Genomic DNA, 144,179 nt, shown 5'->3' on the forward strand with positions numbered 1-144,179 from the left:
GCTACAAGCCCCTGGCTTGTCCAGATCAGCCCGACAGCTGAAGGCAGGTACCTGAGGGCTAAAGGGCTGCCTTTCCTCGGCCTCCTCCGGTGACTTAGTCTGCAACTGAGAACGTGGCAAACTGCCTGCCACATTCCAGCCTGCTGTGGATCAGTGAAAGCCGTGTCCCGTTTAACCACCTCCCTGGCCCTACCGGCCTCCACTCCAAGGGCCGGAAGCATAATGGTGAGGCAGCTGAGTGCCCCCTCTTGGCCAAGGAGAAGGCACCCGGCAAAGCTGAGCCTCCCAGGGGCAGAGCAGCATGGCAAGCAGGCAGGCCTCGCACAGTTTGATGGAGTTGCCCATGGTAGAATGGGCACCTGCAAATCGTGGGGAGGCCAAACCACCAGCCAGTACCTCAATCCAAATATCTAACTGGAGAAATAAGTAGGTGCTGGGGGCTTCCACCCTTCTTTTCCTGGTAATGATAACACCCCAGCAGGCCACCTGGCCTCTACCGGGCTCATGACACACCTGTTCCCCTCCTTCCTAGCCTTTCTTTCACCCTACAAAGGTCATTGAAAAAGGAAGAAAAGGTCACCAGTATCTCTCCACCTTGGTGTTTCTGAAACAAGCCCCAGGCCCTTTCAGCTTCCGGAGTCTCACAGCCCACAGCTGCAAGGGGACAGGCAAAGCCAAGCCCAGATGCTCCCATTGAGTGTGCAGGGGACAAGCACAGACCTGGGGCGGGACACCTGGGTTCCAGGCCCAGATCTGTCACTGAACCAGGATGCAGCGTCCCCTCTTCTCTGACTATCCCTTTCCTGCTGTGCCTTGGAGTCACCCTCTGGAAAGACATGCTTCTGGGCTCTGCTCCAGACTTACTAGTTCAGGCGACATCAGGACTCTGCTTTGTAGCCTGTTCCCCGAAGCTTCGGGGCAGTTAGTTTGGGAGCTGAGAGGCTAGGTGGCTTCTGAGTGGGTTCTGAGTGGGTCAGGTCTCTCTGAGGTCTCGCATCCCATCCTCCCACTGTCCTTTGATTCCTAGGGGCTGGACTGCTTCACCCACCACCAGTTGCCATCGAGGGGACTCTGACTCCTGGCGACCCCATGTGTGTCAGAGTAGAACTGTGCTCTATAGGATTTTCAGTGGCTGATTTTTCAGAGGTAGATGGCCAGGCCTTTCTTCTGAGGCACCTGTGGGTGGACTTGAAACTGCTAACCTTTCTGTTAGCAGCTGAGTACATTCATTTAACCGTTTGCATCACCCGGGGACTCTGGAGTTCTTCAAGCCGCCCCAAATGATTACACTTTTCCTTCAGCTTCTGTCCTTCCCGGATGGCGGCCTTTGCTTATGTTGTTCTGTGTGAAATGCCCCGCCCAGTGCCCTGTCTCCTGTTTCTGTCAAAATCTTCCTCACTTGTAAAGGCTCAGCTGAAGCACGGTCTCTTTTAGGAAGCTTGTGTAATTGCCCCAGTCACAGCTTCATGGCTGTGCCCCCACTGAAGCACAGGCTGTCCTGAGTGGCGGTTAGCTCCCTCAGTTTGGCGCTTGTCTCAGCTGCCCCATTCCTCCCCGCAGCCTCACAGGACTGGAGGCTCCTGGAGACTGGGAATCCAGTCTCACCGCGATATCCTGTAGCCTGTCTACAGCACTTAGTTAGTCCTCAGTTCATGGCTGTAGAAAGAGAAAAGGCAGAAAGGAAACCGGTGCCTGGTTAGGATGCAACCCAAAGATAATAGGAAGAGCCCAGACAGAGACAGCAGGGATGGGAGTTGCTGGTCAAAGCTCATCCCCCTCCAGCTGAGCTGAATGAATGGGCTGAGCCCCCTGGACAGTTTGGCTTCAGGAAATGACCCCTTCTCTGCCTGGGATGGGCTTTTAGGCCTAAGCCGTCTGGCCAATCCTTCCTTCATTCACTCAGCAACCCCTTCAGGAATTTCCGGACCAGACGGTAGAGTTTGTTCTTCCTTAAGCAGTCAGAGGGGCACTGGGAAGAGCAGGCTGAGCAGGAGGGTGGGCTATGACTGCTGTAGTAAAGCCCTGCATGCTGCCCAATGTCTGTCCTTAGACCACCCTTGGACTCAGGCCTGTGCATCTTTTAGAAGGTGGAGTCGGGGTGGGGATTGGAGAGGTGCGCCCCTCCCCCTGGTTGTCAGATGCTGTACTAGGGTGCTTACACTCCCACCCAACCTACACAATGACCCTGCCCAGTACGGATTATCACTCCAATTTTCAGCATGAGGAAACTGAGCCTAAGAAAGACAAAGTTACTTGACAGCATGACACAACTGCCAAGTCGCAGAACAGTATTCATGAAAAGCCAGCCTCGCTGCTAAGCCCGGAGTCAATCCTCCAGCAAGGCCTGTTTCTTTCCCATTCCTGGGCTGCAGGGTCTCTGAGGTCTCTTCCGTCAGGGGTCACCAGTGGGCTCCCTTCCCCGTGGGACCCTCTATGGGTTTTTGCTGCAGCAAAACAAGAGCCTCCCCTGCTTCTCTGGTATGTTCTAAATGGATTCTTTTGCTGTACACTTAACCTCACAGAAAATCAAGCCCCCACGTTGAAACTCCAGTTAGTCACGTTCCTCAACGGGCTATCTGTTCTTTCATGTCTGTGCTCAGCCCGAATACATCTGGCCTGGCCCTGCCTTCGGCCTCCACACTGCATGCCCCAACCCACGTGTCATAGGGCCCCTGCCTGGTCATTCTTCATGTGGTCCAGCACTGCTTGCTTGGCCACTTGCATTGTTGGCATTTGGGTAAGGCCCAGCAGTGCTTTTCAAAGAACCAAAAAAAAAAAAAAAAAAAAACCCAAACCAGTTGCCATTGAGTCAATTCTGACTCATGGCAACCCCATGCATATCAGAGCTCCATAGGGTATTTCAGTGGCTGATTTTTGGGAAGTAGATCACCAGGCCTTTCTTCCGAGGTGCCTCTTGGTGGATTTGAACCACCAACCTTTCAGTGAGTAGCTGGGCCCTTAACTGTGCCATCCAGGGACCCTTTTCAATGGATGCCCACTTTTTGTTATTCCAAAAGTCACAGGACTCCCCAGTCGGGAAAGCTCCTGATCATTCACATCCCGGGCATCTGCTGTCCACCTGGGGGCTGTTAAGTGTTCAGGTTAAGACAAATGAGGTTGTGTTTAGATTGAAAATGACTTTTATTCATATCTGGTAGAGTAAAACCTTTCACTTTCTCCCCAAAGTCATGGCACCTGTCACACCAGGGTAACTGCCTTTCCGGGTTAGATTCCAAGCTCTGGGAGGGTGGTGGGATGGCTGCCATTGAACTTCCATTTCCTAGCACAGGGTACAAAGAAGAGAAGGGACTTGAGTAATAAATGGGGCAGAGAGAGAAGGGAGGAGATGCTATCAAGCATGGGGCTGCACCCCTGAATGTGGGAACCCTAATGGAATTTGGTTTATCATTGGCATTTGCTCCTCTGTTTCCATACCAATAAAACCCAAACCCGTTGCCATCTAGTTGATTCTGACTCATAGCGACCCTATAGGACAGAGTAGAACTGCCCCATAGAGTTTCCAAGGAGCACCTGGTAGATTCAAACTTTCGACCTTTTGGTTAGCAGCCATAGCTCTTAACCACTCACAACAAGACTTTGGCTGGTTTCCTCCATTGGAGCAGCAGCCTGTCAATGCTGCCAGCCTGCAGGGACGTTTACGATGCCCTTTATGATGTCACAGAACTTTCACTGATCTCACCAGTGCTCCTTACTCTGTGTCCTGGAAGGGGCCATTGAGTTTCCATAAAGCATGGGTTTTCTCATCCAGCATGATGCTCTTTCTTTGCTTCTTATGGAAACTGCCGCACTACTCTGTACACCTTCGGTCAGACACTACAGGCCAAAACCTGGGGCCAGAACTCAAGTGGAAGAGAGAGAGAGGCAGGCCCCAGCAGACCCAACAACCCCGTAACAAAGCATGCTCAGATGGCCCAGCAGAGCACCCACTGGCCGAGAGCAGTCCCAGCAGGACCAGTACAAGAGCGCCCAGTGCAATTCGCTAAGCCTGCTCTCATTGTCTGAGATGTGGCTGTATCTGAAGCCCAGAAGAGCACCCCGCCCACTGTTATTTCTGTAGGAGCCCAGAGTGACTACTCAGTGCATTGTAATTAAGCTCATCTGTAATTAGATAGTGGGGGCAGCCTCACGTTTTATAGAGTAATTAAGTGTGGCTCACTGAGAGGGCAGCATGAGGTATTTCCAGGACCCAGCATCTCCTGGGGCTCGTCCTCACTGGCACTCTGTCTCTCCTCCAGCACATTTCCATTGACACTGAGGCCAAGTGGTCCTCAGCCATGGCCCTGGAATCCTCCCTGCTCCTTCTCCCTCTGCCCTTAGGCCCGCCATCTGTGTCCAGGCCACTGGGAGATACCACAGACACCCACGCAGTGAGACACAGGAAAGGCTGAGCACCCTTTTCTGCACTGCTCTCTGCAAAACTGTGGACTAGAAGAAAGTTGACTTTAATCCTCCTGACCTTCTTATCACTCCTTCTCTTCTCTGGCTTCAGAACCCACTTGCCTCCTCACAACCCCTCTGTCTTAGTCATTTAGTGCTGCTATAACAGAAATACAACAGGTGGACAGTTTTAACAAAAAGAAGTTTATTCTCTCACAGTCCAGTAGGCTAGAAGTCCGAATTCAGGGCGCCGGCTCCAGGGGAAGGCTTTCTCTGTCAGCTCTGGAGGAAGGTCCTTGTCATCAGTCTTTCCTTGGTCTGGGAGCATCTCAGCATGGGAACCTCAGGTCCAATGGACACACTCTGCTCCCAGCACTGCTTTCTTGGTGGTATGTGGTCCCCAACTCTCTGCTTGCTTCCCTTTCCTTTTATCTCTTGAGAGATAAAAGGTGGTACAGGCCACACCCCAGGGAGACTCCCTTTACATTGGATCAGGCATGTGACCTGGTAAGGGTGTTACAATCCCACCCCAATCCTCTTTAACATAAAATTACAACTCTACCCTAATCTTCTCTAACATAAAATTACAATTATAAAATAGAGGGCAACCACAGAATACAGCCCAGCCAAATTGATACATACATTTTGGGGGGGGACATAATTCAGTCCATGACACCCTCTGTAACAGATCTGTTATCAGTCAGAAAAGCATGGCGCCCAGTGTTGGACCTAGAAGGAATCTTAGGAATAACTTAGCCAAATTTCCCCTATTCTATAAATTGAGAAATGGAGGCAGCTCAGGAGGATCACCTCCTTTCCCAACATCCCACTCCCTCTTCACCTTGGAAATAGTTTGGGCTTTGGAGGGGGCTTCCGGTGAGACGCAAGAGGCAGGTGTCTGAGGAGGAAAGGAGACAAGCCACGGTGGCGAGGATACTGTTTCTCCCAGCATCCTTGTATGTTGATCTTCTGCCCCACCAGGACAAGAAGGCTTTATTCCCTGGTATGAACATTGTGTAGAGAAAAACAGAGCCCCTGACAAGTGGCTGGATTTGCCACATGGAGACCTGACATTCAACTCCTCAGTGGTGGTAATAACCACTGTTGACAGTTTTTGAGTTACCACATTCTAGGAATTCTTCTCAATTCTTTACCTGAATTAACTCGTTTATCGTTACAATAATCCTGTGTTATGGGTTGAATTGTGTCTCCAAAAATATGTGTCAACTTGGCTAAGCCATGAGTCCCAGTATTGTGTGATTGTCCACCATTTTGTCATCTGATGTGATTTCCCTGTGTATCGTGGATCCTACCTGTATGATATTCATGAAGCAGGATTAGAGGCAGTTATGTTAATGAAGTAGGACTCAATCTACAAAATTAGGTTGTATTTTGAGTCAGTCTCTTTTGAGATATGAGAGAGAGAGGGGAGCAGAGAGACAGGGCGATCTCCTACGACCAAGAATGAAAAACCAGAAGGGAAATGCGTCCTTTGAACCTGGGGTCCCTGTGCTGAGAAGATCCTAGACCAGGGGAAGATTGATAACAAGGACCTTCCCCCAGAACCGAAGGAGAGAGAAAGCCTTCCCCTGGAGCTGGCACCCTGAATTTGGACTTCTAGCCTCCTAGGCTGTGAGAGAATAAATATCTCTTTGTTAAAGCCATCCACTTGTGGTATTTCTGTTATAGCAGCACTAGATAACTAAGACACCCTGTGAGGAAGATACTATCATTGTGCTCATTTTACAGGTAGGAAGCAGGGACTGAAGTTTCCCCAGTTACACAATGTTGGAGTCAGAATTTGAACCAACATGGCCCTGCTCTGGGGACCATAAGTCTGACCACTACACTATGTGGCCAGCCTCTGAATGAGGTCTAGGGCCTTGCTGGGGAGACCAAGGCAACTTGAGGTAAAGGAAGGATCCCTGAGATAGAAGCCAGAAGGCCTGGGTTTCTGTCTTGGCTCTCCTACTTTCTGGCTCTGTAATTTCACCTCTCTGAGGCTCAGCTTCCTTATCTGTGAAACAGGAATAACGGTCTTTGCTCTGCCAAACTTATAACCTGTTTATGAGGCTAAGGTGAGAGATGAGTCGTGCCCACAGTTAGTTACGAGGGAGCACAGGCATGTGAGGCATTGTCTGCATCTCGTCAGGGGCATTAAAACCTGTCTCAGAGTTCTTAGCTGTTTGAGGGGAACTCTGGTGGCCATTTGGCCTGGTGTGTGTCATCAAGAATGAGGAATGGGATAGTCACAGCTGAAATCTTGTCAGATGGTGAGGAGTGTGGAAACCTTGTCAACTGAGGGACCTGGGCTCTTGAGCCTGAGAAGACTTGGTGGTTTCCGAATAGCTGGTGGGCTAGTTAAGAAGATTAAAATTGCTCTGTGCAGTTCTAGGTCATAGCCAGGTACCGAAGGAGTTCTTAGAGGTGGCAGATTTCAGCTTAGTCTGGTCAAGGAAATGCCCTCTTAGGAGGTAATGAGCTCCTGTCTCTGGAGGGGCTCAAGCCCAGGCTAGGTGGCCCATTATCTGGGAGGCTGGAGTCAGGCTTGATGATGGCAGATCACTTTTCCTTCTCTAAAGTTCTAGAAGCCTCTGGCAGCCCAATGGGTGCTCACGGCACACTTCTGAAGCAGCCATTCACTAATCACCCTTCCTTTGTGCCTGCACACACCAGAAACGACTTATTATGCTCTGAGCTGTTTTGTTTTGTTTTACTTAGTCCCATCTCCTCATCTGAGGAGAAATAACCACTGCATTTCTCAAGATCTTTGCTCATAAACCCTTGAGCCCTTTGAGGGAAGCTTCCAGAATCCGCCTCTGCCCAACGTTTGGGCTTTGGTATTCCTAGATTATCCCCTCAGAAATGCCCTGATGAGGGCAGTGTAGCCTAGCTGAGAGAGATTACCTCCTGGAGGGAAGCTGGTGGGCTCCTCCAGAACATTCTCTCCTAGTCCAGAGGGGGAAGGGAAGGAAGAGCTGGCTCATGTGGCAGTACTTTGTGGTTGTTGTGCATTTGCTTAAAGATTTCGGTTACACAATTGAGGTATTTTTCCCTCATTTTAGATCCTGGTGCCATCTGCCCTGCTTTTCATGCCTCACTAGCTCTGGGCTGAAGTTAGACCTGGTTTGGAGACCTGGCCCTATGGCTCACTTTGTTAGGGACTTCCTTACCCGTAAAAGGAGATCATAGCCCCACCCTGCCTAGCTCCCAGGCTGCTGTGAGAGTCAGGTGAGAGGAGGCGCGAACTGGCTGTGAAACATGCGCCTGGTTGTTATCTAGCCTTTGAGCATGGCGCCCCTCACCCTCAGCTGCGGGTGCCTCTGTTCATGGCTGTCCTACACTGGGGAAGAGAGGTTCACACAAGTGAAGACCTCACAAGTGGGGGGTCCTTGGCAGACTCCCTGCCATGGGTGTCATGCGAACGGCCCTAGCAGTTTGTGTCAGGCAGTGCCAGCCCAGCCTGTCACCTGCTCGCGCCGCCTCTTGGCCCTGGGAGAAATGAGGGCAGTGTAGCCTAGCTGAGAGAGATTACCTCCTGGAGGGAAGGTGGTGGGCTCCTCCAGAACATTCTCTCCTAGTCCAGAGGGGGAAGGGACATAAGCTGGGTAACAAGGCACTGCCAAGAGTATCTTGCAAAAAGCCATTTCCCAGGCTCCAGCCATCAGAGGGGTTAGTGCTGGCTGGAGGCACCAGACCAGGATCCCTGAGAGACAGAGGAACTAGGCAAAGTCCTGGGTGCAGGCTGAGCCTGGCGGGAACCCCTCCCCCGGCTCCAGGCTTTGCTGCAATGCTTTCCTTCTTCTTGCCTGTGAGGCTGTTGACTTGCTCAAGGACACATTGCAGCGGGTGGCAGAGCTGGAAATGGCAGGGGCTGCTGGGCCCTCTCCCGGCCTCACAGGCCCTGGTGAGGATGAAATGAGAATGAATGCTTGGCTCCTGGGGCCATGTCATCTACAAAATGGCAACAGCCATCCCTGGTCTATTCAGTTCTTTCTTGTAAGGATCCAGACTAGATCAGCCGGCTCTGGGCCGACAGAAAGGGAATGGAAATTGTGAGTTTTAACGAGTATTGAGGTGATCTGGTGGGAAGGTGTCCTGGACTTCCAATCACCGGGATAAAAATGAGACATCGGGGCAACCTGCGGGCTGGCCCAGGCTCCTGTCTGCTCCTGGAGACCCCAGCAGATGTAGCTTCTCTGCTGACCCGGATCCAGAGTGACCACCTCCCCTTCCCTCTAGTTCCCAGGTATCACTCTGCACAGGTGTAACGCAAAGTGTTGCATCCGTCTACGTTTAATAAAATTAAGCATGAAAACAAAATCCACCAAGATGTCAAGATGTGGTTCTGAAAAGGTCCTGGTACAAAACGATCTGATTGTGATGTAAACACAATGGCTCTGCCTGTCTGCCCTCTCCAGGCCCAGGAGGGTTTCAGCCCTGCCTGCCCGCCCCTTCCCCAGGCCCTCTCGGCCTCACCCTGCAGACGGCGCTGGCAGGGAGAGACCCTGTTTGAAGGCAGAGGGGAGAAAGGCCGCAAAGGCAAACTTAATTGGCACATCGTGAGACCCCCCCTTCCCCTCGGCGCTGCGCAAAGGCCCAGGACTCGTTCAGCTGCCGGGGTTCTTCTGCCTTCTCCTGGTGTCAGGCCCCAGGTTTAAGGCTAGAAGGAGCAGGAGCACTTTCTAAGGGGTCTTGTTTCATTGTGTCTGGGCCTGTCTCCATGGTGGGGAGCATGAACTCAGAAAACTCCGGCTTGGGTGGAAGCTCCAGAGCTGAAAGCCGGGGCAGCTTGCTCCTGCTGTGGAGGAGGCAGGGTGCCCTCTAGTGGCAGGCCGAGCCCCTCCAGGGAGAGGGACAGGTCCAGGTGAGAGTTCCAGACCAGCCATCAGGAAGGACCTTGTTCTAGGCCTGCAGCCACCTGGGGACAGAGGTGCCTCGTTGTGGTACAGACACCCAGGCCCTTGCATTCACACAGAGGGTCATTTCAAACCCGAACCGAAGAAGTGAGGGCACAGATTCTACCTATGAGTGACCTGACTTCTTCGTTAAAAATAAGGTCACAGCAGGAAGGTCAGCCATCAAGAAACAGATGTGTGAGTGTGCGCATCACACAGGGAGCCAATCCTGGGGGAGAAGGTGCCACAGTGCCCGATCATAGCACCAAGGCTCCTGCCAAGAAGCCACCCTCTCAATCCCACCTCAGGCTAAGCCAAACAGACCCAAACCTGAAAAAAACTGTCCTTTTAGCAATGACCACCTCCGCACAAGTCTATCCTAAGTCCTAAAAGAGATTAGAAAAATCCCCAGTGGAAAAGCTCCAGGGTGGTCCCACCCCCTCCACATAGTCAGCCTTGAATCACCCGCTGCCACAGCACCATGGACACAGAAAGAGGGTACACAGCAGGCACTTGGTATGAGTGGCTCAGCAGAGGACACGTTCAGCCAGATCCAACTTGGGTAAGTGCATCCAAAGCCACCCTGGAATGCAAAATGTGAAGTGTCTGGACAGCAGTGGCAGGAAAAACCTGGACCCAAAAGACCCGGATTCAAGTCCAGGCGCTCCACATATAAGCTATAAAAAGGTTATTCATGTCTCCTCTTTGGGCCACAGATTCAAGTACAAAAGAAAAAGTTATCTTTTTATTCAGGAGGCTGTCTTAGGATCAAATGAGATAAATTTTTCGAACCAATGTTCTGGCTTAAAAATGTTAAGGAATTTGAGTTCTGTTTTTTAACATAACGATCTTTGTATAAAATAAACTCCAGAGACACAGATATACCACGTTTGGAGGCACCTGCCCGCCACTACAAGAAGCCCTGCTGGCTCAGTGATTAAGTGCTCAGCTGCTCACTGAAAAGGTCAGCAGTTCAAACCCACCAGCCTCCGTGGGAGAAAGATGTGGCAGTCTGCTTCCATAAAGATTTACAGCCGTGGAAACCCTACGGGGCAGTTCTGCTCTGTCCTACAGGGTCGCTATGAGTTGGAATCGACTCAATGGCAGTGAGTTTGGTATTGGTATGGCCCCTCACTACGTGCCCTGTTTGCGAAGGCTCAAGCCACTCCCTATGCAAATAGGTCAGGCTGGATGACTCCCTCTGGTTAATGCTCAAACTGGTCAGGCGGGCAATCAAGAGGTGACTAGTGAGCTCCTCCCTCCCTGCTTCTCCCTCCGCCCCCCCCCCCCCCCCCCGCTCTGAGACAGAGGCTACAGAGAAACTCTTTACAACCCGTAGATCTTGTCAGAGACTGCGGCAGGCAAGTGAGTCATGATCTGCATCCGCAGCCACCAGTAGTAGTCCATGGGGTGGTAGCGGGTGTAGGGGGTGCTGGCCGTCAGGGCGTGTGTGATAGCTTTGATGACAGGTGTCGTGTCTGTGGAGCCGCTGGTGCAGTAGTTCTCCATCTTGGCAATCTTCTCTTCCAAATACTTCTTGCCGTAGTCCTTGCGCACCACCTCGGGCAGCTCGTCCCACATCTTCTTGGCGATGGCCTGGATGCGCTCAGGGCTGTAGAGGCTGGTGCCCGCGATGAAGTTGCCGGGTTCCACCACACTGACCTTCACGCCCAGCGGCCGCATCTCGTAGCGCAGGCAGTCAGAGAAGGCCTCCACCCCGAACTTGGTGATGCAGTATGGGGAGCGGGCCGGGTTGGCCATGCGGCCCAGCATGCTGCTGATGTTGATAACGCGACCTGTGGATGGAGATGGCAGACACCTGCTCAGGTGGCACCACCCTGTGGGGCACAGTGCCACGGCCTAGCAGTTTTCTGGAGCCCTGGCTAGAACCTGGCCGTCCTGGCCTCTGATGCCTACTCTGCTGACTGCCGGGCTGGGCCCAGCTTTCTCAGCCACCCAGAGCCAGGGGGGCTTCTTGTTTGGTACTTTTTATGAATTGAGTTGTACCCTCCCAAAAATGCGTGTTAGAATCCTGTTATGGATTGAATTGTGTCCCCTCAAAACATGTGTTATAAATGTTAACCCCTATACCCGTGAGTGTAATCCCATTGCGGAAGAGGACTTTCTTTGTTATGTTAATGAGGCTGTATCAGTGTAGGGTGTGTCTTAAACCAATCACGTCTGAAGTGTAAAAACAGCAGTTTAGGCACAGAGCAAGCAAGCACAGATGGGGAAAGATACACACCACAGAGGATTGCCAAGGAACCGAGGAACAGAAGTTGAACAGACACAAGGACTTTCCCCAGAGCTGACAGAGTAAGTCTTCTTCTGGAGCTGGTGCCCTGAATTTGGCCTTCTTACCTCCTAAACTGTGAGAAAATAAATTTTTATTTGTTAAAGCCACCCACTTGTGGTATTTCTGTTATAGCAGCAGCAAGTAACTAAGACAAATCCTAGCCCCCATGAGACTGAGTCCAGAGCAACTGGATGGTGCCGGGCTGCCACCACCTGACTGATCACAACAGAGGGTTCCAGACACAGTGCGGAAAAAAATGTGGAACATGATTCAAACTCACAAAAAAGACCAGGCTTACTGGTCTGGCAAAGACTGGAGAAACCCCAAGAGTATGGCCCCTGGACACCTTTTTAACTCAGTATGGAAGTCACTCCTGAGGTTCACCCTTCAGCCAAAGATTGTACAGGCCTATAAAACAGACAATACCACAGGTAGTTTGACTATGTATGCTAGACTACTGGACACACCTGCCCAAAAGCAAAGACAAGTGGGCAGGAAAGGACAGGAGAACTGGACAAATGGAAATGGGGAGCCCAGGGTCAAGAGGAGGAGAGCGCTGACACATGGCAAGGCTGGCAGCCAATGTCACAAAACAATATGTGTATTGTTTGATGAGAAACAAATTTACTCTGTGGACTTTTCCACCTAAACCCATTGCTGTGAGTCAATTCCGACTCACAGCAACCCCACAGAACTGCCCTATAGGGCTTCCAAGGGATGGCCAAGCTCTTAACCACTGTACCACCAGGGCTCCTAGAGTGCAGCCCTGGTAGCGCAGTGGTTAAAGCACTTGGCTGCTAACTGAAAGGAAATGTCGGTGGTTTAAACCCACTAGCGGCTCCATGGGAGAAAGATGTGGCAGTCTGCTTCTGTAAAGGTTACAGCCTTGGAAACCCCACAGGACAGTTCTACTGTGTCCTATAGGGTTGCTTTGAGTCAGAATCGACTTGATGGCAATGGGGGTCATGAATACCTATGGATGTAATCCTATCTGGAAATAAGGTTTTCTTTGTTATGTTAATGCAGCCCTAACAGTGTAGGGTGTGTCCTAAACCTTATCACTTCTGAGTGATATCAGGAGCAGCAGAGATTCAGAGAACAGCCAGGGAGCACAAAGTGGCAAAGACAGAGCATGTGTGGGCACTAGTGGCTTCTTCCAGCACTGGGAGTGGAGTGCCTGAAGTCTAGGCAGACCTGGGAATAGAACACCTGGGAAGGGGCACAGGAAGGAACGCTCTGTGGGGAGAAAGCACTGTGGGGAGGCACCCTTTCAGGAAACTCTAAGATTGAGGTCACTGAAGGGGTAAGGTTTCCTTCTAAAATCCTACAGCTGCTCTCTGTGTGCATCCCTGCTATTGCTGGGACTTTGGGATAGATCCTACGGATCTTGCCTTTTTTGCACAATTTTTTGCTGTTCTGGGGAGAAAACCAGTCCATGAGTTCTTAGATGGTTTGTTTACACTGAGCTACCCAACCTGGTTTGGGTGCTTTGTTTTTCCAAATTCTTATCTTCATTTTTTTTCTTAACTTAATACCCCAGTTGACTCATTTTTTTTAACTACAGCATAAAAACCCACAGAACGGATATGCCAAATTTACTTAACCACACCCCTACTGATAACGATGAACACGCACACAAAGCTTTATGCACATGTGTAGGTATTACTCTAGATTAGGTTTCAGAAGTGGGATTATAGCTGTGATCTTGAAGCCTTTGGTGGGTAGACTGCTGACCTTTTACTCACTCTATTTTCTGAAAACCACACATCCTTTTCCACTGCCTGGCCTCAGAACCTCAGCTCACCACCATTCCCAAGCCCAGCATGGCCCCTGGGGGTCAGAAGCTCAGCCTTGCTGGGCTGTGCATGTTGGATCGGCTGAAAGGAGCACTGCCATCTGAACCAAGGTGGAAGGATGGGACAGGTCTAGGAAGCAGGAAGGAGGCCCCTTTCCAACACACCTTTGGCCCTTCGGATGAGGGGGAGAAAGGACTTTGTCATCCGCACTGTCCCCCAGAGGTTCACTTCTGCCACATCCTTGTAGGTCTCCACGCTGGTGAACTCCACCTCCCCAAATGTGGAGATGCCCGCGTTGTTCACCAGGCCCCACAGCCCTGGACAGGAGAGGACAAACCAGTCACTGTGCAGGTTCAGCCTCAGGCATCAGCCTGCAACCCCTTCCCCTCCCCACTTTTGTCCCCTTTTCCCTTGACTTTCCAGCCTCTTGCCCCGGAGACACTTTCTAGTGTTACCCAAGGATGTCAGGAGATAGAGAGGCCCAAGTACAGGCTGTGACCCTCCCTGTGATCTAGAATGCCCAGTCTTCATCTCGCTGAGGAGGGCTATTCTGTCTGAATCGTGACCCACGCCTGCTGTGTTCCCCTGCCTCAAGCCCCATCTGGCCTCAGACACGCACTTTTGCTGTACCCCATCCGGTCTCCCCTTCCCCTAGCTGCACCTTACCCGTATCCACGCACCTTCCTGCCTCTGTGCCTTTGCTTACATCCTCCCTCTTGCCAGAAGCCAGGGGACCTCACGGATCTTCCAGGCCAAGCCCTGCTGGAAGACCAGAGAGGGGGCCCAGCTTCCAAGGCCACACAGCAAGTTGGGGCTCAGCCAAGATTTGATTTCAGGCCAGGCCCCAGGCCTCCCCACCCTGAGCCCCTCCTAGCAGTGTCCCACTGTCGGATCTCTCATCTCTGAACCACCACACTGCCCGCTGGGTATCACATGCTACGTCACAACACGGTAACCTGTTCACCAATAGCCCACGTGTATACCTCTGGTCTTTGCATGTGGAACCATCCCTCACCTTGTGTTGTCCTACAGGGCTGGGTATAGGGTCGGCACAAACGTACACTCTCAAAATATACTCGGATTGACTGTTTCCTGCAAGACTAGCCAATGGACAGCTGGCTTTTGTAGACTCAGAGAACATTGGTGCTAGAAGGTTCCTTGGAGTTTAGTTTGCTAACTAACATTACAGATAGGGAAACTGAGGCCCTGAGAGGAAGGACTGACTGAAGTTTACCCAGTAAGTCAGAGGCAGAGCTGAACTGAAGGAAAGAGGCAAGAGGAGCAGCCTTGCTTTGCAGGGTCCTCGTTGAGCTTGGTTTTTTGGGTGCAAGCACTGGACAGGCCTGGGGTCAGGGCTGGCGCTACCTCCCTGTTGTAGAAACCCTCAGGTGTGCAGTCTCCCTGTGGCCCAGCAGTCTCAGCGCGGAGCTTCCCCCTCCGTCCTTTGCCCTGCCTGTGGGAACCCTGGCCCTGCTCTCTTCAGAGTTAATCACGGAAATGACTTTGTGTAAATGACAGAGTAATTGGTCTCTAGCTGCTTTCCTTCCTTGTTACCCAAATTAAAGCTTAGTCAACTGACCTCTGGTGCCTGTTCCCTCAATTGTGGAGAATTAAGGACATTTATTAGGGAAAGGAAATTGCTAGTTAACAAAGTGCTCCGTCCCACGCCCCTAGCGGCTGTTCTGAAGCCTCCCTCTCATGTCTCACCCATGACCTCACAGTGGCCACTAATGAGATCAGGGTCATCCACTCTAACCTCCCAAGGCTTTCGCCCTCAGCCCTGTAACGTCCCCGAGGCCTCACCCACTCTCCTTCCCAGGAAACCACTCTCTGCTTTTCCAGGCTGATATTTCACCATCCATCTTCTCAACCATCACCCATCAATCCTTCCTTCTCCTTTACATAACTTCAGCTTTTTCCTTGTCCCTGGGCTCCTTCTCAACGTTGTAAAACCCAGTGCCATTGAGTCAATTCCGACTCATAGCGACCCTACACATTCAAAAACAAAAACGATTGCTCTTCAGTCAATTCTGACTCATGGCAACCCCATGTGTGTCAGAGTGGAACTGTGCTCCACAGGATTTCCAATTGCTGACTTTTCAGAAGTAGATTGCCAGGCCTTTCTTCCCAGGAGCCTCTGGGTGACTCGAACCTCCAACTCTTCAGTTAGCAGCTAAGCGTTTAACAGCTTGCACCATCCAGGAACTCCTCTGTACACATTAAGTGCTCAATAAATGTTTGTTAAGTGAACAGATGTCAACAAATACCATGTCTCCACATCCTAATGAACCTTCTTGTAACCACCGTCTTCTCTCCTTCCCTCTAAGGCCAGGCTTCTGAAAACAATCTTTACTTTCCAGTTTCCCATTTTCCTACCATTCTGGGTCCCAGTCCCACCACCGGTCCAGACCCTGCAGTCTCCAGGGTGCCACATGCTAAAGACCCCCCACCTTTGACTCTGATCACCCTTGGCACTCATCTGCTGGCCTTCATGATGCCATCCTCCATCCTCCATGGTACCTTTCTTTTGCCTGCCCCCTTAACATAAATGTCCCCCTGTCCTAGCCTGCTTCTCCCAAATTCCCCTCAATCCTTAGGCAGCCTCATCTGCTTTATGTTTGTGGAATCTGCTGGCTGCTTTGTGTCTGAATTCATACAGGACAGAATCACATGACCTAAAATGCATATCACCTTTTTTCCATCCAAAAATCGAAACAATTACATCTGACACCAATACCCAAAAAAGTTTAATTGAACTTAGCCTGTGAAAGACAGACACTACTCCTGGATGATAGCTTTGCTGACTTGATAAGTAGTAACAGTTTGTGTGCCCAGGATCTCTCTGGGGTGCTCAGCCAACGTTCTGCACAAACTCACAACCACACTCCTGCTGGCCTGAGTGACAGCTGCTTAACTGCGACAGCCCCAAACATCACTTCCACGTCAGTGGTTCCCATGTGCCCCACAGGAGTTCTGGCTCTCTTCTGACCCCAGTTTCCTCCTTCTAACAGTCACTTCCACCTGAGTGTCGCACAGGTCCCCAACTTACCCAAACGACATCCAACACATCAATTTCCCAAGCTTCACTTTCATTTTTGACTCCTGCCTCCTTCACTTCTTCTCCCCCATCTAATGAGTCACCAAGGATTTAATATCACTGATAAAAATCAGCGTGACAGCTGCCAGGCCCTGAACTAAGCACTTTGCACCCATTAACTCACCTGATCCTCACAACCCACCTATAACTGGCCAACCTAAACTGTCCCATATCTGGATGAGGCACCTTGCTCAATGTTATCCAGCTAGCAAGTGGAGGGACAGGATGCAGAGCAGGCCTGTCTGAGGACAAAGGCCTCACCCTTAACCCCTGTGTTGCTGTTGCTGGTTGCTTCGCTGTGTCATTAGAGTTGGTGTCTTCCTTCCCGTTTCCACTTGCATTTGTTTGGGTCCTTGCGACCGCTCTCCTGTGTTATTGGAGAAGCCTCCCCCTGGCTCTCCCTGGCTCTGTCTCTCTCCTCAGTCAGCTAGCAAATGTTTTTTTGAGTATCGTGCTGAGCACCAGGAAGGACACGGCCTGGCAGGAGGAGTTTACAGTTGGACAAGAGCCAAGTGTGCATCAGTGGCTGGTAAATGACAGCGCCAGGATCAGACCATGCCTACAGCCTGCCTGCTGGCCCAGACACTTGGCTTCTCCCTGGGGTGGGAGGGGGAGGGCTGGTCCCAGGCTCCAGGTGTCCAGTCCCTCAGTGTCCTGCTGAGGAGGAAAGGGACTGGTGGCAGATGGCTCACCTGCTTGAATCAATCCCTTTATCTCACTCCCCGTGGCTGGCTCCCTCCGCAAGAGCCAGGGTGAAGGATATCAAACTCGCCATCAAAATGTGCCCCCCATAGCCCAGAGGAGGGGCTGGAAACAACACTTCTGGAAGTTTCCTGCTTGGATGTGAGTCAGCAATGGACACCGCTTAGGAACTGGCAAGATGGCCTGAAGCGCTGGAAGGTCGCCACCTGGAGTTCAAAGTCAGCATTGACTGAGAAGAGGGAGGAATTTCTGCTTTCCTGGTGTGTGTGTCAGTGTGTGTGTGAGATACACAACCACATATCTGACAAATTTATTTTCTTTTTTAGACCTAAAAATCTTCATTTTCCAAGAAACGCTGTATCGGCTAAGTAAGGTCACGGTGAGTGGTTTATCAGACCTTCCACTGAATGAGTCATTGTGGAAAAAAGTCATTGTGGGAACGTTTGTGCCTCAGGGCTGGTGCTGGGGTTCGAGCCCTGATCCAAGAGTATGGGGGTGAGCGCTTCCCCACTGTGGGGCTTGGGGCCTCCCCCGCCTTGCCCGGTTAGGCTAACTGGCCGGCCCAGTACAGGAGACAGAGGTGATTCCACCCCATGGCAGGGGCTAGGACTATAGCCCTGAGCAGCCCCAATCTCTCCTCAGGCCCACAGCGATGATGGCTTGCCGTAAGCATTTTACATCACCACAAAACCCACAGGCTGTAATGAAGCGGCTTTATGGTGCTGACTGCAGCTGTTCTGCCTAATAGTTTATGAAGGCAATATCCCAGCCGCGTGGAAGGCGGCAGCGGGAGGATTTATCCCCGGGGAGGGGGCGAAGCAGGCTGCGTATTCCAAGCTGCTAATCATCCCAGTGAGACTCATCCTGCCTTTTCCTAATGCGACACGATGCCTGGCTCCCCCTATTAATTATTAAACAGATGTTCGGTGATTCAGGAACTCACAGGCCTCTCCTCAGGGAACAGGGGGCCTGGGAGCGGCCTACTGTAGGCTTAGGGGTGGCAGTGGGCTGACAAGGTCACACATCAGTGACAGGCTGACAGACTGACAGCCTGACAACAGCCCCTCTGTTTGATGCCAAACAGCACTGAGGCTTCTGAGGAGATGCCCTGCGTTTCTGACTGACTCAGCAGAACACCCGGCACAGGCTCTGGTCACCCACCCATGTCCCTCAGCACCTAGTTAGCGTTCAGGAGAGCTGCCCCCACCCCACTCTGCAGGAAAGCAGAGCACTGAAATGAGGCTCACTTGAAGCACACTGCCCTTTCTGCCTGGGCTGCCAGGAAGCTCAAGGGCAAATTTCACAGATGAGAGAGCGGCCCAGGCTCGCTTCTTCAGGATGCTGCCTGACTCCAGGGAGCACCATTACTGTTGTAGTCTAGGTGAATGGCGCCCCCTGGAGTTGTATAACAGCCCCTGCCACAAAGGTCCTCCATGTGGCTGAACTGGGAGGACACCTGAGTTATGGATGGGTACCTTCTGCAGCATTTGACCCTGTCAGCTAGTGCCCCCCCAAACTTTCTGTTCCTTTAACTTCTAGGGCACTATTCTCCAACCTCTCTGACAGTTCTTCCTTGGTCTCCTCCCCCTCCTGTGCCCCCAAACGCTCAAGTTCCCCAAGTCCCTCTTGCATCTCCCCCACCCCAGTCTTACCTGATCTCCAGCAGGGATCCTCCCCTAGGTGTCCCAGTGTCTCCTCAACGTGCTCCTCCACCAAGGGGCACAGATGTCCACGATAGGAATCTCTTGCCTCTCTCTCTCTCATCCCCACGTTCCTCAATCACCACGTCCAGCCCCCCCTGCCTTCTCAATATTGCTTGAATCTGATCCCTCCTCTTTCCCAACACCCACTGACCTACTTCCGGGTCTCTCATGCCCGCGTCCCCCTTTAACTCTACCCTCACATAGCCACCACAGGCCCTAGCATGAGATTTCACAAGTCTGCCAGGTTATTCCCCTTCCTAACACTGCTCAGGAAACCCTGGTGGCGTAGTGGTTAAGTGCTACGGCTGTTAACTAAAGAGTCGGCAGTTCGAATCCACCAGAAGCTTCTTTGAAACTCTCTTGGGCAGTTCTACTCTATCCTATAGGGTCGCTGTGAGTCAGAATCAACACGATGGCACTGGGTGTTTTTTAACACTGCTCAGGGACTGTGCCTGCAGCCCTCAGCCACGCTCCCTGCCTGGTGCCTGAGGCCCTGGACGCCTGGCTCCTCTGTCCGTTTCCAACCCCATCTGCTGCCTCCACCTCCACCAGACTTGACCCCTGACCAACACCAAACCTCCTCTTATCTCCCAGCACGGCTTGTGCTGTTTGCCACCTCAGGGCTCTGTTCATGCCCTCCCCTTCTACTGGAATGGTCGACTCACTCTCTGCCACAATCTGCCCTCACTGGCCCATTCTTTTACCCCACCCCCAAGAGTGGGCTAAGTCCCTCTTTCCTGGGCTTCTCTTTCTCTGCCTCTCTCAGAGCCCTGGTCCGTGATATTGAAATCACCCAGGTCAGTGTCCCCACAGAACTGTGGGGTCTCAGGGACAAGGACTGTATCCCCAGTGCCCAGCCTAGCACCTGGCCCAGAGCAGGCATTCAATGACCATTGGCTGAACTGACCTGAACCAGCCCACATCCCTGCATCACTCCTATGGATTCTGAAATCACCTTCTGGCTTAATTTTACATTGTCCTACTGCATGGGCATTTTGAATTCAATCTACTTCCTCCTATATTATGCAGGAGGAAGACTATAAACAAAAAAGAAAGCAGTCTTTTGGCACGGTTCCAGCAAATGGAGGGCAGTGTTGAGGAAGGGTCCCCTTGGAATGGCCCCACACAACACCTCTGCTGCCCCAAGTACCCCAACCTTTCTCAGGGTTCTTTAAGCTCGAGCGGACGATCTCCACTGCTTCCTCCACCTCCTCGCTTTTGCAGATGTCAAGTTGGATGGTTCTCAATCGGTCACTCTTCAAGCTGTCCAGCTTCTCGACCCCACTGTCCCCTTTGTGCTGGGGAGGAGAAAGGAGCTGCTTCAATTCCCTTCTTTCCCATCCTGAGGCAGACTTGGGGATGGGGACCATGGCTAAGGCAAGGACGCTGGTCCCTAGTCCCTGCCAAAGTCATGGGCATATTGGCAACTGCAGTTGGTGTTCTCCAGAGGCCCCACCAGACCTGCCCTACCCTGGGCACTGATGACATAGCGAGTACCAAGCTAAGTACCACAAACACAACCACAAATAGGATGGAGAATTTACCCACCAGGATCACCATCTGGAAGGATCATTTCTCTAAGCAGGGGTTGCAGACTTAACGCCTACTGTGGCCAGGCATGTGGGTACAAGAAACAGGGAGGGCACAGACCCTGGGAGCTAGGGCACATGCCTCACCAATTGTTGCCCAGGTGGGTATATATGCCCAGGGTTGCTGGATGCTTAGGTTTTTAAGCTAGTAATGGGATTTCTGTGTGAAATCTCCAGAGTTTTTAAGTGTTGGCAACTTCTTCACTTTAAAAAAGAAAAAACCTGTGTGAGCCAAAACATCTGCAGGCCATCTGACCCGCAGGCTGTTCATTTGCCCAGTATGTTCTGGTAAGAGGCCAGGCTCTAATTCTCCTTCTGTCACTAACAAGGCTCTGTGCACTAAGGGAGGGCCGTTAATGTCTCTGCCCAGTTTTTTCAGCTGTAAAATAAGGTCATCACCACCTGTTCTACCTGCTCAAGTCAATGGAATGAGGAAATAGTCAAAAAAAACAACATCAGCAATTGTTAAACTATAAAGTGCTACACAAATTCAGGTAACCCAAACCATTTTCCATGGAGTCAATTCCAACTCATGGCAACCCCATGCATGTCAGAGGAGAAATGTACCCCATAGAGTTTTCAATGGCTGTGATCTTTCAGAAGTAGATTGCCAGACCTTTCTTCCAAGGTGCCTCTGGGTGGATGTGAACTGCCAACCTTTAGGTTAGGAACTGAGCACTTAACTGTGTGTGCCACCCAAGAACTCAGGTATTAGACATCAGAAAAGTGTCACTCATTCGGCAAGCATTTCTTGGGCCTCCATCTTGGGCCATGCACTGTGCTAGGACCTGGAGACACAAAGACACTCAGTCCCTGTTCTCAGAGTCCTGTTCTAAGGAAGGAGACCAATGAGAAAGCCAACCACACAGTGACCATTTGCTGTATGAAACTTGCGAGGCAGGTGGGTGGGAGCACAGAAGGTGGAGAAGGGCAAGGAAGGCTTTCTGGAGGCGGTGACAGCTGAGGACACGGGTACAGAGGCAGACTATCCAACAGGCAAGGTAAGCACGGTGCGTACCTTGCTTACCAGATCATCTGCAGTGAGCAATTTCACATCAAAGATGTGAAATTGTTCACTACAGATTAGTAAGTAAGGATAAGTAAGCCTGGACTTACCTTGCTTCCTGGCTCATCCATCCCTGTCAGGGATTATAAATTTGAAAAGAGGCTTTGATTCTGTAGGAAGGTGCTGTGGGGTTGGGAGAGAGACAGATGCCAGCCATCCCTAGAAGCAGAATCTTTGATGTGGTGAAAAAATGTGCTTACCTTGCCTGTTAGATAAACCGCCCCTGCTTGGGTAGGACTGGTGGGTTAACAAGGGCCAGTGGGGCTGGGGCACTGCAGGAAGTGCTAAAAGGAGGCAGCAATAAGTCATTAGTTGCAGCCAGAGCAGAGGCAGAGGGAAGCAGTGGGACATGAGGCTGGAGAGGTGGGCGGTAACGAGCTGCTGGAGGACTGGAATAAAAACAAAAAAACAAATCCCATTGTTGTCAAGTCTATTCTGACTCAGAGGCCCTATAGGATGGAGCAGAACTGTCCCATAGGGTTCCCAAGGAGTGCCTGGTGGATTTGAACTGCCGACCTTTTGGTTAGCAGCTGAACTCTTAACCACTGTGCCACCAGGGTTTCCGGAATAAAAACAGATGTCATTTATCGAGTGCTCACTCTGCTGCTCACTGTGCTAAGCACTTTCCATGAATCCTCACATCATGAGGCAGGTTGTATTACCATAGCTCATCTATTCTATGACAATTTTTTTCAATAGGGATGGGTTACAATCAATGTGGAAATTAAACATTGTCAGTCAAAATTCAATTGGCAGTGTTTTTTCTTAGTGGTGCACGGAACAGTGAATCATCCTTCAAGGGGGCTGGAGTAGCGGCAGAGGATGAAGTGATAGAAATGCCTACTCTCCAGCCCAGGCCTTGCCTGGGGCATACACAGTAGGTACTGAAGCAAACATCCAAGCAAAGGGCAAGAGTAGGAAGCACAGAGGATGGTCAGCACAGGTCAAGGGTAGAAAGTTATCTGCAAGTTAGGCTAAGCCTAGTAAATGGCTTGAACCAGGAGGACCCTAGCCCCAGCCTGGAGGACCCAGCAGCACCCAGTTTCAGAGGCACATAGGAGAGAATGGTAAAGGGACCATATCGCATGGGGCCAAAAGGGCTGATGATAATCGCTCTGGAAGGAAGACTCGGGGAGAACATGGCTGTGAGAGTCAGTTTGCTCTAAATGGCTCTAGAGAACAGAACTCGGGCCAAGAGCACAAGTTCAGCTCGAGATGCAGAGACTGTTACGGTCTGGAGATAGTGTGGACTGCCCAGGAGGTGTTCAGATGGTGACTGGGTGACTAACAGTGGTGGTAGTGTTAGTGATGAAGGTGGTGACGGTGGTGATGATGAAGGTGGTGGAGGTGGTGTCGGTGGTAGTGATGGTGGTGAAGGTGGTGGTGGTGGTGCTGGTAAAAGCGGTGGTGGTGGAGGTAGTGGTGGAGGTGCTGGTGGTGGCGGAGGTGGTGGTGATGGTGGTAAAGGTAGTGGTGGTGGAGGTGATGGTGAAGGTAGGATTGGTTGCGGTGGTGGTGAAGGCGGTGGTGCTGGTGGTGATGGTGGAGGTGGTGGTGGTGGTAAAGGTAGTGGTGGTGGAGGTGATAGTGAAGGTAGGAGTGGTGGTGATGGTGGTGGTGGTGGTGGTGCTGGTGGTGGTGGTGGAGGTGGTGGTGGTGGTGCAGATGGTGGTAAAGGTAGTGGTGGTGGAGGTGATGGTGAAGGTAGTGGTGGTTGGGGTGGTGGTGAAGGTGGTGGTGAAGGCGGTGGTGTTTGGGGATGGAGGGAATGTGGTGCAGAAATAGACCAGGCATCAGACGAGAGGGTAGTCTTACCTCCCTCTAACATTCCAACCCAAAGCTGTCATCACACAGCTTGGTTTTCCACCCAAAGAGAGCCTCCCCAAAGGCCCTTTGGAAGAAATAATGTGGTGTGACCACTGAGCCTCTACCCAGGCCTGGCACCAGGAATGTCAGTTACACTTAGATCTCGTCACCTCTGCACATAGCAGCCAGGCTCGAAGGTCAGTGAGTCTAAGGCATGGCTCTAAATTTCCCTGGATGGGCCGACCTTCCCAGGAACCCAGGAGGGATTGATCTACAGGGGAGCAGATAGAACCGACGTATACGCTGGCATTTTCAGAAGCCCACAGACGGCTCCATTAAAGCAAAGATGGCTAGATGCCATCCTCACTCCCGAGCTAGTCAGGGTGCAGGTGCCCACAGATACTTCCCCTTTCCACAGACAGTACCTGGGCGCCAGGGAAGCACCTATCTTGTTCTAAGTCTTCCACGTGGTGGGTCCTCAAATGTCCCTCAGAGCAGGCCCCAAGGGGTTTGCATCTCACAGGGGTTGCACATGTCTACCTCCAGTGTTATAGATTCTAGTTTAGATGTGCCAGGGGTATCTGAGAGTCCGTTCCCCTTCCCAGGACTTTGTTCACTCTAACTATCCTTCAGCTCCTCGAGGACACCCAGGCAGACCTCACCTTGTACCCCTGGCCAGCATCCCACCAATGTCCCTGCAGCCCCAGGAGAAGCCCCTCACTTCAGGTCAGGGTGCCCACATGAAGTCTTAATTTCCCAGCATGTCAGCTAAGAGGAAAACCAAAAAACAAACCAGATGGTCTCGAGTCGATTCCAACTCACGGTGACTCCATGTGTGTCAGCGTAGAGCTGCTCCATAAGGTTTTTCATAGCCCCACTCACGGTGACTCCATGTGTGTCAGCGTAGAGCTGCTCCATAAGGTTTTTCATAGCCCCACTCACGGTGACTCCATGTGTGTCAGCGTAGAGCTGCTCCATAAAGTTTTTCACGGCTGTGATCTTTTAGAGGCAGATCTCCAGGCCTTTCTTCCGAGGTGCCTCTTGGTGTATTCGAACCGCCAACCTTTCAGTTAGTAGCCCAGTGCTTAACCATTTGCACCACCCAGGGACCCCTCCCCACCTTGTTTCTTTCAGAGGAAACCAGAGGTTGATCTCTCCGATCAGGTTCTTGCTCAGCATTTCGGCCCCCTAATCTCCCTAACTTCCATGAAGGTCACCTCAGGAATCCTCATCTACCTCATCTCAGTGGAGTCTCCATATCCTGCTCCTCATGGTCAAGTCAACAGTGACAGAAGCTGTCAGTTTGCCTCCAGGTGTTCAAAGGAAACCTTTCCCACTATCCCAGCCTGCTGGCTGAAGACTCTGCTGGCCCACCCCCTTCCGAGTCTGCCTGTCCTCAGGCCAAGGCCACACTGCCGGGCCACACCACCCTCACTGGCTCCAGGCTTTACGGCCTCCCCTCTGCAGGTTTCCAGAGTCTCTGAAGACTCTGTCTTGCTGCTCAGGCACAAGCTTTCAGTCCTGGTGTATTGGTACTTCTTTAACTGGTTTATTCATACACCAGCTTCCTTCTCTTACTGCCCCTTTAAATCTTCTCTGGATGAAATTTCAGATGAAAGTCTCTGTTTTGGCATTAAAAGTCTGTTCAGTTTAATAATCAAATAACTCCAGCCCAGCCTGGTTTGAAGATCGAAACTCCCAAACTTATATCCAATTTAAATCTCCCTGACCCATGCCTGACTAAGCTGGGAGGTGGTGGTGGCCCCATAGAGTTTCCAAGGTGCGTCTGGTGGATTCAAACTGCCGACCTTTTGGTTAACAGCCACAGCACTTAACCACTACGCCACCAGGGTTTCCGGAGGTTATCTTTTTAGCGCCTCTTTCTGTCCTATTCAGTAACCTTAATTTCTGACCCTTCCAGGACTGGATCCAAAAACCAAGAAGCCAAACCACTTGCTGTTGCATTGACCCCAACTCATGGCGGCCCCATGTGTGTCAAAGCAGAATTGCGCTTCACAGGGTTTTCGACGGCTGATCTTTTGGAAGTATATTGCCAGGCCTTTCCTCCAAGGTACCTCTGGGTGGATTCGAGCCACCAACCTTTTGGTTAGTAGCCAAGTGCTTAACCATTTGCGCCACCTAGGGACTCATAGGGTTGGATCCAGGGGTGGCAAATTAGGGGGCAAGCTCATGGTCTTCCGAGGCTGGTGCACTGCCATCTGCTATTGGTGCCCTTGAATGGCAGAGGCACAAGTGCTGGCTCTTCCTTCTTGGGCGCTTTTGTGGGTTTGGCAGAGATCCCTGCACTGGAGACCTCTGGCTGCCATTCCCATGGCGGGGACAGTGCCCCTCATCCAGCTGCGCATCTTCTCCCTCCAGCCGGGGCCACATGGACCCTCCGAGCAGTCTCCTGGACAGGTGCCCTTAAGGTAAATCCAGGCAGCTCTCTCCAGCATCCACATCAGGTCCAGGCAGCTGCATTCTGCCCAGGCAGGAGGACAGCCCCTTCCCCATGCAGCTGTCTTTGTTCTGCTTCCAGGCGAGCTGCTCATGTCTCACTCTCAGGCCTTTAGACTTCCTTTGGTAAACATTAACATGTCATTCTGTGGTCCCCAGACTCCAGGGCACAAATGGTAAGTTCTCCGAGTGGTCTTCTTGAAGCCCACCTCATTTGAGTCGAGATCAGAGGAAAAATAGCGCAGCATACTAATACCTCTATTCAAAGAAATCTGTATTCTCAACCTCTTCCACCTCAATTTCTTATACTATTGAGGCAGGCTAATCCTGGCAGAAAGGCTATACAGTCCCTCCACATATATTGTCTGGCACCTCAAGGCAGGATGCACGGACACTTGGCGCATATCCTACTTGACCACCTTATCACACGTATCAGAGACGCTGCAATGAGCGGAGTAAGCCTGCGTACTGTGATACTTAGAGGATGAGCAAGAAGAGGAGCTAGCAAAGACATGGAGAAAACTGAGAAAGTATGGCATCCAAGAAGTCAAGAAAACAAAGTGTTACAGGAAAGAATAGTTTATTTGGCCAAAGGCTGCTGATGGGTTGAGTACGATATGTGGTCTAAGAAGCAGCCAATGGGTTCTGCAGAGCAGAGGTGTTGGTGTCCTTGGGAAAGCTGTGTCAGGCGGTCGGGGCCCTTTGTGGTCTGGTCCTGCTTTCCTTTCCCAGCTCATCTCCTCTTCCTCTACAAGGGCTCTGGGGTCCAGCTCCCCTCAAACGACTGGCAGTGTCTGGATATGCTACTTCCATCGGCTTTATGTGCTGTTCCCTTTGCTCAGGGAACTTCTGTTGGTCCTTCCAGATGGTGCTGAGACACCACTTTCCATCAACCCTTCCCTGTGCTCCTGGGGGGAGGCCCTTTGTCCTTCTGGGAAGCAAGATCTGCCCCACGCCTATCCTCTGTTCTCACACTACTCCCCCCTTACTCCCTCCCTCCCTCAGGTCACAATGGCCACCTGGTGTTTCTTAAACACCCCAGGCACACTCCCTCCTCCAGGCTTTGCGCTTGACTGTTCCCTTTTCCCCAGATATCTGCAAGACTTGCTCCCTCACCTCCTTTGGGTGGGGGAGCTCCAATGGCACCTTCTCAGCGAGGTCTTCCTCCTTTAACATTGAACACCCCCTCCACCACACTACCCCATCTTCCTTCTCTGCTTTATTTTTTTCCATATCATCCCATGGAGAAGTAATTTACTTATTTATCTTATTCTTTGTCCATCTCCCCCACTAGGATGCAGGTTCCATAAGGGCAAGGATTTTTCACTGAATTTTTATATGCTGCATTTCCAGCAGAGAACACTGTTGACCCATAGTAGGTCTCAATAAATATTTGTTTAAATATTTGGTCTGCTTCCTGCCTGTAGAATCCAAGAGGTCTGCAGTGTTCTTTCCTTTTGTTCTTTCTCTGTCCCCTTCAGTCTAAGCTGATGGGTTTTCTATTGTGGTAGCTGGTTAGATCCATCAGTCACGGGGTCAATCTCTTTAACAAAATATTGTGTAGTCACATCCTTGGTGAACATTCTAGGACAAGTATCCTTAGTTAGTACAACACCATTTTTCAAATCTTTACGTTCTATTTTCATTTTGCACAGTTCATTTGTAAGTCCATCTCTTTCCTCTTGCATTGTACTAGTAGCAAGGAAAAACCACGTGGCCCCTTTAAGATCTTGCTTAGAAATCTCCTCAGCCAGATATCCAAGTTCATCACTTATAAGTTCTACCTTCCATCAAACACTGAATAAAATTCAGACAAGTTCTTTGCCACTGCATAAAAAGCATTGCCCTTCCTCCATCGTCCAATCACATGTTCTTCATTTTCTCTTAAAGTCTTATCAGAAGCACATTTAACATCCACATTTCTAGCAACATTCTATTCCCGATGCCATACATATTCTCTAAGATGATAGGGTCTTTCTCTGTAGCTCTGCTCACTTCCTTCTGAACCCTCACCAGAATTGCCTTTGATGTTCATAATTCTACCAAGTCTCTAGACTTTCACTGTTAGGCAACTTAAAACTCTTCCAGCCTCTACCCATTACCCAATTCCAAAACCGCTTCCACATTTTAGGTGTCTGTTAGGGTAGCACCCCACTCTCGGTACCAAATTCTGTCATAGTTATCTAGTGCTGCTATAACAGAAATACCACAAGTGAGTGGCTTTAACAAACAGAAATTTATTTTCTCACAGTTTAGAAGGCTAGAAGTCTGAATTCAGGACACCAGCTCTAGGGGAAGGCTTTTTCTCTCTGTCAGCTCTGGGGGAAGGTCCTTGTCTTTTCAGCTTCTGTTTCCTCATTCCCTGGAGATCTCCATGAGGCTTGACATCAATCTTCCCCCATGTCTGCTCGCTAGCTTGCTTGTTTACTCTTTTGTATCTCAAAAGAGACTAACTCAGGATAAACTTACACTAATCCTGCCTCAGTAACATAACAAAGACAATCCATCCCCAGATGGGATTATAGCCACAGGCATAGGGGCTAGGATTTACAGTACATACACTGGGGGGACACAATTCAATCTACAACAGTTGCTATGAGTTGGAACCAATTTGACAGCACCTAACAACAACAACAATGATTGATGATGTTGAGTATCTTTTCATGTGCTTATTGGCCATTTGTATAGTTCTTTTTAGAGAATGTATTACTTTTGTAATTTAAAAGAAATTAAGATTAAAAGGACAAACAAACCCTTCTCTGATCTGGAAAGATGTTCAGAGCATGGAAATGTAAATTATTTTATTTGTACTTATTTATATTATTGAAATTTTTACATTGAACAAGGTATCATTTTTACAGAGAATTAAGTCTAGTACAAAAAATTCCTTCCCTGAGTTCCTGCTGTGTTCAAAGTAAAGAAAAAATTATCACTCATTAAAGCAGAGACAGCAAGTTGTTCCAAATGTCCATTCTCCCTTTCCTCTATAGTAACAGAACCCCTGGCTTTTTAGGCAAGGTACATATAGTCTCAGAATACACACTACATTTCCCAGCTTCCCTTGCAGTCAGGTCAGAACATGTGATTAAGTTTCAGCCAATGGAATGAGAGCACAGGTGATTTATGTACAGCTTCTGGGTCATGCCTTAAAGAGCAAGGCTGTGCATTCATAAGAAAAATGCAAATCAAAACTACATAGAGATACCGTCTCTCACCCGCCAGATTGGCAAAAATCAAAAGGGTAAAAATTGGTGAAATTGTATGGTAACAGGTACTCATACATTACCACAGGAATATAAAATTACACAGCACTTATACTGGGAAATTCAGAAATATTTTTTTAAATGATGATATATACTTTTTTAATTTACCCTTTGACTCAGCAATATCACTCCTAGGAATCTGCCCTGAAGATAAACTCCATTTATAATTGTAAAATATTGAAAGCAATCTAAATGCTCACACATAGCAGAAGGGTAGTGTAAACTGTGGTACATCCACACAGTGGAGTACGATGAAGCAGTTAAAAAAAGTGAGGAAGATCTCTGTGAATAGAGTGATTTCTAAGATATATTGTTAAGTGGGGAAAAAAAAAGTACAAAATGTTTGTATGCACAATCAAACACTTCAAGGGACGGTGTAGCAGGGGCGGGGTCTAGGGACCATGGTTTCAGGGGACATCTGGGTCAATTGGCATAACAAAGTTTATTAAGAAAATGTTCTGCATCCCACTTTGGCAAGTGGCCATCTAAGATGTATCAATTACTCCCAAACCACCTGGAGCAAAGAAGAATGAAGAACACCGAAGACACAAAGAAAATATCAGCCCAAGAGACAAAAAGGACCACATAAACCTGAGACTCCAATAGCCTGAGACCAGAAGAACTAGATGGTGCCTGGCTACCACCAATGACCACCCTGACAAGGAACACAACAGAGAGTCCCTGACAGAACAGGAGAAAAGTGGGGTGTAGGATTCAAATTCTAGTAAAAAGACCAGACTGAATGGTCTGAGACTGCAGGAACCCCAGGAGACATGGCCCTCAGACTCTCTGTTAACCCAGAACTAAAACTATTCCCGAAGCCAACTCTTCAGACAAAGATTAGACTGGACTATAAAATGATACTTATGAAGGGTGTACTTCTCAGTTCATGTAGATACATGAGACTAAATGGGCAGCTCCTGTCCAGAGGCAAGATGAAAAGGCAAAAAGGGACAGGAGCTGGTTGAATGGACACAGGAAATCCTGGGTGGAAGGTAGGAGTGTGCTGTCACGCTATAGGGGAACAACTAGGGTCATATAACAACGTGTGTATAAATTTTTGTATGGGAAACTAACTTTCATTTAAAGCACAATAAAAAACTGTGTACAAACATTTGTGTAAGAAAAAGGGGGAAATAAAAGAAGTGGAAAAGATAGAGAGTGGGGAGTAACACCTCTTTGAGTCTACCTTTTTGCATAGTTTTGACTTTAAACCAAAACCGGTTCCCACTGAGTGGATTCCAACACATAGTGACCCTATACGACAGAGGTGAACTGCCCCATAGGGTTTCCAAGGCTGTAAATCTTTACGGAAGCAGACTACCATATCCGTCTCCTGCAGAATGGCTGGTAAGTTCGAACCACAGACCTCTGGGTTAGCAGCTGAGTGCTTAAGCACTGAGCCCCCAGGAGTCCTTTAGTTTTGACTTTAGAGCCTTGTTAATGTTTTACACATCCAAAAATTAAATTAAATCAACGGGAATGGGGCTGAGGAAAGGAAAAAGATACAAACAGAAATAAATGAATCAAATCATACTTCAAATAAACAACAGTACAAAGGGAGGGAAAAAAAAAAACTAATCCAAGTAGCATTTAAACATTGTACTTTGACTGTATACCTTCAATCAATAGACAAAAAAATCTTCAGAGAAACCTTGAGCTACACTGTGGCGGCCATATACTTGCTTCTTCCAGATGCACCTCTCAGACCTGAGAACCCTGAGAAGCTGTTGCTGGCCACACAGTTTTCAGACTGCATCCAGTTGCCAGACCGTTGGACCTACCCCGGGAAGCTCTCAGCCAATGGCTGAGCATGGCAGTAATACCGGGCCATTCCTGCCCCACACAGGTCTCCTCTAACAAGCAGCCTTTGCTAAGGGACTCCCCATAGTCTCAGCTGAGTGTCTCAGATCTACTCTGCAGCTCAGCCTACCTAATCTTCCTTTCTTTCAGTTTCTTTTCACTGACCTGCACTACAGTCTAAAGGCTTTTCCTACTCCTTCTCCCTTTTTCCAGCATTGTATTTCCTTCCTCAGTCTCTTGCTCATCTAATTCAATTTTGGTATCTGCTTCTCAGAGGACAGGAACCAACACACCTATTCAGTAGTCTTGCTGTTTGTAACGGTGTGAAGGCGGCAATTCTGAAACTATTGTTGTATATTGTAGAACTAACCAAATGAATAAATACATTGGTGTAGTTGGGAATTGTGGCGGCACAACAGTTAAGCTCAGCTGCTAACTGAAAGGTTGGTGGTTTGAACCCACCCACTGGCTCCCCAGGAGAAAGACCTGGCCACCTGCTTTTCTCAAGTTTACAGCCTACAAAACCCTATGGGGCAGTTCTACTGTCTCACATGGGGTTGCTGTGAGTCGGAATTGACTCAATGGCATACAACAACAACAAAGTTGGATATCATGGTTCTCACAGCAGAAGGAAGAAACAAATATGGAATGTGGAGGTAAGGAAGAACGCTGCTGTTTTGAATTGGGATAAAACTCATGATTTATAAATACTGTGTGTGTGTGTGTGTGTAGTGTGTACGATGTTGTTGTTAGGTGCTGTCAGGTTGGTTCCTACTCATAGTGACCCTATGTACAACAGAAAAAAACACTGCCCAGTCCTGCACCATACTCACAATTGATGCTAAGCTTGAGTTCACTGTTGCAGCCACTGGGTCCATCCGTCTCACTGAGGGTCCTCCTCTTATTCACTGACCCTCTGTTTTACCAAGCAGGATGTTCTTCTCCAGGGACTGCTCCCTCCTGATAACATGTCCAAAATATGTGAGGCAAAGTCTCGTCATTCTCGCTTCCAAGGAGCATCCTGGCTGTACTTTTTCCAGGATAGACTTGTTTGTTCTTCTGGCAGTCCATGGTATATATTCAATATTCTTCACCAACATCACAATTCAAAGGCATCAATTCTTCGGTCTTTCTTTTCATTGTCCAGCTTTCACAAACGTATGAAGGGACTGAAAATATCATAGCTTGGGTCAGGTGTACCTTAGTCTGTAAAGTAACATCTTTGCTTTTTGATACTTTAAAGAGGTCTTTTACAGCGGGTCTGCCCAATACAATGTGTTGTATGATTCTTGACCGCTGCTTCCACGGGCATTGATTGTGGATTCTAGTAAAACGAAATCCTCCACAACTTTTAACATTTCCTCCATTTATCACGGAGTTGCTTATTGGTCCAGTTGTATTTTTGTTTCATTTATACTGAGGTGTAACCCATGCTGAACACTGTAGTCTTTGGTCTTCATCAGCAAATGCTTCAAGTCCTCTTCGCTTTCAGCAAGCAACGTTGTGTCATCTGCACATCTCAGGTTGTTAATGAGTTTTCCTGCAATCCTTATGCCACCATGTTCCTTATCACATATACACAGCAAAAAAACTCAAACAAAAAAAAAAATCCATCATCATTGAGTCAATTCTGACTTTTGGTGACTCCATGTGTTACTAGTACAGGGTCTTCTTAGCTGTAATCTTTATGGGAGCAGACTGCCAGGACTTTCTCCTACAGCACCACTCAGGTGGGTTCAAATCATCAACACGTAGGTTAGCAGCTGATGGCAAACTGCTCACACCATCCAAAACCAAACCAAAACTCACCGCCATTGAGTTGATTCCAACGCATAGCAACCATATAGGACAGAGTAGAACTACCTCATAGAGTTTCCAAGGAGTGTCTGGTGGGTTTGAACTGCCGACCTTTTGGTTAGCAGCCGTAGCTCTTAACCACTATGCCACCAGGGTTTTCTGCACCATCCAGGGACCTGTACATATACACCAAACCAAAACAAACAAACACCCTGCCACGGAGTCAATTCTGACTCATAATGACCCTACAGGACAGAGTAAAACTGCCTCATAGGGTTTCCCAGGCTGTAAGTCTTTATGAGAGCAGACTACCACATCTCGTCCTGTGTAGCAGCTCGAGGATTCAGATCAGAGACCTTTTGGTTAGCAGCTGATTGCTCTAACCACTGTGCCACCAGGGCTTGCTGTATACATACACACACATGATATTCTTTTAGGAAATGTATATGGGGGGGGGTATATAGACACAGTGAAACCTGTGAGAGCCAGAACTCGATGGGACTGCCTTGTTTTTCCAGGTCTTCTAAGTTTTCTGCCTTTGACAGGGTGCAGTCTTACCACTTTCCTATTGCTTGTTTAGTGGAAAATATTTGAGATTTCCTTCTCTGACAGGTTTCTGCCTTACATAGGTTCTGGCTTTCACAGCTTTTACTGTATAAATAGATAGAATGTGTACACATGTGTACGTGTATGCGATTATATATATATCTTCTAGCTCTGTTTACTAAGAGGCCTACAAGCAACAATGTCTCATTAGCAATGAGCACATTTAATACCCAGATCTTGGTTTCTAAATCCCATTAAAAGAAACCAGGTGAAAATCTATGGCTACAGAAAAGATACGAATGCAAATGTTCATAGCAGCATGATTCATAATAATAAAAAAAGACTGGAAACAATCTCAATATCCATCAACTGGTGAATGGATTTTTAAAATGTGGTATATTCATACAATGGAACACTATTGAGCCGTAAAAAGGAATTAAACACATGCTGTTGTTGTTGTTAGGTGCTGTCGAGTCAGTTCCGACTCATAGCGACCCTATGCACAACAGAACGAAACACTGCCCGGTCCTGCGCCATCCTTACAGTCGTTGTTATGCTTGAGCTCATTGTTGCAGCCACTGTGTCAATCCACCTTGTTGAGGGTCTTCCTCTTTTCTGCTGACCCTGTACTCCGCCAAGCGTGACGTCCTTCTCCAGGGACTGATCCCTCCTGACAACATGTCCAAAGTATGTGAGAGACAGTCTCGCCATCCTTGCCTCCAAGGAGCATTCTGGCTGCACTTCTTCCAAGACAGATTTGTTTGTTCTTTTGGCAGTCCATGGTATATTCAATACATGGTATATTCAATACAATACATGCTATGAACCTCAAAAACATTATGCTAGGTGAAAGATGTGTGGTGCAAAAGACTCCACATTATAAGATTGCATTGATATGAAAGGTCTAGAAAAGGCAAATCTAATGAGACAGAAAATCAGTGGTTGCCTAGGCTGGAGGTGGGTGTGGGATTGACTGCAAATGGTGATGAGGAAACTTTTGGCAGTGACATAAATGTTCTAACAGTGGGTTGTGGTGATTGCTGCGCAACTCTCTAAATTGAGAAACCAAAAAAAAAACCAAAACCCATTGCTGTTGAGCCGATTCTGACTCATAGCAGCCCTATAGGAACACAGTAGAACTGCCCCATAGGGTTTCTAAGGAGTAGCTGGTAGATTCCAACTGCTGACCTTTTTGTTGGCTGCCAAATGCTTAACCATTGCACCACTGGGTCTCTAAATTGAGCCAAGCATCCCCTAATTACTTCTGCAGCCACATGTCCCAACGCTTCCCTTTATGCACCCTAGCTCACTTGATGTGCCCAGATGGGGCCTCATGTTTCCAAGCCTTTCCTCAGGATATTCCTTCTGTCTGAGTGGTCTTTCTCTCAGCCTCCACCTATTACAACATTACTCATTCTCCATGGCCCAGAACAAATGCCAGAATCAAGTCCTTCCTTCTCGGCCCTCTCACTGCACGTTCTCTGCACACGTCCGAGAGCCCTCTTCATTCTCCTTCTTCCAGCTGTGTCTGTGTACAACTGTCCCCTCACCATGGGACGGTGAGCTCCTTGCGGGCAGGGATCTGACCTTACTCTTCCACAGCACCTAGCCAAGTGCCTACCACATCACTAGTATTTGGTCTATGAATACGTGAATGAATGAGTGGGCAAAGCTATGAAGAACAAGTGAGACTGAAGTCAACAGAAAAAGTATAGACTGCTGTTAGGAAATCAACTAAACTGTAAAACAGTGACTGCAGGTAAGGGACAACGATAAAGGCGCTGACCCATCTCTTACCTTCAGCAAGCAACCAGCAAACACGAGGAAGCCTTGCGAATGCAGATGATTGGCCAAGGTGAACCCAAATCCAGAGTCACAGCCTGTGATCAGGACAGCCTTGCTGCCAACCTGTTTTAGAAGGCCAGACCCCACATTAGCAACCCAGGGTCCCCAGGGCAAAGTGACCTGTCCTCCCCACCTTCTGGGCAGTTATAGTTGGTGCTTCCTGAATGGCCCAGGCCTGGCCCTTGCTGCTCAGCTCTCCTGTCTGGAGAAGTACCATGGTGGAATAAAGAAAGCTTGGACTCAGAATCAGGGCATTGGGCTCTACCCAGACCCTGCTACCAACTAACAGTGTCACCTGGGGAAACTGCTTCCCCTTTCTGGATCTCCTTTTCCTCAGCTACAATCACCATTATCGCCATCACCACCACCCCCTCCCCCACTACCACCATCATCATCAAAGCTAATGTTTATTGAGTATTTACCATTGCAAGGCCCTATGCATATATAATTCTTATTTAATCCTCACAACAACCCCATAATCACGATTATTATACCATGTTACAGGAGAGGAAACAGGTTATTTTTAAACGCCCAATGTAGTTAGTGGTAAAACTGAAATTGAAACCAGGACTGAGAGATTCCGGAGTCCAAACTCTTAACCCCTAACTTCATTAAGAAAGCCTCTGCAAATTCAATGTCTTAACCCCCAATACTGCTGGGTGTCAAATGAGAATGTGGCCCCAAGGATCCTGAACAGTGTAAAGCCATGCTCTGAGGGTGGCTCAGGGCCTCGGGCCCTGGGGGAAGAGCTCAGACTACCCGAATGGTTTCCAGGGAGCTGGGTTGCCACTCACCGGGTTCACCTGATTGGAATAAGTTCGACGGCTGACCGGAGCAAAGGAGGTAGAGGAAGACAGTAGCGTGTGTCTGCAGGAGAAAATGCAGCCATGAGCACAGGCTGTGGTCATCCCCTAGACCTTGTTCCTGGGGCAAAGCAACTCAGAGGGCCCTCAGCTGCCACCCAGCCAAAAGCAGCACTGATTGCCTCCTCATCCCAAACTCCTGGGGACACCCTGATAGTACTGCTGATAAAGCGGCCCTCTCCCTACCAGAGCTGTTATAAAAGAAAAAAAAAAAATGAAACCCATTGCCATCAAGTCAATTCCAACTCCTAGCAACCCTATAGGACAGAGCAGAGCTGCCCCATAGGGTTTCCAAAGAGCAGCTAGCAGATTTGAACTGCCGACCTTTCAGTTTGCAGCCATAGCTCTCAGCCACTGCACCCCCAGGGCTGCTAGGCTGGTAGAAAGGGGCCAGCAGTGGCAGTAGCCATCTGTGCCACTGTGCAGGAAAAGTCTGCCAGAGAATAAAGCCCATCCAGAAGCTACTTCTTTTGGGAGACCCTGTCAAATCTTGACTGCCCTTATCCCACCCCAATAAAGTTCCGTCTTCTGCTTTCCAAGATGACAGCGATGGACTTCAGACTACTTCAAGCATGGACTATCCTTCCAAACGTATAGCTTTATTAAGAAAACTTCTGCAAATTCAATGTCTTAACCCCCACATATGGGGGCGCCGTGAGTCGGAATCAACTCAACTGCAACTAACAAGTTTGAGGCTTAATGCTGTTTCCTGATAGTTTTTTTTTTTAATAATTTTTATGTTGCTTTAAGTGAAAGATTACAAATCAAGTCAGTCTCTCACATAAAAACTTATATACACCTTACTACACACTCCCAATTACTCTCCCCCTAATGAGACAGCCTGCTCTCTCCCTCCACTCTCTCTTTTCCTGTCCTTTTCACCAGCTTCTAACCCCCTCCACCCTTTCATCTCCCCTCCAGGCAGGAGATGCCAACATAGTCTCAAGTGTCCACCTGATCCAGGGAGCTCACTCCTCACCAGCATCCCTCTCCAACCCATTGTCCAGTCCGATCCATGTCTGAAGAGTTGGCTTTGGGAATGGTTCCTGTCCTGGGCCAACAGAAGGTCTGGGGGCCATGACCACCAGGGTCCCTCTAGTCTCAGTCAGACCATTAAGTCTGGTCTTATGAGAATTTGGGGTCTGCATCCCACTGCTCTCCTGCTCCCTCAGGGGTTCTCTGTTGTGCTCCCTGTCAGGGCAGTCATCGGTTGTAGCCGGGCACCACCTAGTTCTTCTGGTCTCAGGGTGATGTAGTCGCCGGTTCATGTGGCTCTTTCTGTCTCTTGGGCTCGTAATCACGTTGTGTCCTTGGTGTTCTCCATTCTCCTTTGATCCAGGTGGGTTGAGACCAATTGATGCATCTTAGATGGCTGCTCGCTAGCATTTAAGACTCCAGACGCCACTCTTCAAAGTGGGATGCAGAGTGTTTTCTTAATAGATTTTTTTATGCCAATTGACTTAGATGTCCCCTGAAACCATGGTTCCCACACCCCTGCCCCTGCTACGCTGGCCTTCGAAGCATTCAGTTTATTCAGGAAACTTCTTTGCTTTTGGTTTAGTTCAGTTGTGCTGACCTCCCCTGTATTGTGTGCTGTCTTTCCCTTCACCTAAAGTAGTTCTTATCTACTATCTAATTAGTGAGTACGCCTCTCCCACCCTCCCTCCCTCCCTCCCCACTCTCGTAACCACGAAAGAATGTTTTCTTCTCAGTTTAAACTATTTCTCAAGTTCTTATAATAGTGGTCTTATACAATATTTGTCCTTTTGCAACTGACTAATTTCACTCAGCGTAATGCCTTCCAGGTTCCTCCATGTTATGAAATGTTTCACAGATTCCTCACTGTTCTTTATCGATGTGTAGTATTCCATTGTGTGAATATACCATAATTTATTTATCCATTCATGCATAGATGGCCCCCTTGGTTGCTTCCATGTTTTTGCTATTGTAAACAGTGCTGCAATAAACATGGGTGTGCATGTATCCATTCGTGTAAAAACTCTTATTTCTCTAGGATATATTCCAAGGAGTGGGATTGCTGGATCGTATGGTAGTTCTATTTCTAACTTTTTAAGGAAGCGCCAAATCGATTTCCAAAGTGGTTGTACCATTTTACATTCCCACCAGCAGTGTAGAAGTGTTCCAATCTCTCCACAGCCTCTCCAACATTTATTATTTTGTGGTTTTTTTGGATTAATGTCAGCCTTGTTGGAGCGAGATGAAATCTCATTGTAGTTTTGATCTGCATTTCTCTAATGGCTAATGATCGTGAACATTTCCTCATATACCTGCTAGCTACCTGAATGTCTTCTTTACTGAAGTGTCTATTCATATCTTTTGCCTATTTTTTAATTGGGTTATTTGTGTTTTTGCAGTTGAGTTTTTGCAGTATCATATAGATTTTAGAGATCAGGCGCTGATCAGAGATGTCATAGCTAAAAACTTTTTTCCAGTCTGTAGGTAGTCTTTTTACTCTTTTGGTGAAGTCTTTGGATGAGCATAGGTGTTTGATTTTTAGGAGCTCCCAGTTATCTAGTTTTTCTTCTACATTCTTTATAATGTTTTCCATACTGTTTATGCCATGTATTAGGGCTCCTAACGTTGTCCCTATTTTTTCTTCCATGATCTTTATCGTTTTAGATTTTATATTTAGGTCTTTGATCCATTTTGAGCTCCTTTTTGTGCATGGAGTGAGGTATGAGTCTTGCTTCATTTCGTTGCAGATGGATATCCAGTTATGCCAGCACCATTTGTTAAAAAGGCTGTCTTTTCCCCATTTAACTGTTTTGGGGCCTTTGTCAAATATCAACCGCTCATATGTGGATGGATTTATGTTTGGATTCTCAATTCTGTTCCATTGGTCCATGTATCTGTTGTTGTACCAGTACCAAGCTTTTTTGACTACTGTGGCGATGGTGTTCTTTTTAATTATTTTTATTTTGACATATTATAGATTCACATTAAATTTTAAGAAATGATATAGAAAAATGCCCTGTTATATTTTACTCTGTTTCCCCCCAGTGGTAACATCTTGTAAAACTGTAGTACTCTGTCACAACCAGGATATTGACATTGATACAGTCAAGATACAAAACATTTCCATCACCACAAGGATCCCTCATGTTGCCATTTTATAGCCACACCTACTTCCCTAAAAAAAAAAAAAACCACTCCTTAACTTGTGGTTACCACTAACCTGTTCTCTATTTCTATAATTCTGTCATTTTGAGAATGTTATATAAATGGAATCACTCAGTATGTGTGGGATTGGCTTTTTTCACTCAACACAGTTCTCTGGAGATTCATCCAGGTTGTTGCATGTATCAATAGTTCCTTTCCATTGCTCAGTAGCATTCCATAGTATGGGTGCATCAGAGTTTAACCATTCACTTGCTGAAGGACATCTGAGTTGTTTACAGTCTGGGGCTATTATGAATAAAGCTACTATGGACATTCACGTAGAGGTTTTTGTGTGAACATAAGTTTTCATTTCTTTGGAATAAATGCACAGACGTGTAATTGCTGAATCATATGACAGTTGCATGTTTAGATTTTTAAGAAATTGCCAAACTGTTTTCCAAAATGGCTGTAACAATTCTACATTCCCATCAATGCCTGCAGATGTTCACTTGTTCCAGCACCACTGACTTTCTTTTGCACCTCTGTCAAACATCAGTTGTGCATCAGTCATGCACCACGTAACATCCGTGTAGGCAAAGTCTGACCGCATATACGTCCATGGCCTCATAAGGCTATGATAAAAAACCACAAAAACTAATTCCGACGCATAGCGACCCTACAGGACAGGGTAGAACTTTCCCATAGGGCTTTCAAGGAGTGGAGCAGCTGGAGGATTCAAACCACTGACCTTTCGATTAGCAGTCAAACGCTTTAACCACTGGGCCACCAGGGCTCCACAGAGTTCAGAAATCCAGATCAGAGAAGAGGACTTAGCTGATTTAGGCATGTCACACTCATCAATCACGACAATCCTCAAAAACAAAGAAAAAACTCTACAAGCTATTAAAGGATCGGCTCCATGGAAAGCTACAAGGCTAATGAAAAGGCAAGAGGATGGGTGTTGGACTGGGGACCAAACGCAAAAGCGAATCCCTCTCAGCACGCTGACGATCACGGCTAAGGCAGGAAACTTGTTCAAGATGCTTTAAGAAAAAGCAGACCAGGTGACATCAAGCTTAATGCTAGCTCTGGATGGTTCAAGGGCTTCAAATGTTTTTTACTGGATAATGTGAAAGTGAGTGGTGAGTCTTCAGGTGCCGATGAGAAGGCAGCAGAAGAATCTGTTGAAGCCTTATGTATACTAACTGTAAAAAAAAAAAAAAAAAAAACTGTAGAGGGAGGTTATTTGCCCCAGCAAATTTTTAATACGGATGAATCCTCCTTATTCTGGAAGCGAATGCCTGAAAGGGCTTTCACCCATAATACAGTGTTAGCACAATGTCCAAATCATTTAACATCCTATTTCACAGAACATATCGCAGACATTAAGCAACACATACTGAATTTGTGGGTCTATTTCTGGGTTCGCTATTCTATTCCACTGATGTATATATATGTCTAACCCTCTGCAAATACCACAGAGTCTTGGTTACTGTAGCTGTTTAAGTCTTGCAACTGAGTAGACTGATTCCTCTCATTTTATTAGTTTTCAAAATTGTTTTAGCTTTTCTATTTCTTTTGCCTTTCCAAATAAATTTTAAAATAATTTTATCTGTATCTATAAAAAAAAAAGAAAATCTGCCTGGGATTTTGATAGGAATTGCATTAAACCTGTATATCAACTTGGGGAGAATTGGCATACTGTGTGAGTCTTCCAATCCATGAACATAGTATGGATTTATTATGATCTTCTTTGACTTCTATCATCAGCATTGTATAGTTTTCAGCATATAAATTGTGTTTGTTTTGTTAGATTCCACCTAAGTATTTCTAAATACAACAAAGTATTTCTTTCTTTTGATCAATTGTAAGTGATATCACATATTTAATTTTTGTGTCCACATGTTCTATATGATTTTTATGTTTATCTTGTACCCTACAACCTTGAACTCACTTCCTAGTTCTAGGATTTGTGTGTGTGTGTGTGTGTGTGTGCAGATTCCTTAGGATTATTTATGTAGAAGGAAACATGGGTCCACCAAGAAACTCCTTTTCCTCTTGATCTGCCACAGAAGAGTCTCTTTGAGTTTTAAAAGCTTGTGCATGGATAGTCTCGTGTGTCAGGATGATATGGTTAGTACATCCAAAGGTGGTGAAATGACTTTGCTGTTCTATGCTGTCAAGTCGAATCTCTTAGTGACCATATATGACAGAGTAGAACTGCCCTGTAGGGTTTCCGAGGTTGTAGTCTTTATGGGAGCAGATTGCCAAGTCTTTTCTCTCGTGGAGCCACTGGGTGGGTTCAAACCGCCAACCTTTAGGTTAGCAGTCGAGCACTTAACCATTGTGCCACCAGGATTCCTAACCCACAGAGAATCACTCCATTTTCTTTTTTTTTAATATTTTATTGTGCTTTGGTGAAAGTTTACAGAGCAAATTAGTTTCCCGTTCAACAATTTATACACATTTTGTTTCGTGGTATTAGTTGCAATCCCCTCAATATACCACTCTACCCCCCTTCCTTCCTGGGTTTCCTGGTTCCATTAGTCCATCTTTCCTGCACATTCCTGCCTTCTGAATTTTGGGGGCAAATGCTGCCCTTTTGATTTCATATGGTTGATTGTTCTGAGGAGCACATTCCTGACAGGTGTTACTGTTCACTTTATCGTTTGGCTGAAAAATGATATCTGGGAGTGGGTTCTGTTCCAGGTTTGAACGGTGTCTAAGGGCCATAGTCTTGGGGGTTCCACCAGTCTCTATCAAATCAGTATGTGCAGTCTTTTTTATGAATTTGAATTCTGTTCTATGTTTTTCTCCCACACTGCCCAGGACCTTGCATTGTGATCCCTGTCAGAACAGTCAGTGGTGGTAGCTGGGCACCATCTGGTTCTTCTGGCCTCAGGCTAGTGAAGGTTGTGGTTCATACAGTCCATTGGTCATGTGGACTAATTGTTTCCTGGAGTCTTTTTCTTTACTCTTCTTTGCTCCAAATGGGAAGAGACCAATAGTTGTATCTTAGATGGCCACTCACAAGCTTTTAAGATCCCAGGCGTTACTCACCAAAGTAGGATGTAAAGCATTGTCTTCATGGACTATGATATGCCAATTGACCAAATGTCTCCCAAGACTATGGTCTTAAGCCCTCAAACTCAGTCCCTCAAGGTGCTTGGTTATAGATAAGTTTTCATAACTTTGCCCCTGTGTGCTCTACTACATCTATGGATATATTTGCAGCACATACAAATATGTATGTAGAAATATCCTTTGCCAAAACTATATATGCTCGTTGGTATGCCCCCATTCGCCATCCCACACCTGTTCACCTTACACATCTACCTATGTATCCAGTTGTGAACTGTTGTTTATTACTGCTATTGCAGAATTATGTATGTAATAGTATTCGCAGTTATTACCTTTTACTCTTGCGTACCTCCCAGTGTCTTCCTTTACCTCTGTCATGTTGTGCTGACATGCCCTTTGTCTCTCCCTTCACCCAAGTTAATACATGTCTACTCTCTAGTTGGTGCTCTCCCTTCCCTCCCCCTTCCACCCCTGGTAACCATCAAAGAATGTTTCCTTCTGTGTGTAAACTTTTTCTTGACTTTTTATAATAGTGGTCTCATGTGATATTTGCTCTTTTGTGATTGACTTATTTCACTCAGCATAATGCCCTCCAGATTCATCCATGCTGTGAGATGTTTCTGGATGTATTGTTATTCATTAACATTGCTTGGTATTCCATTGTGCATCTGTACCACAGTTTGTTTATCCATTCATCTGTTGATGGACACTTAGGTTGTTTCCATCTTTTTGTTATTGTCAACAATGCTGCGGTAAATATGGGTGTGCACATATCTACTCACATCATGGCTCTTATTTCTCTAGGATATATACCTATGAGCGGGGTTGCTAGATCATAAAGTCTATTTCTAACTTTTTAAGGAGGTGCCATACCATTTTCCATAGTGGTTGTAAAATTTTACAATCCCACCAGCAGCATATGAGAGTTTCAATCTCCCCACCTCCTTGCCAGCGTGTTGTTTTTTGTTTTTTTGATCACTGCCATTTTGCCAGGGTGAGATACCTCGTTGTTGTTCTCATCTGCATCTCTCTAATAGTTAATAATCGCATCTCTTCATGTATTTGTTGGCCGCCTGAATGTCTTCTTCAGTAAAGTGTCTGTTCGTGTCCTATGCCCACTGTTTAACTGGATTGTTTGCCTTTTTGTTGTTGAGGTATTGAAGTTTTCTATAAATTTTAGAGATTAGTCCCTTGCCAGGTATATCGTTGCCATAAATTGTTTCCCGTTCTGTAGGTTACCTTTTTACTCTTTTTGGAAATCACTCCATTTTCTCACAACCCCAGGTGTTGCTCTGCAAAAAGAACAAGAGGTGTCCCTCCTGGAATAGATTATGTTTGTCCCCTGCCCCCGACTTAGTATTTCTTGACATTTAAAAACCTTAGCAAAAAGCTTACAGCAAAAGATACAGCTTATTTCAGACTGACCTGCCACTAGATTTTCTCCAACCTACCTCTTCATTCTCACATATACCCATGTATTACATCAGGCTCTATCCGCTCATGCCAACTTGTACAGTCCAGATGTCAATGGCATGTTTCTACTTCTACACAGAGCACAAGACTCCATCCCTCCACACCTGACCCCAAAGAGCAACCCTGACACAGTGGGCAATGCGAGGCTAAAAAGTGGCCAAGACGCTCCAGCTTGCATGAGAGTACCCTAGTGGGCACTCCTTGGCCTCTCAGCCTTTCCCTCCTGGTACTGCTGGGGTTGCCTCATCCTGCTCTTATTTCTTTTCTTCACTTTGGAGCTCCTGCAGTTACTACAGTATCCCTGGCTTAGAGGTGCTTCTCAATTTGGAAGGGCCTTCAGTCTCAGGTGCTCCTTGGAAATTCTATGGGGCAGTTCTACTCTGTCCTATAGGGTCGCTATGAGTCAGAATCGACTCGACGGCAGTGGGTTGGGGTTTTTTTTTTTTTCAGTCTCAGGGAGCCCCTGGTTGCTGCAATGGTTAGCACACTCAGCTGGTAACTGAAAGGTTGGACGTTTGAGTCCACACAGATGCACACTGGAAAATAGGCCTGGTGATCTACTTTCAAAAAACAGTCACTGAAAACCCTGTGGAGCACGGTTCTCTCTGATACACATGGGGTCACCATGAGTTGGAGTCAACTCAAGGGCAACTAGTACCGATACTGGGTCTGGGAAGGCCTTAGCACCTCAATTCTCAAACTTTAGTTAACAAGTACCTGAGGAGCTTGTTAAAATGTAAACTCCAGGTCCCTCCTATTGATACTGTGATTCAGGAGGAAAGGGTAGCACCTGGGAATCTGCACCTTTAACCAAGCACCTCAGGTGATTCCAGTATAGTAGGTCCAGGTGAAGGGCTGGTAGATCTAGGTCCAGAGCAGTGGTTCTCAGGTTCTCCTTGCTGGTTCTTTATTAGAATCACTTGGGAATGTGAGAATGGTTTTATGGTTGTGTTATTAAGAAGAGCTCTTATTATTTAGAGATACATACTAAAATATTTACAAATGGAATATGATGTCCAGGATTGGATTCAAAATAATCCAGTAGGGGCTGGGGAAGGAGAATGGGTGGGGATACAGATGAAACAAGACTGACCATGAGCTGATATTGTTGATGCCTAGGTGGTAGGTATACCAGGGATCAATACATCTTTCTACTTCTGTATATGTTTGAAATTCTCCACAAAATAGTTTTAAAAGAGTTACCAGGAAAGCTTTATAAACAATCCCCATCCCTGGCCTCACCCCTGACCAATTAAATCAGAATCTCCAGGGGTAGGGTACAGGGATTTCTTTTCCCACAGTGCTCTAGGTGACTCTAATCTGCAACCAGAGCTGAAAACCACTGCTGGGAAGGGGGAAAAAGGACTTTTTGAGCCTCTTGAGTGCCAAGTATCTCTGGGGATAAAATCAGCTCTAGGCCACAGCCTAGCTCAGCTGCAGCAGACAGTGCTGTTTGCCCTCCAAAACCCATTCTTCTCATCTGTTTCACTGTCAATCTGGACTTTGTCTGGGGGTAGCAATGTTCCCCAACCCTTTCCAGACTATAGGCTAACTAGTGGTCATGTGACCTGCTCCTGGTTAATGAGGTACAAGCAGAATTCTGCAATGATTGCTAAGAACATTTTGCTTTCCAAATACAAGGGCTGCTCTGTTTCCCTTCCTCCATGTTGCTTTGCTTCTTCCTGTCTGGACTGAGGCTGGAGGTGCAGGCGCATCATGGGACCTTGTGGGTGAGAGCTGCCCTCAGGACGGCAGATCAGAAAAAAGGAGCCCGGGTCCCCTGAAGCCACACTAGCCCTGAACTCTGCTCTTAATGTGATGCAAACCTAACATCACCGAGCAGGGCTGCGTGCCCTGAGGGCTTAAGCCCAGGCCCATGATATAAAATAGTGTGTATTTCCCAGGAGGGTCCCCTCTGCCCAGGAGGGTCCTGCAGTGGCAGCAAGCAGATTACACCAAAAGCTATGCCAGTCTCTCAGGTGGTACAAGTTAAACTCAGGAGCGTCAGGAAACATCCTGAAGGGTAGAATTCCAAAGGGGTGGCCGCCAGATTCAGAGGAGTCAAGCTTCCTGATTTCTGCCCTGGCCCAGAAACAAAACGGGAACAGGTGGAGGAGGTGCAGTCTGGCACTTCCCCAAGGGCCTGTGGAAGAACGTGGCTTCCAGGAACTTTCTGGGCCACCTTTTTGAGATGCCATGCCATGCTTGCCAGGGCATTCATTCTGGCTGCTTCTCCTCTTACCAGTCTGAGTATCACTTTTGTTCCTGCCATCACAAATCGGCAACAATCAGAATCCCAGCCTTCTGGTGAGAGGGGTCATGAGGCAGTTTGACAGGCTGAATCTAACAAGATGGGGTTTCAGGGGGACAAGTGGCAGTGTCACAAGTGCAGTTTGGGAGAAATACAGCCTCACAGCAGCATCTGTGGAGAAAGTTTAGTCTGGTCAACCATAAATCACAAGTGGGATGTAGTTGCCCGAAGAAGCTGTGTGAGCATAGGCTGGGCAGGAAAGAACCTAGGCTGAGGGAGGCAGAAGCGCTTCTGCATTCTGCCTGGGCAGGCTGCCCCTGGGCTACTGTGTGTCCCGCCCAGGCAAGCAGAGCTCAGCATGGGGGCTGAGTCAGCCAGTATGCGTAATCAGGATCCAGGAGGTGGCATCCTGGATGGGGAACTTATCTGCAAGTCACTTAGGAGACACCAAAGCCTCTGGACACAGCCAGAAATCCAAAATCTGAGGGCCATGCTGAGCCAGGAAGCAAAATGGGTGGTCAGATGATGGGACACGGGCAGGGGGCAGCATCGGGCCACCAGGGGAGGTTTGCATACGGACAGTTGCATGTGTCCTGGGTGACTCGTTCTCTGGGTCATATAAACAGTGGTAGGTGTTCAGCTCCGGGCACCACATTTTAATAAGGAGCACAGGCCACATAGGAGGGAGGGAGGAAGGATACCTGGATGCTGTGTGGAAAAACCACGTGAGATAATGAAAAAACTTGCAGATGGATCAGAGAAGATGCGGTGGGTAGATATTGGGGGTAACGTAACCATGTGCCTTCAAATATGTCATCATGAGGATATATGGGGATGAAGGATCAACTTGTTCAGTATGAATACAGAGGGCAGACCCAGGAACAAGAGGCAGCATTTAGAGAAGAATGATTTCTGCTTGATATAAAGAAGATCTTTGTAATAGAGCTGTCCAAGAACAGGAGGCTTCCAAAGACCACCCGTTGCCGTCGAGTCGATTCCGACTCATAGTGACCCTATAGGACAGAGTGGAACTGCCCCATAGAGTTTCCAAGGAGCCCCTGGTAGATATGAACTGTTGACCTCTTGGTTAGCAGCTGTAGCACTTAACCACTACACAACCAGGGTTTCCTTCCAAAGACTGGAGATACTCAAATGGAAGCTGTAAGGCCCATTATTGAGGATGTTATTGACAGGATTTACTTCCAGGTGGCGTTAGAGTATGAAGCCCTTCCAACTGAGGGCCTCATAGTCTAATTTTCCAACTGAGATTCAAGTAAATTGATGAAGCTAAAGATTTTCCCCAACCACAGAGGCCTGCCTGACCTGTCTAAGCCCAGGCACAGTGGTTGCCCACCGTTTCCTCTTCCTTCACACACCACTTCCCTGACCCCTACTGACACTTTCACCCTGAGGACATTGAATGTACTTAACACTCAGATCTGTTCCTACCACACTTTCCCTCTGCCCCGAACACCCTAACCTAGTTATTTCTACAATCCACCCAAAAGACCCTCAAATGAGCCAGAAGCTAACCTAATGCCTCATTTCTCTTTAATTTGAGGATAAACCTCTGTAAGGAGCCTTGGTGGTGCAGTGGTTAAGAGCTCAGCTGCTGACCAAAAGGCTGGCAGTTCAAATCCACCAGCTGCTCCTTGGAAACCTATGGAGCAGTTCAACTCTGTCCTAAAAGGGTTGCCATGAGTCGGAATTGACTCCATGGCAACGGGTTTGGTTTTGGTTTTGGGATTACTTTCTCCTCTATAAAATCAACTCCAGGAATCTCTAAAAGCCATTTATTTTTTTAATTTTAATGTGCTTATAAACCAGAGACTCCATCAGCCTGAGATCAGAAGAATTAGATTGTACCCAGCTACCATCAATGACTGACCTGACAGGGAACACAACAGAGAATCCCTAGTGGAGCAGGAGAAAAGCGGGATGTAGACCTCAAATCTAGTAAAAAGACCAGACGACTTCATGGTCTGCCTGAGACTGGAAGGACCCCAGAGGTCATGGCCCTGGAACTCTCTGTTAACCCAAAACTAGAACCATTCTCGAAGCCAACTCTTCAGACAAAGATAAGACTGGACTATAGGACAAAAAATGACACTGGTGAAGTGTGCTTCTTAGTTCAAGTAGATACATGAGACTATGTGGGCAGCTCCCATCTGGAGGCAAGATGAAAAGGCAGAGGGTGACAAGAGGGTGGAGAGGAGTGTGCTGTCACATTGTAGGGAGAGCAACTAGGGTCACATAACAACGTGTGTATAAGTTTTTGTATGAGAAACTGACTTGAACCGTAAGCTTTCACTTTATAGCACAATAAAAAAATTTTAATGTGCTTTAGGTGAAAGTTTACAGTGTAAATTAGTTTCTCATTCAAAAATTTGTACACAAATTGTTTTGCGACTTGGTTGCAATCCCCGCAATGTCAGCACTCTCCCCCTTCCCACCCCTGGTTCTCTGTGTCCATTCATCCCGTTTTCCTGTCCCTCCCTGCCTTCTCATCTTTGTTTTTGGGCAGGTGTTCCATACACTTGACTGATCTAAAAGCACATTCCTCGTGTGTGTTACTGTTTTATAGACCTGTCTAATCTTTGGCTCAAAGGTAAACCACAGGGGTGGCTTCAGTTCTGAGTTAGCAGGGTATCTGGGTGTCACGGTCTTGGAGGTTCCTCCAGTCTCTGTCAGACCAGTAAGTCTGGTCTTTTTTTATGAATTTTAATTTTGCTCTGTAATTTTTTTCCCGCTCTGTCCAGGACCCTCTATTGTGATCCTTACCAGAGCGGTTGGTGGTGGTAGCCAGGCACCATCTAGTTCTTCTGACCTCAGGCTCTGGTTCATGTGGTCCATTAATCCTTTGAACTAATATTTTCCTTGTGTCTGTGGCTTTTTTCACTCTTCTTTTCTCCAGACAGCATGGGACCAATACATGTATCTTAGATGGCCACTCACAAGCTTTAAGACCCCAGATGCTATTCACCAAAGTAGGATGTAGAACATTTTCTTTATGAACTATGCTATGCCAATTGACCTAGCTATCCCCCGAGACCATGGTCCCCCAGTCCTCAGCCCAGTAACTCAGTCCCTCGAGGTGTTTGGATGTGTCTATGAAGCTTCCATAACCTTGCCTTTGTCAAACTGTGCTGACTTCCCATATGCTGTGTGCTGTCTTTCCCTTCACCAAAGTTAACACTTGTTTCTAAAAGTCATTTTTGAAGCAGATTTGTCATTTCAATGAATCATTCACTGAAAAAAAAAAAAATTGCAGTAAATCTCCTTCTTTCAAAAGCCCTACAACAGAGCCAGGTTTTGTTCCCTCTGGAGTGGCAATGGCCTTGAAATGAACAGCCCAGGAAGGGCCATTTGAACTCTTCTCAAATGATGCCCTCCAGCAGTTGAAGCCCCATCTCCAACCAAGCTTCTCTATCCTGTAGAAATGCTTTTAAGTAAATGTTGCCAAAAGCCTATATTATATGTTTTTCTAAACATGTTTAAAAAAAAAAAAAACATGTTTAGTGGCACAGAAAATATCAATTTTCTAGCTGCTGGGACTTTACATTTAACCTGACGATTTCATTCCCCTCAGTAAACAGGGTACCTGTAGTTCTAGGTGACACAAATAGTTAAGCACTCGCCTACTAGCCAAAAGGCTGATGGTTCTAACCCACCCAGCGGCACCTCAGAAGACAGGCCTGGTGATCTGCTTCCGAAAGGTCACAGCCTTGAAAACCCTGTGGAGCGGTTCTCCTCTGCACACACGGGGCTGCCCTGAGTTGGATCCCACTCAATGGTAACTAACAAGGACAGGAAGAAAAACGTGTTTATTTTTTCTCTTGCTCTTTGGCTGCAAAAGAGGAAAACAGGGTAACAGGGGACACTGAATCCCCCGGAAAGGCAATTCCAGAAGCTCCCAAAGAAGAACAGCAGTTTGTTTAATTTGTACATAATGTTTCTTCTGGAGTCCCGTTGGGACAGTGATCAAGAGCTACAGCTGCTAACCAAAAGGTCGGCCGTTGGAATCCACCAGCTCCTCCTCGGATGCCCTACGGGGGAGTTCTGCTTTGTCCTATAGGGCTGCTACGAGGCAGAATCAACTTGATGGCAACGAGTCCGGGTAATGCTTCCTCTAACTGACACATAAACAATTCAGTGAAGACTCAGGGCATTTTAGTTAACTGATTTCATGTGTTTTTAAAAAAGGCAGTTACCCAAGCGATCAAGGTAATGCCACACATCAACATCATGTGCCTCCTGATGTGATGCACTGGGAAGGACACGTCACTCCTGTGGGATCCGTGCCAAATGCATACAACCTGAGTCTAAACCCAAGGAAACGTCACACAAAACCCAACTGAGAGACCGTCTAAAGTCCGAATGTAAACCTGAGGAAACATCACACAAAACCCAACTGAGAGACAGTCTAAAGTCTGAATCTAAACCTGAGGAAACATCACACAAAACTCAACTGAGAGACAGTCTAAAGTCTGAATCTAAACCTGAGGAAACGTCACACAAAACCCAACTGAGAGACCGTCTAAAGTCTGAATCTAAACCTGAGGAAACGTCACACAAAACCCAACTGATAGACAGTCTAAAGTCCAAATCTAAACCTGAGGAAACGTCACACAAAACCCAACTGAGAGACAGTCTAGAGTCCGAATCTAAACCTGAGGAAACATCACACAAAACCCAACTGAGAGACAGTCTACAGTAACCAACCAGTACTTTTCCAGAGTGGCAAGATCATGAACGGTAGAGACTGAAGGACTCTCCCTGACAGGAAGAGACTAAGGAGACACGACGAATAACTGCAATGTGGGATCCTGGACTGGACTCTGGACCAGAGAAAGGACACTGTGGGACATCTGACAAAATCTGAATCAGGTCTGTAGATTAGTTACTAGTATTATATCAATGGTAACTTCCTGGTTTTGATCATTGTGCTATGGTTTCAAAAACCGTTAACATTTGGGGAAGTTGGGTGAAAGGTATATAGGAAACCTTTGCTCTCGTTTTGCAGATAAAAAGTGTCCAAAGAACACATTTGTAAAAAAGCAGTTGTGAAATATACGCTTCTTTGGCCTATGAATCTGGGGAGGTCTCTGCCTTCTGTGGACGCCTTTGAATTTCCTTTGCTGGTAAACAGCTGGGGAGTTGAGAGACATCTTTGAGAGTCAGGCCTTAACACCAGCTGCAACATCCATGTGTGACCCTCAAGGACACCTCCACCAACAGTTTCTTACCTTGCTCCATTTTCTCTATCATAGAAACTCAGGGTTTTCCCTGGGAGCTGTGACAGAGGTCTGGAGAGGCGGGCAGTCAACATTGTGGCAACAGCCAGTAGAATGATCAGCTTCCTCCTGGCAGGCTCTGAAACACAAAATGCGCCTTAGCGTGACCTTGTTACCTTCAGATATTTAGGCAGGAGAGGACATTTTCCCCCAGGTTGTAAGAGTCAAACTGGGCTCTGTCTGTTCTGCCCAGGTCCAGGCATGGTACCAGTCCCCCCACCCCACAGCCTGATGTAATGGAAAGATTCAGGAGACTGGGGTGCCTGGCTTCTGGTTTTGACTGTGTCACTAACTCACTGGGCAACCCTGGACAAGCCATCACCCATTTGTAATATGAGCAGGCTGGACCAGACCAGTGATCTCCAAGCCAGGCCGAGCAGCAATCACCTGGGAACTCCTAACCCCGTGGGGATCCTGACTCAGTGAGTGCCGGTTCCCTCATGCTAGTTGTTCCCCATGTCCAGCAAACATCTGATGACCCAGGGCATCAGCCTTCACTCTCAGTTTGCTCACATGTCTCTTCAGGCAGCTCTTCCAGCCCTGTGCCATGTATCACTGGAGTCAACCCTCTACCTCTCTTCCCTCACCCCACCAAACATGTGGTCTGTCTCTGAGGAGCAGCTGAATTTATCAGCAACCCTTCACACTGCTAACTCATTAAAGCATGGGGACTGGAGCTTGAAAATAATGAGACTCTTTAATCAACCTAAAACACACACACATTCCCCTCCACCTCAGGCTACCCAAAAACCCTGCTACATTGACCTTATTGCAGCAAGGTCACATATCACTCAGGGTCACCTTAAGTCTACTTGGCACCATGACTAAACCCAAAAACCCAAACCCATTGCTGTTGAGTCAATTTCAACTAATAGCAACCCTATAGGACAGAGTAGAACTGTCCCGCAGGGGTTCCAAGGCTGTAAATCTTTATGGACCTTGGGGGACAACTTAGTCAATTGGCATAACACAATTCACAAAGATTATGTTCCATATCTGAGTTTGGTGAGTAGTGTCTGGGTCTTAAAAGCTTGTAAGCAGCCATCTAAGATACACCTTTTTTTTAAATTGTACTTTAGATGAAGTTTACGGAACAACTAGCTTCTCGTTAAACAATTAATACACAGATTGGTTACCAAACCCACGGCATGTCAACACTCTCCCCCTCTCCACCTTGGGTTCCCTATTACCAGCTTTCCTGTTCCCTCCTGCCTTCTAGTCCTTGCCCCTGGGCTGGTGTGCACCTTTAGTCTTGTTTTGTTTTATGGGCCTGTCTAATCTTTGGCTGAAGGGTAAACCATTACTGAGCTAAACGGGTGTCTGGGGGCCGTACTCTTGGAGTTTTTCCAGTCTGTTAGACCAGTAAGTCTGTTTTTTTTGGGGGGGAGTTAGAATTTTGTTCTACATTTTTCCTAAGATACAATTATTGGTCTCTACTTGTATGGAGCAAACAAGAATGAAGGAAATCAAAGGCTCAAAGAAGAAACTAGTCCATGGGACTAATAGCTCACATGAACCACAACCTCTTAAAACCTGAGACCAGAAGAACTAGATGGTGTCCGGCTACCACTACTGACCATTCTGACCAGGTACACAATAGAAGGTCCTGGATAGAATGGGAGAAAAATGTAGAACAAAATTCAAATTCCTAAAAAGGCCAGGCCTACTGGACTGATAGTGCTTAGAGGATCCCTGAGGCTATTGCCCTAAAATGCCCTTTGAAATTGGAATTGAAGCTATTTCTGCAGATCAACTTTCAGCCAAATTATAGACTGACTTATAAAATAAACAGTATCACCCATGAGTAATATGCTCCCTTAAACAATTAACTATATGAGACCAAATGGTCAACAGTTACCCAAAAGCAAAGATCAGAAGGCAAAAAGGGGTAGGGGAAGCTGGATCAATGGAAATAGAACAAACAGAATGGAAATAATGAGAATGCTGACATATTGTAAAAATTGTACCCAATGGCACGGAATAATTTGTACAAAAAATTTTAAAGGGGAGCCTAATTTGTAATGTAAATGTCCACCTAGAACAAGATAAAATATTTTTTACAAAAATCTTTACGAAGCAGACTGACCACATCTTTCTCCTGTGGAGCAGCTGGTGGGTTTGAAATTCTGACCTTTCCGTTAATGGATAAGCGCTTAACCACTGTGCCACCAGGGTTCCTAGGACCAGGACTAGTCCTGTATTATTATTTACCTGTTGATCAGTGTGTGTATTAGCTACCCTCCCTGTTCTGGTTGATAGTGCTTCCTCGAGGAAAGAATGGGAGGCCAGGAGGTAGTTGAACAAGGCACCTAAGAGCCTGGGGGAGTTGTTCTTTGCCTGGGAAATCGGGTCTAGCCTCCTCTTTGTACACCTAACTCTAGTGTCATAGTGTTCTTATGAGTAATAAGGTATTGTGTGAGAAACAGCTCCTCCCCCTGCCTGTTTGCTGCCACCCCAAACCTACCCCATAATCACCTACCTGGGCCAACAAGTCAATGATAAGGTCATAACTAACTCCTACAGTGTTTATGGCAGGAGGCAGGTGCAAGCATTTAATCTGCTCATTTCTTAGGAAAGAAAAACAAACAGGGATCTCCTTGGTTTCTGGACCAGGCAGTCAACTCCTGCCTGCTTCCACAACTGCACCCACTCACGACAGTCCACTCTCAGCACTGCCGCCACTCACCACAGTCCACTCTCAGCACTGCCGCCACTCACCACAGTCCACTCTCAGCACTGCCGCCACTCACCACAGTCCACTCTCAGCACTGCCGCCACTCACCACAGTCCACTCTCAGCACTGCCGCCACTCACCACAGTCCACTCTCAGCACTGCCGCCACTCACCACAGTCCACTCTCAGCACTGCTCCCACCCACCACAGTCCACTCTCAGCACTGCCGCCACTCACCACAGTCCACTCTCAGCACTGCTCCCACCCACCACAGTCCACTCTCAGCACTGCCGCCACTCACCACAGTCCACTCTCAGCACTGCCGCCACTCACCAGTCCACTCTCAGCACTGCCGCCACTCACCACAGTCCACTCTCAGCACTGCCGCCACTCACCACAGTCCACTCTCAGCACTGCCGCCACTCACCACAGTCCACTCTCAGCACTGCCGCCACTCACCACAGTCCACTCTCAGCACTGCCGCCACTCACCACAGTCCACTCTCAGCACTGCTCCCACCCACCACAGCCCACTCTCAGCACTGCCGCCACTCACCACAGCCCACTCTCAGCACTGCTCCCACCCACCACAGCCCACTCTCAGCACTGCCGCCACTCACCACAGCCCACTCTCAGCACTGCTCCCACTCACCACAGCCCACTCTCAGCACTGCTCCCACCCACCACAGCCCACTCTCAGCACTGCTCCCACTCACCACAGCCCACTCTCAGCACTGCTCCCACTCACCACAGTCCACTCTCAGCACTGCTCCCACTCACCACAGTCCACTCTCAGCACTGCCGCCACTCACCACAGTCCACTCTCAGCACTGCTCCCACTCACCACAGTCCACTCTCAGCACTGCTCCCACTCACCACAGTCCACTCTCAGCACTGCCCCCACCCACCACAGTCCACTCTCAGCACTGCCGCCACTCACCACAGTCCACTCTCAGCACTGCCGACACTCACCACAGCCCACTCTCAGCACTGCCGCCACTCACCACAGCCCACTCTCAGCACTGCCGCCACTCACCACAGCCCACTCTCAGCACTGCCGCCACTCACCACAGCCCACTCTCAGCACTGCCGCCACTCACCACAGTCCACTCTCAGCACTGCTCCCACTCACCACAGCCCACTCTCAGCACTGCTCCCACTCACCACAGTCCACTCTCAGCACTGCCGCCACTCACCATAGTCCACTCTCAGCACTGCTCCCATCCACCACAGCCCACTCTCAGCACTGCCGCCACTCACCACAGTCCACTCTCAGCACTGCTCCCACTCCCCACAGTCCACTCTCAGCACTGCTGCCACTCACCACAGTCCACTCTCAGCACTGCTCCCACCCACCACAGTCCACTCTCAGCACTGCTCCCACTCACCATAGTCCACTCTCAGCACTGCCGCCACTCACCATAGTTCACTCTCAGCACTGCTTTCACCCACCACAGTCCACTCTCAGCACTGCTTCCACTCACCACAGCCCACTCTCAGCACTGCTCTCACTCACCACAGTCCACTCTCAGCACTGCCTCCAGAAAGAGCTCTATGATCAAAAGATGCAGCTCCTTGCTTAAAAGCTTCCTTTCCGCGCCTGTTGGAGCTCTCCTCTGTCCCCATTCTAACCTTAGCTGGGCCATGCTCCCCCTTTGCTCATTGCACTTCAGACACACTGGCCTCCTGAGAGTATCTCATGTATGTCAAGCTTGTTCCTGCCTCAGAGTCCAGCTCTTGCTCTTCTCTCTTTCTCTCCAAATGACTGAGTGCTCCTGGCCCTTCAGGCCTCAGAAGGGCTGTCCCGACCCCCTATCTCCACCCCAAAGTACCTTGTTTACTGACTTCTCTTCCCCCACTATACTATAAGCTCAATGAGGCCAGGGGCCTTATCTATCCTGGTCATCACTGAATCCCCAGTGCTTAGAACAAGGCCTGACACAAGAGGCATTCAGCAAGCCTCTGCAGAGCCAGCAGGGCAAACAGAGCTGTCCACCAGGGCACACTGTAGCACTTAGGCTCCTGAAAGTGAAAAGTCAGCCTGTGATCAGCCTCCACCAGCCTGAGCTCAGAAGAACTAGATGGTGCCCAGCTACCATCACTGACTGCTCTGACAGGTATCACAATAGACAGTCCAGGACAGAGCAGGAGAAAAATGTAGAACAAAATTAAAATCCACAAAAAAGGCCAGACTTACTGGTCTGACAGAGACTGGAGGAACCCCAAAGACTATGGCCCCCGGACACCCTTCTAAACTCAGAACTGAAGCCATTCCCGAAGTTCACCTTTCAGCCAAAGATCAGACAGGCCTATAGAACAATAACACATGAGAGGAACATGCTTCTTTTATCAACAAACTATACGAGACCAAATGGGCAACATCTGCCCAAAAACAAAGACAAGCAGGCAGGAAGGAACAGGAAAACTGAACAAATGGACACGGAAAACCCAGGTGGAAAGGGGAAAAGTGCTGACACATTGCAGGGATTGCAACCAACATCACAAAACAATCAGTGTATAAATTTTTGAGTGAGAAACTAATTTGCTCTGTAAACTTTCACCTAAAACACACACACACACACAAAAAGTCAGCCCAGGCCCATAAAACAGTATGAGACTAAAGGGGCACGCCAGCCCAGGGGCAAGGACTAGAAGGCAGGAGGGGACAAGAAAGGTGGTAACAGGGAACCTAAGGTTGAGAAGGGAGAGTGTTGACATGTCGTGGGGTGGTTAACCAATGTTATAAAACAGTATGTGTACTCTTTAATGAGAAACTAGTTTGTTCTGTAAACCTTCATCTAAAGTACAATAAAAATAAAATAAAAGCCTGTGGTCAAAACAGTAGCTTCCAGTGGTAAGCACTTTGCAGGCAACAGGACAATTGGCTCAGGTTCCTTAACTGGGTGCCCTTCCCCCCAGTACTGACCAGTTGGCTGAGCACACATATCTCCACCCTCCTCCTGCCAGAAATGGAGTCTGAGGTCACCACCAGGGGTGATTTCAAATCCAGTTGTCTATAATTAAATCCTTTCTGCTCAACACCTATGGCACAAAATGCTTCAGTATTGTCTCCAAATACAGGGCTGCTTTCAATTTTGTTTTCCTGAGAGCAATACCTATAAGTACTGGAGTCCAAAGGGTATAAACTGCACGAAAACTCAACCCCTGGGATAAGGCACTATTTACAATGTAGTCTCTTACAAATGGAAGAGTGGAAGTTTAGATTTCTTTTTTGGTTCTGGAACACGTTGCTATTTTTACTCTAAACACGGCCGGGGACTGCAAGGACTCCTTCAGTGTTGTTGTTTGACATCTTAATGCCATGTACTGGACTTCATTTTCAGTAAATATTAAGTTCTGAAACTTCCAAGACCACTCGGTCACCTTTTGGTTAGGAACAGGAATGGTTGCGGGAGGTGCGTGCTGCAAGGAGAAAGGCGGGGCACCTGCGGGTGCGGGGGGTTGTCGGGGCAGTCCCCTTGGCCTTGCCATACTGTAACTCAAGTGCTTAGCTGCCAAAGGGTAACCTGGCACAGGGGGGTTGACTCATAGCAACCAAATTCATAAGATACTGTTGCAAAATCAAGATGCTCACATAACAAGGTGTACTCTGGGAAAGACCATTTCAATGCTGGAAACACCTGTGTCTGTTCTTAAAGGTACCTCCATTCCACTGTCAACACAAAATACATGGTAAGTCCCCCGATTCTCCCCCGAAAAGTGTGTGTGCATCCTTGTACTGAGGCTGGGCTTGCCGTCTTGCATTCTGACATGGCTGTCTTGCAGGGGACCTAGCTGGCTGCATTCCTGTGGGTTAGGGGCAGGGTCTCCCCTAGAAGAGGCATACTCTCCCAGTACTGACATCCTCAGAAGAGGCAGACATCAGCAGGAAACAGATCTCAGGAGGTGGGCTTTAGCAGGAAAGAGGACTCATGTGTTTCCCGACGTGAAGTCTAGAGGGACCTTTGGCACTACCAAGTAGGAGGGGAAGGCCCTATCCCAGTGCAGAGGGCAAGGTGGATTCAAGCAGGGAGATATTCTATATAGGGACCCCACAGATTCCAAGGTCTGACAACTGCCAGCCTGCCTCCAAACTGTTCTACTTGGCTATTTTGTTTGGTCAGCCTGCTGTCTTAAAAGGCAATGTAACCAGGCAGCTAAGTTACTTGAACTCAACACGGTCTGCACCTACTATCTTAAACCTCTGGTTCTCTGGGTGGCAAATGGTTAAGCACTTGACTACTAGCCAAAAGGTTGGTGGTTGGAACCTTTTGTTTCAGAAGTTTGTCGGAAGACAGGATTGGCAATCTGCTTCCGAAAGGTCACAGCCTTGACAACACTAAGGAGCAGTTCTACCCTGCACACATGGGGTCGCCATGAATCAGAATCAACTTGACAGCAACTAACAACGACAATCTTAAACCCACCTACATAATGTTTGTTAACTCTCTGGACACTAGGGCATTTGAGTTTGAGATCTCTAACCACATAGATGCACACTACCCTTTGACTATTTCCCTTCTGATCATTTCATACACCAGTTGCTGTCAAGTCGATTACAACTCATAGCAACACTATAGGACAGACTAGAAGCGCCCCATAGGATTTCCAAGGAGCAGCTGGTGGATTTGAACTGCTGGCCTTTTGGTTAGCAACCAAACTCTTAGCCACTGTGCCACCAGGACTCCTGATCATTTGGAATAGTCTTTCTTAAAAATACCAGCCCAGCTCAGGTGTGCATTGTAACTATAGTTACTGGGCGCTTCCTTGAAACTATGACAAAAGGGAAATCTGACAAGTTTTAAAGCCCTCATTCAAAAAAAGACACCTACTATTCCTTAGGAACTCCCAGAACACAAGTCTAAAAAGATTATATAGGCCCTAAAAAAATAAAATATTTAGGAATAAATCTAACCAGGGATGTACAAGACCTATACAAAGAAAACTACAAAACACTACTGCAAGAAACCAAAAGAGACCTACATAAACGGAAAAACATACCATGCTCATGGATAGGTAGACTCAACATTGTGAAAATGTCAGTGCTACCCAAAGCAATCTACAAATATAATGCAATCTCGATCCAAATACCAACAGCATTCTTTTTAAAAAGATGGAAAAACTAATCATTAACTTTCTATGGAAAGGGAAGAAAACCGGGATAAGTAAAGCACTACTGAAGAAGAATGAAGTAGAAGGACTCCCCCTACCTGTCCTCAGGACCTACTATGCAGCAACAGTAGTCAAAACAGCCTGGTACTAGTATAACAACAGATATGTTGACCAATGGAATAGAATTGAGAACCCAGATGTAAATTCATCCACCTACAGTCACCTGATCTTTGACAAGGGCCCAAAGTCCATCAAATGAGAAAAAGACAGTCTTTTTAACGAATGGTGCTGGCAAAACTGGATGTTCACCTGCAAAAAAAAAAAAAAAAAAAATTACCCATACTGCACACCATACACAAAAACTAACTCAAAATGGATCAAAGACCTAAATGTAAAGCCAAAAACTATGAAGTTCATAGAAGAAAAAATAGGATCAATGTTAAAGGCCCTATGTGTTAGTCATCTAATGCTGCTATAACAGAAATACCACAAGTGTATGGCTTTAACAAAGAGAAGTTTATTTCCTCACGGTAAAGTGGTTAGAAGTCCAAATTCAGGGCATGGGCTCCAGGGAAAGGCTTTTTCTCTGTCAGCTCTGGAGGAAGGACCTTGTCCTCAATCTTCCCCTGGTCAAGGACCTTCTCAGGTGCAGGGACTCCAGGTCCAAAGGACGCCCTCTGCTCCCGGTGCTGCTTTCTTGGTGGTATGAGGTCCCCACTCTCTGCTTGCTTCCCTTTCGGCTCTTGAGAGACAAGAGAGATAAAAGGTGGTGCAGGCCACACCCCAGGGAAACTCCCTTTACAGGGAGGTGACATGAGCAAGAGTGTTGCATCCCACCCTAATCCTTTTAATCACAGGCAGAGATTATGATTTATAACACAGGAAAATCACAAAATCGAGAACAACACATGGCCTAATCAAGTTCATACACACATTCTCAGGAGGACATAATTCAATCCATGACACCCTAATACATGGCATTAACAAGATACAAACCATGGCCAACAACACATAAACTCCAGAAGATAAGCTAGATAACTGGGATCTTCTAAAAATTGAACACTTAGGCTCATCAAAAGACTTCACCAAAAGAGTAAAAAGAACCTACAGTCTGGGAAAAAAATCTTGGCTGTGATACATCCAACAAAAGTTTGATCTCTAAAATCCACAGGAAAATTCAACACCTTTACAACAAAAAGACAAAAAATCCAATTAAAAATGGGCAAAGGAAACGAACAGACACTTCACCAAAGAGGACATTCAGGTGGCCAACAGACACATGAGGAAATGCTCAAGATCACTAGCCATTAGGGAAATGCAAATCAAAACCACAATAAGATACCCTCTCACCCCGGCATAACTGGCACGAATCAAAAAAAAAAAAAGAAAATAACAAATGTTGGAGAGGCTGCAGGGAGATTGGAACTCTTACGCAAAATGGTACAACCATTTTTGAAAACGATATGGTACTTACTTAGAAAGCTAGAAATAGAAATACCATATGATCCAGCAATTCCACTCCTAGGAATATATCCCAGAGAAATATGAGCCATCGCACATATAGACATATGCACACCCATGTTCACTGCAGCACTGTTCAAAAGAGCGAAAAGATGGAAACAACCTAGATGTCCATCAACAGATAAATGGATAAACTATGGTACATACATACAATGGAGTATTAAACCAAAAAAAAACCAAACCCAGTGCCGTCGAGTCGATTCTGACTCATAGCGACCCTATAGGACAGAGTAGAACTGCCCTATAGAGTTTCCAAGGAGTGCCTGGTGGATTTGAACTGCCGACCTTTTGGTTAGCAGGTGTAGCTCTTAACCACTACGCCACCAGGGTTTCCAATGGAATATTATGCAACAACAAAGAACAATGACGAACCTGCAAAGCATCTCGCAACATGGATGAATCTCGAGGGCATTATGCTGAGTGAAATAAGTCCATCACAAAAGGACAAATATTGTATGAGAAAGGTTTACACACAAAAAGAAACAATCTTTGATGGTTACGAGGGAGGGGAGGGATGGGGATGAGAAAACACTAAATAGACAATAGATACGTGGTAACTTTGGTGAAGGGTAAGACAGTACACAATACTGGGGAAGCCAGCACAACTTGTACAAGGCAAGGTCATGGAAGCTCCACTGACACACCCAAATTCCCTGAGGGGCTGAATTACTGGGCTGAGGACTGTGGGGACCATGGTCTCAGGGAACATCTAGCTCAGTTGGCATAACATAGTTTATAAAAAAAAAAAAAAGTTCTACATTCTACGTTGGTAAGTAACGTCTGGGGTCTTAAAAGCTTGTGAGCAGCCATATAGGATACTCCACTGGTCTCCACCCCATCAGGAGCAAGGGAGAATGAAGAAAACTAAAGACACAAGGGAAAGATTAGTCCAAATGATTCAGTCATTTGGTCACAGCCTCCACCAGACTGAGTCCAGTACAACTAGATGGTGCTCAGCTATCACCACCAACTACTCTGACAGGGATCACAATAGAGGGTCCTGGACAGAGCTGGAGAAAAACGTAGGACAAAATTCTAACTCACAAAAAAAGACCAGACTTACTGGCCAGACAGAGACTAGAGAAACTCTGAGAGTATGGCCCCCGGACACCCTTTTAGTTCAGTGATGAAGTCACTCCTGAGGTTCACCTTTCAGCCAAAGATTAAACAGGCCCATAAAACAAAACAAGACTAACGGGGCACACCAGCCCAGGGGCAAGGACTAGAAGGAAGGAGAGGACAGGAAAGCTGGTGATTGGGAGCCCAAGGTCAAGAAGGGAGGGTGTTGACATGTCGTGGGGTTGGTAGCTAATGTCATGGAACAATACGTGTATTGATTATTTACTGAGAAGCTAGTTTGTTCTGTAAAGATTCATCAAAAGTACAATGAAAAAATAAAATAGAAACATTATAGACGAGCGTCATGATACAGCAGAAAATGTTCTCAGCACCATCTGATCGTAAATGCGGAGATGACTCCCATATAGCTAACCTTCAATAAAAGCCAAGGATTTAACTTTTTAGCTCAGTCAGGCAAAGGCAAAGCTAATGCAGACACCAGTCACCAGGTTAGACCTGGGTGGTAGCCAGTTCTCCTTAGGTAACACGTCACAAAGGCTCTCTGCGGTGGCCACTTTTTGGGTGTCTTCCCTGTTCACCTGATCCCCCTCCTTTCAGACCTGCCCCTCACCCAGAGGATTTGGCCTCTGCAGCTGCAGCTGGACTGTGAGACCAGCCACCTGGCCATGAGGACTGGACCAGGGAGAGACACCCAACTCAGGATGGACCTGGTTAACCACAAGGTCAATCTCTCACTTCTTTACTCAAATGTCACCGCCTCAGTAAAACACCCCTGGCCACTCCAGCAAATATTTCAGTCCCACCCCAACCCTGATACTTTCTATCCCCTTCCCCACTTTCATTTTTCCCGCCTCCTTGGCACTTCACCACATCATAATTTCTATGTATTGTACTTATTTACTTTGTTAGTTCTCACTCCCACTAGAATGTAAGCTCCTTGAGAGCAGAGATTTTTGTCTTTTTTGTTCACTGTTGTATCCTCAATGCCTAGAATAGTGCGCTGCAAACAGTAGGAATATAATATTTGAATGAATCAGAGCGTACTGAGCAGAGGAATGCTATGATCAGATTTACATTTTAGAAAGTTAACTCTCACTACGTTATGAAGAGACTGAAGAGGATGGGCAAGGGCAGAAGCAGGGACACCAGCTAGAAGAGCCTGCAGTAATCCGGGACCATAATGTACAGCCATGCAGGCTGTGCACTGCACAAGTCCTGTGAAATGTGAAAAGGTGCCCCCAGAGACGTATAAGAAGGCTGCCAGCCCTGGTGGAAACTCTGGAGATGATTCGATGCAGTCAATTCTGGCTATGTTTTGAAGGTAGAACCCGTTATAATTTATGCATAGATTAAACGTGGGGTGTGAAAGAAGGAAGAATCAGAGATACTTCCAAGATTTGGGGCTTAGGTATAAAAAATGACATTAGTAGAGCTGACAGATTAAGAAGCCACTCTATTAATAAGCGGTTAAACCAAAATGAAAACCCATTGCCATTGAGTCCGCTCCAACACATAGCGACCCTGTTCAAACCAGGGTACACAAGCTGGGGGCCATGGCTCTCACATGAGCCCTCCCAATCATCTCTCCAGCTATACTTTTCTAATCTGCTCTTATCATGCCATTTGTTCACCCTCCCTAAATAAGGCCCCCTATTTTCAATTTCTGTGCCTTGCTCATCCTATACCAAATCTAACTTCTTCATCTGACCAAGTCCTACCTGGTTCAAATACCACCTCCTCCAAGATGTCTTGCCAAATCCCCTAAGTCAAAAATCAATCTCTCCCCCACATTGGCATTTCACTCCTTCCTTTTGTGCCTCTGTAATAGCACTTACCTAGGCGAGGCAGTATTAGAGGTATTTCTAACTATTCACAGCCATCTGGGCTGTGAGCGCCCCAAAGACAGGGCCTACGTGTTGAATCATTCCCTTCTGGGTACTCCAAAACACCTACTCTGGTGCCTGACAGGGAACAGGCGCTCTATAAATGTGTATTGAGGGAACACAAAAGCTACACAAATTTCCAAGGTCAGCTCCATCGCCCTCCAGGGGTATACGTCCTGTGCAGGGCCGGGCTCCAATGTCCTGGCAGAAAGAAGGGCATTTGTTGCGTCACAAAGGATCCTGGCAGCCAGCCCTACGTGCCTCTGCCACCCCTCAAAGTATTAGCGGCAGGGTTAGACGGTGACTCTGCATCAGCTGACTAAGGGCTGACCTTGGCTGACTGGCTGGGGAAAAAACCGCAGAGTTCAACGCCGCGCGCACCGCCAAACCCTCGGCCCGCACCGCACGGCCCCGAGCAGAACGCGCCCCCGAGCTGCACAGAGGGCCCAGCCCCGCCGCCCGGGCTGACAGCTCCTCGCACGCCCTCCCGCGCGCAGGCAGAGCCACCCCGCGGCCGCCAGAGGCGCGCAGGCGCCGCCTCGCTCTCTCCGCGCGGTTGCCAACGCGCCCAATCGCAGAGAAGCCGTTCCACCCCCCGGGCCAGGCTGCAGGGAGCCGGGGGGCTCGGCCCAGGCGGCGCTCCCATTGGCTGAGGCGGTGCCGCCCAGCCAAAGGCCCACTGTCCTCTCCCGGCTGCGCCGCGGGGCTCCCGGCTTTCCCCGGCCTTCCCCGGCCCGTAACCTCCACCAGCTCAGCATCCCCAGCCGCTCCTGCGGCGTCTCCACCGTGCTCCGCCCTCCTCCTTCCCCGGCCCTGCAGCCGCTCCGCTTCTCCAGCTGCCGCCGGCTCGACTGGTGCTCGGGCAGCGGGAGCCCCCGAGAGCGCGGCGGGCGGGCAGCGGGTGCGCGCCTAAGCCCCGAGAACGAGGGCCTCGGGGAGCACGCGGGAGGGGCGGGCCGGCCGAAAGGGGGAGATGCGGTCCGGCAAGGAGCAGTGCCTAAAACCCGGGGCTGGACGGCGGGACGGCTGGCACGGCCTCTGACTACGACGTGACCTTGGGCCGGTTCCTTCCCTTCTCGGGGCTCGGGCCCTCCTTTGTAAAACGCGGCGGCGGGAAAGGATGAGTCCCGAGAGATTCACCTAGGAGCCGCGTGCTCTGTCCGGACTTCCTCCTGCCGAGCACATCCTTCTGAATAGGAAGTGCTGGGCCCGGCTCGCGGGGCGCGGACAGAGGGCGTCCGGAGGGTGGCGGGTGAGGATCACCTGGGGCTGGGACGAGTCTGGGCGAGATGACGCCAATCTTGCCACCCTTGCCCCGCCGCGGCCGAAGGGCTCGGTGCCCGCATGCTGCGACCCGGCTAAGGGGCCGCGCCGGGCCACACCAAACAGAACAGAGGCGCCCGCACGTCCTGCCCGAGCTACAGAGCTCCGGCCCCCTGCTCTTACCCAAACCGAAGGGACCGGGGGCTCTGGCTGCGGACCGCTCGCCTGACGCTGGCCTTGCCCGACCCGCGCAGGGACCGAGTTCCTGCCTGCAGACCAAGTGGGGGCGCTGCCGCCGTTTCCTTCCCGAAGCCCCTTTACCGGCTCCCACTCCGTGGCCTGTCGGTGCCCCGCAGATGCGCGGAGACACTTTGGCTGCGCGCGTTAGTGCTGCGCGGGGCGGAGCCGGGTGGCGGGCGTCGCCGGGGCGGAGAGTGTCGCCGGGGCGGAGAGTGTTTCCGCGGCTCCTCTTTGGCCCTCGGGCACCGAGCCCGGCCCTCAGGCGGAGGGGTGCTCCGAAGCCCGAGGCGCCCAACCCAGAATTAACCCCTTCCCGCCCTGTCTCGGCTCTCACCCGGGCACGAGTGCCCTCCACCGCTGTCCCGGTCCTGGAATGGGCGGGACTAGGCCTCAAAGCCGAGGCCGAGGGCGTAGAGGAGAAGGCGCAGCTCCGGGAAGTGAGGAGGCTCGCCTCTTTCTTAGTCCTGTGTGTTTGCTATCCCCTAGAGCTGATAGGGGTTTGTCTGTTTCCTTTTAAGCTTTTCATACAAAGTAAAAAAATTTTGAGGATTTCTCAGAAGGGTCTTTTAAAAATAAATGAAGAATATCACAGCTCCCCAGAGTTTCAGCAATAGGACAATCAGACTGCTCCCCCCCCCCCGCCCCCCGCCAAGTTTCGGGATGAGAAACAGACTAAGGAAAATATCACAAGGACTTAGTGGCAGAGCTTCGTTTAGGACAATTTAGATGAAAACGGAAGGGAAGTGCTGGCCTGGCGGAGCTTTAAAGAATCTGCCAGCTCCTTCCAGGAGCTTCTAGAGGGCCGAGGCCTTGTCTTCCTTCTACACACGCAGCTTCTGGCACGTACAAGCCTCAGTGTCTATGAGGGTGAGATAGAGCCCCTTCAGTGCTGTATGCCTTACTTGGCTTACTCCTCTACAGTGTTGTATTGCAAAATCCTTTCCTTGGCTGAGCTCCCACCTCCTCTGCTTTGCATTTGAATCTTGCTTTTGCTTGGAGGTTATAGGTAAACCCCATTGCACCTACACAGTATGATTAACAGTGTTGCTCTAACCTGCCTCCCAGCGCTTGGCGAGCAGTCTTGGCAGCAGTAAGCACCGACTGACTCCGTTTCCTTGTACGGCAAAATAAAGGGTGCCTTTTTTGTTGCCTCACCTCAGTCTCTCATTTATTGGCCAATTGGAGTAATGCTGAGTAAGAACCTGGGGTTTCCACCCTGTAACAGGGAAGAAGCCTTGAAGACTTGGAGAATCAAGAAGGGAGGATGCACTTTGGGGTCTCCACACCCATTTCACAGTAGTACTCAAGCCCAGAGTGCTTGCTGCATTGATGTGCTTCAGAAAAGTCACTTGGTACACCATGCCACAGCCATGAAAATAAATCACTGCTGAGTCACTAGGTTACACTCTGAGGGTTATTCATTGCTGGCAAAGCAAACAATAATTTAAAGGAAGAATTCATCTTTCCATTTGGGTGGTTCCTGACTTTGGGCTGAGAAGGTAATGGAAACAAGTATATTTATGGAAGACACAGAAAGGATATTCCACTTGTTTGAGGTTGTATCAGACACCTCTTGTGGCTGGCCTCACATCTGCCCAGCCCAGCCTAGCCTAGCTTTTTACTCTAGCTTTGCTGTGACAACCAGCTGCTGACAGATGGAACCTGACAGCACCTTGCCTCAGCTGTACCTGTTATCTTCCTTCCCCTGAGCGTCTCTGACCCTGCAGCATAGGACCGGAGCAGGAACCCACTGCCCATTCTGGAACATGCACAGACCAGGACGTGCAAAGGAATTTGTACCTCGTGGGGTAAACTTGGAATCCTGGTGACGCAGTGGTTAAGAGGTTGGCTGCTAACAGAAAGGTTGACAGTTCAAATCCACCAGCCACTCCTTGGAAACCCTATGGGGCAGTTCTACTCTGTCCTATAGGGTCACTATGAGTCAGAATAGACTCTATGGCAATGGGTTTTTTGTTTGTTTCGGGGACAACCTTTGGCCAATGGCAGACAGAAGCTGGTGGAGAAATGCTCCGCTCTTCCATCCTTCTGGTGGACAATTCCAGGGTGCATTCTCTACAGCTCCCAAGATGACAGTCCCGGCTGCCCATGAGAGTGACCAATTCTATCAACTTAATGTATACTTGGATTGCCTTTCTCTTTCTCTCCTTCCCTGTTTGAGTCTTCCCTGTCCTCCACTCCTATTCCTTGAAATTCATTCCTGAAATAAACTACTTGTACACAAGTCCTTGCTCAGGCTCTACTCTTTGAGGGAACTCAGGCTAAGCCAATGGTTAACCCAATAGAGACATCCCAGCACATCTTCCAGGCTTGATTCCCTAACCAGACCTTTCCCAACCCTGCTGACAAGAGGTTGACTTGATACATTTGAGCGTTAGCTCCTTTTATTTCCCAGTTTTTTTTCTTCCCTCTAGGACATCGCTAAAAAGCTTTCAGAGCCAGGCAGAAACTATCAGAGACTCCCAGAAGAAAGGGCCAGTTGAAAGGCTGGGGGCAGGGTAGGTGAGAGGCCAGCAGTCATTCTCCGCCCCACCTTAAACCTCTCCCCTCCTTCTAAGTCTGACTGCTAACTTTGGAGCACAAGAAACTTAGCCCAGGTGGACTGGGTTAAACACGTGAAGCAGAAACAGTGTGGGAACCAGGTCATTTTCAACACAGGATGGGTCAAGATACTGTCTACCCCAAATCCACACTCCAAGGCAGCTCCTCTCCATCCAGATACAAGGTCTTGGGCCAGAGCCTTCAGCACCTAGCATGTTTCATCTTATCTCAATACCAAAAAGGTGCTGGGTTTAGGAGTAAAATTACCAAATTGAGTTTAGGAGCGAAAGACCGTCTAGTCCCTGCCTTCGAGGAGGGAATGAGACGTGTGCACAACTAAACGAATCATCAGAAGTTCTCTAACGCTTCTAAAAGGAGCCCCGTGGTGCAGTGGTTAAGTGCTCGGCAGCGAACCATAAGGTCAGCAGTTCAAACCCACCAGCCACTGCTCAGGAGAAAGATGTGACAGTCTGCTTCTGTAAAGATTACAGCCTTGGAAAACACTACGAGGCAGTTCTGCTCTGTTACATGGGGTCAGTGTGAGTCGGAATCAACTCCATGGCACCTGACAACAGCAACGTTCCTAAAAGAGGGACAATAAAAGAGCACGTCGAGTTCTGGATAGGCTCAGGGTAAGCTTTTTAGAAAAATCCTAGAAGATTCTCAGGCAGCATGAAGCACCACGATGCTTCCTCCTGTCTCTGCCCCAGCTCCTAACTGCCTCCTGGCTCACACCTTCTGGAATCCCAGCTCAGGCTGATTCTCATTCCCTCATCTTTCTAGGCCCAGCCCCTCCCCTACCTGATCTGGCCCTGCCCCATCTCTGAAAACCCCTGCTCTTCTCTGCCCTCAGGTAAGTGCCGAATGCCAGGCGCAGGTTAAATCCTGCCCTTTTTATTTTTTTTTAGCTAGCCAAGCCCTTGAGAAGCCCAGATGTGCAATGCTCTGTGCTGAGTTCTGCTGGCGGGTGGAGAACGATACGATCAAGAACGATACGATCAACGACTTCCCCCAAACCCCACAGGTCTTCTGTGTGTTTTCATGCAGTGGAGTTTTCTTTAAAGTTTTTTTTTTTTTCCTGCTAGAAATCATATCATCAGTCTGCAGAATTTTAAAAGTATTAAATAGCTTTTTGGATAAGTAACAGTGACAAAAAGAAAAAGTCCAATATATTATTCTGTGCTGCTTCTCACACAAAACTGGGGTTCTCAGAATCTAGTGGAGTGAAAAGAGCCCTTGACGGTTGACCTTGACATGACTGCAATACTGAGTTCTGAAGATGAAAGAGAACCAGAGGTCCGGCCTCTTACCCCAGTGAAGGAGCAAGAAATATAAGTGCTTAGACCTTAAAGGAAAAAACCAAACCTGTTGCTGTCGAGTCGATTCTGACTCATAGTGACCCTATAGGACAGAGTAGAACTGCCTCACAAGGTTTCCAAGGAGCAGCTGGTGGATTTGAAGTGCCATCCTTTTGGTTAGCAGGAAGCTCTTAACTGCTGTACCACCAGGGCTCCTTAAGGGGAAAACAGGGGCAGAATCAGGCACACACACACATCCCCAACTCCTTACTGTTGAATACTCTAATAGATTTTAACAAAAAATGATTATTTGTTAAGCCATTTGGGCACTGTTTCTATGTGTAATCCAACAGAAGCTGGAATTGCTTTGTTGTGTGGAAATTTCTTTCCATGAGACTTCACTTGAATACAGTGCAGATGCCAAGATCTATTGCCTTCAACTAGGAAAAGTAATGGTAGGTTTTATATGACCATATAAACATTTAAAATAAAAATATGTGACAAGATTCTTAACTTCTAAATCTGATTTAAGTAGGCCTTTTGGCGCGATGGTTAAACCCTCAGCTGCTAACCCAAAGGTGGGCGGTTCAAACCCATCTAGTAGCTCTGTGGCAGAAAGGCCTAGCTATCTGCTCCTGTAGAGATTATAGCTAAGAAAACCCTATGAAGCAGTTCTACTCTGTGACATGGGGTCGCTATGAATCAAAAACCAACTCGACGGCACCTAACAACAAATCTGATTTAATTTTCTAAACCTCAAAGTCAGTGTTTCAAAGAATATTTAGTATGTTGTTACAAACTGTGTTTTGTTTCATTTTTAAGAATATAAACCCATATGCTTGGTTGTGGTAATTTTTTTTTCCATTTTTTCGAAATGAGTACATGTTATTTTTGTTTTCCGTTTATTGCTACCAGGGAGAGAGCCTACTATTCCAAAAGGGAACTGGAATTGCGAAGCTGCTGCCTCTTTGTTTTGAGTTACTAGCACCACTTTCCAAAGGTTTATTCGCTAATCCCCAAGGCCCTCTCCTCACACCAGGCGTGAAGGTTTCCTTCTGCTGAGAGCCCTCTCGTTCAGCCTTCGCTCACCTCAGATGGTGTAACAAGGCTCCCTCAGCACTGTCAGCCCACAGGATCCTTTCCAGACAAATGCCAGCCAAATACACCTGGAATCCTGTTAGTGCTCCGTGCACTGGGTGTAACAGACACCCCTGGAAACCTCTTCAGGCTTTATGTGTACTATTTCAATGCCTGCCTTTAGCTGGGAGGGGAAATTCTCACACTCATGTGATAAGCAAAGCCATCCATTGATAAAATGCAATATTAGGGATCCTGGATGTTTTTGTGTTTGTCATTCAATGGGCAAAGTTCAGTTTTGTAATTGTTTTTTTAAGCTTAAAATGTCTGTGAAGTTTGGCTCTCTAACTGGTTAATGCTGGATGTCACTGCTTGGGGACACATAAAAAAAATTATGCCAAAAGGCAGCTCCAACTAACTCCATCTTGAGCTCTCTCTGCCAGGTATGTGTGGGCAGAAATGAGCATGGGGAACACAGGGTGGAGAGGAAGGAGTGTGCTGTCTGTTCAGGGGGAGAGCAGCTAGGAGTACATAGCAAGGTGTATATAAGTTTTTGTATGAGAGACTGACTTGATTTGTAAACTTTCACTTAAAGCACAACGAAAAAATAAATAAGCATGGGAACTGTCCTGAACGGAATGAGAAACACCCAGAGAATGCCCTGCCATGACCCAGAATCAGGACCTGAGAGAGATTTCAAGATGGCCAAGAGCTTTGGACAGTGTCACCTGCAAGAAGGTGGAGCCAAAGCTATACCCCTTGGATGTCACAGGATTAGTGCACAAGGCAAGTACATCAGGCTTTTGAGAGTTTTTCATCATAAAACTCCTCCTAACATTTTTTTCCCTTTTGGGTTACTCCCAAGTTTTTCTTAAATTCAGCAAAGAGTCTAGTTGGTGATCGCCACAAAGCAGTTTGGATCTATACTTTCTAGTAGCAAAGTGGATTATTTGAACAAATGACTGGCTTCTCCTCTCACCACCGAGCAGTCTGCTCACCCCTCTGGGACAGCACTTCTCACTCTGGTTTAGATCTAGACCTTGACTTGTTTGTTTCCCTTGCAGTGAAGGCAGATTTCCTGCCCCATTCATCTGTGTAGCCCGTGCTGCAGCCTGTATTAGGTGTGGTGGGATGAATGAATGAAAGCCATTCATCAGTTTTCTAGAACCAGGGCTCCCCTTTCTCCACAGGGGAGTCAGCGAAAGTAAATGGAGGAGCAATTTATTGTCAACAAGTAACCACCTAGGACATAGGAAGGGCCTGAGAGGGCTGAGGCAAAAAGATGGGGTACTACTAGGAAGGTCTCAAGGGAAAGGACTTCAGCGTATAGCACCCAGCAAAAGTTGGCCAAAAGAGGAATTTGACCAAGATTTGGAAGGTGGAAGAGAAGAAGCAGTCATTAGACTCTGGAGGCTGTTGTGGTTAGATGAGCATGGCAGGTAGACAGAAGTGCTGGTGGCTCCCAGCTTGTCATTGTTCTACTCCACCCCACATCCAGTTCTTCCCAGCCATGACCCTGTTGACCTACAGTGGCCCCAGGCCTGCCACCAGTAACTTAGGGTGGACCCACAGAGCCAATAGCTGTACAGAAGCAACTGGTTCCCAAAGATCTCTCCGTAAGCTTTCCCTTTGTAGGCCCACTTCAGTGGCTGGACATGTTTGCCTTCTGAGACTGCTGGTGAGTGACACCGTCTCTGATCCTCCGATTCCCTCCGGTATTGTGTCCTCCCCAGATCCTCCTTTAATTGTGTGAAATCTTATTCCTAAAATAAATCCTTTATCCCATTCAGAGCGGCCCTCTTCCCTGACTGCACATTGATATAACTGTGATGGAATTGGCCTCTTATCTTTTCTCTGGGAGAGCAGGATCCAACAGTAGGAGAGGGGACTCTTACCCAGGGGCCTGGACCACAGGTCAGAGGCAAGAGGGCTGGCTCCAGGCCACGCTGGGATGTAACAAGGCTTGCTTTTCACCCTCTCCATCCCCCTGAGGTCTCTGTGGCCACTGCCCTCCAGGTGCTCCCAGCCCAGGGAGGGCTATAGACACATTTGCAGCTTACTCTGTTCCAGGGCAGCTTGGGCCAGGTGATGTAACATAAGAGTAACCATGGGACTCTGGGAAGATGAAGAGGGAACTATTCCTTCGGTTGGGGTCAGAGAGCAGGCTTCATGGAGGGGGTGACTGACGACTCTAGGATTGAAAAGATGGGTAGGGTATTTTTTCCTTCAACTTCTTATCTTGAAAGATGTTAAACTTAAAAGATGAAGGAAGAGTATAATGAACACCTGTATAATGATAACCTAGATTCAGAATTGTTAATACTTTGTCACACTGGCTTTATCTCTCTAGATATGCCCCCAAAAAAACCCAAACCCAGTGCCATCGAGTCGATTCCAACTCATGGCGACCCTATAGAACAGAGTAGAACTGCTCACAGAGTTTCCAAGGAGCGCCTGGCGGATTTGAACTGCCGACCCTTTGGTTAGCAGCCGTAGCACTTAACCACTACGCCACCAGGGTCTCTAGATATACACATATACATTTTGCTGAATTGTTTGAAAGTGCATTGAAGACGTCATGATACATCACTCCCAGATGCTTCAGCACGTATCTAAAAACAAGACAATTTTCCTACATAATCATGAAATATTGTCACACTCAAGAAATTTCGTATCGATAACAATATTATCATCTAATTAATCCATACTCAAATTTCCTCAATTGTCCCAATGTTCTTTACGGTTTTTTCCCCTCAGTCAAGATTTCATGGATCATGACTTGTGTTTGGTTATCACATCTCTTTAGTCTCCTTTAATTTAAAACAGTATCCTGCCCTTTGGGGGAGGAAAAGGTCTTTCATGACATCGACAATTTGATGAGTCCAGGCCAGCTGTTTTGCAAAATGTCCCCAAATCTGGATTTGTCTGATTGTTTCTTCATGATTAAACCAAAAAAACCAAATGCATTGCCATTGAGTGGATTCTGACTCAGAGTAGAACTGCCCCATAGGGTTTCCAAGGAGCGGCTGGTAGATTTGAACTGCCAGCAAGCAGTCAAACGCTTAACTGCTGTGCCACAAAGGCCCCTTCCTCATGACTGAATTCAGGTTAAATATTCTGGTGAGAACACTATATAGGTGATGTTTAGGTCGAATTTGGAGAGACTGAAATGGGGAGGGATACACCAGACACAGGAAACAACAAGAATTGTGTCCCTTAGGTGAAAGAGCCTAGCATGTCTGGGACTAGCTGTGGTCGCAGGAAGCTTTATTGTGAGATGGAAGGGAGAGGGTGAGTAAGTGGCAGGAGATGAGCACAGACCAGGGAAGTCTGATCCATGTTCACTGGCATTTGATCAGAGGGCACTGTGGTGTCACTGTCTCTGGGGTCATATTAACTTTTTATAAAAGAGCCTCAAAGACTAAAAAGCCCTCAAGACCCAAATAAATGAGCCTCCCATGGTGGAGTTCCAAGCTTCTGGAAGAGATATTTTGAACAATGGGGCTTTCCCAAGCACCCCCCAGACCACAACATATTATTAAAAAAGAGAAAAATCTCTATCAAATAAACCTGTCGCCGTCAAGTGAATTCCAACTCATAGTGACCCTGTAGGACAGGGTAGAGCTGCCCCATAGGGTTTTCAATGGAATCCACCATCAGCTCCTTGGAAACACTGCTGGGCAGCTCTACTCTGTCCTATAAAGTTGCTATGAGTCAGAATAGACTTGATGGCAATAGGTTTGGTATTTTTTGGTTTGTTAATCTTTATGGAAATAGACTGCCACATCTTTCTCCCTGCAGAGCGACTGGGGGGGTTCAAACCACCAGCCTTTTGGTTAGCAGCCAAGTGTTTAACCACTGTGCCACCAGGGCGCCTTCTCAATCAAATAATGAGGAATGTAATTACTTTTAATGACACTCTTTTTTTCACTAGGGTCTACTGGCTCTGTCATTAGCGATTTTCCTAGAGATGTTCCCCCTTCAGCCCCTCCATCCTTTCCCCTTCCTTCTCTCTCCTTCCCAATCACCCAAGCCAAAAAACCTGTAATTCTCTTTGGATGCCCCTCCCCCTTTACATCCAGCCTGCCTGGTCCAGCCCTCTGTAGCCTGCATTGCAGGGGCACGTCGGAAGGCAGCAGTGGACCAAGTCACTGGATGATGCTTTGTCAGGGCTACCCTCTGGGACAGCTCCCAGTTGGTGTCCTTGGGATATGCCCTGGAGATAGCCTTGACTCAGGAGGGGGAAATGCAGGCCATGAAGAGGAAGTAAGCCATGGACCAAGTCAGTGGCCAGAGTGGGAGGAGGAGCATGTAGAACTAAAGAGTTTGAAGAGATGAGAACAGGAATGGCTCCTAGAAAGGCTGGGGAGCTTATCTCCTGAATCTAAGGTGTCTGCAGTGGCATCTCTCTAACTCATGGCAGATTCACTGGGTGATGACAGGTGTGTCCTTAAGGTTACACGACCACCCCAGCAACACATCCTCCTTTAAAAGGCCCCAGCCAGTGGGGTCTCTCTGGGTTGTGGTGGTGTAATGTTGTGTCATAGCTGGAGACCACCTGAGGCAGGCCAGGGCTTCCAGGAGCCTCTCCTTGCCACTTCCTCCCTCCCATTCCACTGGGTTCTGTTGCCAGCCTAGGACCTCAGGACGAAGTCAGGTCACCTACCCCCCCCCAAAAAAACAGCATCCGTATTTCTTCTCTCTGATCACTGGGCCAAGTCTGGGAGTGATGGAGGATGTTGGACACAAGTTGGGGTCCTAGTGGGTCAACCAGACAGGATTCAAGGCAACATAGGGAGTGGATGAGCAATGTACCACAGGGTAAGCTGGAAACAAGAGACTACCAGATTGACTAGCCCAGTCTTCCAAGTCCAATCCTAGATCTTAACTTCCAGCTAGGAAAGGTAGAACTGGCAATGTGAAAAGAAGGGAGCCATGGCAGACACAGATGTTTGCTGGCACTCGGGACATACCAGGTCATCCTTAGAGGCTTTTCCTTGGATGGCTGCTTATTGTCCTGTGTGATGTAAGGCGGTGGCAGCTACAAGAGAGAGGTGGACACTATGCTTTGTAGGAAGGGTGTGTTCTGACAAGCACAGCCTGGTTCAGGGGATAGGCCCCACAAAAATAAAATAGAGTCCGACCCATAGTTGAGAGGCTTGAAGCTAGAAGGCAGAGACCCGGGGTCATATCTCAAAGGGAAGCCAAAGGGAGATGCTGTGTCCAGACATGGCAATGGCAAGGCCAATAAGGCAAGAAATAGCAATGAAGTATAAATAAAAGGAAGAGTCAAAACCATTATTACTGCAGGTACTATTGTTACCAACCTAAAATATTTAGGGAAATTAACACCAAAACTGTTAGAATAGTAATGGATTTCAGTAAGTTGGTTGAATACAAGACAAATACAGGGAAAAATTAAAAGCTTCCGCATTCAGAAAATAGAATAGGAAAAAATAATAATAACACAACAGCAACAAAAACTATGAAGTGCCTAGAGACAATCAGAAAGTGCAAAGTTTTTATAAAGAAAACTGTATGTCTTTACTGACAGACATGAAAGATGAGCTGAATAAATGAGGAGACACCATATTTTCAGACAGGAAGTCAATACTATAAAAAGATGTATTTTCCCTGTATTTACCTATAATTTAATGAAGTTTAGGAGGAGAGGAACTTGACCAGCTGACTCTGAAGGAAAAACATGCAAAATTAAGCAGGATAATTTTTAAAAATGCCTCATAAACCCCAAACCATACTATAAAGCTAAGCTAAGCTAAGTATGGCCCTAGTGCATGAATAGAATAAAAACAGAATAACAGAAAAAATTGGCAGTCCAGAAACAGAGCCACAAATGAATGGAAATTTAATATACAATAGGAGTGGCATTTCTTAAAAAAAAAAAAAAAAAAAGAACAGATGAATTATTCAAGGGTATAAGGACAATTATCGGTTTAAAAAAAATGGTATCTGTTTAAAAATATATATATATAAATTCTAGGCAGAATTAAGACCTAGAAACCAAAACAAAGCATAAAATTATGAGAAGAAAATATGAGATATGTCTATAATCTTGAGTTTGGAAAAGGATTTGCTAAATCTGACATAAAGAAAAAGACCAAAAGATTTAAGTAAAAAATGTTTTTCATTAAGTACAAAATTTAATCAAATCACTGCTGGGAGAAAACATTTGCAACACTGTAGGAACCAAATTGTGTTCCCCCAAAATATGTGTTGTAAACCCTAACCCCTATTCCCACTCATAGCAACCCTATAGTGGTTAGAATCCCATTTGGGAATGGGTTTTCTTTGTTATGTTAATGAGGCAGTGTTAGCGTAGGCTGTGTTTTAAGTCAGTCTCTTTTGAGACAGAAAAGAGTTGATTAAAGAAACAAGCAAACATTATAGATGGGGAAGATAAATGCCCTGCCACATGAAGATCACCAAGGAGCCAGGGAGCAGAAAAGGGACCAGAACCTTCCTCTGGAGCCAACAGAGAGAAAGCCTTCCTTTAGAGCCGGCTCCCTGAATTCGGATTTCTAGCCTCCTAAACTGTGAGAAAATAAATTTCTGTTCATTAAAGCCACCCATTTGTGGTATTTCTGTTATAGCAGCACTAGATAACTAAGGGAAACCCTGGTGTTGTAGTGGTTAAGTGCTACAGCTACTAAGCAAGAGGCCGTCAGTTCAAATGTGCCAGATGCTCCTTGGAAACTCTATGGGGCAGTTCTACTCTGTCCTATAGGGTCGCTATGAGTCGCGAGTGACTCCACGGCAGTGGGTTTGGTTTTGGGTTAGATATCTAAGATAAATATAATAGATAAAACCCAAAACAAAACCCATTGCCATTGAGTCAATTCTGACTCACTGTGACCCTACTGGACAGAGAAGAACTGCCCCATAGGGTTTCCAAGGCCATAAGTCTTTAGGGAAGCAGACTGCCACATCTTTCAAGGAGCAGCTGGTGGGTTCAAACCATGACCTTTCGGTTAGCAGCCAAGCACTTAACCACTGCACCACCAAAACAAAAAACCAAACCCACTGCCATCGAGTCAATTCTGACTCATAGCGACCCTATAGGACAGAGTAGAACTGCCCCATAGAGTTTCTAAGGAGCACCTGGCAGATTTGAACTGCCGACCTCTTGGTTAGCAGCCGTAGCACTTAACTACTACACCACAAGGGTTTCCAGCCAGGGCTTATTATATAACAAATAAGGGCTAAAAATCCACAACATATAAAGTGCTTCTACATATAAATTTTAAAAAGATAAACAATTTAATTGTTTATCTATAAAAATAGATAGATGGCAGATGTTGTTGCAACATGCTATCGAGTCAGTTCCAACTCACAGCAACCCTATAGGACAGAGTAGAACTGCCCCACATGGTTTCCAAGTAGTGTCTGGTGGATTTGAACCAACAGCCTTTTGGTTAGCAGCTGAGCTCTTAACCACTACACACCAGGGCTCCAGAGGGCAGATAAATGACCAAAAAAATGGCTAATAAACATAAGAAGTATGTCCGAGTATGACTAACAAATCATTATCACAGAAATGCAAATCAAAAATAAATAAAACTTTTGTCAGTCAGGTTAATAAAAAACAAAAACCTGTTGCCATCAAGTTGATTCCTATTCATAGGAACCCTACAGGACAGAGTAGAAATGCCCCATAGAGTTTCCAAGGGCTGCCTGGTGGATTTGAACTGCCAACCTTTTGGTTATCAGCCATAGCACTTAATCACTATGCCACCAGGGTTGTCAGGTTAATGATGATTAAAGAGATTGGGACAGGGAAGAGGAAGCAGCACCCTCATGCTGCTGGTAGGAGTGAAAAGTGCAACATTTGGTGAGTATCTGGCAAGATGTATGATAACCGTTGATTCAGCAAGTCCATTCTGGGACTCTAGTCTACAAAAATACTAACATGCTTTCACAAGGATGTGTGCATATGGGCATTCAATGCAACATGATTTGTAGCCAAAAAAAAGATTTTTTTTAATAACCTAATAATGGAATGTTTAAATAAATTATGGTCCCGAAACAAAGAAACAAAAAAACCATTGCTGTTAAGTTGGTTCTGACTCACAGCAATCCTCCAGGACAGCGTAGAACTGGCCCATAGGGCAGCTGATAGATTTGAACTGCCAACCTTTTTGTGTAGCAGCTCAGTTCTTAAACACTGTGCCACCAAGGACACCAGGGCTCCATAATTATGGTCCCCCTGTACCAAAAATTCTGTCTTCCCAGTCCGGCTGCTTTTCTGAGAACCACCCTTCCTCGCACGCTGGCCTTTCCCATCCCCCAACCCTTTTCCCAGGACTCCTGTTGGAACAAGCCTGCCTTCCTGGCCGCAGCGGATGGATTTGTGGCGCTCACTTGACCCGCAGCAGGTCAGTCAGAGTCCTTCCCTGAGGATCTGGAGCTGAAAGTGGGGAGAGCCAGTCTGAAGACGGAAACGATTGCGCTCAGGCGGCGGCTTAAGAGGCGTCTCAGGAGCCTCATTTTTAACCACGGGAACCCGACAACCACAGCGGCCGGGCCTCAGGGAGTGTGAACGGCGCCGTCGCGAAGCTGAGACGCAAAGATCCGCAAATAGAGAAGACGAGGCAGCCCTGCCCTGGCTCCAGCTGTCCCCTAGACCCCACCATATACCTCCTGCTCGTGGGCTTCATGAGACTCCCTGTTCTCCATCCTTAGGCTCAATTCCCCTTCTCGCTTAAACTAGTTCAAGTGGCCGTTCAGTCACTTACCACCAAACAGCTATTACCTAATAGGACACCACACCGTGGAATACTGCGCTGCCATTGAAAAGACTGAGGCAAATGTCTGCTGAGACAAGGAGAGACATCCAGAGGGTGCTGTACTGTGAAAATATCCAGGTGTAGGACATACGGAAAGCACGATTCCACTAAAAATAAAAAAAAATAAGAGCATGATTTATCTGTCTAAGATACAAAATTACGAACTGTGATTTAAGCATGGAAAAAGATTTGGAAATTAGTCATCAAACTCTGAACAGTTCTTATGTCTGAGGGGTAGAACTGGGGCCACAGAGGGGGCAAGAAACTTCTTTATTTTTGAATTGTTTGAATTTTCTACACTAAGCATATGTTACCTTTTTATGCTTGAATTAAACTTTTTATTTTGGGGTAATTTTAGATTAACAGAAAAGTTGCAAAGATGGTATAATTTCTGTATACCCTTCGCCCAGTCTCCATGAATAGTAACACCTTATATCCAAGTCCAGCTGGGTCAGTTCCAACTCACGGCAGCCCCAGGTGCAGCAGAGCAGAAATGTGCTCCACGACCCACGGCAGCCCCAGGTGCGGCAGAGCAGAAATGTGCTCCACGACCCACGGCAGCCCCAGGTGCAGCGGAGCAGAAATGTGCTCCACAGAGTTTTCTTGGCTGTGGCCTTTTGGAGGCAGATCACCAGGACTTTATTCCGAGGCACCTCTAAAAACTCTGGATGGGTTCAAAATACCAACTTTTAGGTTAGTAGCCCCAGTGCTTGACCATTTGCACTCCTATGAGTTGGAATCAGCCCAACTGCAACTGGTGGGTTTAACATCGTATATAACCACAGTATATTTATCAAAACTAAGAAATTAACATTGGCACAGAACTATTTACTAAACTCCAGGCTTGATCTGCACTTCACCAGTTGTTCCACTAATGTCTTTTTTTCTATTCCAGGATCCAATCTAGGATAAACCAAAAATACCCAGTGCCACTGAGTCTGACTCATAGCAACCCTATGGGATCGAGTAGAACTGCCCCATGGAGTTTCCAAAGCTGTAAATCTTTACGGAAGCAGACTGCCACATCCTTCTCCCACGCAGGGGCTAGTGGCTTCAAACCACTCACCTTTAGGTTAGGAGCCAAGCACTTAACCACTCCGCCACGGAGTTACCTCTAATCTAGGATATCACATTGCATTTAGTCATTGCGTCTCCTACTTTCCTCTAGTCTGTGATAGTTTCTCAGTCTTTGTTTTTCAGGACCATGATAGTTGAAGAGTACCTGTCAGGTATTCTGTAGAATGTTCCCCCGTTTGGGTTTGTCTGATGGTTTTTCTCCTGATTAGACTGGGATTATGGTTTTTGGAGAAAACCACAGACTTGAAGTGCCATTTTCATCACATTATGTCACAGGTACGTATGATCAACCTGACATCACTGATGATGTAAACCTTGATCACTTGGTTGAGTGGTGTCTGCCAGGTTTCTACACTGGAAAGGTACTGTTTTTCCCTTTCCATATTCTATTCTTGGAGCCCACACTCAAGAGGAGGAAGATTAAGCTCTGCTTCCTGGTGAATTACTTTTTTAATTAAAATAAAAATAAAAGACTTGTGAGGGCAAGAGTGCTGCCTTAACTTTTTTCCTTCTCCCAATATCCATTTATTCAATTCTACAAATATTTACTGAGCGCCTACTATGAAGAGTTATAGGCCCTGATCCAGGCACTGGGGATATGGTAAAATTCCTTCCTTCATGGAAATACATACATTCTGGCTCAGTACTGAATACGTAGTAGGCTAAAAAACAAAAACAAACAAACAACAAAGCTAACAGAAGGAATTTCACGTGAGGTAACAGGCAGCCTCTGATTCCTGATACGACTCAACAGCTTCACCCAAGGGACACTATGATGACAGCTGAATGTGGAGAAGCCCCTGGGGAAGCCCCTGGGGACAGCCACTCATGTTCATACCTACCTTCACTAGATATTTTGAGATCTTGCTAGCATTTCTGTTCCCTAAGGTTGGGTGGGACAAAACGAAAGTGTTCATCACTTCCCTTTTGCCCTGAGGGAAAAGAGCCAAAGAGGAGCCCTGAAAAATGGTGGAGCCCACTCCTCCTGCTCTGTTCTTCACTGTTCTTAGAAAAGCCCTCTGGAGTTAGACCTTCCAGGGCAGTATGCGTCAGAGGGACAAAGTTGTAATGAACTACTCTAGAGTCTAGGAAGAAATTAGCGATTCAGCAGGTCTAAATACTTTTCAGAGACAAGAGAACCGTCATCCAGTTTCGGCCACTATCTTGCCAAGGGGCCTCAGGACTTCTCCTCTCTGGGCATCCATCTCCACATAGAACGACAAGGTGTTGTTGTTGTCGTTGTTAGCTGCCATTCAATCAGCCCCCGGCACACGGTGACCTCACGCACAACCGATCCATGATCAGTTGGAGGTTGGACCTTTTGATCCACAGTTGTTGTTTTTTAATTAAGCTTTTTATTTTTTGATAACTGTAGATTCATATGCCGTTGTAAGAAATAAAACAGAAATCTTGTTCTCCTTCTATCCAGTTTCTTCCAATAATAACATTAATAACATCTTGCAAAACTATAGTGCAATATACAACCAGGATATTGACTTTGGGTCAAGATGCAGAATTATTCCATTACCACAAGAGTCCCACATGTTGCCCTTTAATAGCCACACTCATATCCCTGCCACCCCTACCCCCTCCTTAACCTCTGGCAATTACACACAATTTTTATTGGCAAACAAATTTGTTTGTTCTCAATTTCTATAATTTAGTCATTTCAAGAATAGTATGTAAATGAATCCATAGGGTTTTCACTGACTGATTTTTGGAAGCAGATTACCAGGCCTTTCTCCCTAGCACATTTTAGTCTGGAGGCTCTGCTGAAACCTGTTCAGCATCGTAGCGACACACAAGCATCCACTGACAGACGGGTGGTGGCTATGCATGACGTATGCCGGCCAGGAATCAAACGTGGCTCTCCTACATGGAAGGCGAGAATTCCACCACTGTCCTCCATCTCTGCAAACACAGTATGACAAGGTAGGCTTGGGTAGTAGTGAAGATTGCTTAGAGCTCTGATTTTTCATGGTTTTTATTCAGTATGATGTCCTCCTGACTCCTCCATGCACTGTACTGCCCTTCCAAGCCCCAAGAGCTGTGAATCCATGGGAAGTCATCAGGAGACATGGTGGAGATCCAGGAAAGAGCCCAGCATCCATTCCCAATACCACCACCAGCATTTGTGAAAAACTGCAATGAACCAAACTGGCTAGAGGGTGGAGCTTTCCATTTAATTGAGAAATAATTAAATTGTATGTTGATTTAGTGGTCTGCTTAAATATTACTGTCCAACAGTGTATCGCTGAACCGTATACGTAAATAATACTCCCTCAAATACTAATAGACTCCGCCAGCAGTGAGTGACTCTCCATGTGTAGTCATAATTGCCTTGTTCCTTTTCTAGGAGAATGGAGTTTTGCCCAGAAACAGTAATAAATTCAATCTAATACACTTTAATTAAAATAAAGCCTTGGAAGATTCCTCTAAAACCTATGACTGAACAAATTCAGTTACAGTGCAGTTGTACATATTTATTCCTTTAATAAAATTACCATATAAAAATGTATCATTTTGGAAAATTTGGCAATTGATTCAGGTAATGGTTGCAAAAGGTGATTAATGGAATAAATGTCACTGAATTGTATGTGTAAAAAATGTTGCATTGGCAAAAAAATTTTTTTAAAGCCACCATTTGGCTTCCAAAAGGTCAATGGTGTTTAAAGCAGTAGCCACCTTTACCCTTAAAAGGTATTTAGAACATTACTTTCTTCACTAAAGTTCTATCTCTCAAGTCCCTTGGATAACCAAGCTAATTTTTTTTTTTTTTGGTGAAAATATACACAACAAAGCATATACCCATTCAACAATTTTTACATGTACAGTCCATTGACAACGGTTACATGCTTCACATTTTGTCATCTTTCTCACTATACCTGCCCATATTGTTTTATCACCTTTAACTTAGACTCTCTGCCCCCTGAAGTTCTCATCTGTGTTTTAGCATTACTGTTGTCATTTTGATCTTGTATAGATAATTCTTTAAAAGGGCCCAATGCTCAAGGCAAACATTTATTGAGCCAAAGTATTGTTAGGCTTAAAGATGACTTCATGGCATGCTTTGGTTCATGGTTTAAAAGTCCTCCATTTGATCAAGATCCATCTACTGGGTGGGTCCCTGATCAAAACATTCAGTAATGGTAGCTGGGCACCAAGCATTTCTTCTGGTCTCACGGCAAGGGAGGTAGTAGTTCATGGGGGCAACCAGACCTGCAGACCATTTCCTTCTCCAATTTCTGGGTTTTCTTCTTCCTCTGTTGTTCCAAGTGAATAGAGGCCAATTGCTATCTTGGATGGCCACTTGCAACCCAAGCTGAATTTTACAGGTCTTTGAGGCCCTAGCAAAATGACTGCCCTGGAAAAGCAGTGACTCTCTCAAAGATCCAGGTCAGCTGATGATGGGTTATTGGTGGCAGGGCCAGCTGGCAGGAGATTCGGGCCTTAGCAGCTCATTATGCAAAATGTACCTGGGTTTCTCACCACCACCAAGCCATCTGAGTCTTGAACCATGCAGCCTATACCACTTATCCATGAGCTTTGAATACCCTTGCACTGTTGATGGCATTTGTTCAGAACTACTCAGCTTAACCCACCTCCAAGACCACTCTGACCTGTCCTGAACTTCCTAGCCTGTGTCTTATTTTCCTGTCTTTGAGTTAATCTTACCTAACATTTAAACCTAATGCTTGATACTCTTTCTCCTATTTTTGCTTCCATTCTACCCCACTCCTTTTAGGTGCTCAGGGGTCTCCTGGGTTTGCGAGTGCCTGGGAACATTATTGGGGGAAGAAAAGCTTCTTCTCGTGCAAGAAGTCTTTGTAGCGGGGAGACTTTAAGGGCGCTGCTCAGAAGTGAAGCATCCTTCCACAGGAAGTTGCCCTAGAGACAATGGAACAGGAATGGGCTCTCAAACCTACCCCTGCTTCTGGGCACTCACATCTGCCCCTCATAAAATATTCATGACCAAACATCAACCTTGGACTGTTGTCAGGGGGACTTAGGCATCCAACCATTGGTGAATGCAGAGCCACCTGTCTTTCCCATTCCTCCTACCTCTGGTTTCCTCCCAGGGTCCTGCTGCTCCTCGTGCCCAGGGTCCACAAATACAAATTAGCTTATTCCATCTTCTTACTCCAAAAGTACAGTTTCATTTATTCGACAAGAATTTATTGAACACTTAATATTTACCAAACATTTCTCCATGCACTGGGGATATAGCTGGGAATAAGACATATAATAAACCCCTGCCATCATGGAGCTTAAATTTTAGTGAGGAAGGCAAAAGATAAACAAAATTAGTAAGTAAATATTAGTACTTCAGATGGAGTTAAGTGCTAAGGATAAAATTAAAGTAGGAAAAGAGGATAGCAAGTTGCCAGACGGAGGACAGTGGTGCAATCTTAGCCTCACCCCAAAGGTGATATTTGAATAAAGACTTGAAAGAAGTGAAGAAACAAGCCATGCAAATGTGTGGGGTGTTTCTTCTTGGGTTGATGAAAATGTTCCAAACTTAGGTAGTGGTGATGGTTGCACAACTCCATGAAAATACTAGAAATTACTGAACTGTACACTCTAAAATGGGGGAGGTTTATGTTATGTGGATTTTATCTCAATAAAGCTGCCTTATATGTATATGAGTGTGTGTATATATACGTATACACATAAACACAGTATATATACATACATGTATGTATATATACACACACACACACACACACACACACACACACAAATATATCATGAGAGTGGTGTTTCATAGCCTAATCTCTTGAGGCAGCAAAACAAACACTCCTGGGGAAATGAGCCTTGGAATCTTGTTCTAGGTAAGTCCCTGAAGCTGATTTTTTTTTTCTTTTCTTTTCTTTACTGCCTCAGGAGACAATATATGTCCAAAATATGCTGGAAGAAAGTATTGGTAATTTCTGAAATGATCTTAGAATGAGGTAAGTTTTAGAAAAACATGTAAACATCAATGTAAACAATAGTGATAAAAAGAGAGAGAGAGAGACACAAAATGGGCAAAGGACATGAACAGACACTTCACCAAAGAAGATGTTCAGGTGGCCAATAAATACATGAAGAGATGCTGGTGATCATTAGCATTAGAGATGCAAATCAAAACCATGATGAGATACCATTTCACCCCAACAAGAATGGCACTGATCAAAAATTCAGAAAACAATAAATGCTGGTGAGGTTGTGGGGAGATTGGAACTCTCATACGCTGCTGGTGGGAATGTAAAATAGTACAACCACTATGAAAAACAATATGGTGTTTCCTTAAAAAGCTAGAAATAGAAATATCATACAATCCAGCTATCCCACTCCCAAGAATATACCATAGAGAAATAAGAGCCATCACACTAATAGACATATGCAAACCCATGTTCATTGCTGCATTGTTCACAATAACAAAAAGATGGAAACAACCAAAGTGCCCATCAATAGAAGAATGGATAAACAAATTATAATACACACACACAATGGAATACTAAACGATAAGGAACAATGATGAATCCATGAAACGTCTCCCAACATGGATGAATCTAAGGGCATTATGCTGAGTGAAATAAGTCAGCCATAAAAGGACAAATATTGTATGAGATCACTATTATAAAAACTCAAGAAAAGGTTTACACATAGAAAGAAATGGTCTTTAATGGTTATGGGAGAGAGGAGGGGTGGGGAGGGGAAATCACTAACTAGATAGCAGACAAGTGTTAACTTTGGTGAAGGGAAAGACAACACACAATATAGGGGAAGTCAGCACAGTTTGACCAAGGCAAAGGAAGACACTTAGAGCAACAAAGAAAAAGGAAAAAAGAGACATTCACAGTAAATGATATAGCATATATAACCCTACAACAAAAGTAAAAACAACAACTTAAAAGCAGATACATAGGTAGATATGTATGCTGAACAGGGGATGGAGGGTGTATAGGAATATACCAATGTACGTATATAAGTTAGGCTGTGGATATTTTTACACACATATTTGTATGTACAGCATGTATATTCATATATACAATAAACCACAAAGGGGGCACAGTCATAGAAGCTTCCTAGACACATCCAAACACCTGGAGGGACTAAGTAACTGGGGCTGAGGGCTGGGGACCATGGTCTCAGGGGATATCTAGGTCAACTGGCTAACATAGTTCATAGAGAAAATGTTCTATATCCTACTTTGCTGGATAGTGTCTGGGGTCTTAAAAGCTTGCAAGTGGCCATCTAAGATACGTCTATTGGTCCCATCCTGTCTGGAGCAAAGGAGAATCAAGAAAACCAAAGACACAAGAAAAATATTAGTCCAAAGGACTAATGGACCACGTGAACCATAGCATCTACCAGCCTGAGCCCAGGAGAACTAGATGGTGCCCATTTACCACCACCGACCACTCTGACAGGGATCATCATAGAGGGTCCCAGACAGAGCAGAGACAAATGTAGAAAATGAAAATTCACAAAACACACCAGACTTACTGGTCTAAGAGAGACTGGAGGAACCTCCGAAAATACGGCCCCCGGACATCTTTCTAACTCAGAACTGAAGCTACTTCCAAAGTTCACCTTTCAGCCAAAGATTAGAAAGGGCTTTAAAACAAACACACGTGAGGGGGTTGCTCCCTTTTTGTTTTGGTTTGTTTTTGGTTTTGTACATCTCATCCTTAGTGATCTATTACATACAATGTTGTAGCATACAATTTGCTGATGTTATCATCCTCATGCCAACCCCCAAAGACAATAAAGATCGGATTTATAAAGATACTGATAATAAAAGGTGATAATAATGAAAACTAAAAAAAAAAAAAAATGAGGTATTCAGCTTACATCAGAACAGACTTCCGATGGAGCCGCGGAACAGAACTCTGTCTTAAATTAGGGACGACCTGTATACCATGTCACCAGCAGATTGGAAAAGATTTAAAACTTGGAAATGATGCACCCCTAACATCTGTAGTGTTAAAGCAACAGTACAAATGCATACTCACATGCCTTATAATTAAATATTTAAAAGTTATAAATCAAGCTAACAACCGGTTAAGTAAAATGTGTTATCTTCAGTACCGATCTGAAAGGCCAGGTTCAAGTTTACAATGCTCAGACCCCTCAGATTTCTACACCAGCCGTAGTGTGAGGAGACCCAGCTCCAGCTGCTGGTCCATGGCCTGTTCTCCCTTCTTTTCCCACCCCCAGCTCCATTCTCTACTGTGAGGTGCCTCATGCCCGTGTGTTGCGTGTGTGTACTTCCTAGCCCACACATCTAAGTCCTATCTACATCCCATATATAGCTACCCCTTGCCCATCCTGGAGTCCTGGTGGCACAGTGGTTAAGCACTTAGCTGCTAACCCAAAGGTTGGCTGCTGGAGTCCACCAGCCACTCCAAGGGAGAAAGATGTGGCAGCCTGCTTCCGTAAAGATTACAGCCTTGGAAAACCTATGGGGCAGTCCCACTTTGTCCTATAGGGTCACTATGAGTCAGAATTGATTCAACGGTAATGGGTTTGGTTTTTTTTTTTTTTTTTTGGTTAGCCACCCTAGGGTGTAGGAATGACTGAGTGTCTCAGCGGCACACACAATGGAAGATAGATCTGGGAAGAAGCTGTGCAGACCGTAGAAGCAGGTTTGGGGCTCTATAGCAGGAAGTTCTGTGGTCCCAGGTACCCACAGCATGTTCTAGAAGGGAGTGGAGGAGTGCAGAATCTAAGTGGGCATATCTCTGTGACCTCACAATCTCCTCACCCTGTGGGGAGGAGCACAGCCAGAGGAGAGGCAGAGTGGTGCCCTCCACAGCTCAGGGCCCATGGCAGAGGCCTCACTGATCAAGGTCGAAGGGTAGAGCTAGATGTAGCCAAACAGGTACTTTCATATACTAGCTGTTTCAAAAAAATTTGAGGGGGAAAGCAATTTGGCAATATCTTCCAAAATTCAACCTAGCATTTCTACTTTTAGGAATGTTTACTTATAGAAGTGCCCCACAACATATGAATAATTATGTTCACTTTAACATCATAGTATTAAAAAACTGCAAACAATATAAATAGCCACCAAAAGGTGAATGGATAACTAAATCATGGCACCCTGGTGGAATCAAACATATTTTGCAGCCATTAAATAAAACAGGCTGGTATGAAAGATCTCTATGTGTATTTTAAGTGAAAAAAGCAAATTGAGGATCCAATATGTGATATGACCAACTGCATGCGTTTGTTTTTGTTAGGTGCCGTCAGGTCGATTTTCAACTCATAGTGACCCCTGTGACAGAGGAGCATTGCTCCATAGGATTTTCTAGGCTATAATCTTTCCAGGAACAGATTACCAGGTCTTTCACCCATAGAGCTGCTGGGTGTGTTTGAAACGCCAGCCTTTCAGTTAGCAGCCACCAGGGCTCTTTACTGTATGTATGTGAGTACATCTATCTATCTATCTGTATATATATAGATGTCTACCTGGTACCGGGACAATGATGGAACTGAATTGAGAACCCAGATATAAATCCATCCACCGATGGTCACCTAATCTTCAACAAGGGCCCAAAGTCAATCACATTGGAAAAGTCAGTCTTTTTAACAAATGGTGCTAGGAAAACTGGATGTCCACCTGCAAAAAAAAGAAACAGGACCCATACCTCATACCATGCACAAAAACTAATTCAAAATGGATCAAAGACCTAAATATACAACCAAAAACTATAAAGATCATAGAAGAAAAAACAGTATCAACACTAGAGGTCCTAATAACAGGATACAAACCATTAACAAACAACACACAAACTCCAGAAGATAAGCTAGATAACTGGGATCTTCTAAAAATTAAACACTTATTCTCATCAAAATACTTTACCAAAAGAGTAAAAAGAGAACCTACAGACTGGGAAAAAAATTCTGGCTATGACAAATGCAACAAAGACCTAATCTCTAAAAGCTACAGGAAAATCCAACACCTCTACAACAAAAAGACAAATAATCCTATTAAAAAATGGGCAAAGGAAATGAACAGACACTTCACCAAAGAAGACATTCAAGCGGCTAACAGACACATGAGGAAATATTAGAGAAATGCAAATCAAAACCACAGTGAGATACCATCTCACCTGGCATTACTGGCACAAATAAAAAACAAAAATAACAAATGTTGGAGAGGCTGCAGGGAGATTGGAACCCTTATGCACTGCTGATAGGAATGCAAACGAGTACAACCATTTTAGAAAACGATATGGTGCTTCCTTAGAAAGCTGGAAATAGAAATACTATATGATCCTGCAATCCCACTCCTAGGAATATATCCTAGAGAAATAATAACCATTGCACAAATAGATATATGTATACCGATGTTCACTGCAGCACTGTTCACAATAGCAAAAGGATGGAAACAACCTAAGTGCCCATCAGCAGATGAATGCATAAACAAACTGTGGTACATACACCCAATGGAGTACTACCAAATGATAAAGAACAATGATGAATCTGTGAAGCATCTCACGACGTGGATGAATCTGGAGGGCATTATGCTGAGTGAAATAAGTCAATCACAAAAGGACAAATATTGTATGAGACCACTGCTGTAAAAGCTCATGAAAACGTTTACACGCAAAAATAATCTTTGATGGTTATGAGGGAGGGGAGGGGAGGGGAAGGGAGGGAATGGAAGAACACTAAATAGACAATAGATAAGTGGTAACTTTGGTGAAAACTTGTCCAGCAAAACTTGTCCAAGGCAAAGTCATGGAAGCTCCCTGGACACATCCAAACTCCCTGAGGAATCAAATTACTGGGCTGAGAGCTGTGGAGACCAGGGTCTCAGGGAACATCTAGCTCAACTGGTATAACAGTTTATAAAGAAAATGTTCTACATTCTACTTTGGTGAGTAGCGTCTGGGGTCTTAAAAGCTTGTGAGCAGCCATCTATGATACTCCACTGATCTCATCCCATTCGGACCAAGGGAGAATGAAGAAAACTAAAGACACAAGGGAAATATTAGTCCAAATGACTAATGGACCACAACTACCACAGCCTCCACCAGGCTGAGTCTAGTAAAACTAGATAGTACCTGGCTACCACTACCAACTGCTCTGACGGAGATCACAACAGAGGGTCCCAGGCAGAGCTGGAGAAAAATGTAGAAATTTTAATTCACACACACACACAAAAACAGACTTACTGGCCTGACAGAGACTGAAGAAACCCCGAGAGTATGGCCCCCAGGCACCCTTTTAGCTCAGTAATGAAGTCACTCCTGAGGTTCACTCTTCAGCCAAATATTAGACAGGACCATAAAATAAAACGAGACTAAAGGGGTACACCAGCCCAGGGGCAAGGACTAGAAGACAGGAGGGGATGGCAAAGCAGGTAACGGAACCCAAGGTCGAGACGAAGGGAGAGTGTTGACATGTAGTGGGGTTGATAACCAATGTCACAAAACAATACGTGTACTAATTGCTTAATGAGAAGCTAGTTTGTTATGTAAACCTTCATCTAAAGTACAATAATTATATATATATATGTTTATGCTTATATTTGCTAAGAAAATTTCTAGAAGGAATTACAAGAAACTATTAATAGCTATTAACTCTGGGGAGTAAGAGTAGGGATTGGCGGGTGGTGAGACTTACTTTAGAACTGTCTATTTGGAACCCCTGGTGGCATAGTGGTTAAGTGCTACAGCTGCTAACCAAAGGGTTGGCAGCTCGAATCTGCCAGGTGCTCCTTGGAAACTCTAATGGGCAGTTCTACTCTGTCCTATAGGGTTGCTATGAGTCAGAATCGACTCGATGGCACTGGGTTTGGTTTTTTTGGTTTTATTTGATATTTGTTGTCAGGGCATTTAATACCTTCATGATTAAAACAATAACAAAAAAGTGCTGAGTGAAATTTCTCAGATGCATCTGATAACAACGTACCTTCAATCAACAACAGCAGCTGAGAACCTATTATGTGCTGCCATTGTCCTAGGGACTGGGACAACCCAAAGATAAGTCCAAGAATCTCCTTTCCAAACAAATAACCCGAATAAGAAACGAGATGGGCCACATCACAACAGACCCAACTGAAATTAAAAGAATCATATCAGATTATTATGAAAAAGTGTACTCTAACAAATTTGCAAACCTAGAAGAAATGGATGAATTCCTAGAAAAACACTACCTACCTAAACTAACACAATCAGAAGTAGAACAACTAAATAGACCCATAACAAAAAAAGAGATTGAAATGGTAATCAAAAAACTCCCAACAAAAAAAACCCCTGGCCCAGATGGCTTTACTGCAGAGTTCCACAAAACTTTCAGAGAAGAGTTAACACCACTACTACTAAAGGTATTTCAAAGTATAGAAAATGACGGAATACTGCCTAACTCATTCTATGAAGCCACCGTATCCCTGATTCCAAAACCAGGTAAAGACATCACAAAAAAAGAAAATTACAGACCTATATCCCTCATGAACATAGATGCAAAAATCCTCAACAAAATTCTAGCCAATAGAATTCAACAACATATCAAAAAAATAATCCACCACGACCAAGTGGGATTTATACCAGGTATGCAAGGCTGGTTTAATATTAGAAAAACCATTAATGTAATCCACCATATAAATAACACAAAAGACAAAAACCACATGATCTTATCAATTGATGCAGAAAAGGCATTTGACAAAGTCCAACACCCATTTATGATAAAAACTCTCAGCAAAATAGGAATTGAAGGAAAATTCCTCAACATAATAAAGGGCATCTACACAACGCCAACAGCCAACATCACTCTAAATGGAGAGAGCCTGAAAGCATTTCCCTTGAGAACAGGAACCAGACAAGGATGCCCTTTATCACCGCTCTTATTCAACATTGTGCTAGAGGTCCTAGCCAGAGCAATTAGGCTAGACAAAGAAATAAAGGGCATCCGGATTGGCAAGGAGGTAGTAAAATTATCTCTATTTGCAGATGACATGATCTTATACACAGAAAACCCTAAGGAATCCTCCAGGAAACTACTGAAACTAATAGAAGAGTCTGGCAGAGTCTCAGGTTATAAGATAAACATACAAAAATCACTTGGATTCCTCTACATCTACAAAAAGAACATCGAAGAGGAAATAACCAAATCAATACCATTCACGGTAGCCCCCAAGAAGATAAAATACTTAGGAATAATTCTTACCAAAGATGTAAAAGACCTATATAAAGAAAACTACAAAGTGCTACTACAAGAAACTAAAAAAGACCTACTTAAGTGGAAAAACATACTTTGCTCATGGATAGGAAGACTTAACATAGTAAAAATGTCTATTCTACCAAAACCCATCTATACATACAATGCACTTCCGATCCAAATTCCAATGACATTTTTTAATGTGATGGAGAAACAAATCACCAACTTCATATGGAAGGGAAAGAAGCCTCGGATAAGCAAAGCATTACTGAAAAAGAAGAAAAAAGTGGGAGGCCTCACTCTACCTGATTTCAGAAGCTATTATACAGCCACAGTAGTCAAAACAGCCTGGTACTGGTACAACAACAGGCATATAGACCAATGGGACAGAACTGAGAACCCAGATATAAATCCATCCACATATGAGCAGCTGATATTTGACAAAGGCCCAGTGCCAGTTAATTGGGGAAAAGATAGTCTTTTTAACAAATGGTGCTGGCATAATTGGATATCCATTTGCAAAAAAATGAAACAGGACCCATACCTCACACCATGCACAAAAACTAACTCCAATGGATCAAAAACCTAAACATAAAGACTAAAACGATAAAGATCATGGAAGAAAAAATAGGGACAATGTTAGGAGCCCTAATACAAGGCATAAACAGAATACAAAACATTACCAAAAATGACGAAGAGAAAGCAGATAACTGGGCGCTCCTAAAAATCAAACACCTATGCTCATCTAAAGACTTCACCAAAAGAGTAAAAAGACCACCTACAGATTGGGAAAGAATTTTCAGCTATGACATCTCCGACCAGCGCCTGATCTCTAAAATCTATATGAGTCTGTTAAAACTCAACCACAAAAAGACAAAACAACCCAATCAAGAAGTGGGCAAAGGATATGAACACGCACTTCACTAAAGAAAATATTCAGGCAGCTAACAGATACATGAGAAAATGCTCTCGATCATTAACCGTTAGAGAAATGCAAATTAAAACTACGATGAGATTCCATCTCACTCCAACAAGGCTGGCATTAATCCAAAAAACACAAAATAATAAATGTTGGAGAGGCTGCGGAGAGATTGGAACTCTTATACACTGCTGGTGGGAATGTAAAATGGTACAACCACTTTGGAAATCTATCTGGCGTTTTCTTAAAAAGTTAGAAATAGAACTACCATACAACCCAGAAATCCCACTCCTCGGAATATACCCTAGAGAAATAAGAGCCTTCGCACAAACAGATACATGCACACCCATGTTTATTGCAGCTCTGTTTACAGTAGCAAAAAGCTGGAAGCAACCAAGGTGTCCATCAACGGATGAATGGTTAAATAAATTGTGGTATATTCACACAATGGAATACTACGCATCGATAAAGAACAGTGATGAATCTGTGAAACATTTCATAACATGGAGGAACCTGGAAGGCATTATGCTGAGCGAAATTAGTCAGAGGCAAAAGGACAAATATTGCATAAGACCACTATTATAAGATCTTGAGAAATAGTATAAACTGAGAAGAACACATACTTTTGTGGTTACGAGGAGGGGAGGGAGGGAGGGTGGGAGAGGGTTATTTACTGATTAGTTAGCAAATAAGAACTACTTTAGGTGAAGGGAAGGACAATACTCAATACACGGAAGGTCAGCTCAAATTGACTGGACCAAAAGCAAAGAAGTTTCTGGGATAAACTGAATGCTTCAAAGGTCAGTGGAGCAAGGGCGGGGGTTTGGGGACTATGGCTTAAGTGGACTTCTAAGTCAATTGGCAAAATAATTCTATTATGAAAACATTCTGTGTCCCACTTTGTAATGTGGTGTCCGGGGTCTTAAATGCTAACAAGCGGCCATCTAAGATGCATCAATTGGTCTCAACCCACCAGGATCAAACGAGAATGAAGAACACCAAGGTCACACGATTAACTACGAGCCCAAGAGACAGAAAAGGTCACGTGAACCAGAGACTTACATCATCCTGAAACCAGAAGAAGTAGATGGTACCTGGCCATAACCGAAGACTGCCCTGATAGGGAGCACAACAGAGAACCCCCAAGGGAGCAGGAGAACAGTGGGATGCAGACCCCAAATTCTCAGAAAAAGACCAGACTTAATGGTCTGACTGAGACTAGAGGAATCCCAGGGGTCATGGTCCCCAAACCTTCTGTTGGCTCAGGACAGGAACCATTCCCGAAGACAACTCATCACAAAATGGAAGGGACTGGACAATGGGTTGGAGAGAGATGCTGACGAAGAGTGAGCTACCTGTATCAGATGGACACTTGAGACTGTGTTGGCATCTCCTGTCTGGAGGGGAGATAGGAGGGTAGAGAGGGTTAGAAACTGGCAAAATTGTCACGAAAGGAGAGACTGGAAGGGCTGACTTATTAGGGGGAGAGTAAGTGGGAGTATGGAGTAAGGTGTATATAAGCTTATATGTGACAGACTGACTTGATTTGTAAACGTTCATTTAAAGCTCAATAAAAATTATTAAAAAAAAAAAGAATCTCCTTTCCATCCACTGGAATTTTGTTCAGCCAATTACTATCAGTTATTTCCAAGGTGGAAGGAACTCTACAGAAACCCTGGAGAAAGTACTTTACACACTGAAGTGTTTTCTTCACAGATTTCCCTAGAAGGCTGCCAGCCTGGACAGTGGGTCAGCAGCCTCTCCGACTGCTGGTTAACACACAGCTGGCCCAGGGCCCTGCAGGTGCGGTGTGGAGCTCCAGCCCTGACCTGGCCTAGTCTCACCAAGGTAGGCAGTGGATGAGAGGATTTTTTTGTTATTTGGAAAACAACTCAAAGGTCAACCTTCTCAGTGGTGAGTGAATATCAACATCCCCAATTCTGAGAGAGTTACAAAGAGGTGACCTTGACCCAGTCATGAAGTCCTCATGGTTGGTTCTTGATTATTGGTCTGGGAGTTCCTGAACCTCAGCAGCCAGATTAGATTAATGTCAGCATCCCCGGTGCCCGGTGCTTGACACACTGTCTGATGCAGCTCATGCTGTACGAATGTTTGATGAAGTGACATTAGGACCTGTCTCCTCCCCCTACCGAGTCTCACCTCCTCTCAAAGAGTTGACTATTCCTGGGCTTCACTCCCTCGTGTTTTCAGAGGTCAATTCCCTGAAGCTGGTTCATCATCTTGCAGAATCTGCCATCTGCATCCATGAAAACTCACCAAATGAGGAACTCTAAATGGCTTACTCGGTTTAATATTGATAATTTATTCTAGAAAATGTGGGAAATAAAAATTACTAATAAAATAAGGAAAGTAAAAATTCTATTTCCCTTCACTTTCCTGCTCTAATGAACCTTCAGCCTTCTTGGAGCCTGCTCAAATGTCCTCTTTGGTCATGACTGCCTCTTCAGGGCATTCTCCCTAAAGTGTGAGCTAGACTTGACTCAGACTTCATTACTTGGGCCCCGCAGGCCCCCAGTCTTATAAGGGGGCGACAATGATGCTTTGGATATCTGTGCATTGATTTCAGCTCAGACCCTGTGTCCAATAATTCCCAAAATTTCTGAGCTTCCCCTTTTCTCAGAGTATGATCACCCAAATAAATGGCTGTGATGGTTAAGATTGTGTGTCAACTTGGCTGAGCCAAGATTCTCAGTGTTTTGGCAGTCATCTACTGTTGTGATCACTTCCATACTGAGATTTGATATGGGATCACCCCCATGATGGGATCTGCTGTGAGTAGCCTATTAGCTGAAATGGAATTTCCTTGGACGTGTGGGCTGCATTGAATTTAAGTGGACATTCTGGCAAGGCTTGGGAACTTTTTGCTCATGCTGGATCCTGCAGCTGGCTCCTGTTTGTCTGACCTCTGGTTGTTGGGACTTCAGCTAGCAGCTTACCTGCAATCTTGCCCGCAGATCTTGGGATTCATTGCTCTTCATAGCCTGTGAGCAAGAGCCCTGCTCTCTGACCTTGGGTTCGCAGACTTGAGACGTTTCAGCCTCTACAACCACGTGAGCCATTTCCTTGATACGAATCTCTCTATATACATATTTATATGCTTTACTGGTTTTGCTTCTCTAGAGAACCCAGCCTAAGACAGTCCCCTTAGGGAAAGACTAGAGGACTCATTACACTAGTCTTGCCACAGTGTTGCCGACTACTTCCTCCTAGGGACTTCAGTCAACGGGTTCCAGGTCAGTCAAGAAATCAAGCAACGGATTGTGACTCTGTGTTGGTGTGACTCAGCTTCCCACTCCCCATGCTTGTCTTTTTCTAGTTATAGATGTCAAGCAGCACCCTTGTTGGCTGCCTAACTACTTGGTCCCTAGGGATGCCATGCTCTATAACCATCTCCACAACTCCACGCAGATGGAGCCCCCTTGACTGCACCTCTGACCTTGCTGGTCATTTGGTGGGGAGACAGGCATCACCATGAATATTAATCACAGATCCCAGCTCTGTGATCACTCTCCTATGTCTTAGTGATGCTGCTGCCCCTCCTTCACCAGCACATTCCTGATGATCTTGGTGAATTCATGTCCTCTGGACCCTCCTGTAGAACATACTCTACTGAGGCCTCTTCTGGCCTAACACTGAATATCCCTTCCAGCATGCCCACTTCTCTTCCTTCACCATCTCCAGGAGTGCGCGAAAGCAGCTTCATGAAGCTCCCAGCAGGAGACAGAACACCGGGTAACCAGCGATATATGCTTTCCTAGCTCTCCCCCTTCCTCCCTGCTCCTCGGCCTCCTCTGCTTCCCACCAGCCACAGTCTCTTGGCCAGGAGGCAACTGCTTTGGCCTCAGGCTGCTTGGATTCGCCCTGCCCATACTGGCTGGGCCCCTGAGCTGGTGTTGGTTCTTTTCATCTCTTTTGGTTTCTTCTGTGCCTCCCACCACCTCCTCTTCCTTTCTCTGGAACACCTGGCTCCATGGGCCATCTTTGCTTCTTCTTGAAAGGCTGTGACACCACGCTTGACTGGGAAACCACTTCCCTGGCCGGGGACACTATGCTGGTGGGATCCCTGGGGCTTTTTTTTTTTTTTTTTCTTTGTTTTACTTTGTTCTGTTCTGTTTGCTTGTTTTCTTTTTCTTTTTGCAGTTTGGGAGCCCCTTTTAGCCAGGCTGCACTGCACAGCTTAGGAGCTATTCCTCCAATCTGTGCAGCTGGGTAAGTGGGATCCCTAGGGGCATTTCTTTTCCTTCCTTCCTTCCCTCCCCCCCCTTCCTTCCTCCCTGCCTCCATTCCTTTCTTTCCGCTCTCTTTTTTCCTTTCTGTCTGTCTTCATTTCTCAGTTCTCGTCTCTCTACACTTAACTTCTCCTGACTCCTGAATACCTGGTGCTGTGTGACATCTATACCCCCTCTAGCCAGGCTATACTGTGCAGCCTGGGAACCACTTCCCCAGTCTTAGCAGCCCCACTGGCGGGACTCCAGGACTCCTGGGGGCTTTTCTTTTCCAAATTTTTATCTAGTTTTTTTTTCTTTCTTTTTGCTTTTCTCCATTTCTTGGTTTCTCATCTCTCCACTCCAACAGCAAGCAGACTTAGCACTCTTTTTTCTTTTTCTCTGTGCTTGTTTGTTTTTGGCTCCGGTTTTTCTCTCCCCTATCCCACACCCCATTAGCTCCACATGTCACAATCTCCCCCCACTTTCCTGACTACCTGCACTGTACACGGAACATCACACCCCCGTGCAGCACAGTCACAGCCTACTGGAACCTGCCCAGCACTGATTCCTGGCCTACATTGTCGACCCTAGTATGTGCCTCAAACAACCCATCCCAGCCCCTCTCCTTCAACTGGACCTGCCCTGCTGCACCATAGCTGAGTGCTTGGCCCTGCCAATTGGAGAAGTAGGTGAAAAGTATCGTGACTACAGATGAGCAAACAACAAAGAACACACAGCCCACCTGCTCAGACATAACCAAATAAAACAAAAAATCAGGACCAAACAAACAAATCTACAATCAAGAAATGAAGAAAATAACTACTGAATGTCCCAAAGACAGCAGACAATATCAAAACATATATATATATAAAAAAACAGGACAGCATGGGTCCAGTAGAGGTCCAAAATAAAACACCAGATGACTTTCCAGTAGAAGAAAAGTCACTAGAGCTACCTGACAGGGACTAAAATCTCTACTATTCAGAGCAATCCAAGAGTTGAAGCAAAAAGCAGACAAAAACGAGGAAAAAATAGGCAAATTTTTGGAAAAGGCAGACAAATTCATGGAAAATACAGACCAAAAAAATGGAACAATTCAGGAAAGTGATTCAGGAACAAAATGCCAAAATAAACTTACAGCTAGAAATCATACAAAAACAATAATTAGAAATCCAAAAGATAAACAACAAGATTTCAGAAATGGACAGTGTCATAGAAGGGCTGAAGAGCAGGTCTGAAACGATGGAAGACAGAATCAGCGAAATTGAAGACAAACACTTAGCTACAACTCTGAGGAAAAATCAGAAAAACGAACAAAGAAAAATGAAGAAACCCTGAGAATTATGTGGGATACAATCAAAAGCAAAAATTTGCGAGTGATCGGAGTTCAAGAACAGGGAGCGAAAACGGAAAACACAGAGAGGATCATTGAAGACTTGCTGATAGGAAACTTCCCTAATATGAATGATGAAAAGCTGACTATCCAAGAAGCTCCACAAACCCCATATAGCATAGACCCTAAAAGAAAAACACCAAGGCATATCATAATCACACTCGCTAAAACCAAAGACAAAGAAAAAAATCCTGCGAGCACCTTGAGAAAAACATAAAGTCACATACAGAGGGGTAACAATAAGACTGAGCTCTGATTATTTGGCAGAAACCATGCAGGCAAGAAGGGAATGGGGTGATATATATAAAACCTTGAAAGAAAAAAATTGCCAACCAAGAATAATATACCCTGCAATACTTCTGTTCAAATATGATGGTGAAATTAAGACATTTCCAGATAAACAGAAATTAAGGGAATATGTAAAAACCAAACCAAAATTACTAGAATTATTAAAGGGAGTCCTTTGCTCTGAGAACAAACAACATCAGACCGAAGCCTGAATCCAGGATGCAAGGTTGTACCAGTCACATATCAACCTAGGAAGTGAACTCTCAAGGACTATCCAAAACCAAAACAATTGCAACAGGGAACCAGAGAGGTTAATCTGTAAATGACAACAACGTCAGAACAATAAAAGAGGGACTAAACGGTATAGGTATAGAACTTTTTAATGGAGAGGAAGGCAAGGCGATACCAACTAATAATAGACTGGTTCAAACCTAGGAAGATAAGGGTAAATTTCAAGGTAACCACAAAGGAAGTTAACAAACCTACTCATCAAAATAAAGAAGAAAAACAAAGTCTCAATAAAAAAAATCTACAAAAACAAAAGAAATCCACAAAGAAAATGTACTTGCACAGGACATTATGGTGAGCGAAATTAAGTCAATCACAAAAGGACAAATATTGCAGGAGACCACTACTATAAAAACTCATGAAAAGGTTTACATACAAAAAGAAACAATATTTGATGGTTATATGGGAGGGGAGGGCTGGGAATGGTAAACACTTGATAGGCAAAAGATAAGTGGTGACTTTGATGAAGGGTAAGAGAGTACACAATATTGGGGAAGCCAGCACAACCTGTACAAGGCAAGGCCATGGTAGCTCCACAGACACATCCAAACTCCCTGAGGGACCAAATTGCTGGGCTGAGGGCTGTGGGGACCATGATCTCAGGGAACATCTAGCTCAACTGGCATAACAGAGTTTATAAAGAAAATGTTCTACATTTTACTTTGGTGAGTAGCGTCTGGGGTCTTAAAAGCCTGTAAGCAGCCATCTAGGATACTCCACTGGTCTCACCCCTTTGGGAGCAAGGAAGAATGAAGAAAACTAAAGACACAGGGGAAAGATTAGTCCAAATGACTCATCAGTCATTTGGTCACAGCCTCCACTAGACTGAACCCAGGACAACAAGATGGTGCCCGGCTACCAACACTGACTGCTCTGACAGGGATCACAACAGAGGCTCCCAGACAGAGCTGGAGAAAAATGTAGAACAAAATTCTAACTCAAAAAGTAAGACCAGACTTGCTGCCTGACAGAGACTGGAGAAACCCTGAGAGTATGGCCCCCAGACACCATTTCATCTCAGTAATGAGGCCAATCCTGAGGTCACCCTTCAGCCAAATATTGAATGGGCCCATGAAACAAAACAAGACTAAAGGGGCACACCAGCCCTGCGGCAGGGACTGGAAGGCAAGAGAGAACAGGAAAAGCTGGTAATAGGGAATCCAGGGTTGAGAAGGGAAAGTGTTGACATGTCGTGGGGTTGTTAACCAATGTCATACAACAATGTGTATACTAATTATTTGATGAGAAACTAGTTTGTTCTGTAAACCTTCATCTAAAGTTCAATAAAAAATAAATCACAGGCTTTCTTTTACATCCAAGCTCAACTCAAGACCCCTGGGGATGGCTTTGTAGTCTAGTAGAGGAGTGGTTCTCAAACGTTATTATACATAAGAATCACCTGGGGATCTTATTAAAATGTAAATTCTGATTCAATATATCTGGGATAAATAAACCAAATCAAACCCATTGCCATCGAGTCAATTCCAACTCATACCAACCCTATAGGACAGGGTAGAACTGCCCTATAGGGTTTCCTAGGAGCAGCTGATGGATTTGAACTGCTGACCTTTTGTGCCACCAGGGTTCCACTACAAAGAAAAAAAGGCCATGCTATAATGCCAGGAAACCCACTGCTGAAACTAGCCACAAAGGACTGCTTCCCTGGAAACCACACTGGGAACAGCCTCTTCTTAACTTTTCAGCTGGGAGTGCCTCAAGCAAACACTAAGAGGAAGACTTTCATTTTGCTAAAAGAAAATTAGGTTAACGACATCTTTCCAAGATGATGACTTAAAACACCCGCCAGGTCCAGGACTCAAGGCTCTAAATTTTTTCTGCATCAATTTCCCAACCCTGACCCTGACCCCCACTGGTGGCCTCACAGGTTTTCAGTTAAGTCTTGTTGAGCATCCTTGGAGGTTCATTAGCATTTGGAAGTAGACAGGACTCTTAACCCCAGCTTTGCCACTCACTAGACATTTCAGATCCCCACTCAAGACCTGGGTTTCCCCATCAATAAATGGAGAGATTTGGACAAGACGATTAGAATGAAAATAATGTTTTGATTTTTTGTAGTTTACCTGACACTTTCGCACATATTATCTCAGTTGTTGTTAGGTGCAGCCAAGTAGGTTCCCACTTATAGCAACGGTATGCACAACAGAAGGAAACACTGCCCGGTCGCGCGCCATCCTTAAAATCGTTGTTATGCTTGAGCTCATTGTTGCAGCCACTGTGTCAATCCACCTCGTTAAGGGGCTTCCTCTTTTCCGCTGACCCTGTACTCTGCCAAGCATGATGTCCTTCTCCAGGGATTGATCGCTCCTGACAACATGTCCAAATTATGTAAGATGCAGTCTTGCCATCCTTGTTTCTAAGGAGCATTCTGGTTGTACTTCTTCTAAGACAGATTTGTTCGCTCTTTTGGCAGTCTGTGGTATATTCAACATTCTTCACCAACACCACAATTCAAAGGTGTCAATTCTCCTTTGGTCTTCCTTATTTATCATCCAGCTTTCACATGCATATGATGTAATTGAAAATACCGTGGCTTGGGTCAGGCACACCTTAGTCTTCAAGGTGATATCTTTGCTTTTCAACACTTTAAAGAGGTCCTTTGCAGCAGATTTGCCAAGTGCAATGCATCTTTTGATTTCTTGACTGCTACCTCCATGGGTGTGGATTGTGGATCCAAGTAAAATGAAATCCTTGACAGCTTCAATCTTTTCTCCATTTGTCATGATGTTGCTTATTGGTCCACTAGTGAGGATTTTTGTTTTCTTTATGTTGAGGTGTAATCCATACTGAAGGCTGTGGTCTTTGATCTTCATTAGTAAGTGCTTCAAGTCCTCTTCATTTTCAGCAAGCAAGGTTGTGTCATCTGCTTAACAAAGGCTGTTAAAGAGTCTTCCTCCAATCCTGATGCCCCGTTCTTCTTCATATAGTGCAGCTTCTCGGATTATTTGCTCAGCATACAGACTGGATAGGTATGGTAAAAGGATACAACCCTGACACACACCTTTCCTGACTTTAAACCGATCAGTATCCCCTTGTTCTGTCCAAACAACTGCCCCTTGATCTATGTACAAGCTCCTCAGGAGCACAACGAAGTGCTCTGGAATTCCCATCCTTCACAATGTTATCCATAATTTGTTATGATCCACACAGCCGAATGTCTTTGCATAGTCAATAAAACACAGGTAACTTCTGGTATTCTCTGTTTTCAGCCAGGCTCCATCTGACATCAGCAATGATATCCCTGGTTCCACGTCCTCTTCTGAATCCAGCCTGCATTTCTGGCAGTTCCCTGTCGATACAGTGCTGCAGCCACTTTTGAAAGATCTTTGGCAAAATTTTGCTTGCATTATCTCAGTTAATCCCTGTGAAATAGGTATTATTTCGTCTTCATTTTTCATAGAGAATTAGAAAAGCAGTCATTTGGCGGGGGGGGGTTACTCTTTTTTTAATTGTACTTTAGATGAAGGTTTACAGAACAAACTAGCTTCTCATTAAACAATTAGTACACATACTGTTCTATGACATTGGTTAACAACCCCACAACAAGTCAACACCTTCCCTTCTCAAGCTTGGGTTTCCTATTACCAGCTTTCCTGTCCCCTTCTGCCTTCTAGTCCTTGTCCCTGGGCTGGTGTGCCCCTTTATTCTCCTTTTGTTTTATGGGCCTATCTTATCTTTGGCTGAAGGGTGAACCTCAGGAGTGACTTCATTACTGAGCTAAAAGGGTGTCCATGGTCCATACTCTTGGGGTTTCTCCAGTCTGTCAGGCTGGTCTTTTTTTGTGAGATAGAATTCTGTTTTACATTTTCCTCCAGCTCTGTCTGGGACCCTCTATTGAGATCCCTGTCAGAGCGTCAGTGGTGGTAGCCAGGCACCATCTAGTTGTGCTGGACTCAGTCTGGTGGAAGCTATGGTAGATGTGGTCCATTAGTCCTTTGGACTAATCTTTCCCTTATATCTTTAGTTTTCTTCATTCTCCCTTGCTCCAGACAGGGTGAGACCAGTGTACTAACTTAGATGTCCACTCATAACCTTTTAAGTCCCCAGATGCTACTCACCAAAGAAGAATGTATAACATTTTCTTTATAAACTCTGTTATGCCAGTTGAGCTAGATGTTCCCCGAGACCATGGTCCCCACTGTCCTCAGCCCAGTAATTTGGTTCCTCAGGGAGTTTGGATGTGTCTATGGGGCTTCGATGACCTTGCCTTAGACAACTTGTGCTGGCTTCCCCAGTATTGTGTATTGTCTTACCTTTCACCAAAGTTACCACTTATCTATCGTCTATTTAGTGTTTTTCCGTCCCCACCCCTCCCCTCCCACGTAACCATCAACGATTGTCTCTTTTTGTGTGTAAATCTTTCCATGAGTTTTTACAGTAGTGGACTTATAAAATATTTGTCTTTTTGTGACTGACTTATTTCACTCAGCATGACGCCCTCCAGATTCATCCATGTTGTGAGATGCTTCGAAGATTCATCATTGCTCTTTATCATTGCATAGTACTCCACCGTGTGTATATACCATAGTTTGTTTATCCATTCTTCTGTTAATGGGCATCTAGGTTGTTTCCATCTTTTTGCTATTGTGAACAATGCTGCAATGAACACGGGTATGCATATGTCAATTCCTGTGACAGCTCTTATTTCTCTAGGATATATTCCTAGGAGTGGGATTGCTGGATCATATGGTATTCCTATTTTTAGCTTTTTTTTTCAAGGAAGTGGCATATTGTTTTCCAAAATGGTTGTACCATTTTGAAAAGCACGGTCATTTTTGAGGACCACAGGAATTTCTGCAAAAACTACTACTGAAGACATAGTCTGTTATGGATTGAATTGTGTCCCCCAAAAATGTGTGTCAACTTGTCTAGGCCATGATTCCCAGTATTGCATGGTTGTCCACCATTTTGTAATCTGATGTAATTATCTTATGTGTTGTAAATCCTAATCTCTATGATGTTAATGAGACAGGATGAGAGGCAGTTATGTTAATGAAGCAGGACTCAATCTACAGGTTTAGGTTATACTTTGAGTCAATCTCTTTTGAGATATAAAAGAGAGAATCGAGCAGAGAGGAGAAGGACCTCATTACCACCAAGCAAGATGAGTTGGGAGAATAGCGCATCCTTTGGCCCCAGGGTCCCTGTGTTGAGAAGCTCCTAGACCAGGGGAGGATTAATGATAAGGACGTTCCCCTAGAGCCGACAGAGAAAGAAAGCCTTTGCCTGGAGCTGGCAGGCACCCTGAATTCAGACTTGTAGTCTCCTAAAATGTGAGAGAATAAACTTCTGTTTGTTGAAGCCATCTACTTGTGCTATTTCTGTTATAGCAGCTCTAGATAACTAAGACATAGTCCTTTATGTTACTCAGTGTCCCTTATGTAACAATTTATACGAAAAATTCCTAAAATATAAAGAATCTAAGTCTCTCCAGAAGATGTAATGTGGATCCTTTTACAAGACAGGATCAACTTCCTAATCTTTCATGTTTTGTTCCAGCTGCCAGGAAGCTTGGAGCTAATTATTCCAAGATTATAATAACCATTTTAATCTCAAATTTCTGATAATATTATCTCTCACATCCTCTAATCCTAATGCCTAAATATTTTCTTACATAGACTACCTGTGATTAGGGTGAGTAAATAATTTACCATATAAAGGGGACCTTTTTCAGAGTGAGAAGGTGCACCATTAACAATTACGCAGGATGACAGGTGTAACCAGGACTGTCCCAGGCAAACCAGGATGGTGGTCACCCTGCCTGTGACTAGAAAGCGTTGTTAGGTTCTGTCGAGTTGATTCTGACTCACAGTGACCCCATGTGACAGAGTAGAACTGCTCCGTAGGGTATTCTAGGCTGTAATCTTTATGGGAGCAGATCGCCAGGTCTTTCTCCCATGGAGCTGCTGGGTGGGTTTGAACCACCAACCTTTCAGTAAGTAGTTGAGCACTTAACCATTGTGCCACTGGGGCTCCTTGATTGGAAATTTTTGACTTTGCAAAAATTACACACAAATAACACTCAGTTTGACCCTGTAGATGCAATAGTCTGGGGTCTGATTAAATTCAGTAAAGTTACGTGGGTCTGCAGACAGACTCTAATTCACAGGAAACAACAACAAAGGTGCTGAGTGCATCTGCATGACTGGGAAAGGGGAGGGTATCTCTCCCTCCCTGCATTCCTCTGTCACTGTATTTCCCAAAGCACCTGCCCTCAGAAGCACTGTGGATACCACGTCCTCTGGCCAATGGCAGCTCTAAAATTCCCATGTGGGAAGGGCTCAGAGAGAACAATCTGCTTAGAAGGATAGGCTCCAGTTGCAGTGGAGTAAACTCTGACACATGGCAACCCCACGTGTGTCAGAGTAGAACTGGCTCCATAGGATTTTCCATCTCTGATTGCTTGGAAGTAGATTGCCAGGCCTTTCTTCCAAGGTGCCTCTGGGTGGACTTGAACCTCCAATCTTTCAATTAACAGTCAAGTGTGTTAACCATTTGTACCACGCAGAGACTTCCAGGAGGGAAAAAAGGGGAACTTTAACCCAGAATTGTGTAGCACTTTACAGAAGATTGGAAAAATGTGGATTGTCCATCCCAAAGAATGCAGTGGGGCTGATGAAGATGGCGAGGTCCTGAAAAGCCACAGTCCCCACCGCACTCACAGGGCATGCCCGCCATCACTGCCTGCTCTCACACTGCTAAGCTTTCCCCACGCAGAGGGCAGGACTGACCCACTGGTCACCGCAGCACCGCAGAGCACAGACAAGGCCTCCTGAGGGTTGGGTAAAGTGCCCTTGTTCATACCCAAACCATGTTTGGTGCCTTTCCCACTCTTCCCTTCTCCAGGCACAGAGGCAGGTGAGCTTGTTGTGGACAGATGAGTCAGAGTGAAGGGTGATCCGCTCTTTGTGGAGCCCTGGGTCTTGGGAGTCACGAGAAGAGTGACAGAGAAGGATGTATTTCGTGTCCAGGAGCAGGCCTGAGCGGTCATCTGGGCACAGGCAGCCTTCCTGAAGCTTGAGTCCATGTGTCTCTCGCCCCCACCACCTCTCCCTGCCTCACCCGCTGGATTGGCCTGGCCCTCTCACTTCCCCCCACGACAGACCCCCGGGGGCCTCGCCAAGGCGGAAAGAACCCGCTGCGCCTCTTCCAAGAATAACCACTAGAGGCCGCTCTTCTCCAACATGAGACAACGAGCAGCATCTCAGCCCAAAGAAAAAGCCCAGCTTCTTTTTTTCTGCTTAAAATGCACCACAGGCAGTAGGCCTCCTACCCCTGATCAAACGTGGCAGCCCCGGCCGGCCCTTGCCCCAGGTGGGAAGGCGCTGCTCTGGGACAGACGAGGAGGCTGAGCCCAACAAGCTCCGAGAGAGGCCCAAGGTTGCTGAGGAGAGGCCGTGGTTCCTCCTGTGCCCCGGCATTCTCCTGCAACCTTTATCTTTAGTTTTCTGGTCACAGCCTATTTTCAGCTGGAAGCCAGAAGGGCTTGTTCTCCATTCAGATGGGAATACTAAGGTTTAGAGAGGGTCAGTATCTTTTTTTATTTTTTTACTCTTTTCTATTGTGCTTTAGATGAAGGTTTACAGAGCAAATTCATTTCTCGTTAAATAATTAATACACACATTGTTTTGCGACATTGGTTGCCAACCCCACAATGTGTCAACACTCTCCCCTAGAGAGGGTCAGTATCTTGCCGAAGTTAATAAAGAGACTGACAAGGACCCCGGCTGGCTCGCTCCCAGGGTGCTGCTCCCATGACTGCACGTGGTGGCTTGTTTCACAAGGGAGAGCTAGTTGCCTTCCTTCAGCAAAAGTCTGCAGAGTTGAAAACAAAATCCTGCCCAGGACGAAAAGTTTAAAACTAGGCGAGGGCCTCAAAACAAAAAAGAAAAGAAAAAACTACGGTTACCTTTCAGCCCAGGCTCTCTGGGTGGTACAAACAGTTAAGCACTTGACTACTAACCAAAAGTTTGGCTGTTCAAACCCACCCAGATGTGCCTTGGAAGATAGGCCTGGCAATCTGCTTCCGAAACGTCACAGCAATGAAAACCCTAAGGAGCAGTTCTACTCTGCACGCACGGAATCACCGTGAGTGGAATCGACTCACCTGTAACTGACAGCAGCAAGAACCTCTCTGCCCAGTAAATGATGTCCCTGTCACTATGGCAGGGCTGAGCCCAGCCTATCACCTACTGAGCCCTGGAACTCAGGCCTTCAGGATCAGGGAAAGAGGTCAACCGCTTGCATCTATAGCACCCCAAGACTTTCCTCATCCTGGCAGACCTCAGCTAGGGGCTGGTTACACATCCCTAGTGCTCATTGTGACCAAAAAAGTGAAGCACAGTTGTCTGTGCCATCAGCTGGATAGAGAGAGAAGACGGCCCCACAGAAAGCCCAGGGTAGCCTGGCAAGTCCATAAATAGGGCACGTTTCAGCCCCCTTTTTACCACGGAGAATAGGGCGCTCCATGTCCCAGCTGTAAAATGATCCAGAGATCTTTGGCAGATGGTCCAAGCCTGGCATCCTTGGGTAGTAATGTTCTTACTGATGCCACCAAAATGCTTCACGTTTAATTTAAAGTAAGTGTTGAATTCGCTCACCAGGTGGGTACTAGCTCTCTACACCTAGACTATGGGCCTCTCGAGGACAAAAGCTGTGGTCACTTTAGTCTAGTACCCCCACAAACCTGGACACAGGGCATATGATGGATGCTTTACTTCACCTCCCCACTGGATTGAATTAAGCATGGCTATAACTCTCACCTCTCTTGGGCCATCTGCCAGTTTGTTGTACTGTGGTGGCTTGTGTGTTGCTATGATGCTGGAAGCTATGCCATCAGTATTTCACATACCAGCAAGGTCACCATGGTGGACAGGTTTCAGTGGAGCTTCCGGACTAAGACAGACTAGGAAGCAAGGCCTGGCAATCTACTTCCAAACATTAGCCAATGAAAACTGTATGGATCACAACAGACTATTGTCTGATACAATGCTGGAAGATGAGCCACTAGGTTAGAAGACACTCGAAATACACAGTGGCTCCAACAACGGACTCAAGCATACCAACGATTGTGAAGACGGTACAGGACCTGACAATGTTTCCTTCTGCTGTACATGACGTCTCCATGAGTTGGAGCTGACTCATCAGCAACTAATTACAACAAACTCTGTTGGGGAAATGTGCTTTTCTGGAACACAGGGAGGGTCCCTTGTTATAAGAGGGTCTCTTGTTATAAGAGATGCCTTTAAAGTCATCTCTTTGAATTAAAAAAAAATAAAAATAACTCCTAAAGAAATTATCTTCCCTGAGCAGTACTCAGGGCCCACCTGAGCACACGTTATTATCATATTTCTTCTTTGCTTCTAGCTCAAGAACTAATTGTTTTTTCCCAAGGGAGCACCTTCCTCAGTATGCCTCACCGCCTTTGAGAAGCCGCATGGTGCCAGAAGGGGGAGAAACCCTGAAAGCAGGCTGTTGGTATCAGCTCTTCTTGCCCTTGAAAACCTTTAAAGTGTCACAGGGTAAGAAAAGACGAAATATCCCTGTGGTTGTTTTTATATACTTTCTGCACTGGGGAATATAGGCAAGATTTCTTCTATTACCAAAGATGTCCCCAAGCCCCAGCTTGTGGCTACAAAGAAGGCCATCATAACCTAAAAGTCGTGTTTTTATTTTCTGTCACTCCACACCCACCAGCCCACCCCACCCGGAGTCTCTCCCCTCCCTCACTTATTCCTGGGAATCTCTGGAGTAGTTTAGACATGCTCAAGGTCAGCTCCTCATAGACGTCTCTCCAGCCACTCACTGTTCACGGTCCTCCTGCAAAGCCCTCCACACTGCCTCTTTATCCCGTGCCCTCCAGGGGGCGCTGCTGAAGCTTTCCCCAGCACTCCCAAAGTGGCAAGACTTTGAAGGCACCAAAGAGTTCTCTGTTCCTGCCAGTCTCCGCAACATCAGAGGAGTAGGAGAATGTGCCTCTCCAAAAGATTCAGTCTCCCTCCCCAGGCCATGCTGGCCTGACCCTCTCCTGTCTTTCTTTCCTCCACACCCCCTCCCCAGCACACACATGAAAGCTGCTTCTGCAGGCCCCCCTTGAGGACTGCTCCTCCATCAGTTTATCAGGTCAAAGCAGACAGATCCCAGAATGCAGTCAGCAGGGATCAATCACTACTTTACTAAATCAATTCTACACTGAAAAAAAACAAAGAAAAATCATTCCTTTTCTCAGAGCTACACCTGGAAAAAGGAGTGAAGAAGTTTGGCTTTGTGATGCCAGCTTCTTATTGGCCGTGTCATGCAGTGCGGGGTCAGTACCTGAGAGTGACACCTCCCTAAATTTTGCACCCTAGGTGCCTCACTTGCCTTATCTTAATCCTGGCCCTGCTTCTCAGGACCCTTTTCTTGCTGTGTGAAGCCTCCTATTGGCCACCCCAGGCCCCCATTTCCATCAAAAGCTGCTCCTAGGAGAGGCACTACCGTAGCCATGTAGACCTTGGATAAGCACCTGTGTGAGTTTCCTAGGACTGCTGTTAACAATAACCACAAATGGGGTGACTCTGCACAACAGAAATGTAGTCTCTCACAGTTCTGGGGACTAGATGTCCGAAACCAAGATGGTGGCAGAACTGGTTCCTACCGGGGGCTCTGAGGGGGAGTCTGTTCATGCTTTTCTCCTAGTTTCTGGTGGTCGTCAGTGATCCTTGGCCTCCCTAAGCCTGTGGTATCCCAACTCCAACCTCTGCCTCTGTCTTCACCTGCTGTTCTTCCTGTGTCTCTATGTATCTCTCCTCTTCTTGTAGGGACACCAGTCATGTCAGATTAAGGCCCACCCTACTCCAGTATGTCCTCATCTTAGCTTGATTACATCTGCAAAGACCTTATTTCCAAATAAGGCCACATTCACAGGAACCAGGGGTTAGGACTTCAACATATTGGGGTGGTGGTCAGGGGAGGGGGGTACGACTCAACCCATAACAGCACTTGTTCTTCCTTTCGCAGGTGTGTGGTGATTGCATCACCTCTGCCACAGGACTCGATGGCAGAAAGCAGAGCGCCAGGACACAGAGCCCCACACCTAGTGCCTTGGTGGTCTTGGGAAATTTAGTGAAGGTCTCTGAGCCTTCATTTTCTCATCTGTGAGACAAGAGACTGACGCTACATGGCTCTACATTTCTTCAATCCCACAAGATTAAACAAGATACCTTATATGGAAGCATCCAATACATAGTGACTTTGCATCTCAGAAGCAGGGAGGTGGAAGATGTTCTCAGGGTAAGGCATGGAATAGGGGAAGGGGGCACATGACAAGGGCAAAAGGACTTTGGAGGCTCCCTGAAATTGCTGTATGTACCAGGCCACTGCTTTCATCTGCTTGTAAACGAGGACTTTACCAAGTCGAGTAAACACCCTGGCAAGGAGCAAGATAGCTGTGCTTTTCCTATTGTTTGGAGTGAAATATACAGAGCTCTTTACTGTTGTGAACAACTGCACCTCTTGACACAGCCCTGTCTTGGCAGTCCCACCTAACTATCCAATAACCAAACCAGTTGCCGTTGAGTCAATTCCAACTCCTGGTGACCACATATGTGTCAGAGTAGGAACATGCTCCACAGTTTTTAATGGCTGATTTTTCGGAAGTAGAATGCCAGGCCTTTCTTCCAAGGCACCTCTGGATGGACTTGAACCACCAGCCTTATGGTTAGCAGCTGAGCATTTTAACCATTTGCACCACCCAGGGACTCCGAATGCTCTAATCATCTCCAGCCATTTTCATTTGACTTGAAGGAAGCATGTGAGTGGGTATGCACACAAACACACCAGCAGACCCACTTACTCGGAGCTTGACAATTACGGAGTCACTAACTGTCAGAGTTGAGAAGGACCTTGAGGGTGAGCTCAGCCTCCACTTTTATGGGCTGCCTCAGCATCATGGCCCATAACATTCATCTTCCCACTCAAACATCTCCTGCCCCAGAAGGCTTTTAAAGGGAAACTGCCTCTTACCCCTTAAAAACCCATTGCCATCAAGTTGATTCCAACTCATAGCAACTTTATAGGACAGAATAGAACTGCCGCATAGAGTTTCCAAGGAGCACCTGGTGGATTCAAACTGCTGACATTTTGGTCAGCAGACATAGCTCTTACCCCTTAGCACTTCTGTTCCCCTTCCTGTTTTATCTTTCTCCATAGCACTTACTGCATTGTAGCATATCTATACATATGCTACAATGCAATATATATGTGTATACGTGTGTGTGTTATGTAACACACACAATATACATACATCAAAAAATGAAACCCACTGCTGTCAAGTCAATTCTGACCCATAGCAGCCCTGTAGGACAGAATGGAACTGCCCCAGAGGGTTTTCAAGGCTGTACATGTTTATGGAAGCAGACTGCCACATCTTTCTCCCTCGGAGCTGCTGGTGGGTTCAAAGTGCTGACCTTTTGGTTAGCAGCTGAGCACTTTAACCACTGTGCTGCCAGGGCTCCTATATATGTACACACACACACACATATGCATATATATATATATATGCCTTATAATTTGCTGTTTGTCTTCTCCCACTAGAATATAAACTCCGCAGGGATAGGGATTTTTTTTTATTGCTTTGTTCCCTGCTTTCTCTCCAGCGCCTAGGAAAGTCCCTAGCACTTAAAAAAAAAAACAAAAACAGTAGCTGTATGTAATTCGTATTTTTTAAAATGATGGACATATAGGGGGAGATTATGGCTTTTCGATTTGTTTATTTTTTTACTTTTCACTAAAATCTATCAAAAACAAACTTGTTAAGGAAGCTAATTATAATAGAACTACTTGTGGTGACTCTAAGTCAGACTGCAAACTCAAATGCTTACAAGGGTTAGGCAGGTAACGCAAATATGTAAATGTGGCAGAGTCTAAGACAGTAGGGATAAGTGAGGCCTGTGGCAAACTGGAGAGCCCACGCCCCATCTAGGGCCATTCCAACTTGAACTAACAACAAAAACAAACAAGCAACAAAAACCGCGTTTTGCCAAATACGTCCCCTCCCAGGCTGCCAGTTCACAGCACCCATCTTGATGCTCCACACAAATTACAAGGTAATTAAAGAATCACAGGAGCTTACATAAAAATGCGGCAGCTTTTCCTGATATTTATTTAGAACTTCCACTGGCATTAACTCTGCTGTGTCTTATCGGATTCACCCAGGCTGAACAGAGATAAAAAAAAATAACAATTATACCCACTACCTTTTCCTCAGGGTTATTTAACACATCTGTCAGCTGCAGGAGCCCCGGTGGTACAAATGGCACTCAACTATTAGTTGTAAAGTTGGCAGTTCGAACTTACCCAGAGGCACGTAGGAAGACAGGCCTGGTGATCTGCTTCCAAAAGGCCACAGCCTTGAAAACCCTACGGGGCAGTTCTGCCCTGCACACCATGAGTTGGAATTGATTCAACGGCAACTAACAACAATGACATCAGCTGAGAGTCTAAAACCCAATGTTATACAGTTTCTTAAAACTTTTCCATTTCAGTTTTCACAAAGATCATTTATCAAAGTAAAACTTGGAGGAGGGAGGAGGGATGAATAGTTGGAGCACAGGGCATTTTTTAGGGCAGTGAAACTCTTCTGTATTTTATTGTAATGATGGACACATGACATTATGCATTTGTCAAAACCTATAGGCCTGTAGGACAGAAACAGTAACCCTAATGTAAACTATGGACTTTAGCTAATAATGACGTACCAGTATTGGTCCATCAATTGTAACAAATGTACCACAGGAATACCAGATGTTGACAACAGGAGAAACAGTGTACACGGGGGAGAAGGAGTATATGGAAACTCTGTAGTTTCTGCTCAGTTTTCTGGGAACCTAAAACTGCTCTAAAAATAGTCAATTTTTGAAAAAATAAAAATAATGTATATATATTTTTTAATTAAAACCTCAGTATTTAGTGGAACCATATGGACTTTGTTTTAATTACTGAAGTTTTTTGTCTTTATATTACTACATTTAGAAGTTGTTCCATATACTTCCCAGCAGAAAATGGTAACTGGTGTTAAGTAGGCAAAAGCAGAATATAGAAACATATCTCTATGCCATAAGCTCCGTTTGGTTCAAGTATATATGGGGAATCCAGAAAATCTGGAGGTTGGGTTTGGGAAAGACTGCTTCTAGGGTGATTTTTTTCCCCTTTCCTTCCTGTTGAAGTTGATTGAGTTATTCATTTTTTTCAAAGATCTCTTAGTATGAGAGAAGTATTTAGTGGTAAAATGGTTTAATCAAATGGACATGCATGACTTCAGTGTGATAACCGGACACTATTTACCCAGACCCTGCTTCCTTAGGGTGCCTTTCTCCCCTTGAGAACAAGGCCCTCTGGTCCTCGTCCCAGGCCACTGTCAGTCTCCTTGAATCATCCAACACAGACTTACAACTTGCTGGCTACAACTTTTCAAAGCTCTCATTCTGGCTACAGCTATTTTTTCTTTTTTATGGTAAAAATATATAGAAAAAACAGCCATCGATTCAACAATTTCTACATATAAAGAGTCTGGAACGCTTCACAAGCTTGCCTGTCATCCTTGTGCTGGGGGCCTGCTAATCTTCTCTGTATTGTTCTAATTTTAGTGTATATGCTGCCGAAGCAAGCACACTGCTATGATTCTTACAACACATTTATCAGAGTGAAGATTGTGTGGTAATTAGGCCTGAAGAGAAAGCCGGGATTTGGCGCAGTTGCTGGGGAAAACTGTGCCTCTCTCTCCAATTGCCTCCACCCCTTTCCTGCTTAAAATAGGACTTGGCTTCTCTCTGTGGGGGGAGGGGATGTGGTAAGTGCTAAACTAATCTTTTTTTTTCTCTCCTCAGGGATCTTTATTTGTTGCCCTGGACCATTTCAAGGAGAAGGCCTTCATTGACAATGTGTTTCCCCTTCCCACAGAAAGGAAGGGCATTCATGTCATTCCACCTGTTGGAATCTCAAGGCGAGGGCTCACCTGTGTGTCTCTCTAGTCTTTCTTAGTTTTCAGGTTGGACCAGGCCACCATCCTGAGGAAAGTGGTAGAGCCTTCGAATGCTTGTGAGTTGGTGATAGATGTGCCTCTGGGTTTGATGCATTCACTTCAGGGGGAGCACAAAGACCCCTCTCCCATTAGACAGGGCATTCTCCCTGACCCTTTCTTACAAAAACAAAGAGGAAGGTCTGGGCCAGCCATGTCTAACCAAGAATAATGCAGTAATCCTGGGCACACAACACCACACACCACCCCACCACTCCTCGCAAAACCTAGTCCCATTTCCTGATAAAAGATTAATCACTAGTGTTTAATCTGCCAGATGCTGTACTGTTACACGTGAAGTATCTCATTTAATCCTCACAGTACCATGAGGTGGGTACTAATATTATTATACCCCTTTTCCAGTGAAGGGCACACTGAGAGGGTTGCCAGAAATGAACTTATTTTATTTCACAATTCTGACCCAAAGACTGGTCCCAAGTGCACCATCCTAAGACCCATGGTGGAGGCAATAATTGCCTTACCATGTGGGAGTCAAGCATGTGGAGAGGTTTTCCATAACGGCATGCAGTGACAGGGGACCAGAGAGGGCTGTCTGCCTGTTCCTTCCTAGTCCCAAGATTACTGCCACGTACAGACAGGCTGGCTTTGGTGTCGCCAAGCTTACTTCCGAGCTGAATAACTCCCCTTCCCAGGATTACTGGCCCTTAATTTTCAGGGATGTCTGGAGAGCCAAGTAGGAGATTGATGGATGCCCCTAACATACCCAAGTCCTAGGCAGGACAGAAAGAAAAGACAACCAACATGGAGCACCTTCTCTGTGGTATGTGCTATATTGTCGTTTCTCTCTTACTAAGGCTCAAAAGGTTGTATCACGTGGAGAAAGTAGCACAGCTGTTGAGTGGCAGAGCTCTGAGGACTGAAGACAGGAGTCCCTTACATTCCTGCAGTGTGTTGCTCTTTGTAAGACAGTCTGACATCGATGATGTTACCTCATTTGAACCCCTCAGAACAGATATCATGGTTCATGTCACACCACGTCACACAGCTGGGGGCAGAGGGGCCAGGACCATGGATCTGCTCTTTGAGCATCTCCTTCTGCACCACTTCTGCAGTCTTTTCACTTCCTTTCCCTTCTCTGCCCCATCCCCCACTCTTCTCCTATTTTTCTCCTCCCCTTCTGTTTTAATGGAAGGAGCCTTGAGTGTGGAAACCTAAGCTCTCTTCCTGGTTTGCCACCCTGGGGAAGCCTTGGGCCTCACTTTCCAACCTCTGTCAGGAGGCTCCTACTCAGTCCTGCCTGGGTCCCAGAGCCTCCACCCCATGTCTCGATGTGGCGCTAGCAGCACATTAGCTCCTTCCAGGAGAAGACATCCACATGGCCCAGCTCCACCACATCACCGAGGGGTAACTAATGTTAAGGTAGTTTCTGGCTTCCATGCACTTGCATAGAGTAAGAGTCCAGCACCTGCAAGACTCCTTTATTCTACAAGGCCCCATGTGGCCAATGCTATGAGAGAGGCCCTTTATTAAAGTCAGGTGCTTTTCATGCATTATCTCACTTAATCGTCACAGAATCCCCTAGGTGTTTTTGCCCTAACTTTGCAAACAAGAAAGTTGGAAATAACCTAAATGCCCATCAATAGACGAATGGATAAACAAAATGTAGTACATGCCTACAGTGGAGTACTACTCAGCCATAAAGAGAAGTGAAGTCCTAATACATGGTACAACATGGTTGAACCTTGAAAACAGATGTTGAGTGAAATAAATCGATCACAAAAGGACAGATATTGTATGATCCCACTTACATGAAATAACAGGAATATACAAAGTTTATTACTGGTTACCAGGGACGGGAGGGATGGGGAAAGAGGGAGTCATTGTTTAGGAAGCAGTGTTTGTTTATGGTGACAGGAAATTTGGCAACAACTATGGGTGATGGTTGTACGACCTGATTAATGTAATTTGTATTACTAAACTGTATACTTGAAAAATGCTGAACTGGCAAATGTTGTGTTATATTTATTTTTATATTATTTTTTAGAAAAGAAGAAGAAAACAAGAAAGCAAGCTGAGTTTTAGAGAGATTACATCACTTGCCCAAAGCCATTCAGGCAGTAAATGATTCAGTTTGGATTTCAACCCAGGTCTGCCTGGCCCCATTTCTAAGCTTTTCCTACTTCAACACACTGACCTGTCCCTCTCCCCACCTCCAAAAGCTCATTTCTGGCTCGGGGTTTGAAAAGGAGGTAAGCCATCAATTGTCTGAGTAGGATTTTGGTAGAGAAAAATTGAGGTGAGTGCACTCAGGAGAAGAAACCAGGGCTTTGAATCAGTTCTTCCCAGTTCATTCACGGCCAACGAAGCGAAACCAAAATAGACCTGAATTGTTTAAATGTGAGTGAACTGTAACAGTAGTTGGAACAGGAAAAATTATGGGTCAAAACCCTGCTAGAAACTTAATCTCCCTATTAGAAAACAAGGGCAGCGTGCATGTTGCATAGCAACCAAATCTCTTGATCAGCAGAGTTGGAAACAATGGTGCCCTACTGAAAGATGGCAGCCTACTTTGCTGCTTGAAATGTATGTCATTCTCCACAGTCCTGGCAATAATCCAGTCTCCCACATCAGGCTCTGAAAGGGCTCAGTACACCTCTTCCAAGTCTCCCGTTCCAGGGCTTTGACATCTATTTTTTCTGGTTACTGTTCTGGTTTGCCCACATTTTAAAAATGCAGGTCTGTTCCAGTTTTGCTTCATCAGTCATGACTGAGCTGGTTCAAAGCCCTGGAGGAAACTGAGCAAAGAGACAATACAGGAAAATAGGAGATGCATGAGGAGTGGTGAGTAGTTCCAGCTGTCTGTACTTTAGTTTGATAAATGTCGTAAGACTGTGTTTTCTAGAAAAATGATACAGTTGTCCCTCGGTATCCGTGGGGGATTGGTTTCAGGACCCCGCAGATACCGAAATCCTTGGATGCTCAAATCCCTGACATAAATCGCTGTATTTGCATATAAATTATAGTCTCCCCAAAAACCAAACCAAACCCATTGTCATCGAGTCAATTCCGACTCATAGTGACCCTACAGGACAGAGTAGAACTGCCCCATGTGGTTTCCAAGGAGTGCCTCGTGGATTCGAACTGCCAACCTTTTGGTTAGCAGTCATAGCTCTTAACCACTAGGCTACCATGGTTTCCCACAGTCTCCCATATACTTTAAATCATCTTAGGTTACTTAACAATACCTAATACAATGTAAATGCTGTGTAAATAGTTGTTATACTGTATTGTTTATGGAATAATGACAAGGAAAAAAAAGTCTACATGTTCAATACAGATGCAACAGTCTCCAGATGCAACCATGGTAGGCCTAACTACTTTAGTAAACATCAGCAACACCGTAACATTTTTTTAAATATTTTTGATCTGTGGTTGCTTGCATCCCTGGATGCAGAACCTGTGGATATGGAGGGCCAACTGTACTGTTAATCACGATGGAATTGCTCTTTTCCCATAGGGGTTGTGAGCACTCAGGCCTGGAGAGGAAGAGAAGGAGGCATCCCCTAGAAACACTTATGACCTGGCTGCCAAGGGCATTTTGTCAGCAAGTGGGGTGGGGAGATCAGGAGCCCTGGCTTTAGTATGACGAGCTTCTGTTGATAACTTGTCCATCTTTCAGCCTGATACAAGGACAGGTAGAGAGTTATTACAAGGTCTGTCCTCTGTGGAAAGTCAGGGATGTATTCCGGAAGGCACAGATTTGGGTGGGGTCAGGAGAGCCGAGTTCCAGTGTGGGCTTTGCCACTGCTGGCCTTGTGAGTTGCTACAATCCACCTCTCTGTGCCTTAGCTCCTTCCCATCTGCAATGAGGATAATAACAAGTGCCTCTCAGCCTCCCAGGTAGATCCTGTAAGAATCAATTAGGTAATGTTTATGTAAGCACTTTGCAAGCTATGAAGCACTACATGAATGTAAACGATTATAAATCTGAAGATGACCCTTGAGGAAAAGGTGCTGTCAGGCATATAGTATGTAGCCATCACGTTTCACTTTCCTGCTTCCTTTCCACGGTAGCAGGGCATGCATCTCACTGGTGGGTTTTCATGGGTAATTACAGAACATCAGTGAAGATGCTCCCCCTACAAACCCAGCCCTGACCTCCAATTTTCTTCAGGTGTTTCTAAGTCCCTAGAAGGCAAAGGACTTACTGTTTTTCTGTATGTTCACAGTGCTTAGTATAGGCTATATGCTGTTAAAACAAAAAAACATTGCTGTCAAGTTGATTTTGACTCATGGCTACCCCATGTGTTGCAGAGTAGAACCGTTCCAGAGGGTTTCCTTGGCTGTAATCTTTACAGATGTAGATTGCCAGGCCTTTCTTCTGGTGAGTTCTTCTGGGTGAGTTCGAACCGCCAACTTTTAGGTTAGTGGTCAGGTGCAAACCATCTGCATCACCCAGGGAGCTCTCTACATGCTACAGACCTGCACACAGTAGACATCCAGAGAGTACAATGTTGAGTTTTTAAATACAGATGAACATCCTGGGGGAGACCTTGGTTCACAGGTGTGTACATGATAAAATTTGGGGGATGTGAGCTGACATGAACCAGATCGTTAAAAAAAAGTAAATGTACAATGTCTAGTTAAGTAAATGATGCACCCACTGCATGATTCAGCAATTCCAGTCACAGCTACTGACACTGGAGAGACACCCACACATGTGCACAAGGAGTCATGCCCACGACCAAGAATGTTCACTGCCACGTTGTAACAGGGAAAACCAGCGACAACCTAAATGCCCATCAACAGGAGGATGGATAAACACATTGTATAAAATTCAGCCGATTGCTAAATAGAAGTTAAACAAAATCAATATCATGAATCTAAAAAACTTATAGAAAGATATATAAAAACCGTCATAATTTATCTCAGGGCAATAGTCTCGGGGAGTACTCTAGTCTCAACTAGCCTAGTAAGTCTGAATTTATTAAGAATTTGGGGTTACATTCCATATTTTTCTCCCATTCTATCAGGATCCATCTATTGTGGCTCTGATCAGAATGATCAATAGTGGTAGCTGGGCACCATCTAGTTCTTTGGGTCTCAGGGTAGATGAGGCCTTGGTTTGTGTGGACAGTTAGTGATGGAGACTAGTTTCTTCCCTGAGTCTTGGGTTTTTTTCTTTCTCTTTTGCTCCATGCCAGTAGAGACCAATAGTTAAATCTTGGATAGCTGCTCACAAACTTTTTTTTTTTAATTGAACTTTAGAACAAACTAGGTTCTCATTAAACAGTACACATATTGTTTTATGACATTGTTTAACAACCCCACAACATGTCAACACTCTCCTTTCTCAACCGTGGGTTACCTATTACCAGCTTTCCTACTCCCTCCTGCCTTCTAGTCCTTCGCAAGCTTTTAAGACCCCAAGTACTACTCATCAAACTAGGATGTAGAATATAAATTTATGAATTATTATTATGCCAACTGACCAAGTTGTCCCATGAGATTATGGTCCTAAACCTTCAAACCCAGAAAACTAATCCTATGAGGTGTTTGGTTATATCCAAGAAATATTCACAACTGTGTCCCCTATGTGCTTTATTATATATGAGTATATATGCACACACACACACATACACGTATATACATACACCAAAATCAAACCCATTGCCTTCAAGTCGATTCCAACTCATAGTGACCCTCCAGGGCTCCTTCCATATGTAACTACATACATTTTTTTTGGTTATTGTTGCAAAATTATATATATCATAATATTTACCAAAAACATCCTTTTTTCTTGCATACTTTTTAGTGACATCATTTACCTTGGTCAAGCTGTGAACACTCCACCCATATTCAGTGTTACCTTTCCCATCACCAAAAATAACAAGTGTCTTCTATCTAGAGGGTGCTTTTGCCCATTTTTAAAATCTAGTTGTTTATCGTCTTATTACTGAGTTGTAAGTTTTTACATATTTAGAATACAGACTTTCATCAGATATATTTTGCAAACATTTTCTTCCCAGTTTGTGGCTTCTCTTCCAATTTTCTTGACAGAGTCTTTTGAGGAGCAAATAAATTTAACAAATCCAGTTGGTAATTTTTCTTTTATGGTTAATGTTTTTTGTGTCCTATCTAATAACATTTTGCCTAACTCATTCTCATAAAGATTTTGGCCTAGGTTTTCTTCTAGAATTTTTATAGTTTTAGCTCTTATGTTTAGGTTTTTGACCCAATTCAAGCTGATTTTTGTATATGGTGTGAGCTAAGGCTCAAGTTTCATTTTCTTCCAAATGGATATCCAATTGTACTAGCACTATTTGTTGAAAAGATTGTTCTTTCCTCCACCGAATTATCTTAGTACCCTAGTAAAAATCAGTTGGCCATACATGCATGGGTTTATTTCAGGACTCCATTTTTCTTCTTTGATCTATATGTCTGTCCTTATGCCACTACCATACTGTCTTGATTACTGTAGCTTTATAGTAAATCTTGAATCAGGTAGTTTAACTTCTCCAACTTTTTTCTTCTTTTACAAAATTGTTCTAGATATTCTCAGTTCTTTGCAATTCCATACACACTTTTAAAAGAAGCTTAACAATTTCTACCAAAAAAAAAAAAAAAAACCCTATTGGGATTTTTGTTGAGATTGTATTAAACCTATAGATCAATCTGGGGGGAAATGACATCTAAATGATATTGAGATTTCTGACTGTTGTTAGTATAACTTTTCCATCCTTTCAGTTTTAACCTACTTTTGAAGTTTTAGTAGGTTTGTCGCTGTTTGTTTTTTGTTATTTTGGAAGATAACATATAGTTAGCTCTTCCTTTTTTAATACAATCTAACAACCTTTCATTTTAATTGGGGTGTTCAGACTATATTTAATGTACTTTTCAATATAATTAGCCAACAAAATGGAGGTAAACTGTAATCATTAAAAAATATTCAGTCTAAAAGAAGGCAGGAAAAGAATAAAGAACAAAGAACAAATAATTATAAGAAAACATGGTAAGTTCATAGATTTCAACCTAGATATATTGGAAATTTCGATATTATCACTAGGTGAGATAACTAGGTGTCACTGGTTGACATTTTTTATTATATTACTTTAAAGGTACCACTTCATTTTATCTGGCTTGAATAGTTTCTAATGAAACGTTTGTTATCATTTTTATTTTCCCTGTGTTTATTGTTTCTTTGTTTTTTTTTTTCTGATTCTCTTCAAGATTTTCTATCTCTATAATTTTCAGAAGTTTGACTACAATGTGCCTATGTAAGCATGATTTTCTTTGTGTTAATTTTTCTCGCAATTTTCTCAGTTTGTTTACTCTGTAGTTGGTTTTTGTCTTTCACTTATAAAATTCTCAGTTGTTATCTTTTCACATATTTCTTCTGCCCCACAGTCTCCTTCTTGTCTCCTTTTGGAGTTCCAGTGACACCTATGTTAGGCTATCTGGTATTGTCCTAAAACTCTTAGATGTGTAGGGTTATATTCTTTCACCATACCTATTTAATCTGTATGCTGAACAAATAATACGAGAAGCTGGACTACATGAAGAAGAACAGGGCATCAGGATTGGAGGAAGACTCATTAACAACCTGCGTTATGCAGATGACACAACCTTGCTTGCTGAAAATGAAGAGGACTTGAAGCACTTACTAATGAAGATCAAAGACCACAGCCTTCAGTATGGATTACACCTCAACATAAAGAAAACAAAAATCCTCACAACTGGACCAATGAGCAACATTATGATAAATGGAGAAAAGATTGAAGTTGTCAAGGATTTCATTTTACTTGGATCCACAATCCACACCCATGGAGGTAGCAGTCAAGAAATCAAAAGATGCATTGCACTTGGCAAATCTGCTGCAAAGGACCTCTTGAAAGCTTTGAAGAGCAAACCTGTCACCCTGAGGACTAAGGTGTGCCTGACCCAAGCCGTGGTATTTTCAGTCACATCATATCCATGTGAAAGCTGAACAACGAATAAGGAAGATCGAAGAAGAGTTGACGCCTTCGAATTGTGGTGTCGGCGAAGAATATTGGATATACCATGGACGGCCAAAAGAACGAACAAATCTGTCTTGGAAGAAGTGCAGCCAGAATGCTCCTTAGAGGCAAGTATGGCAAGATTATGTCTTACATACTTTGGACATGTTGTCAGGAGGGATCAGTCCCTAGAGAAGGACATCATGCTTGGCAGAGTACAGGGTCAGCGGAAAAGAAGAAGACCCTCAACGAGGTGGATTGACACAGTGGCTGCAACAATGAGCTCAAGCATAACAAAGATTGTAAGGATGGCACAGGACTGGGCAGTGTTTCGTTCTGTTGTGCATAGGGTCACTATGAGTCGGAACTGACTCGACGGCACCTACAACAACATCACTTCGTGTTTTAGTTTGCATAATTTCTCTTGACTTATCTTTAAGTTCACTAATTCTTTCTTCTCCTGCTCAGACTGTCAAAGTTACTCTTGAAAAACATCCTTGGATGGTTATGAGGCAGGGAGGTAGGGAGGGAGAGGGGTATTCACTAATTAGACAGTAGACAAAAACTACTTTAGGTGAAGGGAAAGACAACACACAATCCAGGAGAGGTTAGCATGACTGGACTAAACCAAAAGGAAAGAAGTTTCCTGAATAAACTGAATGCTTCAAAGGCCAGAATAGCAGGGACAGGGGTCTGGGAACTATGGTTTCAGGGCACATCTAGGCCAATTGGCATAATAAAATCTATTAAGAAAAAATTCTGCAACCCACTTTGGTGAGTGGCGTCTAAGGTCTTAAACACTAGCAAGCAGCCATCTAAGATGCATCAATTGGTCTCAACCCACCTGGAGCAAAGGAGAATGAAGAACACCAAAGACACAACGTAATTATAAGCCCAAGAGACAGAGAGGGCCGCATAAAACAGAGACTACATCAGCCTGAGACCAAAAGAACTAGATGTGCCCAGCTATAACCAATGACTGCCCGACAGGGAACATAACAGAGAATCCCTGATGGAGCAGGTGAGCAGTGGGATGCAGACCTCAAATTCTCATAAAAAGACCAGACTTAATGGTGTGACTCAGACTGGAAGGACCCTGGAGGTCATGGTCCCCAGACCTTATGTTAGCCCAAGACTGGAACCATCCCCAAAGCCAACTCTTCAGACAGGGATTGGACTGGACTACAAGACAGAAAATGATACTGGTGAGGAGTGAGCTTCTTGGCTCAAGTAGACACACGAGACTATGTGGGCAACTCCTGTCTGGAGGGGAGATGGGAAGGCACAGGTGGACAGAAGCTGGCTAAATGGACACAGGAAATATAGGGTGGAGAGAAGGAGTGTGCTGTCCCATTAGGGGTAGAGCAACTAGGAGTACATAGTAATGTGTATATAAATTTTTGTGTGGGGGACTGACTTGATCTGTAAACTTTCACTTACAGCACAGTAAAAAAGAAGGTTAAAAAAAGTAACTCTTCATCTCTATATTGTGTTTGTCATATGTGACATTTTCATTTGATTCTTCTGAATAGTTTCCATCTCTTTGCTGAACTTGCCAATCTGTTTATGTATGGTGTACACCTTTCCATTAGATCCTGTAATATATTTATTACAATTACTTCATGAGTTTCCCACAGCTGTTGTAACAAATTACCACAAACTTAGGGGCTTAAAACAACACAAATTTATCATCTTACAGTTCTGGAGGTCAGCAGTCAAAATGGGTCTTACAAGGCTAACATCAAGGTGTTAACAGGGCTATGTTCATTTTCGGTGTCACTTAGGTGAGAATGTGTTCCTTGTCTTTTGATTAAATCGTGAAATCATGTCAGATCATGAAATCTTGTCATCACTGGTCCATGTAAAAATAAAAGGGAGAAGAAAGGAAAAAGTTATCTATAAAATGTTATTTAGAATTTTCGTCTGCTTTTCAATTCTTAAAATGTACAACGTACATGAATTTCTTACATGAGGCTTATCAAAAACCTAATTTCAAGAAACACTTGTAAATAGTTTCTCTTTACCCATGTATGAATTTGTTTTATTTAAATATTGCCTTTTACCCTAATTCCAACTCTCATTCCTTTCCCCATCCCCCACAGAGTTTATGTTTAATGTGAATCTTTTCGTTGAAAAAAAAAATGTATTTTGTTGTTTGATATGTCTCTGGTGGCACAGTGGTTAGGCGTTCAGCTGCTCACTGAAAGGTTCATGGTTCGAACCCACCAGCAGCTTTGTAGGGTCATCCGCTCCTGTAAAGATTACAGCTTACGAAGCCCTATGGGGCAGTTCTACTCTGTCATAGAGGGTCACTATTAGTCAGAATCAACTCAATGGCACACAACAACAACAACAACATGTCTTAAATTATGAGTGGCACAAATGGTTAAGCACTTGACTACTAGCCAAAAGGCTGGCATTTCAAACTCACCCAGAAGAACCTTGGAGGACAGGCCTGGTGACCTGCTTCTGAAAGGTCACAGCCTTGAAAACCCTATGGAGCGCAGTTCTACTCTGCACACATGGGCTCACCATGAGTCGGAACTGACTTGACAGCAACTAACAACAACAAAGCATAGCTTACATTTTATTCAGGTTCTTCCTTTTCAAACTCAGCACTACATTTTTAAGAAATGTCCATGTCATTATGTATACAAATAATTTTTCGCTTCTAACTGCTGCATAGCACTTCGTGTGTTTGTACCATAATTTATACTTCCATTACTGCAGTGATGGACACCCAAACTGCTCCAACTCCACAAACAACACGGCAATGACTATCCCCTTACGTGCCCCATGACAGACCTGTATGAAATTTTCTATGAGACATGCCAGCAGAGGACCTGCTGGGTCACAGTATATGTAATGTGACTAAGTCCTGATTCTCTCCAGGATGGCTGTACCAGTGCCTCCTCCCACCATCATGCAGGAGGTTTCCTACAAGCCACAGCCACAGCAGCTTTCTAGCACCTACCAGTCTCATAGGTATAAAATGACACCCCTTTGTTACTTTGACTTTGCATTGCTCCGATGACCGAGTTAAGTCAGTTTGCCTTTTCTATGTGACTCCCAGTTGTTTTTTTTTCTCTTTTGTATCCCCAAGTGAAAATGCTTCCCAGGCCCTCTTCAGAGCTTCCCACAAGTATCGTTTGGCTTTTCTGCCTTGTTTATTGTCATCACTGGGGACAACCAGATGTAATCAGAGGCAAACCAATTCTGTCCTACAGCCATTGGCTTACATGTGCATGCAGATACCTGAATTTCAGATTGAAGCCTACATCAGCAAGACGTTAGCTACCATAAGTGTTTGTTTCATTTTTTAATTGCAATAAGTAACTAAAGAGCAAGACTTTTATCACCATATTTGGGGCTCTGTGCTGTAGAAGAGAAACCATTCTTCCTTGTGAGGCGTTTGCTGCTTAACACGAACATTGAAAAGTCACTATTAATCTATCTTTCAAAGAGCAACAAGGTGGACGTGGCCTGTGGATTATCTGTGTTAGACTGTGGCTGTGAACATGTGTGCGATTCCCTGAGGAGGGTCAGGCACGTGCTGTGGAAGAAAGATGTTGGCTCAAAAGTAGAATTTGGAAAACAGGTAATTTTTTGTCCCAATAATCTCACAGTAACAAATCAAATCAAAAGTGAAATAATAAACCTTCTGTAAGTACTTTAACATTTCTAAACAGCATTTGAGGTATCATAATAAAATGCCACAATAATATAAAATATTATTTATTAAAATAATATAGTTTTAAATATGAAAATAAAAAGCTACCTAAAGTACTTACACCACTACTGGCCAACTGCACAGATTAAACAAGTTAAACAGGATTAAGCTACATAACCCCTCTGGGGTGGACTCCTCTATGGTCAGATGTCTGCTCAGACTTCCTTTTGAGAGTCCCTGGCATACCTGTCACCCAGAGTGCCAGAATCTGTTTTGCAAGTGTGGGTCATCAATCTCTGCAGCCATGTGTCAACTGCGTTTCCATCCTGGGTTTTTTTCTTGAGTTCTAGCTAGATATTCACACTATATTCTCCTAAACTTGTCAGAACTTCTGCACAGGTGGCCAGAGGCTGCTACTTGGTGAGCTACATTTGTGAACTGGTTCTTTAAAAAGGGAAAATTGTGTCTCCTCACCCTTCACTCTCAGGTATGCCTACCACCTCAGCTATGGATGTATTAGAGAAGAGCAGGGCTGTCATGTTTTTAGAAGGATAACACATTAGTTCCACTGTTTAGTGGCAGAAAGGAGAGTTGTATCCAGGGCTAAAGGATACAGTTGTGCAGTTTATGCACTGCACAAAAAGGTCTGGAAGAATGGTAAATGTGGACTGAAATCCAAGCTGTGTGCCCTAACTTGGGGATGAGTCTTCCCAGAATAAGGGGCAGCACAAGGCGCCCTTTGGCTAGCAGGGGCCCAGTAGGGTCAATGCTGGGTCTAAAAGGGCCAGAACCAATGCCCAGGGAAGGATGGTAATGGGCTGAGGCTGCTATTCGGTCCTGAACCCAGGCATTGTATTTTCTCATGTGCCCCACAGAAATGTTATACTTGGGAGGCTGCCTGGAAAATCACAAAGGGTGTCTTCAGATCCTGGCAGAAGTGAGCTACATAAATGGTGCTCAGTGGGGAGAGGAAGATTTTGCCCTCCAAGCGACAATTGGCCATGTTGGAGATAATTTTGATAGTCACGACTGGGGACTGTCCCTGAGGGGGGTGATAAAGGCCAGAAACACTGCTAGGCATCCTACAATGTACAGAACATCCCCCACAAGAGAACTATTGAACCAAAATATTAATAGTACCAATTCGAGAAAGTTTGGGTATACGAAAGTAAGAGAAATGAGTTTCCCCCATTAGCAGATGAGCAGGTAATGTGGTTGTTCTCATCCAATATTTATGAGGCGACAGCTGTATACTTTAAGTTTTCCCTTGAAGTCAAGGCTCCTCCTCTGACCCAATGCTAGTCCATGTCATCAATCCTATTCCCTTCCTACCTATACCCCTATGGCCGTGGAAGGACAAGATGCTCAAAAGAAACATATATATGTGATTGTGTGAGTGTCCACATGTATGTGTCAGTATATGAGAGAGACACAGAGAGATTAAGAAACAGAAAAAGACATACAGATGCAAAAAGACGGGGGTGGGGGAACAACAGAAAGAGAGAATGAGAGAAAAAACATAGAATTGACACCCAAATAAGTTTTTTTTAATAAACACCACCTACGATGTGCCAGAGCCCTGGTGGCACAGTGGTTAAGAGCTTGGCTGCTAGCCAAAAGGTTGGCAGTTGGAATCCACCAGTCACTCCTTGGAAACTCTATGTGGGGAGGGGGATGTTCTACTCTGTCCTACAGGGATGCTATGAGTTGGAATCGACTCGATGGCAATGGGTTTGGGTTTTTGGTTTATGATGTGCCAGGGTCAAGAAGCTCAGCAATAAATAAGTCAAGGTCCCTGCCATCAATGAGTTCACAATCTCTCAAACAGACAAAGACAACCAGGTGTAACTTGTGTGTGGAAAGTGTAAATCAGCTGCCATGGATTCAACTTGGACTTATGGAGACCCCACGTATATCAGAGTAGAACTGTGCTCCAAACGGTTTTCAATGGCTGATTTTTCAGCATCTTTCTGACTGTTGGTTGGAAGCTACCTGTAGTTCTTACAGCAATTCGTTGCCATGTGGGCTTCCCCAATATAGCCACTTGCTTCCTCAATGCCAGCAAGGGAAACTCCAGCAAGACAGGCACTATAATCTTTTGTAATGTAATCATGTAATCACAAACACAAAATCACATGCATCCTGTCACCTTTGCTACATTCTATTGATTAGAAGCACTCAGGTCCCACCCGCACTCAACAGGAGGGGATCACACAACGGTATCAACACCAGGAGACAAGGATCATAGGGGCCACCTTAAGAGAATGTCTGCTACAGGAGGTAACAACTGGAGGTGATGCTCTTACTCTGAAAACCTGTAGTCCCTTGGGTCTATGGCGCACACCATCCTCTGCATTGTGTTTGCCCCAGACGATTGGAAGCAGGGCAGGAACTATATTCATCTTTAGATTCAGTTCCTAGCACAGGGCCTGATACATAGTAAGTCATCAATTTTGGATGAAGGGGTAGAAGGATGGATAGATGGATGGATGAATGGATGGGTGGATGCATGGATGGATGGCCAGATGGATGGATGGATGCGTGCATGAATAGACAGTAGATGAGTTTATGGACAGACAGATGGTTGGCTGGAAGGAAGGAAGAAGGATAAGTGGTAAAAAACAAGAGTGAAGGCAAGCACCCAAGCAGAAGGAGTGTAGCCCTCACCTGACAGTACGGTCACCCAATGTAAAGTAGGAAGATGTAAGCAAGAAGTGATGGGTCCATTCCCAGTCCCAGGCCTTGTTCCTGGAACTGGCACTTGGAGCCCTTCCATCAGGGCAGCTAAGAGACTAGGGGCAGACTCTCTCTCCTTCCCAGGTCTTGTTTTCTTCTTAGGAAATGGGGGTGGAAAAGTCATGAGGGGTGCCAAATGTTCCATTTATGAAGCTCCAATGAGGTTCTGCAGATCTTGGTGACTTTGGCAAGTACAGAGGTAATTTCCTAAGAAATAAACTAGAAGAAGAAAGCATTCTTTTGTAATCCTCTCCAAGACTCTAGGCAATGGCCTTTGACAATGAAGGATTTAAAAAGTTATTTAAGTAATAAACTTTGAATTTTGGAGGCAGACCTTCTTGAGCTCCTGCTGCAGGGAACGATGGTGAATCCGGGCTGTTCCAGGCCTTGGCCTCTGAGTCCAAGATGGAAGCCAGGTCACCAGAGCATCCTAGTGCTGGAGGCAGAAGCTCAGGTGGTTGTTTCTCCACTGGGACTGTGAAAAGGCTACATGAGGGGGCAGACTTTATTGCAGGTGCAGAGAATACTGACTATACCACGGACCACCAGAAAAATGAACAGATCTGTCCTGGAAGAGGTACAGCCAGAATGCGCCTTAGAAGCAAGGATGGTGAGACTTTGTCTCACTTACTTTGGGCATGTTATCAGAAAGAACCAATCCCTGGAGATAGACATCATACTTGGTAAAGGGTCAGCGAAAAAGAAAAAGACACTCAATGAGACGGACTGAGACAGTGGCTGCAACAATGGGCTCAAACATACCTACTTTTGTGAGGATAGTACAGGACTGAACAACATTTCATTCTGTTATGCATAAGGTTGTTATGAGTCAGAGCTGACTCGATGGTACCTAACCATAACAGTGTGTTTTCCACTCCATACTACCTCACTGGAGGACAGATTCTGACAAATTTTCTGGCTGTCAGCTTTAGTCTAGGTGGCCTTGGGTTAAGTCTTCACCTGTGTGTATTTTTTTCTCCTTTTGCTTGAATTTCTATGATTTTTTGTTGTTGTTATTGTGCTTTAAGTGAAAGTTTACAATCAAGTCACACTCATACAAAAATTTATAAACACCTTGGTACATACTCCTAATTGCACTCCCACTAATGAGACAGCACACTCCTTCTCTCCACTCTCTCTTTTCCTGTCCATTTGGCCAGCTTCTGGCCCCCTCTACCCTCTCATCTCCCCTTCAGACAGGGGATGCTAGCAGAGTCTCATGAGTCTACTTGATCCAAGAAGCTCATTCTTCACCAGTATCATTTTCTATCCCATAGTCCAGTCGAATTCCTGTCTGAAGAGTTGGCTTTGGGAATGGTTCCTGTCTTGGGCTAACACAAAGTCTGGGGACCATGACCTCTGGGGTCATTCTAGTCTCAGTCAGACCATTACATCTGGTCTTTTTATGAGAATTTGAGGTCTGCATCCCACTGCCCTCTTGCTCCTTCAAGGGTTCTCTGTTGTGTTCCCTGTCAGGGAAGTCATTGGTTATAGCCGGGCACCATCTAGTTATTTTGGTCTCAGGCAAATGTAGTCTCTGGTTTATGTGGCCCTTTCTGTCTCTTGGGCTCATAATTACGTTGTGTGTTTGGTGTTCTTCGTTCTCATTTGATCCAGGTGGGCTGAGACCAATTGATGCATCTTAGATGGCCGCTTGCTAGCATTTAAGACCCCAGATGCCACTCTCCAAAGTGGGATGCAGAATGTTTTCTTAATAGATTTTATTATGCCAATTGACTTAGATGTCCCCTGAAACCATGGTCCCCAAACCCCCACCCCTGCTACGCTGGCCTTTGAAGCGTTCAGTTTATTCAGGAAACTTCTTTGCTTTTAGTATAGTTCAGTTGTGCTGACCTCTCCTATATTGTGTGTTGTCTTTCCCTTTACCTAAAATAGTTCTTGTCTACTAATTAGTGAAAGCCCCTCTCCCCCCTTCCTCCTTCCCCTCTCTCATAACCATCAAAGAATATTTTCTTCTCTGTTTGAACTATTTCTTGAGTTCTTATAATTTTTTTTTAAAAAAGAAAAAATTTTTTCTTTTTTTATAGTAGTGGTCTTATACAATATTTGTCCTTTTGCAACTACTTTCGCTCAGCATAATACCTTCCAGATTCCTCCATGTTATGAAATGTTTCACAGATTCATCATTGTTCTTTATTGATGCGTAGTATTCCATTGTGTGAATATACCATAATTTATTCATCCATTCATCCGTTGATGGGCACCTTGGTTGCTTCCATCTTTTTGCTATTGTAAACAGTGCTGCAATGAACATACCAAAACCAAAAACCAAACCCAGTGCCATCGAGTCGATTCCGACTCATAGCGACCCTATAGGACAGAGTAGAACTGCCCCGTAGAGTTTCCAAGGAGCGCCTGGCAGATAGATTCGAACTGCTGACCCTTTGGTTACCAGCCATAGCACTTAACCACTATGCAACCAGGGGTTTCCATAGGTGTGCATATACCTGTTCATGTAAAGGCTCTTATTTCTCTAGGGTATATTCCAAGGACTGGGATTGCTGGATCATATGGTAGTTCTATTTCTAGTTTTTTAAGGAAGTGCCAAATCGATTTCCAAAGTGGTTGTACCATTTTACATTCCTACCTCTGTGATTTCTTTTGCTCATCTGAACTATGACAGGTAATCTGCATTATGTCAGAGAAAGGCCATTAATAGCCGAGGTGGGTGAATTGTGACAAAGTCAGACTGAAGACTCTGATATTTATGTCTTTGTTTCTGTGGCCTGACTGTAAGGCTGAGGGACACTATTGTTTTTAAAGGTGACAAATGAGTCTTTTGCATGGATCAGCATTGGTAAAAACCTTTGTAACAGAAATCTATGAAGCGTTTGGTGCTTAGTCTCCTAGGAAAGGAGAACCACAGGAACTCTGGACGCACTGACCCAAAAAAGGAAATGTCAGATTCCAGGGAAAGTCAGTAACTTTAATTAAAATTTTAACTTAGATTTCTCTTTCTGTGTCTTTTTTATAATCTATCAGCGTGCTGTCACCTAGCTAAAGGAGCTAACAGCAAACCTGGGGAGGCCAATGAATAACACACACACACACACACACACACCTGTTGCCATGGAGCCGATTCTGACTCATAGAAGCCTTGTAAGACAGAGAAGAACTGCCCCATAGGGTTTCCAAGGAGCAGCTGGTGGATTCAAACTGCCAACGTCTTGGTTAGCAGCCAAGCTCTTAACCACTGCACGACAGGGCTCCCAATGAATAACACTGGGGTCTTATTTACTTGAAACTGGCCTGAGAGCAAAACAGTAAAGAGAACTTGGCATTTCCAAAACATAGTGTTTGTTCTTGTTTTGAAAGCAATGTCCTTGTTTGAGAAGTACGGGGCTTCAATCTGTTCCTCAGACTTGGCTTGTCTCTTTGCCTTTTACTTCTTCCTCTAATCTGTGCAATTTCAAACATGAGAAGCACAGTTTCTCTGGATCCAAAACCAGCAACTAGACCTGGAACCATCACGAGAAACATCAGAAAAAGATCCTCTAGTCTCTTGCTGGCGTTTCTGTGACCTGAGTCCATGCTTTAGGCCCCAACCTCTAAAAACTTTAAGAACTGACCTCTCAATCTTTAAACCTTAAACCAAAAATATCCCCTGAAGTCTTAAAACTGAACAGTTTGGCTTAACTAGTAAAAAATGTCTGCCTTGAGCATTACCCTCTTTTAAGAACTATCTATATGGGATCAAACTGACAACAGCAACTGGAAAGATTAGACAGAAACCTCAGGGGGCAGTGAGTTTATGTTCATGGGGGAGGAACAATTCAGAGAAGGAGGGTGAGAATGGTTGCACAACTCATAGATATAATCAGTGTCACTGAGTTATACATGTAGAAACCATTGAATAGATGTATGTTTTGCTGTGTATATTCTCAACAACAACAAAAGAACTGATCTTGCACAAACAGAAAGCTTTTATATAAAGGATCCATAAGCACCCATTTCTCTGCTGGGCACACAGCACTTTGCCTGGCACTATAAAAAAAAAAAAAAAATTTTTTTTTTTTTTTATAGTACGAGGACATAAAAAAAATAGAAGGAATAAAATCATGGTCCTATCAAAGGGCTTAGCCCTGGTGGCGCAGTGGTTAAGAGCTTGGCCACTAACCAAAACGTCGGCAGTTTGAATCCACCAGCCCCTCCTTGGAAACCCTATGGGGCAGTTCTACTCTGTCCTATGTGGTCACTATGAGTTGGAATCAGCTCGACAGCAACAGGCTTACACTCTAGTGACAGATGGGAGCTATTCCAGGGTCACCCTGATGAGGGACTGACTCTGACCAGGGAATGTGTCCATCTCACAGCTCAGGTAAACCTGGAGCTCACAGTCTGAGTAGATTCAGCCTGGGTTCCAAGGCAGCGTCAAAGAAAATGCAGAGCCAGTACCTTGATCATCCTTCCTGGATGGGCTAGTCCTGTAGGGTTTCTGTGTAGGAAAAAGAAGCTTTCCACTTCTACTTATCTTCCTTCTTAATAAATTTAACCTCTATAGAGTACATATTTTTCTTCTAATAGACTTTAGTTTTAGAGCAGTTTCAGGTTTACAGTAAAATTGTGTAAGAAGTACAGAACGTTCCCATATACCCCTCTCCTTGTACATCATTTCTCCGATTAATATCCAGCATCCTGTGTTTTATTTGTTACAACTAATGAACCAATAATGCTTAACCTGCACCACCAGGGTGCCAATTATTAACTGAAGTTCATAGTTCACATTAGGGTTCACTCTTTGTGTTGTACAGTTCTACAGGTTTTGAAAAATGCTTAAGGTCATGTGTTCACAGTTACAGTATCATACAGAATAGCTCCATTGCCCTAAAAAGGCCCTGTGAGAACACAACAGTAAATCCCTGATGGAGCAGGAGAACAGTGGGATGCAGACCTCAAATTTTCGCAAAAAGACCAGACTTAATGGTCTGATTGATACTCATAGACCTCGGAGGTCATGGTCCCTGGACCCTCTGTTAGCCCGATTGGAACCATTCCCGAAGCCAACTCTTCAGACAGGGATTGGACTGGACTATAAAACAGAAAATGATACTGGTGAGGATTGAGCTTCTTGGCTCAAGTAGACACACAAGACTATATGGGCAGCTCCTGTCTGAAGGCGAGATGAGAAGGTAGAGGGGAACAGGAGCTGGTTAAGTGAACACGGGGAAAACAGTGTGGTGAGGAAGAGCGTGCTGTCTTACTAGGGGGAGAGCAGCTAGGAAAACATAGCAAGGTGTGTTTAAGTTTTTTTTATGAGAGACTGACTTGATTTGTAAACTTTCACTTAAAGCACAATTAAAAAAAAAAAAGGCCCTATAATCCACTCTGTATTTTTCAAATGAATGAACACTTGTAACAAACACTGCTTTCTCAATAGGTCTATATCCTTTTAAATTTCTAATATTTAAAAATGCATTTGGGGAGTGAGGGGAAATCACTTTCTAGGTAATAGACACTTGTTATTTTTGGCGATGGGAAAGGTAATAACCAAATATGGATGAAGTCTGCACAACTTGACCAACACAAATGAAGACAGTAAGAAGTAACCAACAGGGAGCACAACAGAGAACTCCCGAGGGAGCAGGAGATCAGTGGGATGCAGACCCCAAATTCTCATAAAAAGACCATACTTAATGGTCTGACTGAGACTAGAGGAATCCCGGCGGCCATGGTCCCCAGACCTTCTGTTGGCACAGGACAGGAACCATCCCCGAAGACAACTCATCAGACATGAAAGGGACTGGTCAGTGGGTGGGAGAGAGATGCTGATGAAGAGTGAGCTAATTATATCAGGTGGACACTTGAGATTGTGTTGGCATCTCTTGTCTGGAGGGGGGATGGGAGGATAGAGAGAGAGGGAAGCTGGCAAAATTGTCACGAAAGGAGAGACTGAAAGGGCTGACTCAATAGGGGGAGAGCAAGTGGGAGTACGGAGTAAGATGTATGTAAAGTTATATGTGACAGAATGATTGGATTTGTAAATGTTCACTTGAAGCTTAATAAAAGTTAATTAAAAAAAAAAAAAAGAAGTAACCAAGAAAAAAGGACAACTTTGGTAAATGCTATAACATATAACCCAAACATAAATGCAATTTTGCAACAATAGTAATAACAACCAAAAAATATGAGTGTGGTTACGTAGGTAGATATGTGTGCATACATGTATATAGGAAGGCACATGTGAGTATACAGGGGTGCATGTATAGAAGTCTCTCTAGGCCTATGTATATACATGTTTGTGTGTGCTGCATATATACCCATATACAAAGTAAAGCACACAGGGGGTACAGTTATGGAGACTTCCTAGACATATCCAAACAACTTTTGGGATTGGTTTACCGGGTTTAAAGGCTTAGGATCATAGTCTCGTAGGACAACTCAGTCAATTGGCATAACATTGTTCATAAAGATGGTATTCTACATCCTAGTTTGCTGAGTAGTATTTGGAGTCTTAAAAGCTTGTAAACAGTCATCTAAGATACAACCATTGGTTTCTACTCATCTGCAGCAAAAGAGAATGAAGGAAACCAAAGACATAAAGAAGAAACTAGCCCATAGGACTAATGGCCTGCAGGAACCAAGACCTGTTCTAGCCTGACACGAGAAGAATGAGATGGTGCCCAGCTACCACTACTGGGACACATAGAAGGTCCCAGACAGAATGAAAAAAATATATAGAATAAAATTCAAATTCCTAAAAAAAGGCCAGACTTACTGGACCAATAGAGGCTAGGGGAACCCCCAAGACTATAGCTCTAAGATACTCTTTGAACTTAGAACTGAAGCTACTCTTGAAGGTCACCTTTCAGCCATAAAATAAATTGCTGTATAAAACAAACAGTATCACCCGTGAGTACTGTGCTCTCTTAAATAATCAACTATATGATTGTTTAAGGGAGCCCCAAATGGTCGACATGTGCCCAAAATCCAAGGTGAGAAGGCAGGCAAGCTAGATCAATGGAAACAGAAAAAACAGAATGGAAATAATGAGAATACTGACACCTTGTGAAAATTTTAACCAATGTCAGGGAACAATTTATATAAAATTGTTAAACTTCCCCATAAAACACAATAAAATACTCTTAAAAAGAAGAAGAATGTATTTGGATAGAAAGGCCTTCCCTTTCTATGTCATCTAGAACAGGTCCTGCCCTCCCACCCACCACGGCCACAGTTTTCTCTCTATAAGCCTCACTTGTTTTCTTACTGGTTTCATTTCTGTTTGTTTGCTTGATTTTTTTTTGTCTCTCCTCCTGTTTCAGGTACCTAGTGCTGCTGTTACAGAAATAGGTCAAGTGGGTGACTTTAAAGAACAGAAATTTATTTTCTCATAGTTCTGGAGGCTAGAAGTCAGAATTCGGCTCCGGGGGAGGGTCCTTGTCTGGGGGAAGACACCTGCAACCCCGGCTACCCTCGGTTACTGGCAACCTTCACGATGCATTTGTCTTCCCCATTTGTGCTCTTGCCTCTGTCTAATCTGCTTTTTTTAATATCTCATAAATGATTAGGTTTAAGACAACCCTACACTGATATGGCCTCATTAACATAACAAAGAAAACCTTATTCCCAAATGGGATTACATCCACTGGCATAAAAACTCTGTTCTACTCTCACCTATGGAGCCCTGGTGGTTAGGAGCTCAGCTGTTAACCAAAAGGTTGGCTTTTGTTTTGGTACTCTGTCCTATAGACTCACTATGAGTCTGAATTGAGTCGATGGTAACAGGTCTGGTTTTTTTGGTTTTGCTTTTAAGTCGATTTTGACCCACAGTGACCCAAACGATGGAGTAGAACTTGCTCCATGGGGTTTCCAAGGCTGTAAGTCTTTCCAGAAGCAGACTGCTGTATCTTTCTCCCTCAGAGCAGCTGATAGGTTCAAATCACTGGCTTTTTGGTTAGCAGCCAAGTGTTTAACCACTGCACCACCAGGGCTTCTACCACAGGTACACGGGTTAGAATTTCAACACATTTTGGGAGGACTCAATTCAATCCATAACAGCTCCCTTCTTGGACTGTAAGTCCATGAGGACAGAGACCACAGCTGTTCTGTCCTCCACCCGCGCACCTGGCACAACCCCTGTCATATAGGAGATGCTCGTTAAAATATGCACTGAATGAAGAAATAGAGTCAAGTAGAATGGTTTGTAACAAGTGATGCATCCTGGTTTCCTTAACTAGCGGAAAGTGGAACGCAAGTGTGAAAACAGTATGGAGGCAGTGTCTGACCCCCTCTAACTTTGCACGGGGGAAGGAGAATCAAGAAAAATCAACAGCCCAAGGCTGATTCCTATGAGGAGGCGGTCAGATATGCCTCCTCTCTCTGTCATCTTTACCAATTTTGACACCAACTGTCCCTCTCACGGCACTCACTACTTCTTGCTGGATTCGATAATTCATTGCAATGGCCACACAGAACCCACAGACAATACTCATGATTACAGGGTTTATTAGGGAAGTAACAGTTACAATTCAGGCTCAGGAACACTCAGGACACAGTTCTTCTATCAGAACAGCCTCTTCCCAGCCGTGCTCGCAGGCATGCCTATCTGTGGCCCTTGACCTCTGCCCAAAGGCACTCAGCTTCTCTCTCCATGGGCTAGGAAGCCCATCATGCCATCTCCTGCTACCAGGTCTCTGCTGCTGCTTCTCACTGCTTTTAATGTTACAGCTCTCTCTCCGACTCCTGGTTCCAGGAGCTTCTCAGCACAGGGATCTTGGGTCCAAAGGACGTGCTGGCTTTTGGCTGTTCTTTCTTGGTGGTGGTGGGATCTTCTCTCTCCCACCTCTGGGGTGGCTCATTTCAAGCCCAGCGGGATGGCAAAACTGACCATTCCCTTGGTGGGTCACAATTACCATATCTGCACAGTCCTGCACAATCACTTGGGTGGGAGTTAGACGATCATGGCAAGAAAGTCCATACAAAATCGATCCATTGGACCCCTGCAAATAGGGGGTGAACAACTGAGTTTTTGGAGAGCGAATCAGAGTGCCAAGGAGCTAACAGGGCTGACAAGCCAAAGAAAGGTGCCCTTGGTCATGGAGGTTAAATGCATACACCTGGCCCAGGAGTCAGAGAACTAAAGGAGGATTGGGGGAAGATGGATCTGTTGCAGATCTGGCCACTGTTTCATGCCAAAGAGGTAAGCCAGCAGGTAAGTGAAATGAGTGTGAGACACACAATGGCTGGTGCTTCATGTCTACTTTTCAAATCTCACATAAAAATCCCTCTTGTGGGCTACCCTAACCAGAAACACATAGGTAAGGAAATTCTGTAAAATGTGACTCAGCCGATGTCCGACAAAGACACTACAGTAGGCACTTGGTATTTAATGAATTAATGAATGAATGAACTCGCATGGCAGCAAGGAGCATTTGGCCATCTGGTCCCACTAGAATGGAAGTTCCATGAGGGACAGTACTTTGTTCATTCACTGCTGTATCCCTAACACCTAGAAAGGTGCCTGGCACATGTAGATGCTTAATAAAATTCTGTGGAATGGCTATTGACTAGATCTGGTCCACAGTTAAAGGGACCTGTGTGGAGTTGTTAAAAGGCACACACAAACAAAAACTTTTCTTTTGTATAGGGTTTGGGAAACACAGTGAGGAGCCATTTTATACATTTAGCATAAAGGGGCATAAAATGCAAGGAAGTAGAGAACACAGTTCCTTCTCTTACAACATACCTCAGGGGAGCAAAATATAAAACTACTGTAGAGCCAGCATAGAGTGTATGATAAAATAAAATACGAAGTCAATTTCAGAGAGTTTGGCTACAGAAAGGCAAAAATCCTGGCTAAAGGGAAAAAGAGGAGAGAGGAAGAGTTAGACAGAAGCCTTTTATCCACAACCTTCCATAACGTCCATGTGGGGAACTGCAGACCAGAGTAAATCCTGGAGAAGCCTTGGCCTGTTGTGAGACTGTGGACAGGCCACAGGAACCACAGGACAAGAAGACCATTAAATTAGAACCAGGCTGTACCCTGAGGTAGTTCAGAAGGCCAGACTCCTAAAAGTTAGTCCTGTGAGGGCTCAAGGCTTAGCTAGCTTCATTTCTCACTTCTTTATCAGAAGGTCTTTCATGAACTCTGATGCCATCTCTGGCGCAGCATCTGTTTTGCTTTTCTGTCTCCCTATCCCTCTGGAATTTTAGGAATGCCCACTGGAATATCTCTAAATAGATAATCCAGACCTGCTGGACAGCACAATTCTGGTAAATTCTTCCCTGGCTATTCCTCATAATCTTAGCCACAATTGGGGTATCTCATGGGAAGAGCTGCCCTTTCTTTCTCTCTCTTTCTACCTACCTACCTACCTATCATCCATCTATCTACCTATCTAAGTATTTGACCTAAAATCTGCAATATATATTCACAATATAAGTACACCTTTGAATAACAACATATCACTTCACATAAAATGCAGGTGTTTTATAACAGAGTATTCTCAATTCCCTCCTCCTGCCCCTCATGACATCCTGTCATTCATTACACTTATCCACATATCCAGTGTAATCGCCCAATACGGTGTCACTATTATTAAACAATTACCTTCTAAATAGATTAAGAAACATAAATTATTTTGTTTTATCTTCATTTATTCATTTTCTGATAATTTTCCTCTCTTTAAAAAAATATTTTGCTGTGTTTTAGATGAAAGTTTACATAGTAAATTAGGTTCTCATTTAACAATTTTTATACAAATTGATTACAATTTTCACAATGTTTCAGCATTCTCATTATTTCCATTGTTTGTTCTGTTTCCATTGATCTACCTTCCCTGCCTCTCCCTGCCTTTTCATCTTTGCTTTTGGGTAGATGTTGGTCATTTGGTCTCATACAGTTGATTGTTTAAGGGAGCATATTATTCATGGGTGATACTGTTTGTTTTATAAGCCGACCTATTATTTGGCTGAAAGGTGACCACTGGGAGTGGCTTCAGTTCCAAGTTCAAAATGTATCTTAGAGCAACAGTCTCGGGGAGTTCCTCTAGTCTCTCAAGTCCAATAAGTCTGGCCTTTTTCAGGAATTTGAGTTTTGTTCCACATTTTCTCCCATTCCATCTGGGACCTTCTATTGTGTCCTTGGTCTTCTCAGATTAGGAGGGGCCGTGGTTCGTGCGGGGTATTAGTCCTGTGGACTAGTTCCTTCTTTGAATCTTTGGTTTTCTGCATTCTCTTTTGCTGCAGACAAGTAGAGAACAATGCTTGTGTGTTAGATGGCTGCTTACAAGCTTTTAAGACTCCAAACACTACTCACCCAACTAGGATGTAAAACATTACCTTTATGAACTGCTATGCCAATTGACTAAGTTGTCCCACAGGTCTATGGTCCTATGTCTTTAAACCCAGTAAACTGATCCCGCAAGTTGTTTGGGTACGTCAAGTACATCTCTATAACTATGCTCCTATGTACATATGCCTAGTGATACACTATACATGCACCCCCATATACTCACATGTGCCTTCCTATACACATATATGCATACATATCTATGTAACCACATGAATATTTTTTGGTTGTTATTATGGTTGTTGTAAAGTTATATATGTTACAGCATTTTAGAGAAATTGTCCCTTATTCTTGCATGCTTCTTAGTGTCTTCATTTGCCTTGGTCAAGTTGTGTAGACTTCACCCATATTTGGTATTACCTTTCCCATCACCAAAAATAACAAGTGTTACTATCTAGAAAGTGATTCGCCTTTCCTCCCCCTCCCATCCCTGGTAGCCATCAAAAAACATTGGTTTCTGTGTGTATACCTCCTCTGGACTTTTTATAAAAGCGAGATCATACAATATTGTCCTTTTGTGATTGACTTATTTCACTCAGCATAATATCTTCCAGATTAATTCATAAGATGTTTTGCAGACTCCTTATTATTCCTTATAGTTGCATAGTATTCCATTGTATGTATATATACCACAATTTGTTTATCCATTCATCCTTTGATGGACACTTAGCTTGTTTCCATCCTTTGCTATTGGGAATAGTGCTGCAATGAACATAGGTGTGCATATGTCTATCCGTGTCAATGTTCTTGTATCTCTAGGATATATACCTAGGATTAGGATTGCTGGGTCACACAAAAAAAAGTGTTTCTATTTCTAGCTTTTTGAGCACCATACCATTTGTTTTTCATAGTGGCTGTACCATTTTACAATCCGACCAGCAGTGTATAAGCATTCCAATCTCTCCATAACCTCACCAGCATTTGTTGTTTTCCTTTTTTTTGATCAGTGCCATTTTGCAGGGGTGAGATGGTATCTCACTGTAGTTTTTTTTTTTTTAATAATTTTTATTGTGCTTTTTTTTTTAAGTGAAAGTTTACAAATCAAGTCAGTCTCTCACACAAAAACCCATATACACCTTGCTACACACTCCCAATTACTCTCCCCCTAAAAAATTTTTTTTTTTTTTTTTTTTTAATGAGACAGCCCACTCTCTCCCTCCACTCTCTCTTTTCCTGTCCTTTTCACCAGCTTCTAACCCCCTCCACCCTCTCATCTCCCCTCCAGGCAGGAGATGCCAACATAGTCTCAAGTGTCCACCTGATCCAAGAAGAGCACTTCTCACCAGCATCCCTCTCCAACCCGTTGTCCAGTCCAATCTATGTCTGAAGAGTTGGCTTTGGGAATGGTTCCTGTCCTGGGCCAACAGAAGGTCTGGGGGCCATGACCACCGGGGTCCTTCCAGTCTCAGTCAGACCATTAAGTCTGGTCTTATGAGAATTTGGGGTCTGCATCCCACTGCTCTCCTGCTCCGTCAAGGGTTCTCTGTTGTGTTCCCTGTCAGGGCAGTCATCGGTTGTAGCCGGGCACCATCTAGTTCTTCTGGTCTCAGGATGACGTAGTCTCTGGTTCATGTGTCCCTTTCTGTCTCTTGGGCTCGTAATTGCCTTGTGTCCTTGGTGTTCTTCATTCTCCTTTGATCCAGGTGGGTTAAGACCAATTGATGCATCTTAGATGGCTGCTTGCTAGTGTTTAAGACCCCAGACGCCACTCTTCAGAGTGGGATGCAGAATGTTTTCTTAATAGATTTTATTATGCCAATTGACTTAGACGTCCCCTGAAACCACGGTCCCCAGACCCCTGTCCCTGCTACGCTGGCCTTCGAAGCATTCAGTTTATTCAGGAAACTTCTTTGCTTTCGGTTTAGTCCAATTCTGCTGACCTCCCCTGTATTGTGTGCTGTCTTTCCCTTCACCTAAAGTAGTTCTTATCTACTATCTAATTAGTGAATACCCCTCTCCCACCCTCCCTCCCTCCCCACTCTTGTAACCATAGAAGAATGTTTTCTTCTCAGTTTAAACTATTTCTCAAGTTCTTATAATAGTGGTCTTATATAATATTTGTCCTTTTACCACTAATTTCACTCAGCATAATGCCTTCCAGGTTCCTCCATGTTATGAAATGTTTCACAGATTCCTCACTGTTCTTTATCGATGCGTAGTATTCCATTGTGTGAATATACCACAATTTATTTATCCATTAATCCGTTGATGGGCCCCTTGGTTGCTTCCATGTTTTTGCTATTGTAAACAGTGCTGCAATAAACATGGGTGTGCATATATCTATTCGTGTAAAGGCTCTTATTTCTCTAGGATATATTCCAAGGAGTGGGATTGCCGGATCGTATGGTAGTTCTATTTCTAACTTTTTAAGGAAATGCCAAATCGATTTCCAAAGTGGTTGTACCATTTTACATTCCCACCAGCAGTGTAGAAGTGTTCCAATCTCTCCACAGCCTCTCCAACATTTATTATTTTGTGTTTTTTGGATTAATGCCAGCCTTGTTGGAGTGAGATGAAATCTCATTGTAGTTTTGATCTGCATTTCTCTAATGGCTAATGATCGTCTCACTGTAGTTTTGATTTGCATTTCTCTAATGGCTAATGATCACAAGTATCTTTTCATGTGTTTGTTAGTCATGTGAATGTCCTCTTTGGTGAGGTGTCTATTCATGTCCTTTGTCCATTTTTTAATTGGATTGTTTGTCTTTTGTTGTTGAAGTCTTCTATATATTTTAGAAATTAGCCCTTTATCAGATATGTCATTGCCAAAGATGTTTTCCCTTTAGGTCTCTCTTTTTACTCTTTTAGTAAAGTCTTTTCATGAGCTTAAGTATTTAATTTTTAGGAGGTCCCATTTACCTAGTTTATCTTCTGTTGTTCACGTATGTTTAGTTGTGCCTGATAGACTATTTATGCCAAAAATTAGGTCCCCTAGTTTTGACCCTATGTTATCTTCCAGGAACTAATATTTTTAGCTGTAACATTTACGTCTTTAGTCCATTTTGAGTTAGTTTTCATGTACGGTGTGAGGTAGGGATCATGTTTCATTTTTCTCCAAATGGATATCCAGTTTTTCCAGCACTATTTGTTAAAGAGGCTGTTTCATCCCCACTGAATTGACTTCAACCATTTGTTGAAGATCAGCTGCCCATAGATGAATAAATTTTCTAGTTTCTCAATTCTATTCCATTGGTCTATGTGTCTATCATTGGACTAGCACTAGGCTCTTTTGATTACTGTGGCTATATAGTAAGTTTTGAGACTGGGAAGTGTGAGACCTCCTACTTTGTACTTCTTCTTTAATGTTGCTTTAGTTTTTCAGGGCCTCTTTCCTTTCTATGTAAAGTCAGAGATTCGTTTTTCTATTTCATTAAAGAATCTGGGTGGGATGTGGATCAGGATTGCACTGTATCTATAGATAGCTTTGGGTAGTACCAACATTTTCACAATGTTAAGTCTTCCAATCCAGGAGCATGGAATGTTTTTCCATCCATGTAGGTCTCTTGGTTTTTTGCAGTAGTGTTTTATAGTTTTCCTTGTATAAGTCTTATGTCCCTGGTTCCATTTATTCCTAGGTATTTTATTCTTTTTCAGGGCTATCGTAAATGGCATTGTTTTTTTTTTTATTTCCATTTTTGGAGTTCTCCTTGTTAGTATAGAAGAACTCAACAGATTTTCGTGTGTTGATGTTGTATCCTGCCATTTGCTGAATACTTCTATTAGTTCCAGTAACTTCCTTGTAGAATCTATGGGGTTCTCTATGTATAGGATCATGTCATCTGTGAACAGGAATAGTTTTACTTCTTCCTTTCCAATTTGGATACTCTTTATTTCCCTTTCTTGTCTTATTGCTCTGGTTAGGACTTCCAGTACAATATTGAGTAAGAGTGGTGATAATGGGCATCCTCGTCTCATTTCCATTCTCAAAGGGGAAAGAGCTTCTCTTTTGAGATACAATTGGATTATTGGGTGCAGATAAGGGCCTTCTTTTTCTTTCATACTCTGAATAAGTGCTAAGTCCAAGGACACAATCTCATAAAATTAACATTTTTTTCTTTATTTTCCCACTTATTAATGGCCTTTTCCCCCCGAACGAAGAATTATTGTTGTTGTTGTTGTTGTTAGGTACTGCAGAGTCCACTCTGACTCATAGTGACCCTGTGTGACACAGCAAAATTACCGCATAGTATTTCCTAGGCTGTAATCTTTACAGGAGCAGATCAGCAGGTCTTTCTTCCAGGGACCTGCTAGGTGAGTTCGAACTGGGTGAGTTTGGTGAGCAGTTGAGCACTTAACCATTTGCATCACCAGGCTTCCTTCTACCAAGAATTAGGGCAAGAGAAAAGTTATAAAATAAAACTTAGCTCTCCAAAATCTAGAATTATTTTAGCCTCCCATGTGTGCTTTACTAAGGCCACCTTGAGAGCT

General features: G+C 45.2%; 1 protein-coding gene and 1 non-coding gene across 6 annotated transcripts; both read right to left on the bottom strand.

Moving 5' to 3' along the window:
- Window positions 1-10,594: 10,594 nt before the first annotated feature.
- BDH1 (3-hydroxybutyrate dehydrogenase 1) lies at window positions 10,595-65,260 on the bottom strand. 5 transcript variants are annotated; one of them, XM_049879899.1, is made up of 9 exons: window positions 64,859-65,260; window positions 59,458-59,670; window positions 59,152-59,237; window positions 51,097-51,223; window positions 35,857-35,929; window positions 35,015-35,125; window positions 20,047-20,188; window positions 13,553-13,705; window positions 10,595-11,092 (listed from the first exon to the last, which is right to left on the bottom strand). In XM_049879899.1, the coding sequence occupies exons 4-9, from the start codon at window positions 51,177-51,179 to the stop codon at window positions 10,623-10,625; spliced, it is 1,032 nt and encodes a 343-aa protein (XP_049735856.1). In that variant the 5' UTR covers window positions 51,180-51,223; window positions 59,152-59,237; window positions 59,458-59,670; window positions 64,859-65,260; the 3' UTR covers window positions 10,595-10,622. The 5 variants fall into 5 exon arrangements, with proteins under 5 accessions (XP_049735856.1, XP_049735847.1, XP_049735866.1 ...); XM_049879890.1 differs by having other exon boundaries at window positions 59,146-59,237; XM_049879909.1 differs by lacking the exon at window positions 64,859-65,260 and adding an exon at window positions 64,553-64,850 and having other exon boundaries at window positions 59,146-59,237.
- A 48,302-nt stretch (window positions 65,261-113,562) lies between these two features.
- On the bottom strand, window positions 113,563-113,669 carry LOC126058254 (U6 spliceosomal RNA). The gene has a single exon (XR_007513153.1). It is a non-coding gene; the product is annotated as a U6 spliceosomal RNA (small nuclear RNA).
- Between the last annotated feature and the right edge of the window lie 30,510 nt (window positions 113,670-144,179).

Source organism: Elephas maximus, chromosome 1, assembly GCF_024166365.1.
Source record: "Elephas maximus indicus isolate mEleMax1 chromosome 1, mEleMax1 primary haplotype, whole genome shotgun sequence".
Lineage (NCBI taxonomy): Eukaryota > Metazoa > Chordata > Mammalia > Proboscidea > Elephantidae > Elephas > Elephas maximus.

Bases quoted from the DNA above. Each gene is read 5' to 3' on its own strand.
- BDH1 (XM_049879927.1), bottom strand. From the start codon at position 51,179: ATGTTGACTGCCCGCCTCTCCAGACCTCTGTCACAGCTCCCAGGGAAA. The intron at 20,189-35,014 runs GTAAGAGATGGG...TCTCCTCCCCAG, and splicing joins TTGCTGGTTGCTTGCTGAAG to CACAAAGGGGACAGTGGGGT. The intron at 13,706-20,046 runs GTTGGGGTACTT...TCTCCTGTCCAG, and splicing joins CTTAAAGAACCCTGAGAAAG to GGCTGTGGGGCCTGGTGAAC.